This window comes from Periophthalmus magnuspinnatus, chromosome 8, assembly GCF_009829125.3.
Source record: "Periophthalmus magnuspinnatus isolate fPerMag1 chromosome 8, fPerMag1.2.pri, whole genome shotgun sequence".
In the NCBI taxonomy this organism is placed as follows: Eukaryota; Metazoa; Chordata; class Actinopteri; order Gobiiformes; family Gobiidae; genus Periophthalmus; species Periophthalmus magnuspinnatus.
In genome coordinates, this window is record NC_047133.1 from 26417076 (window position 1) to 26557991 (window position 140916).

Below are 140916 nucleotides of genomic sequence, written 5' to 3' on the forward strand. Positions count from 1 at the left end.
TCAAATATTCATATTTAACTATCCTTCTGTGTAATATGACAAAAAGCAAACAATGAGGTATGCAGTGATGGGAAGAATACTTTGAAAATGCATGTAGGTACAGTATACTGAATACCTTCATTAAAGTGTATTTTTTAAAGTATTCCATTGGTCCAATCAGAGTACTCTGAATAAAATTATACTTTGACACCAAACTGCATTTAAGTTATAGTGTAAAGATGCAACATAGGATTAAAAAACATGCTATGCATTTCCTATCTCTAAGTGGAGAAGGAAAAATTACACATTACCACAACAGCAGAGCCGTGTTTTCCATTTTTTGTCACTGATGTGCAGTTTGAAGCCTAAATTGTGTGACAATCAGGCACTGCAGTGTGTTCCTTTGACTTTAGAAAAGTAACTATATTCTGAATACTACCAAATGAAAAAGTAACTGTACCGGAATACAGTAGTTACAGTAGTGTTTTCATTGATAGTAAGTTGCTAGACCTATGACCCACTGTTTTGAGCCTTAACTTGGTAAGAATGGAGAAGTAAGTGTTGAGGAAGTTTGTTTTTTGTTTGTCAATTCAAACTGTCAGTTGCAATTTGGCTGCCGAGCTACAAACATGAAGCAAATGTTAGGCTTTGTTCTCCTTTTCACATATCTCTCCATTGCAAGTAAGTAATTTGTTCAACTAATACATTATTTTATAGTACTGAATTGTAAATGGTTTGTATTGCATGTTTTGTCTGTTATCAGAAAGCACGGTTGAAGAAGAGGCATGCTTATCACAACCCCAAATCATATACATGAAAATGGAGAGATCTGTTGTCATACCCTGTACAATCACTTCTGATTGTTTTAATTTGGAGTATAAGTGGTTTGTATTTAAAGAAAACTGGCATTTCGAATTAAAGACTGACCAGCCGAAGTACAGTCTGAATGGTGCGTCATTAAATATCAAGTTCCTAAACATGTCAGATAGTGGAGTCTACTACTGTGCTGGAATATCTTCACATGATCCAGCCACACAATACATTGCGGAAGGCACAACCCTTGTTGTACAAGGTAAGACAGCTTAAAAGACTATAATTTTGTTACTATTACTTATTTTAAAAATTGTTTGTTTTTCAGAGCCAGTTAAGATAATGGTGCGACATATACTTTTGTGGCTATCTTGTATATTGTTGGCCATTTACAGTGTGGCTATAGTTTCACTTATCATCATGAAAAAGGTATTTGTTCATTCTTAAAGTTAAATATGAATTAAAGAATTCCTAGTAGGCTATATGATTTTTTTACAGCATTGCTGCCAACAGATCCGCAGAAAGAACACTTCAACTCAGGTTTTTGATTTTTTAAATGCTTTCAATAAAAAAAAAAATATAGGTAACAATATATCAAAATAAGAAGAACATATGGAAATAAGATGATTGCAAGTACCATTTTTGTTTCTGATAACAAAAAGCTGTCATTGATTTTAACTGTATTTTTGTTTCTCTCAGAGGACACTGACTAAACGAGTTCAGTTTCATGATGTGCTGCAAGAGCTATACAGAAGAAGAGGTTTGAAAACTACACAGATTGCAACAACAAAGACGTTGCATAATGAGGTAAACACTGACTTGCATCAATTTGTGGTGAAATGTTCCTCGCAAAATTTGAAAACATAAATGTCAAAAAGCATATAGGAAACTTTTCTCCTAAATGTATTGTTTTTTTTTATTTCAGGTTGCAAATGCAGAGTCAAATAGTTCACATGATGATATTTATCAAAATGTCTAAGAAACATCTGTGGTTCACTCACAGAATGTTTCCAGAAGTGAGAGGCCCATTACAAACCATGGAAATGCCGAGCACAACCTGGCTTATTGTGAACTTTTACATACTGTTTGGAATGTACTGATATGTAGAGTATGTAGAAATATTTCATATATGGTGCTAGGATAGCACTACAAACAAATATATTCACATAAAAATCCTCCCCTCTTTTGTCTTATTCTTAATTAGCCATCAATGTACTTTGGATCAACTGTGTGGCTGTCACGTATAGAAAAAGGCTTAAAAAACAAAATTTGAAGACCTGAAACAGTCAGTGGTACAAGGCAGACCAGATAGAACATGATCTTGTGGAGGCTTTCCAGGTCACTGAAATTAAGTACAATTAATGAATTACCAATCTGTTCATTAATTTAAAATTCACATTTCAAGAATATTAACTAATAAACGTGTTGTTTTGTTGCTTTGTCAAAGTAACATTGACGTTAAAGTGAAATAAAGCTTTTATGTTATGTAAAAAGTATACCTTTGACTTGATTCCTTGACTGCTTCTTTGAGCTGCTCATATCCAAACTGGTTGAGGATAGTAAGCACAATCATTGGCGCCAAGGACTGTGCTGGTTTAGTGAACAATGCATTGGTCCCAAAAACCATTGAGGACAACGGGCAACTGAAAAATATCACAGTAAGAATTTCTTAAGACTGTACCGAGTAAAAGCTATATATTTTAAATTGTATTATACCTGCGCTTGTGCTTCTGGAGGTCAGAGTCAATTATGTCAGCCAGCGGTAAACCAAAGAGACTAAACGCTGCTTGAATTATTATCCTGCACACAAGTGTATTGTAAGTAAATACTATTAATATTTATACTTAAATTACCTGATTCTTACATGTTAATGGTCAGAAAAAGCGCAAGTATATAGTAATGCTGAGGTCCAAGAGCAAGCATGGCGACCCCCATCCCTGTTTCCACATAGAAGGTTATGAGAATGATTCTGTAGTAACCAACACTGTGGAGCAGACGTTGGCAGGACAATACCAATAACTGCAGTGGAAAAGAAACAGGGATTTTTTAGGATAATGGGTTAACATATCCTTCATATAAAATGACATTCAATGGACACCAAGGTGGATAATTTTACCTGTGGACAGATAAATCCTGCTCCATACATTATGCTCTTAGCCAATGTTGGCAAGACATCCGGAGGAATTAAGTGCTCAGTGAAGATCAAGGTAAAATTATTGAAAAAAGCCAAAATAAAAACTTGGCAAAAGTTCATAAGCACAAAAAGTTGAAAATCTCGGTTGGTAAGGATCTGCCATATTTGACTTTTCATTAGGCTGAGAGAATCACCTAAATTATCTGACACTCGGTCCTCTGACTCAGTGAGTTTGTTATCAAAGCGACTTTCACAGTGGAAGCCTGTGTAGAGCATGCACCCACAGCTCAGAGCAGCGATGACAACAGTAAAAGCCTGGAATGAAGCAAAGTCCTCCATATTTGTGGACACTACACCAGAAAAGAGGATGCTGGAGGAGCCAATGAGGGAAGCAACCTAAAAAAACAAAACATTGTAATACTTAAGCAGTGGGAATGCACAAAGCAGTGTTCAGATAACCAAGGTTGCTACCTGACTGTATTTCACGAGACGAAGGCGACTTTGATGATGATTTGATATCTCAGCAAACAATGCACATTGTGCCAACAGCACAAATGTCAGGAGGGCATCAAAAGCACACAGTGATACCATCAGCTGAGCCCCGCTCATCCAGTCACCAGGATAATATGACCGCCATGGGAACCAGGCCAGAAGAAAAGCTAATGAATACAGAGGAGCACCATACAAAATGGAGAGCCGCCGTTTAGAGCAACAAGAGACTTTGGAGTTATCCTGCAGGTATCCAAAAAGAGGATCATTCACTGCATTCCAGATCATGAAGACCACCTGAAAGAAAATGTGAAACAAGGCAAACAAGGCAAATATGTGAATTTAACATAAAATAGTTGTCATTTGTTTAGCCAAAATACCAAAAAAATATGCTTGAAAATGACTAGAGCATAAAAACATGTACTCAGTTGCAGCGACTGAAGTCTCTCAGATGATATACTAACTTACATCAAAACATGTGAATCATCATAAATGGACATAATAATATTCTGAATTCGGCGCTCTTTTCACAGTTTGATTATTACCAAACACCCCAACCCGGCTGTGTCCCAGTTTGTGATTTTGAAAGTCTGATCATCCTAACATTGTAAATCACTGAATCAATTTAATTGCTCTAAACAAATGCATGCAAGTGAACAGAACTGTACACGAAGCCTACTCACTTGTGACTGGTGAAACGCACTTTCGGATATCTTATATTTATTAAGGAATAGTTTCACATAGTAAAAGCTGAATATATTATTTATCATACACGATCCCAGTGTGGTCATGGCATACGCTAAAGCTACATGGTCCAATCCCAATTTCTTCACAAATCTTGTTAGTGCCATTATTCCTGGGCCACTTGTCTTTACTCTTCCGTCCCCATTGAAGATTGCCACAATCAAAAATGTTTCAGCGCAATCTGAAGATCGGATTAGTGCGTTAACCTTTTCCTTTTATACTGACAAACTAAGAGTGAGTTAAAGCGTTTAACACTGCACTTTGCCTGTCCTCATATGTGTTTTTTACTGACTTGTTTTCGTACCCATCTCAAATACGGAAACAAAATTGAAAACAAAAGACGTGATTGGTCAAAGAGTTTAACTTACTGGTTTGTGATTGGCCATTTAATATCGACCCAAAAATCTACAGCCAATGATTCAAAATGCAGCCATCTATTATTTTTTTTTATTTTTAATAGCATACCAAAATTGATATCCAGTACAGGTGTATCTCACGTAAATAATTGTTATAGCAAATTTATTTAAGTTAAAGTTTTGTTGGCCACGTGCGCCACCTACCGGATGTTCGCGTGTATTTGCCACGTTGCTCTAGAGAGAAATGTTGCAACGGGCTTATCTCACTGTTGTAGGACTGGGCTATAGGGAGCGGTCCAAGACTTTACAAACCATGACTTAAGTCTCTTGAAACAACTGTGTCTCGGGTTACTTTTGTGTCAGGTGGAATCTGAACGTAAAATGCTTACGGACAGGATTTTGGAAGAAGAGTTTGTCAAGGATGGAGAGCGCTGGTACAAATCCCATGACCTCGAACGCGGTAAAGTTTAGTCTATGGGGCTGTGGTTTAGTCCCCAACACTGTACGATCCTGGCTCCTATAATTGGCCTAATTGTCTTGTGTCTTACTAATCAACTCTTGCATGATTGACCAGATTAATTCATGTCTAAATAAGTTTATGGACCAAGTCAAGATGAGCAAGTTTCTAAGACGTTGTTACTGTAGTTCTAACAATTTAACCCTAACCTTTATTCTCAGATATTAACTTTTTCACAAGTTTGTAGCCTAGAGACAAAATACTTTATAAACATGTAATTATATAGATTAGTAGATCCTCTCTTTAAATTATGAAATTGACACACAAAGAATTTCATTGGGTGCAACTGTATGATTGTGAGTGCATGTGTTGGAAAGTGTTTACAGTGCAGGAAGCCATGGGTGTAGCATCCTGGAGAGTTGCTCCTTAACAGTGGAAGTAATGTGAGGAATGTCATCTGATTTGTACTGCTTTGTCACAAGTCTTCCTATGCTGTTTTTATCTAGAGTGGGTGAGGGGTGAATTGAAGTTGGGATCATGATTATATTGACTCAAAATACAAAAATATGTTTTCTTTTGTCCAAATTTGATTTTTATTGCACTATTAAAATGTATTTACTAGATTCCAAGTTCTGGCTGATGCAACTGTTTATAAAGGAAGTTGGGCAAAGGAGAGGATACGATTAGTCAAGCTGCAGATGCCTTAGTGCTTCAGTCAACAGACTTTTCTGTCAGTGTTTATGCCAGTTGTGTTACATCCATTATTTTCATAAGGAGTGTAACTGTTATTAAGGTTATTTTGAACATTGTTCTGCAGATCTTCATTTGGCGGCGGAGCTGGGGAAAACCCTCCTGGACCAGAATCATGAGTTGGAGGAGGCCCTGCAGCAGATGTACTCCACCAACCAGGAGCAGCTGCAAGAGATAGAGGTGAGCAAAGTCATCATGTTTTAATATGAAAAACAATATCATTTTTTGTTTTAGTTTTTGTGGTTGAACAGAAATTAGCTATTTAATTTTCCACTTGCTAACGTCCTTGCTTTCAGGCCAATGTTTTTTAAATTGGTAAATAACATCACCTTCCTCCCTTTATTCCTAATGGTTAACTAACTGGCCTTAAAAAAAAGAATTCAGAGCTTCAGCTACCTGTCCCTGTGTGAAACATAAGTTTAGGAGCTGAACACAGTAAAGCCTGTTACTTCAATCCAGGTCTCTCTTGCTTGCTGAGATTATCTCAGTGACCCACAGTGTTTTTAACACTTAATGACCACCTAAATAATTCACTTATTGCTGTCAGATGAAAACTGTTATTCTACAAAAGAATAGTGCAATATTAGCAGTGTTTAGATTTCTCTAATGATTTAAAGTCTAACAATAACACAACATTAAATAATTTGCCCTTTCTAAACCAGTACCTCACCAAACAAGTGGACTTGTTACGTCAGATGAACGATCATCATGCCAAATTATATGAGCAGTTGGATGTGACAGCACGAGATCTGGAGCAGGGGAATCAGAGATTAGTGCAGGACAACAAGCTGGCTCAGCAAAAGATCCAAAGGTTTCTCAAACTGTATTATATAAGATAAATAATATAAAATAAGGTTATACTGTTAATTTGTAATATTAAATCGAGTATTTTCTTAGTTTAACAGAGACCATTGACAGCCTTCAGAGCCACATGGAGGACCTGCAGACACAAGTTGAGGAGCTCAAAACATCTCAGACCGATCGAAACAGACGAGAGACCGAGCAGAGACGTGCACTGGGGGCACAGAGCGTATCCTGCCTGAAAGAGCTTTATGACCTACAGGACAATAGGTAACAACCATTGACTGTATATATAAATAATTCTTTATACAGTCTATGGTAACAACAGGCTAATGTGTGTTGAAAATGACACAGTAACATCGTAGTCAGGCTGGAGACCTTAACATGCTTGTCCTTGTTATGATGTCTGAGAAAAGATTAATGTAATCCCATTAAGCACCACCAGCACTGACACTGAGACAGGTCACATATGTGACTGTGTGTGTGTGTGTCTTACATCCAAATCTCATTACAATGAAAAATAAATGTTAACCTTAAATATTATGTAACCTTTTTCCATTTGAAGGTGCACTACGCAGCTCTTCCAGTAGAGGATCCATCACCTGCTTGTGTTCATGGAGATCATTTTGGCTAGAGTGTTCCATGGCATTGAACCTATCTATCTCTATGGAAACAAGCAGGGGATGCTGCTAGGCCAATTAGTTCAGATCTGTGGAGAAGCAATCCCATTCCCATACTGTGGACCATTAAACACAAAACAGTAACATCTATAAAAGTTTTTTAATTTTTGTGCAGTTAGACATCTGAATTACAGAAATGTTAGTATTTGTGTGTATTGCTTTTTTACCTATTGTAAAATCCTGTCTTTTTTCTGTTTTGTTCAGACATATTCACAATGACCCCACAGAGGGACTTTGGTCACATCAGGTCTTTCACTCAAAACAAAAGTGGTGTCCTGATCCCGAGGAGGAGCACAGAGACCTGCAGCGCTGCATACAGACCCTCCACACTCAGATGGCCATAGAGAGGAGCTACAGAGAGGCGGCTGAACGCGAAATTGAACTTACAACCCAAGAAAACAGGAGCTTAGAGGAGCGGCTCGCCCTTCTGGATGGATGCAGGGCTCGGAAACAAGAACTGGAGGCTGAGGTGGAGCAGCTGAGGTGTCTGTGGCAGAGAGACTGTGCCAACAAGTAAGATATTTTGTATGATAATAATCATGCATTTTATTTATAAGTGTCTTTCTTGTGATCATGTATGTTACTCATATTGTAAAATGTTTTAAACTAACAGCGTAAACTTTGTGTTAGATAGGGGCAGATAATAAGATTGTTCTTTTTCCTGCTCCTTTTGATTTTACTTTGACGAATGAAATCTGTCAACTGGACAAAAAGTTGTTTGAGTGAAGACGTTTGGCTGCTCATCCAAGTGGCTTCTTCAGTTCTGGTCAGATCACTGGTGGACACTGCCTTATATCTGTCTGAAGGGAGGAGCTAACTAACACACCTGCATCAAATATCCAGAACCAGTGTATAAAAAAACTTTCTCTGTTCATTCATAAATTAGAGTTAGTGTCACCTGTTTTTCTTTCTTTCTTTTTTGTATTCTAGGCCCCACAGCAGTCCTCTTTAGTTAGTTTTTTAGCAAGCTAACCCCTAACAACTGCTTTTTACTTGAACAACATTTCTTTAAAGTAGCTGCCACGTCCCAAATAGGATGTATTCGTGGACACGCTTCCGGCTCCATTGACTCTGGCTCTAATTCACTTTACATTGAAAAATTGTCACCCCTCTCTCTATAGCTGCTGCAGTGAGCCTCATCATTTTGGTGTTAACAGGTTTGATTGACAGCGTTGCCAAGTGCCTGCTCGCTTCTAAACCAGGCAGGAAGGGGTGTTACCTCTAACAGCCTGGCTCCAGATTGGCTCTTTGGTTGCTATGATACTCGCAGTTGGGATTCCAGACACAGAATTCGGCTCCAAATTGGTCCCTATAACTGCTAACCTTAATTAGCTTCATTTGACTGGAGCCAAAGCCTATGGGTGACGTCACACTCACTTAGTCCACTTCTTTATACTGTCTATGGATAGAAGCTTGTAATTCTGAAGGGACGATCTGTCTGCATGGAAATGTTATTGCTTTGTCTGGAATGTTCCACAGAATGGCATTAGATTTGTGAAATGATTCAATTGTACTTTTTTGTTTATTTCTCAACAATATCTTGAACAAACATTCCTACTGTGAACAGGATCACCTTGGTCTGCTTGGAGACAAGGTGGCATATGCGTCACCAGAAAAGTTACATAGTGCCACTTTAATATTATAATATAACTTTCTAATTTCCTTTTTTTTTTGCTCAGGAGGTCAGGACAGGTGCTGTTGCCAGACACAGTTTTCTTTTCTTCAGATGAAAAGCCCAGCTCTGAGCAGAGTGAGACTCCGGAGAGGCTGAGCGAGCACAAACAGCTGAGCAGACCGAGGTGTAACAGTGACAGTGTCCTGAGAGCCACTGATGAGCTCACCCACAGCCACGAGCAGACGTGTGTGCGACGGGCGGAGGTGATCACACAGAGGGGCATGTCCCTGCTGCATGAGGTCGACGCTCAGTACAGTGCTCTACAGGTATGGGCCCTGTTTATAGAGCCACTGTTTATGGTTAACTATTCATGGGTTCAGCTTCCTGTTTAGAACATTTATGCAACAGTCCTTCATCATTTCATCATTCTGAAATATGTGGATTAACAGTAATTACTATTACTATTGTATTATTAGTAAAGCAGTATTTGTGTTGCTTATATCAATAATGTTTAAAGTAAGGTAAGGGAGTAAGATGTTTCTGTTGCAGAAAAAATAACATTATTTTTGTCATACTGTCCTAAATTAAAACCTGCATATTGTAGCTATCACTAGGAACTCTGTCTCAGAATAAATACAAGAAGATTGATAGATATTATTAAAAACATTATCAGTACAATTAGGGGAAGGCAATTATTTGATTTTGTCATATAAAGATATATATACAAAGATGGCTTTCAATATCACTTTCTTGAACATAATACATAATGAAACAAAGTGTCAAATTCTTCCTTCAAGAAGTCTGAAGCTTGCTCCAAACCACATACTTTTACTGATAGAGAACTGAGATATACCAATTAAGAGAGTGAGACTGAGAATTAAAATAATCATTGTCTATAAGAAATTTAACTCAGTCTGGATTAAAATGTGAATTATTGCACAGCACAGGAAAAATAATAATCAATTTTATATAATTCAGGTCAAATATGAAGAGCTCCTACTGCGCTGCAAGCAGGCCTCAGACAGGCTTACTCATAAGGCCGTGCAAACGTCCTCCAGTCCTTCAGTGATGAGCCGCTCTTGGAGGCGACTATCTGACCTGAGTGTGGTCCCTGAGGAAGGCCAGCCTGAGTATAAGCTCCTGTTCAGAGAGCTGTTTACTTGCATCCAGAAGACCAAACAAGACCTGCACTGCAACAGGGACATCTCCAAATGAGGCTTGAGGCTTGTTTTTATGAATCATGCACATAACATAGTGAGTCAGCAGCACTGTCACTGTCAGAGGAAAAGGCCAGTTTTAATAGCTGTGGTAGTTCATGAGAATGTAGGCTATTTTGATGCTATTTAACTATTCCCAAGGGAAGATATACATTTATTGATCTTGATTATGTAAGTTATAATCGCTGTTATTAAGTTTAAAGTTTGTTAATGCATGATTTCAGTAGAATACTGTAGTTGGCATTTTGGGATGTGGTTTATGTAGATGGACTGGAGTTATGAATTTGGGATTGTTGTATGTAGAAGAATGTAAAACTGTTGCTAATTACTTCAGCGTCAGGCGTTGAGGATAATTGACTTAACAGTTGGTATTTGTTGAGTTGTGTAAGTTCACAATGGTCAGCTTATGAGCAAAGCAGGGGTATGTTATGAAAGTGTAAGTAGGTAAAACTTCAAAAGTCATAAGTAATAAGTGTTATGTATTCAGTGTAGTTATTACTATACTCTATGGAACTGTATTTATTTAATTTCTTTTAGAAAATTACTATTTATTGTAATTTATTATTTCAGTAGTTAAATGTGCAATTAACTGTTATCATTTCAAGTCTCAGGAAGAAAAAAGTTTAAGTAAATAGTATATTACTGTTGGTTTATAAATCAATCTACAACAGTATTTTGAATTATTATTGTGCATTATGTACTTGTACTATGTACTATGTATATTCATCATGTTAGAAAGAGTAGAAACTGCATATCAGTGTTACCTTGTTTCAGTATTGACTCAAAAACTTCAAAGCAACATTCAATAAAGTATTTTTTGGTGGAATACCCTACATTCCAGTTACATTGTCTGTGAAGCTGTGTAAAAGTAATTAATGTTAAATTAAAGCTGCAAATAGTGATGATGACCCTCGCCACCACGCGCACATCTCTCCCATGCTCCTGCCATGGACCTGTGCCCACTGTGGACTTGCCCCTGCCATGGACTCCCAACCGCCCCTGGTTCAACTAACATTTTTGCATGTTATGGTGATTCCAATGAATCCCCCAGGATTTGTGATAATTGTGTAATTTTGGACTTTGGACTTCTTAGGGGGCGCTATAGACACTATTAGCTATGCCCTCATTACTCATTAGCCTTTGATTTTGCACCTTTGGATAAAATTTTTGTTAAAATTTGCTGATGTGCTGCTGAGCAGGTCCCAAAGAAAAAGGAAATAAAGACAATTTGAGAATGAATTTTGTGAATTTTGTTCACAGCCTCGTGAGCGCACATGCCCCACAGGCACTCAGCACCAGAGACTGTACCAGGACAGAAAAACTCCGAATTTCATTCCTAACCAAGTGCTCTTGCGGTAATAAGACCCTAATGAGAATAAGAATAATGTGAAGAAGAAGGTTAATAAAAAAAACAAAAACAAATTCCAGTTCCAGACCACAGCACAACATTGCTACAATTTGTATCAAAGAGATTGATAAGGTCAATGTAAACTATAAAATTAGCACTAGTGCGCCCCCATGTGGTTTCAGACAGTAGTCATGATTAATTCAGTAATTACAGAGGAAAAGACGTGGCAAATTGTAGAATACGCAAATATCACAAACGAAAACAAAAGTTTAGTGTAACTCATGGCTTCATGTGAGTTAGTGAGTAAATACAAAAATGGGCATACATTCAGATTTAATTATTATTTCATAATCTTTATACGCAACAAAGACAAGTGTGATGTATAATGTTAGGCTATTAGTTAATGTTTATCTAGCTGTTTCAAAGGATCAAACTCAAGGCCTTACATGAGACGATTTGTGACATAAGCCCATAAACAAAACAGACAACCATAATCAAATGAAAAGTGACATAATCAATCAAGGTCATTTCTCCCTTAGTTACAAATGCTTGGGGCATTATGACACTACTGGGATAAAGGTGCCTGATTGAGACATGGTGCGTTTAAATTACAATATTCAGAATAAAATACAAATGTGTTAACTATAGTACTGGCCCTTGTAATTCACATAGCCCGGCTTTATTGGATGAAGTTTGACACCGCTGGACTGAGCAGAAGTTTCCGCACAGTATCATTTGAACTTGTCTAGTCAGCTCGTGTGCACTGACAGAGCGCCCAGCAGGAGAGGAGCAGCATGAGGCCAAGGCCCAGCAGCAGGCGCAAGACGTGTCGCTGAGTGAGCCCAGGTGAGGAGGAGGGCGGTCTGGACTTCAGGTACTCATCCACCGCGTCCGCCAGACTGTAGGGCTTTGGACTGTACCCCAGCTCACGACGAGCCTTGTCAATCTTAAATGTGTGTGTCACTGCGATGGTTCTCACCTGTTTAATACACAACAAAGGACTTATCATAAACATAAAAATAAATAAATAAATAAATAAATAAATAAATAAATAAATAAATAAATTAATAAATAAATAAATAAATAAATAAATAAATAAATAAATAAATAAATAAATAAATAAATAAATAAATAAAAATAAAAATAAAAATAAAAATAAAAATAAAAATAAAATAAATAAATAAATAAAAATCCAATCAAAAAGACCTTATTCATCCCCATGGGCCCAGAGGAGGTGCTGAAAATGTTTACACCATGAAGGCTACTTCACAAGAAAATATTTCACAGGAGAAAACCAAAATAAATAAAATATGAGTAAATGAGGAATAAGAGAGGTGTGACATGTAATAAAGAACTTATTGAAAGGATATAATATGACAGTTTGACACTACACTACTGAGGTAATTGCTGCTATTGATTTTCAGTGTAAAGGATAAAACATTTGTACCATTTGACAATAATATGATTTGGAAAAAAATGTAACTTGACATGTCCTTGACGACAGACCAGAACAAGGTGAAGATACTATTAATTTTTTAGCAATTTCTATTTCTTCCATTGACTTTATTTTATTGCTTGCCAAAACCACAAAACTCAAGATGATTCACCTTTGTCACCTTAGAAAAAAAAATTTAAAAAAATATGAGCCTGACTATTCCAATATTTATGAATTACCCTGACGCAAACATGACGTACCAAAAGACATTGACGTCACTGAATGGGTGACCTTAACTGTCGTGAGGTCACTTCCTGTCCACTTCACTACAAGCTTCCTGTTCTTTTCTGACCCACAGTAGTTTATGTTTTATTCAGCGCACCATCATCGATCCCCCGGCCAGCAGCTGTCTGACAGACTCTTTGGTTTCCCCTCATCACACATTCATGAGGCTTCACAGCACCACATATCTCCTTAAGATCAACAAGTAATTCTGCCCCATAAGACATTTTAACATTATTGGTTTTGTTAAGAGATTTAAAAAAACAAAAAAAACAACTTTCTTTATGAATGGATTTTTTCAACTGGAAAAATTGGATTTCAACTTTCGAGTTTTTCTGAGTTTGCCAAAGGCTTTAAGTGTTTTTTCATAATTAATGTGCAAGAGATAGCATCACATGTACAGGAGAGGGGTCCAATAGGAAAATACACATCTATGTGGAGAGACTTAAACAAGAATCTAATAGCTGTAACTTGATCACGGTTGGTCCACTGAACCGCATACATTACTTTAATTAAATGGTTCATATATATGTAGACCTATACATTCAGAAGTGTTCACCAAAGTAGAATTTATTACTTATATTAAAATAAAAAATTACCTCATTTCTTGTAAAAAGCAGAGGCACGTTCAGCACAGGTCTCAGGACAACATGCAAATATTCTACTAGGATTGCTGAAAAGAAAAAAGACAAAATATTAATAGTAATAATAATATTAGTAGTAGTTGTGATGATGATGATAATAATAATAATAATAATAATAATAATAATAATAATAATAATAATAATAATACAGCAATATATTTTGAAAATCTTTGCTTTGCTATTTGTGAGAGCTGAAGGATACCTGCTGCATACACAAGCGAGAAGGGGAGTTTTATCATAGGCTTTTCATAACCAAGTGTTTTAAACTATAAAGAAGAAAATAATTAGTGGTAGTATTAATTTGTAAAATGTTGACACGGGTGAAGAAACATCAAATTCTCAGCCTTACCAATGGTTCAAACCACTCAAAGGTGTTAAATGATATTCCATCATTAATAAAATATACATGTCCACTCTGCAACAGATGCAAATGCAAGACAGTTATTACAACAGTACAACACAATTAAGAAAATGTATTTCACTTATTAGTAGATATCTATAACCACAAAGGGTCACATGATGTTATAATATTCTACAGGCCCATAGTGTTTGATAGAGAAATACAGCATAACATCTGATCTTTCACAAATATAAATTATTGGGTTTAACATTTATGAAGTTTATTAGATTTTTTTTTTATCCAGATATTTCTCAATAAATCAATTTATTCTAAAAGTGTTGTGGCTATTGTACACTTGCACAGTAGAGATAAATTGAGGATTATTGTTATCTGTTAAATTAAAGAATAAACATACTGAAAAAGGGACTATGCATACTGACATGGGAAAAGAACAGGCCAAACTAACTTTATCTGTATTCCTAAATACGAGCTCATAGGACTTACAGCGACACAGCTCCTCTGTGGAGTCAGAGCCTCTGATGCCAGTATATGAGCTAGCACCAGGTTGTCCACATGGACCCAGTTCATCCTGGCTTGAGAGTTTCCAAATCGAAAACTAAACAAGCGCCGCTCCACATTTACCTAGGTACAAAAGGATTCCATTGTTTCAAACAGTATTGGTCATTATTAATCTCTACTGGTTTAAAAATGGAAAGTCACACAATCTATTGATAATGGAATTAAGTCTGTCACTATACAGTAGTTTGATAGTAACGCATAACAAATGTGTACAAATATTTCAAGTACACCTCTATGTATATTTTTAGAAATGATTCAACCTGTTTATACTTTAGCCATAAAATAGAACCTAACAAGGGTATACTATTAAAGGTACACTATGTCAATTTACTGGTGGGGGGATCTGCTGCCATGGAGATGTCCCCCTAACCTTAGCCCACAATACTGTTTTTATTTTTTTCTATTTTATTCAAATTTAGATGCATTGCTAAAAGACACCTTTAAAAACATTCATTCTTGTTGTGAGTGGGATTAGACCTACAAGTTGGCCTGTTGGCATCACCAACTTGTATCCATGGATTTATATAAGTTCAATGCCATACTGTGGAACATTTCAGGCAAAGCTCAGACATCTCCATGGGGACAAACGTTACAGAGTAACAAACTTCACAGAGTAACAAACGTTACAGAGTGCATCTTTAAAACATAAATTTAACCTAAGCAAGGGTAAGCTTGACCGACAGTAAACTCTGGGCCAAAATGTTGAGACCTTGACCAGACAGTGTGGCCTTGGAGAGGAAAACGTGCAGGGGAAGAAAGCAACTTGTAACAGGAGCCAAGAGAGCTCCATCAATTATGTAGATACTTCAGGCAAGAAAATATTCTGCCAGGACGGGGCATAAGACAAGGTAAGTACCACCGTACTCACCATTACTCTGTGAAGATGTCTCCTCTCCCCTGGGCCATAAATACCACAGGGACGTAACACACAGGTCCACAGCAGCTCACCACCTGCATTACAACATAACAAAGGTTATTCTAAATAGATTCAATGATTTTAAGCAAGAAAAAACATGCACATCAATGTAAAGATATATGTTTTATGTCATTTAAAATGCTCAGAGATACAATTTATTTTGGATCTAAATTTAAACTAGTGCTGCAGCCAATATTGGATTGCACAATGTGGATAGCTGTGTTTCCATGGCAACTTCTGTCTCTTAAACCCTGACAGTTTTGTAATGGGCCAAAAATAGCAGCTAATACCATCCAATAGTTCTTATAATTTTGCACCTTTTAGAGAACATCCATTGGCTGAGAGGACCATCTGCTCTGCGATAGATTTTGTCCTGGAGTAGTGGTCAATGTGCTGGGGAAAAACAAAATGAGTTTATGTCTGTGTCCCAAAATATATACTGCCCTTTTCTAGTCTATAGTCTGTTTAACTCAGTGTCTCACCATGTCTGGAGGCACATACGGCACAGAAGTTTCATCCCCATCCTCTATGGGTTTACCATCAAATACCACATTGACAGTACTGGTGTAGATTAGTCTGGGAATATTGCGCTCTTTACAAACTAAATAGAAATGTTAAGCAATAATTGTTAGGTAGATGCAATTTAAACCTTATTCTGAATATGATGTACTCACCTTTTATAACATTATTAGTCCCACCAATGTTAATCGATTCCACCAGCTGCTTTTTCAGCTGGAATAGTAACAGTTCACATAATGCTTTAATAGAAATACATATACATAAAATATACATGAATAGTCTTTATATGTGTATTACAATAGAATAAATACTAGAACCACTTAAAAAGAAAAACACATTATTCAATCACATCAGATCGTTTTGTGCTGTTTTAACTGTCATTGTCATAAAAGTCGCTGTGCTAAAGGATTACCGGTAGTACCTGCTCTGGTCCGGTCATGCCATATGAGGCAGTGTGGAAGATACAGCTCACACCTTCACACACTTTATACAAGGAGCAGTAGTCCCGGATGTCACTCTAAATAAAAGAACAAACAGGCAAACATTCATTAAACATTTATATGATCACTGTGACCATACCACCTTGAGAATGCCCAATCTTCTCTGATCTCAGAAGCTAAACAGGGATGGGCCTGGTTTGTACTTCGATAGAAGAACAGTAGAAATACCAGGTTCAGCAGTGGGGTAGGAGTGGCTATAGTGCATACCAGGGATTTTACTACACCTGCAGCTATAATAGGGTACCAACCCATTTCATTTGTACCTACATTTTTCTCAAAAATTTGATGTAGTGCACCTCTTTCACGCAGGGGGGTCTGGGGTCCCCCACCAGGAAATTCTGTAATCTGACAGATTTTAGATGAATAAATGCATGTAGCAGCCTAACTGAGAACTATCTCCCAAGATAGGCTCTGTTTTAATCAAAATCAATGCTTCTACAAAAGAAAAATATCAGAAGTGTTTTTATGCATCAAAGTCATTCAAACACGTGACAAATGAAGGTCAAGTGAATCATATGTTTTGAATCATCACTTTACTGCATAAAGAAAGTTTCTTTAAGTTGGCTCCAAAGCTTCAGGAGATGATTATTGAGCTGACTTGCACAATAAAGAGGAGCATCTTTCGACTCGACCCACCTACACTAGCAGTATCTGGCTGATTATGGTTAACACACATCCCAGAACTGTAACCTGCACTCTGTTTCTCTGTACAGTATAACTTATATTATATATAAGTATATATATTATATACTTATATTGTGATCTGCACACCATTGTGTGCTTTCTTTGTGTGCTTTCTTTCCATACTGGGGCACAGCTGATTTATACTGGGGCACATGTCCCAGTAAAATGGGTCTAGTACCATCCCTGGTGCATACTGTCATTGTGTCTTAGGCAAGACACTTCACCCACCTTGCCTCTAGTGTCAACTGGTGTATGAATAAGGGTGTGAGCGTTCACTGTCACAAACACTCTCATTCACAAATGGAAATGAACTTAAAGCTACAATACAGTGTGTTTACATGCTTATGTATCATGTTTATTCATTAACATGCACAGTCCTAACCAAATAAAGAACTACAAATAAATCATTCACACTGTTACTCAAATAAACCACATTTTCCTTCAACACAAGAACAGGATGAGTGACTTCAGTCTGACAGGCTCAGGGGCAGGTGCGTTTGTGCGTCTCTAATGAATGCACAGTAATAATTAAGATGAGAGTGAGGCTTTCAGGTGAAACTCGAGGCACGTCTCCACCCGGAGTGACCCAGTCAGCAGCTGTCACTCACAGCGATCACTCACCTGTCACCAGACAACCACGCACCAAACTCTGTGCTCCTCATTTTCACTTCAGTCAATATTAGATATTAAAATATGAAATACTTAATTAACTTCCACAGTATTTGCCTTCAACAGGGACACATTTTAAGGATTTGTAGTAACTCTAGTGACTTTTAGGTTGATATTCCGCTGCTGTGTTTTACCTGGATAAATTGTGATCCTTCAGGGAGATCTCCAGGAAGCCTGTTCATGTCCAGAAGTACAACAGACATGCCCTGATCAGCCAGAGCTTTGCTCAGTCTGAACCCAAAGTATCCTGCTCCTCCAGTCACCAGCACCTTTCCCAGTGAGCCGGGCCGGGCTACAGCTACAGCTGCCTCCTCGCCCAGCCTGGAGGCCACACAGTCTTGGCTGCTACAGCTTGCCCCCAGTGCCCCGCTGCCCCGATGGCGGAGCACTGCAGTGGGGCTGGAGGCCACAGCGGGCACAGAGTGCTTGACCCATGGTTGGAGGTGGTTGTGCACGTTCAGTGCGCTGGTCTGCAGACAGCAGGAGGCGCTGTGGCAGGGCCGCTGTGAGAGCTGGCCCCTGGATCCTCTGCTCTCATTCATGCTGTGGTCACAGAGCTTCATACAGCAGCCTGGGTTTGGGACAGACCGGTACTTCAAACATGAACTTAATATGCGCTTAAAATACACTTTTACCCGTGTCCCCATGCATTTATACTTCTAACTGTTGGTGTACTTAACGTATTAGATATTTTATCCAGGACAGTGGGAAGACTAAAAGCAGCTTCACAAAGGGCAGGAGAAACATGTGTTATCAGACCTGCTGTCGTCTCGTTCTTAAACTGCTGTATGCAACATCATTTTTTTGGTGGTACTTACTCAAGTCTTCTGCAATTCTAGTTTTATTTCTTTGGAATATTTGGAATTGCATTATTTATTCTCCTTGGAGATAGTGTTAGTTTCATTTCATTCATTCATTCATTCATTTATTTCTGTTGGAAATTATTTAAAAGCTGTGAATATTTGGTGAACAACTACGCCTATAGTTGTATTGCAAAGAAATACGAAATTATTAAGAGAGTGAAGCAGCCTATACAATAAGACATGAGAAGTTCAGAAACTCCTGACTTACCGTATTAGACCTCCAACTGCCTCAGGTTCATGGCGTGTCCTGTCAGGAGGACTTGTGCATCTCGCTTTTACAGGTCTGGATGACCATCCTCCCAGCGTCAGGGCCGGGTACCTGCACGTGCTTCTGCGTATCTGCGTAGCGTCAGGTGTCTAGGGGCGTCAGGTGAATGACCAATGTGACATCTGGTCAAATGTTTATATAAACTTAATAAATAAGAAATGGTTAATGTGGAACCAAAACGTACAAGGGTCACTTAAAAATAATAATTAAGCGGGTGCTATGAGAATAAAACATTTTGACGAAGTCCTAATTTTACGAGAATAAAATCACAATTTTATGAGAATACAGTCGTAATTTTACAAGAATAAAGTCGAAGTCAACTTAAAGACGTAATTTTATCCAGATTTTGAGGCAAGAGCCATTCGATACCACTACCAGAGTGGAAAAGAATGGCCATTATTTGAGTCAAACTATTAAATAAAAAACGTGCGAAAGATGTAGAACTTTATATTGCTGGCCTTTTAAACATTAACTGTTGAATCATTTTCCCAGGAATTACCCCAGTGCGCCTCTGCGCGCAACAGAGCGCTCCTGGGCAGGACACCGACAAGTTTAGGAGTCTTCGCGTGAATTTCACCAAATCTATTCCCTTGACCTGAGCTTTCTACAAGTTTAGTCTTGTTTGCGGAGCTGTGCGCTCAGGCAGGGGCAGCTCATGTTTAGTCAGTGTGCCTGGAACATCCACGGATACAAGGTGCATGCAGTGCTCCAGACCCTGAACTGGGGAACCGCGAGGACAGTGTGGGGTGTAGATTCGAGATCAGGGACTGAAACCAGGTTCAGCTCTGTGTATTAGACTAAACTGTAACCATTTGGAGACAGAAACAGGACGGCGCAGTAGTAATAGATATTAGGCTACATTATAATCGGTGCGTAAAACCAGGGCTGCCCAGGGCGCACAGCTCCACAAGCCCATAATGAGAGGCTGAAGTTATCTGCAATGAGCACGTCTTTGAACAGTGATTGTGTTCAAAGTACCCATGTTTAGAACAGTAGAGAAGCGAAGCTAAGCCAAGTTAAGCAGAGCGCAGTATGGGTATGCGCTGAGACGACTCCACCTGTTTGCAGCTTGGAGCACAGCCCGTGTCCTGCCCAGTGAGCCCCAGGGAGCGCCACGCAGCTTTTCCCAAGAAAGAGTTCAGTCACCCTATGGGGAGAAAATGTTGCCTATTTCATTCAGCAGTTTGTGATTGATGTGTCTGAGTGGAGAGGTGGAGCTAAACTGCGGCGCAGATCTAATACCTTACAAACTTATGGGACGTGTAAAATGTCAGTATTTGAAAGCCTTATATCCTTAATGGGCATTTATGTAAGCTTTAGCTCATCCAAGCGCCACTCTTTTGCAATCTGCTTCATTTTGATTCGGCGTCGAGCCCTAAATCATTAAATGTCGATTTTTTTGGGTACAATTTTATTCCCGTAAAATTACGACTCGTGGCGCCCGCATAATTATTTTTTTAAAGTGATCTATATACTTCGTCGTAAAATTCTAAAAGACCTTGAGGCCAAAACGATAAAGCATTGTGCGTGCAGGATAGGGCCAGTAACGACTCGAGACGGCAGGGGGCAGTGATGAGTTAGGGCAGCTATATGACAACAAAGAGTGCTTAGATCCACTTGATGTTACTATAGCTTTGCAGCTTTAGGGTCAAACTAAGGATATCTGTCAGAGAAGTGGGTCTAGGAGGGTATCATTTTAAGAACAACAAAAGGATGCACCACTTCAGCACAGTCCAAAGCAAAGAACCAACAGTCCAGGAGCAGATTCTGGGAGTGATCTTCGTGTGTGTGTGTGTGTGTGTGTGTGTGTGTGTGTGTGTGTGTGTGTGTGTGTGTGTGTGTATTAGTTTTTTGTTCACCTTATGTTACTGCTGTCAGTAGAGGTGGAGGAGGGCGGAGAGATTGAGCAGATATTGAACAGTGATCATGGCTGTTCCCCTGCCCTCCTGTGTGTGGTCTCTAACGCCCTAATATCTTCAATATTTCATCTCCATCAGAGTCACTCAGCTCCAAGTTCAACACAAGAGTTCTAATGTGTTCTATTAAACTAAAGCCATAAGATGTCTGCTTTGTACCTGGGTTTTGATTATCAAATTTTGTTTTATATTAAACTTTGCCATTTGATTGTAAGGAATTGAGGGGAAATCTAATGTTTTAATGCTCCACAACTGTTGAAACAAGTACAATTCGACCGATTTGACCTTTTTTCTATGGATCTGACCTGGAGCACTGAGACATTACACGTATGTAAAAAGGTCTCGAGCGCTGCTTACAACACACCTGCGTGTGTGTGAGCAACAGAAAAGTACAACACTCTCCAACCTAAAACTCAAAGAACAATATATTATTGAATGCCCTATGTAGATGTCCTACACTGCTCTGCTGAAAGGAGCACAGTTAAAGGATGTGAACTCTTTAGAGACTAAGAGCCAATTTATCAGCTCAGCAGCTCAAAAGAATGACTCTGCACACAGGTTTAACTTGTGTTCAACACTGCCATCTGGAGGAACGTGTCCAACTCATGTGCAGCGCTCACGATCATGGTTTTGATCACTGTGTAATAAGATTTACCATTATTCTGAAAGTATATGAACAGGATACATTAATCAAGTATCTCTTCTAAAAATGCACAGTAATGTCTTTTTATAGCTCAATAACACGGGTTTCAGTAGTCTTAATGAGTACAATAAGATAACAATAAATCTAAATAGCCTACTAGAGATTTAGTTTAGCACAATCCAAAAGTGTGAATGCAAGTGGAGCTGAAAGAATCCGAGGAACTCGGACTGTGAACTGTAGAAAAATTAAGTGTTTTTTTGTTTTTTGTTTTTTGAGACATGGCGCAGACTCAGCGTGTCGCGTTTGGACACACGTCCTCCCCGATGCTGCCTCTTTCCTCGGGGTCAATTAGGAGATGGACTTTGCTCTTTTGTAAATGGCTCTTCCGCGGTTCTCTAGTCCCTCGTGATGATGTGCTTGCTCGCTGTTTATTGTTTGTTATTTGTATTTACAGAGCCTCACAGTCAGTTTTAATATCGTCGTTATCAAAGTTTTTATCCTATATATCATGCATCATGTTTCTTTTTTTAATTGTCTTAGACATGTATGGGGTCCTTCGGGTCACGTCTCTGTAGTCACATGACCACACCTGCCGTTAAAAGGGAGTCACCCGGTGCTCTCATGTTTACTCCTAACGCCCGAAACACACCGCAAGAGCAGCGGAACGGCGAGCGGAACTCCCAGCGCAGAAGTCGCCCGGCTCGTTTCACTTGTGCGCCTGCGTCATTCGCAGGTGGAAGTGTGCAAATAGCGCCAATAGCGTTTAAACCTTGACGAAAACACTCGGGCGTCAAAACGTTTCCGTGTCTCAGTAAAGGACTTTGAATTTTTCTACACAAGAGTGCCTCAGATTCTTTCAGGTCCACCATGATAAGAGGCCTCATCCTTGAAGATCACCTGTGTCCTACATCCTTCTGACTCACTCGAGCCCCAGCACTCATCTTATCCTCTTGTTTCTATTGTAAAATCTAAATACCACAAACGGAGTCCTACTTAATTGAAATAGTAGATGTAACCATGTCATGTCTGAAATAAAAACAACCCACAGTTTCATAGTCACACACACCCATTTTCTCTTTTTATTGAGTGATAAATAATTTCCTATGATCGTAGGCTTTATGTGTAGACATCCGATCAAGGCAAGAGACAAAATTAGAGGGCACACAATCCCACCATTAGAAAATAATAGCAGAAACTAAAACAATGAGGTAAGAAGTTCTCCTTTATATATTTGTGGTGCTTCTAGTTCGCTTGCCTATACTGTTTTGAATGCACAGTGCTTCCTAATACAGATCCTGTCTTTTGTGTCTGTACATTATTAAACAAAAACAGGTAATGGCACAATAATCAGCCCACCAGGACGTTAGCAGTTTACACCGGACCCAGTGAGAACAACTGAAAAACAAAACAAAGGCAAAGACATTAAGCTTTGTAAATGTTTAACAAATTCAGGCACTACATGGTTCTACCAGCTCTGCCAAAACAGTACGTGGGGTCCCTTTGTTTACTGGATCATCAGTGAGTAAGATATGGGTTTTCAAACTTTGCATTATTTAAATGGCTCCCAAATAATTATATAATTTATTTGTATTATTGTTGTCGTTATGATTTATACCTCTGGCTTTAGTGCAGAAGATTAAATACAAGACAATACAGCTTAGAAATGTCCAGGGTTTACAGTGGTGACAGAGAAATGAACAGATACACATCCCATACTGATTCTACTGATATTTTGACAAAGCAGAGCTAGAGTGACTGTGTTAAACGTCTCCAAAGCTTCAGAGGCACAGCCCCATGGACCTGACCTGCAGTCCCAGTGCCTTCACTGATACAAAACACCACTCAAATACTCCCTTCAAATACTCACCATCACTCATACTGTTTATTCAAGGGTGAAAGAGGATACCACTAACACAGCCACAGTACTTCAGCACCTTTAAGAAAACACTGTGTAGGTTAGGATTTACTCTATGAAGTCAAATAACATTCAAAGGTTGCGCTGTATTTATTTTCACAGTTGAAGACATGAAGTGTGTTTTTTTTTTTTTTTTTTACATTTTAATACTTTATTGTAGTAAGGTAACAGCAGTCAACATTGGTCCTGTGTTTAGTGGTATCCTCCTTTGCGGTCCTTGGTCCCCTCTGCTGCCTGGGCTCAGAGAGAGGCAGTACTCCACCAGCTTCACACATGGAGCCCAAGACAGAACACCCCCCACCCTGAATCCCCTTTGGCCCTTCTCTTGAGGGCTCCTGCTCAGGGAACCTCAACTACTTCAGTGAAAATGCAAGGGATGAAAAGCATCAACACAAAATGTAAAAAACACAGAAAAAACACACAGTAATAGCTCAGAGAAACCAAAAATAGCAACAGGAGTGATCGTGACAGAGCCAAAATGTGCTCAGGCAACCAGGAGTCAGAGAGAGGCGAGGCTGGGGTCAGAGAGGGGTGGGGCTAGAGCGCTCTTTTACAAACACGCGTCAGCACTGTGGCCATGGTTGTCATGACAGCGGCACATTAGGCACCCTCTCCAAAAGAACAGCAGAGACGCCATATTTAAGATCAACAGTGGCAGGGTGGGCGAGCCTCAGCGACCCCCCATGTTAGTGCCCATGTCTCATTAGCGCTTGTTCATTTAGTTTTCTCTACGGAGACACTTCATGGTGTTTCTTTCACACATCATTTCCCTGTTTCCGGTTCAGGTCAGAGTTCTTGTTTTCCATTTGGATTGCGTTTCATAAATTCCATGAAGTATTCACAGCCCCTTGGTTCAGTTCGAGGCAGGTGCGGCAGTCCTCAGCCTGGGAGGCACACCTTGCCTGCAAACAGCAGTCCCACTATGGTGAAGAAGATGGACAGGACGAAAAGCACATACGAAGAGCCCACCACAGTGTTGTTAGGCAGTTTGTATGGCTGACCTCCAACTTCATTTATATAGAAACCTATAGGGAAGATGAGTGCTGCCATGCAGAACAGGATCACTAGGGAACAAGAAAAAAGAAAACAACATTAAGTCATGCCTTCCAGAAATGACTGATTATTACATTATGTTAAACAGTTTGCTACAAAGAAACACACACTACATCTCGAGCCGTTGCAGCGATATAAATTAAATCTTTTGTTGTCTTTATGGAGGGAAAAAACTGTTGTGCATCATATTTCCATGTGTTGTCACATGAACAAGAATGGACCTTTGCCTTGTTTTGTACAAAAATTAAAAGATTATCATTGTTTTTTTCTACTAGGCTTAGAGTGAATACAGTATTTCTCACTTCCTAAATGCCACTGTAATTTAATCAGAATGACAAACATCTAGATCCTACACACCACCTCAAGATCAGTTTTGTAAAAGCCAAAAATGCAAATCATATGGCAGAAAGACAAATAAATAAGCATGAAATGAGTCAAATACAAACACACTCAGATATGCAGTTTTTAAGTGAAATTGCATTGTACTTACAATTCCACATTTACTTACATAAACAGGCATAACATTATGACCACGTGACTGATACTGGAATACATACAAGTAGTGCCAAATACAAGTAGTACTGTCAAAAATACAACATGTACAATAGATGTGTACTTGTGTCAAAATGTCCAATATCGGTGTATGAAGTACTCAATTTTGTTATTTAAGTATAAAAGTACAGATACCTGAGCAAAAAAAAAAAAAAAACTCAAGTAAAAGTAAACGAATCACATGAAAAAAATCTATTCAAGTATTAAAGTACCCCTTTAAAAATACTTGAAGAGTGAAAGTAACAGTATTTCACTTTGAGGTCTTCAAATATACTAATTTTGATAAAGATTTGTGATGAATTTTGTTCAACAGAAACAATTGAATCAATCGTTTTCCACCTGTTTTTGAATCTTCTCTACTTGAGGAATAAAAACAAACAACAAACAGAAAAACAGAAGTATCTTCCTTCTAAGGAGGATCTTTTTTTAACATTTTTCACAAAACATTTGACTAAAAGTTTTAAGTTGTCATCTGTAGACAAGCTAAAATTATCCTGTATACAAACTCTTGTGGACAATTGTGGAGTACACAAAAATGGTGACAAAGGCTCTTGGTTGCCATAGCGACTTTTTTCATAGCTCCCATCCAGTTCAGCTGACACAGATCTGTGCTTCTCAGACAGACAGTTAGTTGTATGCGTTTGCACTCAAAAGATAGTGAATCATCTATATGCAAGTAATTAGCAAAGTTACAAAACCCTAGGATAAGCGTGCATCTCTGCCAAATGAGAAAGGAAGGTCTGGATGTTATAAACCACCCCATAAATTATTCTCCTAATTTACAGAACTGCCCATAATGTATTATGCATTCATCATCACAGTTCTGTATTATTTCAGTAATCTTAGGATGTAAAATTTTACTCTTCACATTCAGATAATAGCCAGCACACAACCTTGAAATGTAAAACTTTTTTTATTTGTTTGTTTTAGTTTATAGAGTAAATGTGTCTAAAGCAGACCATATAGTAATACATATAATGCCTTAAAAATATGACAATTACAAATAGTAAGTGTAATAGTAGAAGTAACAGTATTGGGTTGTAGTCTGCTCAAAAGCTCAATAGAAAGTAATTATAGAATTCCTATGTCCTTTTAATATTTCATACAGGCCTACATGAGCTCTTCTTGCCACATTTTAAAAGCTGTTTTATTTTGTTATTCTTCAGATAAGCCATATTCTATCTGTGGATTTCATGCTTTGTGCAACACAGAGAAAAAGGGTCTTGCCCACAGCACCGTGGCTGCTCATTTAACATGAGATGGATTCAGAATGACACAAGCTCAAAGCAGCCACTGTGTACTGTGAATAAAAAGTTAGCGGAGAGAGGCAGATACAGGCAGTCACGTACAAAGTCCGTCCGCATTGGGCTGTTTAGTGAAACGTGTCTGCGTGACACACGTATTTTCATGTCATAGCAGTGGCTCAAACAGGCAAACTCCTCTCACTGCAACACATGTCATCTCATTAGATTGAGAACTAAAATACAACTGGATCCTGGAATAGCCCATCAGCCCAACAGCATTTATGTCAAGATACAGCGTTAATGCACGGACTTTTGTGGACTTTTGACTGCCTCGTGTTTTCACTCGTGGTCGCAGTGAAAACTTTTAGATGACTTGTTAGATCTAATGTGAGAGGCCTGTATCCTCTCTCCCATGTCGTGAGGCTGGTACAAAGTGGTTTAGCTTTTTTAAATTATCGGAATTATTGGTATTACATCATAATTGCCATTATCTGACGATAATTATTGGTAACCAATATTATCATGTAATTTTTTTTTTTTTTTTTTTACCTTAAATCATAGTATGTTTTTTTATATTACTATGAGGCCTTATATCTGTGCAATCCCTCAGTCATGTGGGTAGGTTCCTTAGTGGTCCATGGACACGTACTAGGTGGATTTATACTCATTAATATACTGATACAGCTCAAGATCACCCTTAAGCTATTTAGGAAAGGTTCATTTATGTCCTCTCAATGTGACTTTTTTAGTACTGATACCTGCTCAAATGAGTATCGATTAATATCAAATTTTTGAAACCTTTGGCTACCCCACTTCATACTAACATGGCTTTGCAGAAACTGGAAATAAAAGCCCATATTCAAGAAGCAGAGAAAGAAAATAACATCACACTCCATCCGCCCACAAGGTGACAGAGGAGCAGCATTAGAGAATATTTCAGCTCCAGGGGTATAAAGGGCCAGCAGAAAAACATATCCATCTGACTGTGCACAACAACACTTTTCCCTAACAGATGAAACTCCCAATCTGTGAATTCAACCTGAATATTTGTATAAAATTTACTAATCCCGTAGTTCAGACCTTAACAATGTTCTGAAATGCATAGGATGTCTGTAACCTTTATTAGTTCTCTCCCAAATGCTATTTTCTCAAAATCAGTCGGTCGTATCCTAGATGACTTCTAAATCGAGGATGGCAGAAATGTATTTTTAAAAGGAAATCTTTTAGAGCTGCAAGTGTCTATGGAGTTATAGAGGACTGTTCTTTAAAACATAAGTAGCCTGCAGTAGCAACAATTGATCGGCTACACTTTGAGGTTATGCTGCAAAACATTGCCCCCTGGCTATGACTGCTCTGATAAGAATATAGAGGAGATCAAACCAATTTACAACTATCAGACAAACTTCCTCCAGACGCAGTACAGGCTGCCTAAACTGTACACTTACTTCCAGTGAAGGCGATCCAGCGAGCGTATTTGGTAGCCTCTCTGCGCCAGTGTGATGCCACCAGTAGCCCACATGTGACGGTGAGGGAGATGATGCCCATGATGATGAAGAAGAGCGTGGTGACCCACTCAGGAGGCAGCCGTGGGGGGATGCAGGTGCGGTCACGCCCGTGAATGGTCTGACACTGCCGGACCAAACCCACTGTCAGAGCACCTAAGGCACAGATGGAAGACACTTATGAATATGTCTGTCTACACTTTCCTCTCTAGGACTGAATGAACAAGCAGTGGTAAATATTGTTATGTCTGTTTTAAAGAACCAATCGAAAATGAAGAAATCAATCAACAAAATGTAAGCAAATCTGAATTTAAAAAACATTAAAATGAGAGTGATAAGTGTAGCTAGTGCCGGCAGACTTTTCTCTTGGGCAGCAACCTCTCTGGAGAGATGCCATCTAATTAAACAGTGGGCATAAAGAGGACTTCTACCTGAGTAAGCAGATCCCCATCACTTCACTGGCCTTCCCATAAAAGGCCCCAGCCATAACAAGGTACACATGAGAAAAGGATTTGCAGCTAAAGAGGAGAGAGTCTGAAGAATGTAGCTTGTTTTAAAACATGTAAATTGTAAAGACAAATAATAAAAATGTCTAAATGTGTCATAAATGTCTAAAATGGTTTGTTATATTATTATGGATTATTTAGAGGTATTGACAAATTGTGTAATTTATTTTTCTTTTATTTAGTGTAACTTTGTAGTGACAGTCCAAGCTCACTGTATAGCCTACAAGAGGAAACGGTCAGAGAATAAAAATAGCTCCCGACAGCTTCATTCGAGATGCAGTTCTCAAGTGTTGCTATGACAACATTTCTACATGCTAAAATTTAGGAATATACTGACTAAGTAATAGGCATTTTTTGTTTTTGAAATGCAGATTAAACGTTTTAAGGCATAATTAGCATAAAGCATAAAAAATTACTTGACGCATTGCTTAGTCTCGTTCAACCATGTTCTCATTAGCTTAGCTAATGGCTACAAGGCTACATTCGTGCATCAACAAAGCAAATGTAATTACTTTTTATCACTAATGTCATTTAGAGAAAAAATATAACTTCCACAATACACTTAGTATAGAAGTTTAAGCACATTAACAATGGAAAAGAAACTATAGGTTGTCAGTGGCTCACGACTCTCTGAATAGCTATTATGAAAAGAGGTCTTTTCTAAAGCTGAACCAAATAGTTCAGACTTTGTATTTACAAAAAAGTAGCTTTGAATAAAGTGGTGTTTGGGTCTGATGGCTTTGCTTAATAGCACTATTTTATGACTTATTTCCACAGGATCTTCTGGGCTCCTGCTGTTTTACTGGTTCAGAGTGATATTCCTTCCTGACAGCCGCCAGTCACGCTATGGTTCCACACTACACACAGGTAAACAAGCAGAGGGCAGCCACACGACTACAATGTGGATACAAGGCTGTGATCACACCATAAACTGTATAAAGAATTGGTCTAAAGGAGTGTGATGTCACTCATAGAGTTCAGCTCCAGGGGCAAATTTAGAGCCGAGTTCCATTTGGAAGTCTGACCACGAGCATCATAGCAACCAAAGAGCCAATCTGGAGTGTGGCTGTTTAAGGTAGCGCCTCCCCCGGCCCACGCTGCTGGTTTAGCTGGGAGTGGGTGCTTAGCAACGCTGTCAATTAAACCTGTCGCTAGCGCTAGTGGGAGCAACCTCGGGGAAAGAAGGTGCCTGATTTGTCTCTTATTAATGTTCATATCTTGATTTATGGACACAATAGCGAAAATAAGAATAGCAGGATCATGTAGAGCGGGCTAATACGAACATTTTAAAAGCAAAATGATGTGTCTGACAGCAGAAGTTACAAAGAGAGGGGACACAGTTTCTCAATACAAAGTGAATTGGAGTCAACAGAGCTGGAAATGCACTCAGCCTCACTTCCTATTTGGAATGTGGCGGCTAACAGGTTGGCTATTGGTATGTCCATTTATATACAGTCTATGGATCACACACAAATATAAAGGAGCTTTGATTTCAGCAGGTAATAGCTAGAACAAGGGTTGGGGTCTTGCCTCCATTTTCTATGCGATAAGTCCAGGTGGTGTCTTTACCTGTCCTAGCACAGACAATATATGTAATTTCACATCTTTCAAAACTCACACAAGAAAGTATAAAAAAGTTTCAGTGGAGTAGACGTCTCTGATCTTTCAGAATATTATTTTTGTTTAAAAAAAAGTAATTCTGGCCATATGCTCTTCCACAAATGAACTGAAGTGGACGGCAGATAGGAAACAATCAAGTGATGAAGAGCGTCTGCTGCAATGTCATTGCAGCACTTACACTATGAGAGGTTAGATGCCACATAACCTAATGAACACTTCTGACGGAGCCAAACTGAAACTGAATTTTGCATTATCTTAAATTACATATATATACGTCCTAATGATTATCCACATAAGAAAATAAAAATGTTAGCAAAGTATAGAACATCACTGCTACTATTCTTTTTTATAATTGCGGGCATAACCTAATTATGTACAGATTTTGAGACAAACAACATGTAATACAAGTAAGTGATACAACGCAAAAAGTGGCTAAACAATTACTCCCCACCTCCTTTGCTCCCATGTTATTTAGCTGGACACATAAAAACCCTGTACTTGAAACTGACACTGGACCCACATTAAAAGCTCACAACAATTAGGCAGCTGACGTAAGGGCTTTGCTTTTCACAAGTCTCACTCACAAGACAGAGGAGTCAAGCACTAATTACAGCACTGTTCTCTGCACTTCCAAGTAAATTATCACATTCGGTCTACAGCTCCAGTCCTGAGTTGCAGTGCAGCTTCCTTTTTTCAGATCACAATGAAGAGCTGGCATCGCACCTCTTCCATCTGGCTCATGCTTTCCCTGTCAGAACATCCTTCTGCTTTAGAAAGATGTATTTAAAATAACCCCTACATTTAACTCACACAAGGGTGGCTCTACTTTAACTTACAATTCATCCATTCATTTTATTCCGCTTATCCGGGGCAGGGTCGCGGGGGCAGCAGTCTAAGCAGGGACTCCCAGACTTCCCTCATCCCAGACACGTCCTCCAGCGCCTCCGGTGGGATCCCAAGGCGTTCCCAGGCCAGCCGAGAGACATAGTCCCTCCAGCGTGTACTGGGTCTTCTCCGGGGCCTCCTCCCAGTGGGACATGCCCAGAACACCTCCCTAGGGAGGCGTCCAGGAGGCATCCTGAGCAGATGCCCGAGCCACCTCAACTGGTTCCTCTCAATGTGTAGGAGCAGTGGCTCTACTCCGAGCTCCTCCTGTGTGACTGAGCTCCTCACGCTACCTCTAAGGGAGCGCCCAGCCACCCTGTGGAGGAAACCCATTTCAGCCGCTTGTATCCGCGATGCCCTTTCGGTCATTACCCAGAGCTCATGACCATAGGTGAGGGCAGGAACGTAGATTGACCAGTAAATCGAGAGCTTCACCTTCCAGCTCAGCTCCTTCTTCACCACAACGGACCGATACAGCGACCGCAACACTGCAGACGCTCGATGAAGCCATCAGGACAACATCATCCACAAACAGAAGAAATAATATCCTGTAGTTCCCGAGCCAGACCCCCTCCGGCCCCTGGCTGCGCCTAGAAATTCTGTCCATAAATATAATGAACAGAACCGGTGACAAAGGGCAGCCCTGGCGGAGTCCAACATGCACCGGGAACAGGTCTGACTTACTGCCGGTAATGCGAACACAGCTCGCAGTGTGTTCTGTGTTAACTTAAATGTGAACAGCAATTCAAAATTTGATATAGAACTTTCAGTTACTTATTTTTCTTGTGGAATAGTATTATGAAATCACAAAATCTTAGCCACAGTGAAAAATGCTGGGATAAACTACTACCAGCACAATTGTGTGTTATTCTGACCCAGCATTTTGAGTTACTGTTTTAACTATTTATTAACAACTATCTTATTTTTTCTGTCCAAATCTGGATTATATTTGACTACTCTGATGGGTTCATGTTTGTAATGACCACCACAGTGCTTTTTAAATAAACATGAATTTTCTTTGAAGCGTTTTAAAATACATAACTACAATCCAAACTTGTCACGGCATTAATAGTAGCACATTATTAATTCAGCAGTAAAATTAAATAAAAATTGTTCATGTTGTAGTTTGCACTTGTTACAGAAGCCTGAGAAGTGAGATGATTTATTTCAGATTCTGCAGCTTTAGTCTCAGGAGACTCCACTGTGAGAACAGAGAGAACCATTATGTTTATACGTAGAATAGTTTGAATGTGTAACTGTGTGAATTTATCTAAGAAACATTTCAAATCCAAAAGTAAGCTGTTACTTTTATGGTGTCGCACTAACAGTTACTGACTACAGTTCTGTTGGACCTTTGCAGTCAGGAGTCAAAGGGTGAAATGTTTCTTTACTGAGATTAAGTGGCAGAAAATTATTAAACTGTGGAAAGTTTCAGATAAAATCATAGTGATAAAGTAACCAAACTTGTATAAATACCAGTCATTTCTCTGGAGCATTAGGTGAAGTGGGTAAGGTTTGCCGTGGAAAGTTGAAGAGTGTGTATTTGACCTCTTTCGCTGGGTGGTTTGAGAGGATTTGACCCACACTGCCAGGCAAAAGACAGGAGTATGTCTATCATTATGTTCTAAGAGAAATGATCCAAACTTTTAAGCCAGCGTTTGGGTTAAGCAAAACAACTCAACTCAGTGTATAAAACCCAACAAGTGACCCAACAGCCCTAACCCAGCAATTGCATAGAAAAAATAACCCAGCATCTTGTTTAGGGTAAGTGGCACCGATAGAGAGAAGTCTGTATGCAAAGTGTGTAGAAAAGGTTATTCAAGGTCTGCCCAAGGATAACTGCAAATGTGAAATCTCTCTGAAGTAATTTGTGAAGGACTGATGAGAGTCACAGCTTTTATGTGTCACCTCCACAAACAATACAGAGACTGGGAGTGTGACAAACGCTGTGTGACAATAACTATGTCCTCACTCTTCTCTGTAGTCATACATTATTAATAAACATAGTCTTGGTTTGGCTTGAATCCATTGCAAAACCATACATTTTCTCAATAGCCTAGCCTAGACAATAGAGGCTTATACAATGTATTGCCACTATATTAGGACTGCAACTAACAATTGTTTTCATAGCAACTAGTCAGTGATTATTTTTAGACTAGTCATTTCTTTTTAAACACATTATCAACCAAATGAAGACTGAATTATGGTGATGGACAGCTTCTAAATTAGGGAATATTTATGTTGCTTTGTAATAAAAAGTTCTTTTTGTATACATTTTGAGTCCATATAATGATTATGATTATCAAAATACAATACTGAATATTCTTTATAGGTGAATAGTCATGATTTGTCAATTCACTGTTGCAGCGCTACATTGTATATTGGAATATTCAATTCAGATGTATTAATATTTTTCCAAATGAATCAGCCTTAGTCCTGTTTCTTTTCAGTTACTGGTAAATAAATGTAAACAATCACTACTACAGCATTATAAATTGGTCTGATCAACTCAAAAGCAACATTTCAAGATATCAACAACATTTAGTAGACCAAAGAGCCCAGACGTAGATGCCTATATTTCTCCACACTCCATGTGAACAAAGAAGAGGTCTGAGTGGAGCAGGTTGTTTAGACACCAGTGATTTGACTGTGGACAGCAAAAACAATCCTCAACAACACAAGAGACCTCAAATGGACTCTGATGCACTTTACTATACTATATAGTCACAGCATGAGGGTGAAATGCTCAATTTGAACATAGAATCAAGCTGAAGGAGTATGCAAAGAAAATTTCAGCTGGCTGCCAAGACTTTTGATGACCATCAATGTAGTCCAAGATAAACTGCAAATAAAGCTCTATATTGGAAATGCTCTACTTATCAAATAAATACAATAAAACAGTGTGATGATCTGAAAGTATAGTAAAATTATAATAGAATAAATCGCTGTTATGATCACAGTGCAGGGTAGATGTGAACCTTAAATGGCTGCCACAATCAAAACCAGTCCGCTGCGGTGAACCCACTCTCACTACCACAATACAAGACTTTAAATAGAACCAAGGAGCAACTCTGTTCACTTGGATATCACAGGCAGTTTACATCTTAAAACAATTTCACAATTTGGTTTAATTTAGTGAGAAATAACGTAAAACCAAAAATAATGGACCTTTTTAAAAGCTTTTCAAGACTAGTGTGACCATTTAGGCCCTTGTACCTCATTCTACTTTATATAGTCCTCTTTTTTCCTAGCGCCACATGAAAGGTAGAAAATATTCAGATGCAATATGATGTGATCTCTTATTGCCTAACTTTGTTTTTGCATACAGCTTTGTGGCAGTCTTTATCTAATATGCCTAAATATGTTTGCCCCACTATGTCCCTCCATATTGCCCAACTTGTCCCACTTTTACTACTATTTGAGGAAGTCCCCCTAATTAAGACTCCATAATAATAATAATAATAGTAATATGCAACTCCAAAGACAAAATGACTTTTAGAGGATTTTTTTCTTATGTTATGTTACATCTTTGTATAGTTTAAGTTTGCAAAGCCAGTGCAGTGATGACTCTTGCAGACATGTCTTGATTTCCATGTTAGAATAAAGGTTAGAATAAGGTTAGGATACAAAGTGGTCACGTGGTGCAGGATAGAGTTGGTGGTGCGAAAACACGGCTCAGGGACAAAAGATGATGCCGATTATAGCCCGCAGACAATAGGCCGTGTAGTGCTGTGCCGATTCTCCCAAGACAAATATCGCCTCAGTTTACGGTCACTTCTGAATATGGCACTGCCAGGTTATCACATGCCACAAATGGAACAGTGTATAACACGATCTGTGCATTTACCTGCTGATTCACCCGTGTTGATCCAGTCTGGGTTTGCGATGCTGGCAATTGCAAAGATATCTGCAGCCAGAAACAGGCACCCTGAAATGATCGTGAGTTTATCCATATCGCCGAATGATGGGGGGTAAATGAGGCAGATACGTGAGGTAATGGTAGTCCAAAGTTAACCTCGGAGCTTGGGGACGCAGGCCGGGTGCTATCAGTTCAACCTCGCCCCCTTTAACAAGCGCCTGCTGCTGGGTCTCTGCTGTGCATTTTGCAGCAACACTAGCTTCTTTGCGTCAAGTCCGGGTCGGGAGCCCCCAAATATAAAGGGCCCAAAAGAAACACCCAAAACATCACATCTCAGTTGCTCTTCGCAGTCCAGTGGGAAATAAAAGATTCTCAACGCACCAAGGCCCCAGAGCGTTTGTTTTGTCCTTTAGATGTGCTCTCCACGGGCAGCGGCTGCGCCAGCATCAGGCGTAGCTGCGGCGGCTAGCGGAGAGCTACATGGCCCAACTGCGGCCCAAAGACAGCGCCACATCTCTGACAAACGAGCCGTGGCGCAAACAAACCCAACAGCCCGCACCTTTCTGCGCCCAATCCTTACGGTCTAACAAGTGCGTTATCCGTCTGGAAAACAAGCTCCCATCACCATGTCTTTTGTGTGCGAGTCCACTTCCTTTCGCTGCTGGAAAAGCATCTGGTCCTTGAGTCTCTGCTAAACAGCGGCTCAGCTCCTCATCCCGACCTCAGGCCGCGACAACCATACCACTGTTTACAATCCAAAACTCTTTTATAATCCTTCTGCCGTTTATAAAGCAGTATTATTGTTTTGCTTGGTGTGCTCACTGCTACATCAGCCTCTCGACCAAATGACATCAGGCGAGTTCCCCCCACGCAGCGAGCGACGCACAGCCGCACACAAACACAGTGTACTCTCGCCCACCGGACGGTATCAGGCAGCTCTCGCGATAAAGGCAAAAGTGGGGGTCATGTCGACCCCTGTTTGCCTAATAATAAAGGGGACTACCAGTTACATACACACAGAATGTGGGATTTGTATGGTTAAAGCACCTACGTACAGTATCCAGCATAAAGTAAGCCCAATTTTGTTTATTACATAGAATAAATAGAGACTTTACTAGCTTACAATTTGTAAAATATGTTTAATAATTGCTAAATATGTAGGCCTAATAAGCTGAATGATATAAAGAATGTCTTTGGGTCCCTCTGTTGGTTTACAGAAGCAATTATATTTACAAGGACTAAAAGGTCAGTACAACTATTCAGGCATCTGGACAAAATACTAAACTCACAATGCGTTTTTGGTAGATGTTATAATTTTACTTTAATTTACATAGATACAGTGAAAATAGAAAGTGCCAAAGTTAAATTGCATAACTCCAGCATCACAAATGGGATTATTCCTGGACAAAATCCATTTTTGACAGTGAATGATTTGTTGCACATGACTGCTGCTTTCAGTTGAGGATGAGAATTTGAACAAGTAGACAGACTCGTGTTAAAAATTTCATAATTCATCCACAAATGGTGTATTGACAAGGAGTCCACTGGCGACCATAGTTTTCCTGCCATCCACAAAGGATTTTGCAGCCTAAAACAGATTTTAAAAAGTTGCCATTCTGAATTTTGCACATTTGCATTGTGAGATTTGCAACAAAGCATCATTGCTCACCTTGACCACATCTTCTGGTGTGACAGCTCCAACTGCCTGCAGGACAGTGTCAGGAGCCTGGTAAGTCCCAGTCATCAAGGCCTGAGCCCCGATCTCCTGCAGGAGACCATCAGAGTCCTCAAGGGACATCAAATATTCCACCTTTACCTGGTTCCTTAATGAAGACAATTATCAAAGGTCACTCATCTCTGTACAAACTTACAACTTAGACAAAACTGAACTTACTTTGCTCTGTCAATATCAGCATCTGCTACATTACCCTCAGCCACATCTCTTATTTGAGAAATGGCTGCTTTGATCACCTGTGAACATCACAAAATAACAAATGTAGAAAATATACAGCAAGTACAACATATACCAACATAAGTATCAAAAATGTAAGGAATGAAAGCTGGTCTAGATGTGTTGAAAATGTGAATCACGATGTAGTGTAGCAGAGATCATGTTTTTGGAAAAAGGGAATTTGTTGGTTACCTCTCCTGCAGCACCAGCTTGTGAGATAGTATATACTCCGAACAGGCCAGAATCAGAGTAGGAAGCAGTCATAGCAGTTGCCTGCAGAATAATGTAAGCATTAAAACACATTCCATCTCCAAAAGCTTTGTCACTTCCATTACCTCTCGCCATAAGAACAGTTTCTTCCCCTCTGCTGTTTGTCTCATGAACACTTTATAATATCTGCACTATACTGGACACTTTATAACACCGGTCACTTTAATAAGCCACTTTGCACTGTTGTTCTGATGCTGCTATTGTACATATTTTCTCCCTCTAAGTATTTCATTAGATTTTTTTAAGCATATCTTTTTAACTTTGTGCATGCCCTTATTTGTATTTGTATTTGTATTTATTCAGTGTGTTTATGTTGCACTTTTTCACCGAAGCAAGTTCCTAGTTTGTGAACTGTGTTCACAGACTATGGCAATAAAAGTCTTCTGATTCTGATTAAAAGAGGACATGTCTTAAAAATTAAACCAAAAAAAGTTTTTGTTAAAGGCTTTTTTTTTTTTTTTTTTTTTTTTAAATCTGTTTATGAATCTTCTTTAACAATAAATGAGTGTTCCAAGCTGAATGTGTTCAAATAGCTACATCATTAATCTATGATATTAGCAAAGTTGCAACAATGAAAAAACAGCAAGACCTTACATCAAACGGCTGTGATGTGGCTTTGGCGATGCCCTGGCTCAGTTTACTGGTGATATTTGAGCCCCTCTTCACATGTGGGCCAGCTCCAAGTACATGCTGCAGAACACTGAATGCATTAGCCTGTGCACTCCCAACAGCGGAACCTTCACTGGCCACCAGCAAGTGCACCAGGTCATCACGGCTGTGCATCCGAGCTTCACCTATATGAACAACAGCAACGACAAGAGATGAACAATGCAGTATAGAATATCATTTAAAATACTAAAGTTTTAGCCCTACCCCCACGGTACGCAGCAAGAGCCACTGGAGCCCCAGGCCCACTGCGGGAACTGAGGAGCCCCTCCCCCAATTGCCTAAGAACTGAGTGATTGACACCTGTGCCAAAAAGAAAAGATTTTCATTGTAAATTCAATGTAAATAGGATTATCCAAGAAGGCCATAGATCAAATAAGATTAGGGGAAAAACAACTTGCCTAGTCCAACGAGAGCCATTCTGCCAGTTGTGAAATTAGCTTGAACAAATGCATGCATCTGAGAAAAAGAAAGTTGTGTGTATAAAATATATTTAGAAAATAAATGTAACTTATCCAGAAAAGACCTATACCTCTTTAGGAGACACATGTCCAACCATAAAGTCAGGGCAGTACAGGGAATGGGACAAGGCATTTTTGTACGCAACTTCATGCAATTTCTCCATCACACCTAGATGTGGATAAAGATTATACAAACGTTAAAAAAGATGCAGACAATAAAGCCAAACAGTGCATGATTTCCACGTGAAATTTTTATAAAAGCAATAATCCAAACCAGCGTATGAAAACAATTTACCTATCTGAGGAGACTGTTGGCCCATAGCTTTATCAATCTTAACTCTTGTTGTTAGTTCTTCCAGCTCCCATTGTCTGAACTCTTGGGCTGTGGTCACGTCGCTTAAATACTCCAAAAGTGAAGGTCTGAACAGTCATAGGAGACACAAATGTTAATAAAACTGTGCAATGTAAATAAATGCAATTAAAATGTCCAGACAGAATGAAACATATCAGAGGTACCTACACGTCATCTCTCAAGCATTGTGCAGTGTAGACCGTGGTTTCTCGTGTTGATGTTACACTGTGGGTCAGATTAGAAGGAAACTTTAAAATTTGTGAAAGGTTTAGAATTCAGTTGCCCCTTTGGTAAAAATGTAAATAAGGAAAATATTTTAAAATACATATCTGCTCCCAAAAGTCTTGACACAAAATTCAGTAGATAATGACAAAAAAGCAAATCACATTAAGGATCTTAAGGCATTTAGCATAAAAAATAACCAAGGTGAAAGACCAGATAAAATAATTTTGATGTTTTGGGAATGGGAGAATGGGAAGTGGCAAAAAAAGAGTATCAGCTCATAAATTGAATTATCAGATTAAAAATATTTTTCAAAGACTGAATTAATATTAAGGTCATATCAGAGCCTTGCGCATAATCCTCAAAGTAACACTGATCATGCATTTACCAACCTTAGACTACCACCTAAAGCTTCTACACCGCGACAGATCTTGAAGGCAGATGAACCTTTTGTAGTCTGTAAAGGATGTTAATTATATTATAACCCATGTGACAATAAAGTACCTACTAAATTTCTACAACAAATAGTTATACAAAAACAGAAATCATAAAAAGCACATTACCAGATTTGCTGCTAGACGTAATACATGAGCTACTCCAGGGTTTTCCACAGTCTCATGGCGACTTCCAGCTTTAACGAACAAACCAACACTGGACATGGGTGAATGGTTCTCCAGGGACGCAATGACAAGTCCATTTGGAAGTTTGGAAACCTGAAGAACAAAGACAACAATTCTTTACAAATTGCTATCTTCAGTGCACATCTTTATTGAAGTTTGCAGCAGTTACCTGGACATTTTGTGGGGTGAGAGGGGCTGCTGATGTTTTTCTCAAAGCAAGAGGTTCAGTCAAGGAACCACTTCTTCTAGCAGCATAACACCGTTTCTGTGAAGAGAGGATATATTTACACTAGGGATGCATGATTCTGGTGGGAAAACAATGATTTTTTTTTTTTTTTTGTGATTAGATTTGCGGTTTATTCATTTTCGATAAGTACGGTTTTGTTCAGAGTGCACATTGTAAACACTGAAACATGAACTGATGAACTAATAGAAGAATCCCATGCATTTCAGAATGTTGTACCTGTAAACGGGTACAAAGGTACTAAGACAAAACAGGCTGCAATGATTATTTGATTGAAGATTTTTAAAGTTGCATACTTGAACAAAACAAGGTTAAATTTAGGCACCATGCTACACATGATGACCTCATACAACCCAGTAAATAAATATAGTACAGTCAACTATAGTGTCCAGTCAACTAAGGTCGTTTTCTCCATTTCTTACGGGGTGAAACCATAATGATATCTTAATTATGTAATCCAAAACTGCACTAAATTAAATGACCTTCAGATGCATTCCAACACAACACCGAAGTCTACAGCAAATACAATCAAAAAATGCAATACTAATGTGCAAGTTTAAATAACAAGTAATCTATATAATTCTAGTAAAAGTTAATTTTAAAAAGTTGGGTGTTAAAGCACAGCTAACTTGGATTAGCCTTTGTTTTATAAACCTTTTCACCAGAATTGGCACTGTCAAATAGATCTGGGAGGAATGACACACTAAAATGACAAAGATTGTGTCTCTGAGTGGATAAATATGTAAAAAACTGTAGCATGAAACTCACGGGGATGCTGTTAAAAGAACGGATTCCTCTCATGTTTGCGCCTCTCCTTCACCGGCTCCAAAGACAGCGATGGCGGACGGACGATTCTGTGCCCACAATGCACTGCGAGCCACAGTCAATCAAAGAGAAATAAACGAGTCAAGATGTTTAAATACAGAGACTGATTTTCGGTGGTGGTCGGAGATATAGGAATTTTGAATTCTTTATGGTGAAATTTATTACTGCCATACTGTGGAATATTTAAGGCCAACCAATGACACCACCATGGAGACAAGCAAAGAGTGTGCCAGTGCGCTCCACCAAGCAAAGGCACTAATTAGGTGTGTGGAGTGGGGTAGACATGCCCATATATTATTTTGCAAAATACCGAACAATTAAATATTTAGTTTCTGAAATTTGACATTGATTTTTTTTTAAAGTCCAAGGGACAGTAGGGCATTTCACAGGTGGCAAAGAGTCAGGTCTCTTCCAGTTGATTGGATTACCTATGATTATGTACAATACATCAATGTCATGTTCACAGCAGCTTCACTTTTAACTTAATGGCTCTACACTCCATCTGCAATACAAAATAAAATAACCAACTTGGACTTCTTTATTTTAACCCAACTTCACTGACTGACAAATCACATTACAAAAATAATCTCCACATATATTAACATTTAATCATGGGCTACAAATGTTTTATTTAACGTACAGGCAGCACACATTTTTTCACAATTATTCTTCAAAAACATACACATCCATTGGCCCATGAAGCATTTTTAAACAGATCAAAAGTGGCAACAACTACTCACTCCCCAATACAAACTGCACATACAATAACAATACAAAAATACACTATCCTGGCTTGGAGAACCAACTGGAGGCTTTCCATATATTCATAAACAATACTCTGAACATGTTCACATTAAACAGAGAAGAGGTTTGATCTGGCAACTTGGTTCTCTTTGGGTCCCAGACTTTTCCTTGAGTTAACTACCAATAGAAGGACCCAGGCTGGCTACTGTCACACAAGCTGCCTCTCAAATAGACAAGAACAACTCTCTCCCAACTAATTGTGCCAATGAAGGCAGCATAAGTTAGTAAACATGACCAGCAAAGAACCATGCTTGTTGCATGGCATACTTGGCAACCATTAGAAAATGAACTCATGGTGTTCTCTCTCTTGTTTTGTCTTTCAGTCATTTGGCGTCCCAGGACAGCTGCTCATGTGAATGTCTTTTCTGAGCTGCAGAGACACACAGCTCAGCCAACTGCGACTGGTGGGCATCTCTCCAACAATCTCCCAAGTGTCTGTGTCTTCACAGTACCTTTCAATGGTGTCATGATACCTAAAAAAACAAAACAAAAACAAAAGTATTTTTCTATTGGTGTTCAGATTCTATATCATACTGCCATATGAGGGCGCAAGAGACAGTCATTTTCCTATTGATTACATTGTACTCTGCCATAAAATATCCAAAAGGTATTTCACAATATTAGATGATTCATATTGTTGACTAGAGTGATAAACTTCCTGTATTACAACAAAAAAATGCATTTGAACAATATTAACTTAAGCTGTCCCACATCTGTATAAAATATTATTAGTCTACAGAATGTTGTGATGTCATCTGAAACCCAGCAATACTACAAAAGCGCATTATTTTGTATAATTTGAGCACACATTAAAAACTTTGTACCTATCCCAGCCCTCTTCTCCTCCCAGAACATAGATCTTTCCATCCACCATAGCAGCACCAGGCCGATAGCGCCGTTCCTTCATTGGTGCACACATGGTCCATTGGTTGGTTTTGGGGTTGTAACACTCCACTTTGTCTGTATTTTCTGTTGAAGCATGCCATCCTCCTGAAGTCACAGCAAATGGTTTAAGATAGAAAATAGTTCAATGAAGTTCCTCTGGTCTTCCATTAATTTATTTTAATAGATAACTTTTCCAGACAGGTCAAGTTTGTTTTCATACTTTCACACACAGTTCTGACTGCTCATTAGCGCCTCAGACTGGTCACGTGATGTTACTGTGGCGTTTCAGGTCAGCTGATTTAAATATCTTCCTACTGGTGAAGGTAGGACAACAGCACCATCTGCGGTTCTTCAGGACAGTATCCCAAGTGTGTAAGAGTAAAAAGCCCCCTTGTCCCGGTTTATAGTCCCATGGGAACATTTCCATATTTAAATTGCCTTTTTAATCCAGCGACAATGTTTCTTGTCCTCTGTGCAAATGATGTTTGCACTGTCCATTATGTGGTTCTCTCTTTTGAAGTGGTCAGAAATGCTAATACCGAATTGAGTTGCTCCTGTTCTGCTTTGTGTTCTATACTCATGTGCACGCCTTCGCAAATGACTGAGACAGAGCAAACATCATTTAATCAAAACCTCTTTAAATCAGCTGACACGTCACAGCAACGTCACATGACCTCTAAGAAAGACCACTAGTGAGCATTCGAAACTATCAGGTATAAAAACAAACTAAACTGTGGTCTGGAAAAAGAATATATTAAACATTTTTTGAAAACTATAATATTTCACATTTATTTATATACAGTTATGCAATTTTATGCAATATGACTGTTCACCTGCCTGTGTACAAATGTGTACAAAATTGTGATGATTGTGATGATTTTGTATAATATAATATGCACTACTATTAAAATAAAAAAAATGTAAGCAAGAATTAGTGAAAGAATTAAGAAAGTAGTTTGTTATGTAATGCCTTTACCTATAACATATATTTTTCCTTTGAGTGTACAAGCTGCTGAACCAGAGCGTGCAATCTGCATGGGAGCGACCTCAGTCCATGTGGCTGTCTTAGGGTTGTACACTTGAGCCAGATCAGTGCCATCACCATCTTCCAGAACAGCACCACCTTCAGGGACAAATATTAGGAATACATCCAAAACATCAAAGCTTTAACAGATTTATACCTGTAACATAAAGCAGCCCGTCCAGAGCGACTACTGCAGGACTGGTCACAGCCATCTTCACAGATTGAGTGAACTGCCAACAGTTCGTGTGAGGGTTGTAGCACTCCACAGAGTCCAAACGTGAGCGCCCCTCCCATCCTCCAACCGCATACACAAAGCCATCCAGCATGACCAGCCCTAGGTGAAAAAAAAGTCACCAACACGGTACAGTACTACAGTGAATGCAATGTTTGGCTGCAACGATTAATCGACTAATCGTGACTAGTCGACTAAAAAATAATCGTAGTAATATTTTGATAATAGTAATGGTTACCTGAACTATACACACTCATTATTAAATCAAAATGTCATTTTCGTTAATACTACCTACTTTATTTGCAAATATTCTAAAACTTTCTAAAAGCCTTCAGTCACCATATTTCAAACTTTATTTGGTTAAAAATATCTTATTGTACATTTAAATCAGAAATAATCATTTGACTAAACGACTAATCAAAACACTAATCTGTGACTAGTTGACTACTAAAAGTTGCAGCCCTAATACAATGAACCACTCTTAATGCTAATGCTCTGAGATGTTAATGCTTACTTGACAAGTGGCATTTCATTCATGGCATTATTTAAACCAACAAAAATATGCATACAATTTAAAAAATGTTAATTATTTTAAATTGCACATAACAATTTATGGGAAATAAAAAAATCCACCTGTTCACACAATCCTACACCATATAATCAGTCACTCTCACCTTCATCCAGTTTTGTATCTCTTTTATCTGTAAATATGTGTTTTTAACTTTGTCTTGTACAGTGTCCTTGAGTGTCCTGAAAGGCGCTTTCAAATATAATAATAATAATACATTTTTATTATTATTATTATTATAAATAGTGACCAGTTCCTACCCAGCTCAGAGCGTGCTACATTCATAGGAGCCATCTCGATCCAGGAGTCAAAGCACGGGTCATAACGCCACATTTCTCTGCTCGCCGAGCCATCAGGAAACTCCCCTCCCGCCAGGTACAGCGTGGAGTCTGCAACAAGAGTATAGCGTCTTGTAATTGTCGCTAATAGAGTTCAGGATTAAACATCATACATTTATAAGCAAAATCCAGCCTTTGTTGTAAACAGGCAAACCATCCATAGAAATGCATTTCTATTTCAACTAAAACAGTATAAAAATGCCATTGAAGAACCACATTAACTTCTGAGCTACTGATAAAAACATTTATCACTCTACAGTGTTAAAATATTGAACACATTTAATAGTTAATCCTAAATCAAGTAGTCAGCATCTTTATATATAAATATGTGGATTTACATATAAAGATGCTGACTACTTGATTTAGGATTAACTATTAAATATAAAATTATAAAATAATTATAAAATATAAATATGTGGATTTACCCCCTCCCTGAACCGCCACCTTAACGTGGTGGAGGGGTTTGAGTGCCCGAATGATCCTGGGAGCTATGTTGTTGGGGGCTTCATACCCCTGGTAGGGTCACCCATGGCAAACAGGTCCAGGGGGACGGGTCAGACGAAGAGCGGTTCAGAAGCCCCTTATGAAGAGAGTTAAATCAAGGCAAGCTACGTCGCCCAGACTGGCGTTACCGGGGCCCCACCCTGGAGCCAGGCCTGGGATGGCCGGGCTCAGCCCGAAGGAGTGACATGGGGCCGTCCTTCCGTGGACCCACCACCCTCAAGAGGATCCGTAAGGGGCCGGTGCATGAAGATCTGGTCTTCATGCACCGGGGCGGGGGCCTCGACGACCGGATCTCTGGACATGGAGACTGGCTCTGGGGACATGGAATGTCACCTCACTGGGGAAGAAGAAGCCGGAGCTTCTGCAGGAGGTTGAGCGTTATTGACTAGATATAGTCGGCCTCGCCTCCACGCACAGTTTGGGCTTTGGAACCCAACTTCTTGAGAGGGGCTGGACTCTCCATTTCTCTGGCGCTGCCCGCGGGGAGCGGCGGCGAGCTGGTGTGGGCTTGCTCATTGCTCCACAGCTCAGCCGCTTCATGTTGGGGTTCACTCCGGTGAACGAGAGGGTCGCGTCCCTGCGCCTTCGGGTCGGGGACAGGTCTCTCACTGTTGTGTCAGCCTACGGGCCAAACAGCAGTGCGGAGTACCCAGCCTTCTTGGAGTCCCTGGGAGGGGTACTAGACAGTGCACCAACCAGGGACTCCGTTGTTCTCCTGGGGGACTTCAACACCCATGTGGGTAACGACAGTGACACCTGGAGGGGCGTGATTGGGAAGAATGGCCTCTCTGATCTGAACCCGAGTGGTGTTTTGTTATTGGACTTCTGTGCTAGTCACAGTTTGTCCATAACAAACCCTTGTGCTTGTGTTCGAGCACAAGGGTGTCCATCGGTGCACGTGGCACCAGGACACTCTAGGTCGGAGGTCGATGATCGACTTTGTTGTCGTGTCATCTGATCTCCGACCGCGTGTCTTGGACACTCGGGTGAAGAGAGGGGCTGAGCTGTCAACCGATCACCACCTGGTGGTGAGTTGGATCCGCTGGCGGAGGAGGAAGCCGTACAGACCTGGCAGACCCAAGCGTATCGTAAGGATCTGTTGGGAACGCCTGGCAGAGCCTTCTGTCAGAGGGGTCTTCAACTCACACCACCGGGAGAACATCTCCCTGATCCCGGGGTAGGTTGGAGACATGGACTCCGAGTGGGCCATGTTCTCCACCTCTATTGTCGATGCAGCCGCTCGTAGCTGTGGTCGTAAGGTCAAAGCAGGTCAGCGGCAATCCCCGAACCCGGTGGCGGACACCGGAAGTAAGGGATGCCGTCAAGCTGAAGGAGTCCTATCGAGCCTTGTTGGCTCGTGGGACTCCTGAGGCAGACGATGAGTACAGGTGGGCCAAGCGTGTCGCGGCTCGTGCGGTTGCAGAGGCAAAATCTCGGGGTTGGGAGGAGTTCGGGGAGGCCATGGAGGAGGACTATCGGACGGCCTCAAAGAGATTCTGGCAAACCGTCAGACGCCTCAGGAGGGGGAAGCAGTGCTTCACCAACACTGTTTACAGTGCGGGTGGAGAGCTGCTGACCTCGACTGGGGATGTTGTCGGACAGTGGAAGGAATACTTTGAGGATCTCCTCAATCCCCCCGTCACGTCTTCCGAGGAGGAAGCAGAGACTGGGGACCCGGAGGCAAACTCGTCCATCACCCTGGCTGAAGTCACCGAGGTGGTTAGCAAACTCCTTGGTGGCAAGGCTCCGGGGGTGGACAAGATCCGTCCCGAGTACCTCAAGTCTCTGGATGTTGTGGGACTGTCTTGGCTGACACGTCTATTCAATTCAATTAATATTATTTTTGTAACGCCCAAAATCACAACAACAGTTGTCTCGAAGGGTGTTCATGTTTTGGTTGATGGGGGAAATCGGAGTACCCGGAGGAAACCCATCCAGACACGGGGAGAAACATGCAAAACTCCACACAGAAAGGCCTGGGTGACCCGGGGATCGAACCAAACCCTCTTGCTGTGAGGCATGAGTGTTGCCACTCAGCCACCGTGCTGCCTACACACAAAAACAAACAGGAAAATCAAACAACAGGAAAAATCAGACAAAACAAGAAAAATCGGCCAGGCGAGGAGGAGGGAGGGGGGCGGAGGAAGGCCAGGCGAGGAGGAGGAAGACCAGGTGAGGAGAAGGAGAGCCGGGCAAGGAGGATGAGAGCCAGGCGAGGAGGAGAGGGAGGTGGGTGGAGGAGGGCCAGGCGGGGAGGACGAGAAGGTCCAGCTGTCATCGGGGCATCTGAAAGAGTTACACTCCACAGGGGGAGTGGGACAGGGGACAACATGTGAATAGCATTGCTGATGAGAAAATAGGACAAAGCAGAGGATAGTGCTCAGGTTGCCATACTTCCCCCAGCTTGTTATCTCCTACTGCAGCCTATCTTATCCCGGGTTTTAATGTCACTCCCTAACTCCCTCACTAAGTAACCTAGTCATAAGCTATACCGAAGAGGAAGGTTTTAAGTCTGGTCTTAAATACAGAGACTGTGGGGGCCTGTTTAACATCAGCAGGGAGTTGATTCCATAGCACAGGAGCTTGGTAACTGAATGCTCTCCCTCCCACTGTACTTTTGGACACTCTAGGAACCACTAATAGTCCTGCATTCTGAGAGCGGAGTGCTCTGTTTGGCTGGTACAGGACAATAGCATCTTGCAGATAGGATGGGGCCATACTGTTTAGGGTTTTGTATGTCAGGAGGAGGACTTTGAATTTGATTCTAAGCTCGACAGGAAGCCAGTGCAGATATTTTAGTACAGGACTGATGTGGTCTCTTCTTTTAGTTCCTGTTAGGACTCTGGCTGCTGCATTTTAGACCAACTGAAGGCTCCTTATAGTACTTTTGGGGCAGGCGGTGAGAAGAATTAAAGTAATCAAGTCTGGAAGTAACAAATGCATGGATGAGTTTTTCAGCATCGTTTTTAGGTAAAATATTTCTAATTTTAGTTATATTTCGCAGGTGAAAGTATGCGGTTTTACAAGCTAGGTTTATATGGGCTGTGAATGAGAGATTTTGATCAAATAGGACTCCAAGATTTTTTACAGTACCGGTCAATCTACGTTCCTACCCTCACCTATGGTCATGAGCTCTGGGTAATGACCGAAAGGACAAGATCGCGGATACAAGCGGCCGAAATGGGTTTCCTCCGCAGAGTGGCTGGGCGCACCCTTAGGGATAGGGTGAGGAGCTCAGTCACACGGGAGGAGCTCGGAGTAGAGCCGCTGCTCCTACACGTTGAGAGGAACCAGCTGAGGTGGCTCGGGCATCTGCTCAGGATGCCTCCTGGACGCCTCCCTAGGGAGGTGTTCTGGGCATGTCCCACTGGGAGGAGGCCCCGGGGAAGACCCAGGACACGCTGGAGGGACTATGTCTCTCGGCTGGCCTGGGAACGCCTTGGGATCCCACCGGAGGAGCTGGAGGACGTGTCTGGGGTGAGGGAAGTTTGGGAGTCCCTGCTTAGACTGCTGCCCCCGCGACCCGGCCCCGGATAAGCGGAAGAAAATGGATGGATGTGGATTTACATTGTTCTTGGATACATTTGTAATTATTGGTGTGTAAAGTTGTACAATGTATACATTTGTATTTGTTTATTATAGATAATCACAACACAGCTGTTCACGACTATTCACAACCAGTCACAACAATTCAGCATTCACGTCAGTCAGCTCTGTACTCTGCTTTATTGTGCCACCAACACCTTTAAAAATGTACTCTGGATCCTGCTGCATTCTTTCTGACCGAAGACTTAGGCAAGACTCCTATACTCCAGCACACATCATACATACACTATTTCACACACTGGGGTAGAATTCAATGAGGTGTGACGACACAACGCCTGTTGCCACAATCTGTCAGTCAGTTCCTGTATTTGTTCCCATGTAAAAAGTATAATAAAACAAATGTTTTTACTATTTAATTTTTAAACAGTTTTTATATTAATGTAATTGAAAAATGAATTACCTTTGTATTTATTTATATTTGGCGTTTCTCCTAATCTGTATGCACTTTTTTTGTTGAACAGAGTTCACCCACCTGACACGACCAGTCCATGCTTGCTCACAGCAAAGGGCAGACAGGCCAGATTCTTCCACTGATTAGTGACAGGATCGAAGCTCTCCACACTTCGCAGCACCACCTTGTCATCCTCTCCACCAACTGTCACGATTACTTCTGCTGTCCCTGTTGCCACGGAAACAAAATGAGACAAGGCACAATTTCTTTTATTAGATTCTCTTCACTATTATGAAACTAAATATGATGGAGGATTACACATGGTAGAGTAGCCCCCAAAAAGCAGATTTATTTATATACTTCAATTCAAATATAACCAACTAACTGAAAGAATTCATATGTAATTGGAATTTAAAAAAATTATAAATTATCTTATTTATAAATGTGTAAATTATGATATTTTCAAACAAAATCTAAAATCGCAGTTAGTAGTCAAATGACCAAAAATTGCGTTCAGCAAAAAGTATTGTTACTTCAACATAAAAAAGGATAAATAAATAAATAAATAAGGGCCATGATGTGATAAAACTACTTTTAAGTAACGCAGTGAACGTAACTCATTATTAAACAGCATCGATATGATTCCACCAAAACCTTGCAGACTGCTGTATGTGAGTCTAGTTTAGTGACTTGGCTCAGACTTGGTTGGTTTACCTGTGGACCTGCGCGGTCTAGCTCTGGGGCAGTAGAGCTCTCCACGGCGGTCTTTCAGCAGCAGGTAGTCCTTGGCTTCAGAGATGAGTCTTTGACAGGCCTGATTATCTTTAACTACATCGAGAGACTCAATCACATCATGGAGGTAGTATGGGCTGATGAGAGGCAGGCGGACATTCTCCAGGACCTTCAAAAGACAAATTAAAAAATCTAAATGTTGTTTAATATATAATCTTGCATATGGTCATCATGTTTTATCACTACTGTTCCAAAAAATTCATTCAATCATTTTTAAAGATAAACAGCTGCCAAGTGATAATCCATAAAAATGTGTGTCTATTTGTGCTTATATTACAATAGCACGCTTGGGAACAGTTGTATAGAATTAAGAAGGTTCTCACACCTTTTCAAAGTTCTGTTTACGTGAAGGACATTTGTTGAGCCATAGGACAGCAGCCTCAAAAACAACTTCTTCTTTTGGCACATTAAGATGGTCACTAGCAATAATTTCAGTCAGTTTGTCCACACAGAGAGAGAGGAATTCCTCCTAATAAGACAAAATAATATGGGATAATAATATGGGATGTAAATGAGACATATAGAAAAGACTATATCTGCGAGAAACTATACTAAACCAAAACATATGTTACCCACCTGCTGATAAACACTGCTGAAGTGCTCCAGGATGTAGTCCATGCTGCGCTTTTCAAGCACTTTACATGAGTGGGCTTCAGCAAAGCAGTGGATCCCCACACAGTTCATCTCATCCATCTGACGCTCCATAAAGCGACAGCAGGCCTCTCTAACAGCCATAACATCCAGCAGGTTGGCTGCGGCTAAAAGTGCCTGGTTCAAAATATTTGAATCATTTCTCTGGTGGATATAGAGTTCAAACCAGGAAACATTCTTTTACCTGCACGTTTGCCTTAGAAATGTAAACTTCGGACGTGTATGCATAGCTCACGAGCATCCCAATCATTTGGGGCTCAACTCCATTAATGGCAACACGCTCTTGTTTGGACTCTATGAGGTCAGTAGAAAACATTGCCTGTAGAAGTATAACAGTACTGTCGTTCATTTTGTCATTATTAGTAAGGCTAAAACGCATTCTAGCTGAGCTTACCTGGAAATAAGAGCTAAAGGAGGCCAGTACAATGCGGTGACAGGGGAACTCCTGGCCCCCACAGCACAGGGTCACATCACAGAATGCATTGTTGAGGCGCAGGCTGTTGAGCCCCTGCAGGACAGTGCTGGGGTGTCTGCTCTCCACAAACAGGTAGTCCTCACTACTCAGGGGGACAGGAGGAGCTGCAGGGGGGCTGGCACCGTCCTGAACCGCATAAGTCACGTTCAAAGTGGACGGCGATGACGGTAAACCCGCGATTACTGCCAGAAGTTCTGCCATGTCTCACTTTGCTAAGAGAACCTGCAGGGGAGCAGGAGGCACGTTGGGGTCTCGTTTAGACGTCAACTCTCCTGTTCACGTGTGCAGAGAAAGTGCATGCAATGCGTAATAACAAACTAGTAATGCATAGATTACAAATGTGTTTAAAAATGACAACGCTGTTAGTTTGCCTGACGGACTGTGGGAGATTGTATGTCTATGAGCTGACTAATAAGGCTTAGCACTGATGCACACACACAACTGGCCGCAGTTTACGGAGCTTCAGCTTTCAACACGTCTCCTGTCTTTACAAACTCGACACAAAGAGTAAACATGTCATCTGTTGGTTTAATAAATCGGAACTACAATACCTGAAATACATAATCGTGACTGGAACAGAGCAAACCCGCTCTCCTCGTACAGTTTGATCAGGCAGCTGACGCTAGAAGAAGTTTACGCCTCTTTGGCTCAGCTCCTCCCACAACAAAGAGTCAAGAGCACTCAAGCCCTGTGCTTCCTGTTTTGTGTCGGTGTCCATAGAACAACCATGGATCTATTAAAGAGAACAACCCAGAACGACCACAGTCAAGACATTTGAGGATCATTTGAACATCATCAGTCATTTATTTTCTTATAATGAGTCCACATCCAACACAACAATAAAATCATCTGAAAATATTGAAACAAGCAAATGACTTATTGGTTATATACCAGTTTCTTGGCTTTATAAGTTTTTTTTTTTTGTGTTTTTTTTAATAGATCTGTCAATGTAATTCTAACATAATGTTATTCTAAAGCATAGCATTAAAACATTAAATAGTACTTTACATTTTGTTGATATGCCTGAACATTTACATTTTATTCATGGTTTTCTGATTTTATTTTCTCACTTTTATATGATAAATTAAACTTTCAATAATATACTGATTTAATGTGTCCCATTACAAAGAACTGTCTTTCATAATACCAGGACTCTCCAAGGCATATTTTCGACGGGCAATAGCCTCCAGGATCTTCTTCCTTGGGCCCAGCTGGATGCGAATGCCTTTTAAATCATCATCAGAGCAAAGCATCAGTGCCTCTAGGTCTAGGTGCTCTTTGCTGAATGCTGGAGTAAACTCTGGCAATGCAATGGATGACAGGAAAGTGTCGAGAGGAGAGGTGTTTTCATCTTCATCATCATCCAGGCCCAGATCCTCCTGTTCCCACGGTAACTGACCATCAGCGTCCAACCCCAGGTCATCCTCACCCTCAATCGCTTCATTTTGAAACAGGTACCCAAGATTTTCATTGCCACCTATCGGATATTCATCTGTCTCAAGGCCCATGTTCTGCTGAAATATGAGACCTCCAAGTCCAGGGCGGTTAAAAATGGATTGTTTCACCTGGGCTTCTTCTGCGTCCTCATTGTTTTCAGTTTCCTCCAAAACCCCCTCGTCTTGTTCACTGAAGACTTCCAAAAACTCAGGTTTGCCATCATCTGGTTTGAGGAAAATCACATTGCCGTTTGCTCCTGACTCCTGCATTGGACCCTGACCCTTCATCCCAAGCTTCTTTTGTAGCGTCCCTTTAACCCTCGCTGACAGGGACCCACCTTTGTTTGTCATGTTTTTATCACCTAAACTCGCAATGGTGTTGATGGTAGTTGCCTCCATGCTGGCCTCTGTAACTGAACCAAACCCTGGGCTGGGCCGGTACATTTTATCCATCTTGCTCTGGTGTCTCTTCTTAACCTTCTCACACTGTTTCACCCGCCTCTCCGCCTCTTTGACAGCCTCTTTCTTTTTATTTGCAACTTTTTTAGGATTTTGGTTGGTTTCCTGAGAGGCAGAAGCATCCAGAAAGCGCACACAGTCCATGCGATCACGGGACGCTGCAACGTCCATAGCTGTGTGGAAATCATTGTCTAGGGCGAAGAGGTTGGCTCCAAAGTTGACAAGGAAACTGAGGATTTGCATGTGGTTGTTAGCTGCAGCAAGGTGCAAGGGCGTGTTACCCCAAATGTCACTTTTGTTGGGGTCCCCACTATAAAAAGAAAGAAAATGGTTAAACAGTGATTTTGCTAATTGATTCATCTAGCAGTTATTCTTTTGATTAATTAATTAGTTGCAAATGATCTGTTAATAAGACATTTTTACTAAATCTCACAGCTGAAGTGGACTCCTTGATGGCAGTATATTGTCTAATGACAAAAACACACATTTTATACTTTTCCTTTGTCATTTTGATGTAATTTTTGTACTGCTTGCGTAATAAAACTTTTTTTGTAGTCTGCATATTGTCCAGATAACAATTAGGTCTATTTCATTACTAATTATCTCTCTAGTTGTAATTAATCAATTAACTTGTTTCAGGCATAAAAATCATGTTTGCCAGTGTTTTTAAAATTGTGTTCAGGTTTGATTGATGGTTTCTGTATTGCTGTACCACCTGATTTCCTTAAGTTACAAGCCTATACTTACTAACCCTAAACAGAGGGATGATTTACTTCTTTTCTGGATGAAAAAACTTGAATAGAACATGGTGTGTTTAGTTATTTTTATGATCTGGATCTGTATGTAACTTTGTGCAGGCATATGAATTAGTAAGCTATTAAGAAATAAAGTCCTTTGGTGATGTGTCATTTGTCTGCAATAAACACCATGATTGCTTGTGTCACTCTAGAAGTCATAAACAAATCTGGAAATTAAAGAACTAACGAACTAACAAAAGTTTTAAAATGTGTGTTCATTGTCATACATCTTTTGAGTTGAAGTTGAAATAAGGTTGATAACAGTGAAGGTATACAAATGACTGTTTTGGCTGTATATATTAGATCAGCGAGGGCAATTGTGTTAATCATTTGAAATAAATAGAGCTAGAGGCAAATAATAAGGTTTTAGATAGAAAGCCATTTGAAATCACTCTCTGGGCTAAACCTTTAATATGCTTATTATTGGACTGTGCCTCACCCTCTGCTGCAGATGAGCTGAAGTGCGTCAACACGTCCATTAAAAGCTGCGAGTAAAGTAGGTGTCATGCCATCCTCGTCTGCAGTGTTCAAATCCTTGGTTGTTGCCTCTTTTAAGATGTCCAAATTCCCATCAGTGGCAGCTTTGTGATATCTTGACATATTTCTATATTTCTATGGTGAACAGCAGCTAGACTTCAACCAGTGAATCCACAGCGTCCGGATCCAGGGCTGGGCAGGCAGCATATCACCAGGCCATAAAACAAAAGCAAAGTCCAGCCAGCGACAATCTGAAGTTTATATTTTCCATCAGGAAGTGAGTGGCCTAAACAAATATAGAAATAGGATCCCCACATTACCTATCACCTCTAGTTGTGCAATATCTGTCACTACTGTCACTATCATCCTCTTCCAAAAATAAATAAATAAAGTATTTTCCTGATCTGTGTTCTATCATGACTAAAATGCATAATTGTACAAAAAAATATAAATTGCTTGTTATGTTAAAATGTTTGTATAATCCTTGCAAACAGTCTACTGTATCTTGATGTTGGATCGCATGCATGCACCTGCCTTAACAAGTGAATTCATCCAGTTTGATATGATAAAGTTCTGTCTTAACTTATCTTTGATGGATAATGACACTTGATTGGTGAAAATGCTAAATAAATCAATGACCTGCTATAGACAAATTGCCAATAGGCCATTGGGTTTACTGTGCTTCTTAATTAGGTGAAATGGGGTACTTAGGATATAAACATTTCAAATATATAGATGTATAGGCCCTATATGTATTTATTCAAACCATTACCTGGACTCCTCAGTGTATTTCCTTCGTCCTCCAGACCGCTAGGGGCTGTTTGACGCACGTTTTCACCAGTTCAAGTCGCGTGTGGCCTTCAGTGACGAAGAAGACGCCTCAGCCAATCAGGACACAGATCTATTACTATGGGCGGAAACCTGTCAAACAACACCATCAGAAAGCGATTTTACCACTTTCTCTCTTTTTAAGACTTCGTGGACTTTATACAGCTCTCTTTACAGTTAGCCACGATTGTGTTTACGTGCCCACCCAGGAACATTTCTTGCTAAACCGCTTCATTTCCGTAGCTCCGCGGGTATTTGATCCTTCCTCTGCCGGTGTGTGTCAAAGGCCCTGACCGGTAAAAGCTGCAGGGATGTCCCACAACGACGGCTCGGCTATTGGCCTCTTGTCTTACGAGACATTGGTGCATGCCGTGGCCGGGGCAATGGTGAGTCGCATATACAAATAACAACTTAAATGTAAAATGAATGAGTGAAGTTGTGTGATCAGTTGAGTTTGTGTGTTTCAGGGCAGTGTGACAGCAATGACAGTGTTCTTCCCGTTGGACACAGCCAAGAGCAGACTGCAGGGTGAGTACAGTTTATCATTCTGGCCCGAGGTGAACTGGTTGTTGAAACTGATCGACTTGGAGTAAACATGTTTTTAGTGCATCGTGTGCACACCCTGCTACTAGTAATCTGTTATTACTTTTAGGTTTATTACAATCATTTACATTCCATACTTTTACCATCATTTTAACACATTACTTGAATTCATGCGCGGGTGGCTTCCAGTTTCGGGTAGAATTGTAATTTTGTTCAGAAATACATTGTTTCTATACCTGTTACAACATAAAATGCATGTGATGATTTCTGTAACGTTGCCTGGTTGGATGTAAATTTGATGAAGTGTATTTAATTAGTATTAAATTAGCATTTAATTGGAGTGGCAGTAGCAGTCAGATCCATTGACCCACAGTTTGGCAGTGCGATTCCATCTCCCACAGATGAATACTTAATCCACATCACCTGCAGTGTCTGTGTACACTAGTGTGTGAATGTGTGTGAACAAGAGAATGGTTCTTTATGTAAAGCACTTTGAATGCCTTGAAGGTAGAAAAGTGTTGTATAAATGTGACAATTTAACATGAAATGTTTTTATTTCTTAACAGTGGATGAGAAACGAAAAGCCAAATCTACCCCAATCATCTTGGCTGAAATAGCAAAGGAAGAAGGCCTGTAAGTAAAGTACTGCTCCTGTCCTCCACTTATTTAGTCAGATATGACTGATATATTGTTACATTTCTTCTTCAAATAGACAGTCACTGTACAGAGGATGGTTCCCTGTTATCTCAAGCCTCTGCTGCTCAAACTTTGTTTATTTCTACACCTTTAACACCCTCAAAAGGGTTATGGTTGCAGGCCCACAAAGGTCTAGACCTGGTAAAGATCTGCTCATGGGCATCATATCAGGTAGCACTCACAGCACAACGCCCAATTATTAAATGACATATTTTGATGACTGATTTTGAGAATATATACCTCTATGTTTGGATGCAGGTGCAGTGAATGTAATCCTGACCACACCCATGTGGGTGGTCAACACGAGACTCAAGCTACAGGGAGTGAAGTTTAGAGACGAAGACCTCCACCAGACTCATTACAAGGGCATATTCGGTTTGTTTTTGTCTGTGAATGTACTTGTATCAAACAGCTGTTTCTGTTTTAGAAACCATACAAAAAATACCTTGTTTTTTTTAGATGCATTTTCACAGATCATCGCTAACGAAGGAGTAGTAACCCTGTGGAATGGCCTTCTGCCCTCTCTTATCCTTGTCATGAACCCTGCTGTACAGTTTATGATTTATGAGGCCATGAAGAGAAGAGCAGGCAAAGGCGGAAGAAAGGTATTATAAGTAACAATCTAGTAATAAGTAACATTTAGTTTAATTTAAATTCTGATATATTTAATGGTCCCAGATTTCTTCAGCTGAAATCTTTCTCATTGGAGCTATTGCTAAGGCCATTGCTGCCACAGTGACATACCCACTTCAGACAGTTCAGGCTATTCTGAGGGTAACTATGAACTATTAATACTGTATAATAATACCTTTTAATTAGTATCTCTACTCGGTGAATGATCTGTGTTTTTCCAGTTTGGTCAGTACAAGGGTGATGGTAAAGGCGGTCTCCTGGGAAGCCTCTCAAACATTATATCTTTGTTTCTGGACAGAATAAAGTAAGCACCTTTGTAAATTTTAACAAGATCTTTCACTGTAGATGATTAAATTTTGTGTTTCAGGAGCCATGGTGTTTTGGGGCTGTACAAAGGGCTTGAGGCCAAACTGCTTCAAACGGTACTCACTGCGGCTCTGATGTTTGTAGTGTATGAAAAGATCACTGCTGCAACATTCAGAGTCATGGGCATAAAGCGGAAACTCAAGTGATGTCCACATGGCCAAGTGAATAAAGTGAAAAGTTTTTAATTTTTTTAACCATTTTAACAATGCTTTGGTATAAAACTACAGACCTCTTAATCACAGTGTGTCTTATGTTTAATGTGAGGGCATGAACCATTTACTATGAACTTGAATTTTAACAGGTTTGTTACTGTGTGAATCCTAATGAACTAAACTATGTTGCAAAGTGAAAAGCAGTAAGATACAGCTCTGATTTATGCTCATGAAAAATGTAAGCTACCATTTTTTCTGGAATGTTACATTGTAATAGATTTTGAAAATGTGTAGTATGAGATTTGTAAAAGAAAAATATATAATGAATGGATAAAAAGTGCATTACTAATGCATATACATAGAGTATATTTATATACGTTATACATATGTATAAGTCGATATTGGAAATTAATGTGTGCGCTAAGTGTACTTATGCCTAGTGTCCACTAATGATTAGTATGAACTTTTAACAGAACTGTATAATGAGTAACAAACTACTGTCTAGGCAGCTTGCAGCAGACTTTATGTTTTGTATGCTTTTGTTGGACAGTTTTTTATGGTGATAGTTTCAAAATTGTTTTTATCATAACTTTATATAGTGAAAAAGTATCAGTTGGGTACAAGTTTTACTCACAAGAAGTGATTGGACCAAATAGAATAAACTTGCGTGCAATTATCACATTTTACAAGAATTATTTTAACACTGTAAAGTATGTGTCATTGAAAAATGTAATACTTAATGGCATAATATCAACCTCACTAGAAGCACTTGTCATGTCACAAAACATTCATTTAAGTACTGTAAATTACATTGAGTTTTTAGAACCCTGAGATTAACAAGTTGTTTTTTTACAACATAAATTGTGAATTAACAAAACATGTTTTGTGTTTTATTTAAAACAATGGTCTTTTCCATAAAAAAGCTGTAAAATGTTGCAAATATAATCACATTGGGAAAACAGTCTGTTTTCACAGAACACAAATATCAGTAGTAGCGGACTATGTTTGTGTTCGTTTTATCTCCTCTACATACCACTCTGGCAGGAAGCAATACTGAGAGTCTCTGTGAATAGTGTAGGCAACATCTCTGTGTGGTTCCCAGGAGAACAAGTACACAACACTGGAAGTGACACAATATAAAAGTAATTAATTTATATGTTTGTATTTTATAAGTTAAAACGGTATACTATACCTTGGATTGTCCTCAGAGACCACTTGTTTGACAAAAGTCAGAAAGTCATTGCAGAAGTTCATGCAGACTGTAGGCTTCCAGCAGTTATATTCACCCTACAAAAACGCAAGTAAGGAGCTTTCATAGTTTTTAATATACATAAGCATACTGTATTAGTTATAAATTAAATATGTACCTTAATCAGTTGTGAAATTTTTGAAATCTGGAAAGTCTCTACTTTAATGACAACCCCATCATGATCTCGAAAGCCTGCTACAACTTGAGGCACTCCAGGCAGAAAAGACTGCGCCCACCACTTTAATAACTTGAACCTGAAAAGGCAAACAGCTGAAATACTGACAAAAAAAAACAAAAATCCAGCTCGCTAAACAAATATCTACCTGTGGAAGTTGCTGCGCTGTTTGGGAGTGCAGATTTCAACTGAAGTTTTGAGTTCAACGTAGCAGGCAGGCGGACCTGGAGCTTCAAGGTCTCGAACTCTGCAGTCCACCTCACCAGAGAACAGCAGTCTGTGATCCGCAAGCCGAGTCTGCACCACTGTACAAAATGCTTCATTAGTGTTAACCACTCCACTGGGGTCAGGGGAACAGTCGATGTCATCTGAAAAAAGCACAAGAGCATTGTTTTTATTGTACTGTCCAAAAAATGTCATGTGTAAAACTAATGGAGCTGAAGAGTCCCACTCTGAAGCCTTGTACTGCTCGTGAAGTAAATTTACCATTCCTTTTTTCCATAGATTTTCAAATTTAAATATTAAGTGTTTATAAGCGCAGTGCTAACCAGCTGTGTATTTAACCAATGCCCCTAATGCTGTTGTTTTCAGTTCAGATAAACACACTTAAAACTTGTTTTATTAAGCTAACGATATGCAATGTTTCAGAAAATAATTTTTTTATTAAAAGGTCTTGTGATGTATAGTTATCACATGGTTGAATAGCCCTGAGCAGCGTTCATACTTTAGTATACATTTTGGAAAGACTATGGGAAAAATTAATGAGAAATTTACCTCCAAAACCAAGTGGTGGGTGGTCACCACTTGATTTTCGAAGTAAATCAAATGGTGAGCTCCATTATGTGGTGTACAATGATGGTACCTGCACACATGTACTGCTCAAATTTGTATCCCCAGTACATCATTTCACTATGCCTCTCAGTGCGATTCTCACGGTCCCTGCGAGCCGCCTCGGTCTCTACTTCACTGATGTAAACTGTACCCCTGAACTTGCTCACAGCAAACATCCAGCCTTCCCGGCTCTCATATGGTGTAGTGAGTAGTTTGGTTAGATGACCACGCCAAGTCACAACATCTGCATCCAGAGCACTGTTGAGAAGAGAGATTAATATAGGCTTTGTGTTAAATAGTCACTTTGTAAATATAAAACATATGATACTTGGGTATATGATACTTTCCTTATTAATTAAACCATTTCTGATTTGGTGGTCTTAATAGTAGTCTCATTAAAAACAATAAAATTAATTTCATGAACACAAACCACACATACTTGTATTCATTTCGATTTAACACAAAAATGTTAAGTCTGAACTCTGCTTCGGACCACATTTTACTAGCAGAGTGTGGGCAGTGGACCTCTTGATCATAAAACATATCGATGACTATTAAAAATGACATCTATGAACTATGTGACACACTTACTGATTTGATATGTCCTTAGATGTGACTTTGGCTTTATTAGAAATTATCCACCTCAATATATGGTCTAACTTCTCTTTCACATTTTCATCTCTCTTTACGTAGCGGTCTTTGAATCCATCTCGGAGATCAAAGGAGGGATTTAAGCCTGGGTCTGTGTAAAACCTCAGCTGCCTTTTGTCATTAAAAAACCTTCGTTCTGAGTCCAAGGAAAAGCACCCAACCTCTATGGGCTGCTTATAAAGGGGAAAGACTTTCTCATATAACTCCTTTTTTGTGCTCAGTGTCTGAAGACTGGTTGCATAGCTTTTGTAACTTTGGCCAGATTCAGAAAGATGCTCATGGTGGCTTGGTTGAAAGTGTTTATTCTGGTGATGGCTTCTTTCAGGAAATCCGCTGTGTTCTCTTTTCCTTCTGTGGTGTTGACAGCTGGGGCCTGAATCCCGGGATGCGTGGGGATGGGGATAGCGGTCCATTATGATCTAAATATGAAAAAAGAGACCTATTTCAGAGCCATAACACACTTTACAATAATTTCATCTTCATTTTTTGCTAGATTGTTCCGTAGATAGCAGTAAACAATCCATCTTGCATTTAAGTAAGATAATGATTTTAAATTCCATAACAGGTCTAACTGTGTTATCAGATATGAGGTTCAAATCAAATATCACTTTTGCTAAGAGCAATTGTAATGTTGATTTACTGATTTATATCAATTACAAAAATATTGAACATGATGTCATAATTTGGTGTCTTGGTCCTTGACAGAAAAATTGTAATATGATTATTCCTTTGTGCTATCACTGTTAATATGTTCCAGTACGTGCAGTGCATACAGGAACCTCTTCATATGTATACTGACTCCTTTCATCAAAGGTTAATTCTATAAGAGCATTTTTGTGGAACATCAAGCGACCTATAATGGAACTTCAAAAACTCCAGCTGCCCATCCAAAAAGAAGGCCTTGGGATTCCAGATTTCCAATTCTATCACTGGGCATCACAATTAAAATTTGTTACAGAGTGGGTTAAAAAAGGCCTATTCTGCTTTCCTGACTTAGAAGGAATTGGTTTAGATATTGAACAGCTATAATATCTCCCATTTTTATGTTTTGAAAAAGTATATGCTAATATTAAAAACAATTATATTCTTAAAAATATCTGCAAATCTCTTAGTGCTATCCGTAAACACTTCAGTATTGACAAATATTCATTTTCAGCACCCATTGCTAACAATCCAGATTTCCAACTCACCTGTACTGATTCTGGCTTTAGAGAATGGAGTGAAGCAGGCATCACAAAAATATCAGATCTCTATGTAGATGATTCTATAAAGTCATTTCAACAATTAAAAAATGAATTTAATCTCCCACAAGCCCACTTCTTTCGATATTTGCAAATTAGAAGTTATGTCAATTCTATTACATACTACAAGAATGAAAATAGTATCTTAGATAATATTCTCATAAAATACATATGACCATATTAATATGTATACAGGTGTTGTTATTAATATTAAACAAAGTTGGGAATATGACTTTGGTGTCAAACTGGATGACCGACAGTGGATCAAAGTACTAAACCATGCAAAACGAATCACTAAATCAAATAAATCTCATGAAGTACAGTATAAAATGATTCATAAAATGCATGTGACCCCTGTAACTCGAAGTAAATATGGCACATGTACTAAACTCTGTCTAAAATGCAAAAAGGAAGCAGGAACCTACTTTCATTTAATATGGTCATGTCCAATTATTCTTTAATTCTGGTCTTCAGTTCTTCAGGAAACTGAAAAATATCCTGGACTAAAACTACCTATGGACCCTGAGGCTTGTATATTAGATATAAACAACTATATTCGAGAAACAAAAATGCTTAACATGTACGTTGCACGTCTTTCTATACTCCAGGTATGGATCCAAGAACAACCTCCCTCACTCTCTCGCGTGAAAAACTCTTATCAGTTTTGCCCTATGAAAGGCTCTACAATGCCTTTGAAGGAAAGCTAGACTCTTTTGTTAAGGACTGGTCGCCTCTGAGTGACTTTTTAGGCCCAGAATGGCAGACAATAACACATATAGGTATGAACTAAAAAGTAAATGGGCAATAGATTTCCTGTGGTTTTGTGAAGTGAATGTGAAGTGGACCAGATTACTGATATATTATGTTATAAAGGCTCCTACTGGTATGATATTGTCCCCCTTGTGTGTGTTTGCTTCGGTGTTTTGTTTTTTTCCCCTAACATATGTGTATGTGCATTTACGCGTGTATGTGTGTGTGTATAATATATATATATATATATATATATATATATATATATATATATATATATATATATATATATATATATATATATATATATATATATATATATATATATATATATACACACACACACACACACACTGAGAATGCCAAAAACGTGCATGTGTTCTGTATATGCAGGATAAGACACTGTAACAACCCAGGTTCAGTTGTATTTGTTCTAAAAAAAACAATAAAAAAAAAAAGAAAAAGTAAGAGCACAGGTCACAGTTCCTTTAACTATGTGTCTTTACTGGTCAAAAATAACCAAAAACATGCATCTGACATGTAACTTGTCCTGTTAGTGTTTAGGTTTAATGCCATACTGTGGGAGATTCCAGGCGAAACAATAACATCTCAATGGACACCAGCTAAACTCGGGGCAGACCCTCTGCCAGAAAGGCAACATAGTCATTGTGCACCTTTAATAAATCTGTGTGCATTGCAATTGATTCAACAATGTTTAGAGATAAAGCGTATAGCAAATCAACGCAAATAAAGGCATGGATATAAGTACTTACATAAAAATGCGCAGCTTTCTTCACACAATCTTCATAACAGCGCAAGCTTGGCGTCAATAAATGCTAAAAACAGTGTCACTTCCGGGTTGTTTTGCCTCCAGTCCACAGGGGCAGCATAACGCAAAGCAAAAAGCCCTGAAAGAAGACCTATCAAACTTGTCTTTATTTTTAGCTTTTGTGTGCGTTTTAAGGTCGGGTTTTCAGAATTTCTGAAAGGCAATGTCATATTTTTCGTTTAGATAATTTAAGCCTTAGGTAAGTCCTTAGTTTACACAGTTTGTTAAATATGTGTTTGTATATTGAATCATGAGTGTTAGCCATTAGCATTTTTGCTTGAGTGAAAATGTCAAATATAACATTGAAGGCTAAAAATGACTATCCACAGGTTTAATTTATCTTGGATCTTTTAACAGAAATGAACAGGAAACGTGGTTTGATTTCTGATGCTTTTATTTCGAAAAGGAAGAAAGCAGTCACTGAGAGATTTGGGCTCAGTGATGTGGAAGGTACGTATATGAAACAAATTTACCAGCTTGTGTTGCGTTTTGTTAGATTGATTTAGTATTTAAATTTACAATATGTTTGACAGGACCCACTGATATCAAAGCCACGTTGGAGTATCTTATGACACTCTTTCCCAGAAAAGTCTTCAATGATGTCTTACCTCAAATAGTGCTGAAACATCAACTCTACAGTTTAGTTAGTGATAAAACTATGGTGGACAAAGGAGTGGTAAGTTCTATAAAGACAGGATATACAAACATGCTGTATAAATATATAAGGGGTATAATTCAATCCAAAAGCTATTGTTTCTTTGCTATTTTACAGAATAAATTGAGGGAACAAGGAGACCTGCTGATGTTTCAACTAGGTTTTGATTCAGAAGCTTTTGGTCTGGTCTTTGCATCAGATTACAAAGCTAAAGTCCTAGCGGCACAAGATGGCTGTGACACTCAGGAGACAGTGCAGAAGTTTCTTGACAAAGTTTTGACATCCTGCACAGATCTGAGCTTTAGCAAGGACCAGATGCTGCATAACTTTCTATTCTCAGATGCTGAAATCACGTATGACTATAACAGACTAATTTACAATTTTTTACAAGTGTTTGGATGATACAACTTACAGCTTCACCTCTCCTGACCACTTAGGCAACTGGTTAAGTCAGGAGTGCTCACTGTGAGGGACGCTGGCAGCTGGTGGTTGTCTATTCCCAACTCGGGAAAATTTACTAAGTACTTTATACAAGGTGGGTGAAAAATATATCTGCAGCTTTCTGTGTGTACTTTCATTGTAACGATCTCAACGTATAAATGTTTGAATCCTTTGCTCATAGCAGTCTTTCTTTTTTAAGGTCGTAAAGCGGTACTCAATATGATAAAGAAATCAAAATATAATGAAGTCTTAAAGGTTGATCTAGAGGACCGAAAAACACCCTCCCAAGTTAAATTCCACATGAAATACCACATTCATGACATAGTTGGTGCAGAGCTTGTCGAAAGGTAAATTAAACTTCAAACACATTAACAGCCAGCCAGTTTAAAAATTACATTTTCTTCCCTTTTACAGTATACCAACAACTTCAGGCACATTATTACGGTATGTTGACGATTAAAACATCAGAGACTGATGAACTACAATTAACTTTTTTGTTTAAGTTGTGCCAAACATATTGAACCTTGTGGGTTTATGTTTAAATGTATCATGGCTATGTCAATTTGTGTTGTAATAAAAATGAAAAACTTTGCTTGTTTGTCTGTATTGTTACTGTAATACATATACAAGTTGGAGTCTGGGCCATGTGAAACATTTCATTGACTGAAAAAATAATTAGAATTGCAAGCAAAAACAACTGTCAATATTCATTAATGTAAATATATAAATATGCTGTAATTAACCTTTGGGCTTGTAACTATCAGCAGTAATTTATTATTTTATTATTTGAATGAATATGATTTGTGCCTAATCTATAATGTAATTAAAAACATTACAAACACAGGTGGCTTACCCAACAACACTTAATTGTCTATAATACACTAATATAAAAGCACTTTTACGAATGAATTAAGCAGAAATCGTTTATTGAATATGTGACACAAAAAGCGGATGTGACGTCATGACAGCCTTCTTTATTTCTCCCAGAACTTTGTCTGTCAGGGTTTAAATTGAGCGAAATGATCTGTATGTCGTATGAAAATGCATAATATATTTTTTTTAAATTAGTTTAATTGTTTTACACGGGTTTCATACGAGCTTCAGATCGTTATTTTTGAGGGAACATCCTCACTGACCGTCGCGGCGTTAACGGCCCTCCTCCTATGACCATAACAGGAGTCGGTAGAGAAGCGGGTGGAGCTCATCTGCCACAACAATTAATCATCTGAAGAAAAAATGGAGTACCGTGACATACAAAGATAGAAATATGAACTGTCACACCTCTGCGGACTTTATGGTCGCCTGTCTGCCGCTTCACTGACCCAGAATCCACGCCACGGAGACACACGGGGCAGACCGGGCCTGTATGGCTGGTCTGTCCCATCTAGTGGTCCGATTTTCGGGCTCAGCTGGACGGACTTACGGGGTGTTTTCCAAAGGCTTAACGAGGACTTTGTTGATATTCTTTGATCTTGCGTGGAGACTGCGAATAAGATTTCCATATATCTACCTTGTTGCTTCGATGATGTTTAACGTCCGATTGCAAGTAAGCTGGTTTAGTTAACAACACTAATGGGGATTAACTTGATAATAGAAATGCAGGGTAGGGCTCGGGTTGACATCTGAAACGTATTTTCATGTATTTTCATTTTGCCTTTTTATGAGGGCTTATTTGTTTGGGGCATTGACAGCATTACCATCTGTACAGTACAAAGTGGCATATTTAGTATTATCATATTCATAAACAGTTTTGTGTTGTTTACTGATGTTAGATTCTTAAGGCATTCATTTCTTAATTGTGTCTTCAATGTTTTCACAGGTGCACATTGAAATCCACTGAGCCCATCTCCCCTGCAGCCCACATGGTGAGCACTGCCACATTTGCACCCAGGAAACATGCACGACAACGCACATTGTATTAAAAGATAATATTGAAACTGGTATGACAATGCAACAAAGTGGCATAGCTGGTTTACGCGGTCAGCTTTTGTCACACAAGCACAGTGCCTTTAGGAGAGGAGAAGTAGACGTGTCCACAAAGATGAGCTAGCACAAGCAACCCCAAGCTCACCACTTGGAATGATGGAGAGGAGGGATGTGAAAGCATGGATCCTTTTGACACTGCCTATTTGCTTTGGGAAACAAGGACTAAAACACTGACTAAAGGACAAAAACAAACACAAAAATGAACGGGATTTTTGCTAAAACTCTGGAATTTAAAAGGAATTTTGTGTCTCATCTCACAAACATACATGGTACACGTTTTGTTGTGTTTTTGTTTAGCATGATGCCACAAATCAGCATGTTCTGTTACAGCTGCAGGGTGCCGATGGTTTGTTGGTGACAAAACACTGCAGGTACCAAAACTGTGATGCTACTAAATGCAAACCTTGTGTCTTTATGTTTACACACAAATAGTGCATCTCATTACTATAACATGAATAATTTATTGTGAAATTAGCAGCCAGCAATATTTGTGTCAGAAAGTTTTGTTTAAGATTGTTTGTGATGGTTGTTTGGCTAGAAATAAATTATTGCAGCCATTCTTTTCAATTGTTTTCTCGACTTTTATTCCAGATTTTATCCATGGTGTTGCAGCTCATTTCAGATATTTTAAAGGTGTCATTGTTGCCAGAATTTGTGAAGATAATTTCACGATAATGCTTGGTTCCACAGTCAAAACAAGTGTTTGAAATCCTGGACAAACATAGGAACACACATCTAATTGTTATTGTGCAACCTAAAAGTATACAGGGGGCAATGCTCATATTAAAAATGGTCATTTGGGCACAATGTTTATGGTTCTAAGTCATTGCTCCAGCTTTCATGACTTAACATAAATATCCAACTGATGTATGTTTATACTTCCCAACAAACTGTTTAAAATGAGTCAGAAATATCCTACTTAAACTCTTGTGAAAAACGTACAAAAGCACTACTGCAATTCCACATGTATCCATGCGGGGGCAACAATGGCCACAAAGTGAATTCTATGTGAAATGGACAAAACCAAAAAAAGCATTTATAACTTTAAAACAGCCTGTTTATCTGTTATAGATTTCCAAATTTCACTAAAGGCAGGCTTTCTATTTCAAACTATGGTTTTACTTTCATCACACACAAATCTTGCTCTTATATCCATGAACTGCAGCCAACAAACCAATTTAGACTTTTTCTTCAATGTGCACTTTGTACAAAGAGATTTTAAACTGCTTACAGCCTTAAGGAACAAAGAAATCTCACAAGCAAAGTTATCCCAACAAGTCACAAGTGATGCAAGGCTGCAGCAGACAGCAATCATCAATGGTTGCCAAGGAAACGGTATTTCTGACTGACACACAACATCTCACCCCCTTTTAGGAAATGAAGGTGTTTTTCTTCTAATATATTAAGAATTGCAATAAAAAATCAAATATATCAAAGTGTGAGAATGAGCTCTATAATACACAAGCTGGTTTTCTTCAGTTTTTACCCTGGGAAAATGGGCTGTGGAATTGAGATGATACAGCTGTAGCCTCTGGCTTGGCTCCTCCTCATGTGTTCAAGTGAACGTGTCAGAGAGCGATAACATGGAGGGAACATGGCTGGGGTTCAATCAAAGCTCGAGTGTACTTTTTAATGCCTCTCAAATGCATTGTGCAGTTTCAAATCTTTTATTTTTTATTTGTATATGTTTATTTTTTTATGTTTAGGCCACAGTAATTCAGGAAATGTTTTATTATTATAATCACAACAGCTCTAGAATGGAGGTTTGATGACACATTCAAGATGTTTATTTGGTTCTTGCTACATCCACTGGGGCCTGCCCAGTAGCCCTAATGAAACAAATCATTAATATCGACCATATATTATATTAATATAAGAGCCTATAAGAGCCTGGCCCTGGTCTTGCTTGCAGGAATGCCTCAGGCTTGATCATTATGTTTCATACTCTGTTCATTTCTAAATTACACATACAGTATAAACCCTTTACATATTTGCTGATGGACGATGTATTAGTGAGCATAAATGTAATCAAACATTAATCCATTTGATCATGGCTTTGATGCACTAGTCACCAAAATGTCATACGCTGATCCTCTTTAACCCCAAATAAAGCCTGAAAGTCCGTTTGGCCCGCCTCTTCTCCCCTCAGCTATAACTTAACCTCTGATGCACCTTTAGTTTAGACACTGCTGAGCACATGCAGTGTGTTGAAAGGGAATGAGACGATGAGCCCAATGCTGCTGACCTCAAAAACAGAATCAAAGCAGAAGGGAAGAAAAAGGGGGGAGGGATGAATGAGAAATGAGGGGAATTTAAGCAAGCAGCAAGTTACCCTGGCTCTATTACAGCAGTATTGTTAAACTGAGCATTTCTCAAATTAATCCAAAGAGCAATTATTGTCCAGTCTTTGCCACATAGTATTTGAATTGACAGGCACCTATCAATGTTTGATTATCCTGATTTTGTAATGAAAGAATAGCCTTTTTACTTTTTGCACCCACTAAAGCCACAGTATGTAATGTTTTAGCTAAAGAATAAAATAAAAGCATGTTTGTTTGTTTGTTTTTTATTGTACTGAAAAACATGCATCCTTACACTGAGTGGGCTTGCATCTCCATAAACCTGACGCTTATTTGGCATTTGGTATCTTATTTATTTGAGGAGGGTCTCGTCCTATTTGTCTCTATGGAAATGTTGCTCCTTTGGCAATTATCTTCCACAACATGCCACAAAAGTCATCTAATGTTTCAGAGTATTGTCACCTGCATCATGTCCATGGAAAAATACATGTGCAAGTTACTATTGTACCTTTAATTGAGTTATTGTTTTGAAGTAATAACATGCCATCTTTTGTGTCAAAATGCTGCTTACAACAACTTCCAGTTATAAAAAGGATAGTTGTAAATACCATATTTTATACAGTAGAATCTAACAGCAGACCCTCTCAGGATCTCACTGGTTGGCCGTTTACAGTGGTGTCTTTGTGCATGTATAAAGACTGTGAGTGTTGGATCCAGCACAGAGGAAAGTGGGCTCACATTGGGAGCACAGGAGTGTAAGTCGAGAGGAAATCCTGTCGAAAACTCTGCTTCCTTTGACCTTTTGGACATAGACATCATACACACATACAACATCGCGCCATCCTCTGCAACAGGAAGTATCATGGGAATCTACTGTTTTATTTATTCATCTTTTTAGAGATTACTGAGATTAATATTTTTATTTTATCAATGAGATCAATTTTCCACTGTCTCATGGCGCATCTATAGAAAAGCTCTGCATGTATCTCTTTTTAGATGCTCTGGTGTTTTGTTGTGTTTTACAATAGAAAGATTTTATTAGACAAATTTCAACATATGGATCAAGAAATCTTCCACTTTATAATGACCTATCAGAATTTTCCAAAAAACTTAAGTCCAGTTGACAGGATTCAATTTTCTTTTGCATCATCTATAGAAGAGCACATGGAACTTGTGTTTGTGTTTGTTTTATACCTGAGGGTACTGTGGGGGTGACTGATATGAAGCGCTTTGACTGCTCAATCAGGTCACGTGAAGTCGGTCAGGAGTGCTACAGACATATCCCATCATGCTTTGCCAGACACGACTTCCCTGTGGCCAGTCACTCTCATCACATTGCTCCTATATGTTCACCTCATGCCACTGACTGTTGGTGTCTGTCTGTCACATGGCTAATAAGACTTTTCCAGTAGGCTGAGTTTTGTTAATTAGAGCAAAGCTGCAATTGACATTAATATACAAACACTATAACATTATGACCACCTGTTATTTTAATTAATGTGATGTGCTGTTTATATGATGTACTTTAATCAGCCATGTGTACTGCTTTGCATCATGTCATGACTATATAAAACTCACAAAATATGTACTATTTCCCGTATTTTTTAACAACCCCAATTTTACCTGAGAGCAGCAGTGAATTATACAGAAAAGTGGTATATAAAATAAGCACATTATTAATGAGTAAAGCTAAAATAAAATACACTGCAGAGCGTTATAGCTAAAGTTGTTTGCCTGTTATCATATGTTAAGTATTTCAGGTCCGTGTCCAGTGTAAGGCTACATACATGATAAAACTGAATATTGACTAGTGATGTAGGTTATCAAATACAGGAAGTGAGTCCCCCCCTCTCAGAAGAGGCAGGAATGCTATAATTGAACCCACGTGTGCAGAAGAAACCAGCCCCACAACCCACTCTCATTCACACAGTGTGAGCCATTATAGCTCTAACCCAACTCTGCTTATGTAACACTTAAAGCTTAAACTAAAACTTAAATTAGACCCTTCTTGAATTTACAATAATATGTCTGACCTGCATTATTATTGGACATATATATATATATATATATATATATATATATATATATATATATATATATATATATATATATATATATATATATATATATATATATATATATATATATATATATATATATATATATATATATATATATATATATATATATATATATATTATACACATGTTTATACACCTCAATTCCAGTATAATTCCAGTATTAGGCTTATTTTAAATAGTAAACATATAACAAATAATAACAAATAACAATAAATAGGTCATATTAAATAATAATTAATAATACCAAGTTAACCTGGTTTTTAAAAATTATGGAACGTGAATCAATCAGTTAATTAGTTTAGGCTAATGGATTTTGCCTAATATAAGGCTGTATTTTGTATCAATTATAGTCCACATCGCGGATAGGGTGATGGTTGGATGCTGAAGCTGGGATTGAACTAAACCCAAAACTGTCAAGTCAAACAAACTGAATGTGATGTAATTCCTTTCCAAAATAAAATCAGGTAAAGCCACGGAATAGTGTTTTCTCTACTGACACCTCTGTTTTATTGTGAAGGGGAGAGACTCATTTCCGGGAGAGTCTGTTACGCGTGACGCTGACTTGACGTAGCAGCGGCAATACTCTAAGCACTAGTGGAGAAGGCGTATTTAGAGGATGACGATAACACAGAGCTAAAGGACCACTGTGAGAGAGTGAGGGAGCGAAAGACAGAGAAGAGAGAGAGAGAGAGAGAGAGAGAGAGAGAGAGAGAGAGAGAGAGAGAGAGAGAGACTGACCGGTGGAGCTGCTTTTAGAGGAAAGACGTGGTGACACAGGACCGATGCGTAAATGGCCGCAGCGCTCAGAAGAGGACCCTGCGCATGAGACAACCTGTCCACCAGATGCGTCCTAGAGATTGGGACCGAAATTCGTCATAAATCATTGACGTTTCAAACCACGGGAGTTTTCGTCAGCTTTGGGAAGGTCTCCTCATCAAAGGGTTATCAGCATGGACGAGGACAACCAAGGTAAGAGACATTTTAGTGTTCTTTCTAACCGCTGACATGTGCCTTTTGGAAACTGCACTAAATCTACTCCCATATAACTGGCACAGCAGCATACAGCCTAATAGAACTGCAGAACATTGAATATAATCAATTAAAGCACCTTTTTGACCAGCTACGCTACAATTGTGTGATTATTTTTCTCACTTACAGTGTCCTACTAGTCTTTTTATGCCGATCGATATTTCATAAGCAACCGAATGAAACTGGATGAAATATTGTGCCAATGAATTCTTGTCCCAGCAAGTATTATAGTACACTAAGCAAGTTACTTTGAACCAACAGGTGCTTAAAGGGGTTTATGAAGATTTACGCATGCACTTACAACAAAACACAGCATGTAAAGGCAAAGATGCAATGCCCAAAAAGCAACTTGTGGTTTACGTCCACCCTTTTGTCAAATTCCTTTATTAATCCTGTGATTCATAACTGTACAAAATCCCAAAGTTTGTCAGTTTGTGTGGGTTGCGTGCAGTTACCCTGTTCAGTTACTTTTGTGCTATTACATTTACTTGAGTAGCCTAACGTTTAGTAGTTTTCAGACACCATACTTTTGTTCCTACTTGAGTAATATGTAAAGTCAAAGTTTTGGTTACTCTTCCCACTATAAGTCTACAAGTGACAAAAGCTTTATGTTGATTATATTAAACGTTTTAGTTTGTCAAATTTTTGTCTTCTGTGGCAGTTATTCCTAAGTCATTGTTTCTCCAAGTACGTTTTTACTCTTAGACAAGTATTTGGGCAACTATTTTTACTTCTAGTCGCATAATATTATCTGAAGTAATGGTACTCTTCCTTGAGTAGAATTTTAGACCACTCTCCCCACCTCTAGTTATGTGTCTCGTCCTTTACACTCCTTTCTTGGCTCCACATATGTGCAGTGCTGAGGGCTGGTTGTGCCGGATGTGCCTGGTTGCCGTAGTATTGGCTGTCTAGAGTGTGGGCATAAAGCTGTCATTGTTGGTGCTCCTGGCCTCCAGCGGTGGCACACGTCAGCAGCAGCATCGCCTCACAGACCTACATATGGTGTTGTGATGCCAACCGCAAGTAGCCACAACAGCCACGGGCCAACGCAAGACACTAAAACGATTCAGATGGGGAATTTTTTGACTAAAACTCAACTTTTGCAATGTTTGAAAACGTATTATAAACGTCACTGGAGTGGTTGTGTTCTCCCTTCTGCTCTGAGATTCACATGGTGCCTAAAAGTCTTCAATGATACTACAAAAGGAATCAAGTTTAAAATGTCTAAAAATAATTGTTAACTCAAACATTTAGTCCTTCATTGATTGGACTGGTTACATTTTTTTCAACAACTGGTTTTATTTTGGATGCGGTCACACTTGTCTGGCCCTGGCTTGATGTGGACTTGGTTTGGTCCTGTTCTAGTACTGGTTTACTCCTGGTCTTGAACAGGTTTAGTTCCAGGATTATTCTCACTTAAGTCCCAATTTTTCTGTGGTATTTGTGTAAGTGCATCCTTTAATTAATTTACAACTAAACTCAGAACTAAACCAGGACTATAATGGGACTAAACAAGGACTATAACAGGAATAAAACAGGTCTTCATCAGGACTGAACTGGGCTCATACCTGGACCAATCAGGAAAAGTGTGTCAATGCACCATTCGTTGTTGTTTGTTCTACTTTGTGATATTTTGGACCCACCATTTCTGGAATAAAACAGTTTCCTATATCTCCAAATCATATCACAAAAATAAGGTTATAATATGAGCAAAGAGGAACAACCAACGACTTAGAAAGTGCACGGATTTGTAATTTAAAGGAAGCATTTTTGTTTTGGGTCGTTTTTTAAGACCACCACCAAAAAATATGAAATTGTTAATGCTTTCTTTCATGTAGCAATGTTCCACCTCCACATACTCCCACAAAAGCCCACTGCAGAGTGCGAGAGCTCTGGGGGCGACCAACACTCATAGTAGAAAGCTTGATACTCAGCGTGATACACTTGGCTCAATATGTGACATTCGTTTCTTTGTAGGAACACATACAAAACATGCCAGACTGCAAGCAAACTGAGCACTAGCACAGGCTATAAGAGGGCTGGACAGAAGGGAGAGCAGACAGACAGGAGGTATATAGAAGGGGAGAGAGAAGTAGGAAAATGGCCAAATGACAGATCGTTGCAAATACATCCATATATTTTGATACTTGAGACTTATTTGTTTTCTTCAATGAATGTGCTCAGACTGTCAAATGTTACTGTAATCGCTGGCCACTGGTTACTAGTGTATCATCAGTTATCAAACCAATTTTTGCACACAGATATCCATCAGTTTTCGGTTAGATGTCTTTCCCGACACAATCCTCGCCATGGATCCAGTTTATGAAAAATGGCTATATATAATTACAATGAAATATTCTCATCTCTCAAGCGTCACCTGTTTGGACAACTTACAGGTCAGATCGATCTGGAGAAAAAGAATGTTTGACTTGCTTTTCAGTAATCTTTTTAGCAATAAAAACACCTCTAAGCGAGTAAATGCAAGATGGATAAGCTTGATTTTATGGAGCATTTCAGGCAAAGCAATAACATCATTACCAAATATACACTACTACACTACAGAAAGGTTAAGGTAGTGCTGCTATTGTGTTTTTACTACACACTAGACACTCAAATACTGCATATAATTTACCACTTACTTATTTCATTGACAATTTGCAGACACAGGCACATGTTTACAGTGTCGTAGTAATCCATTTGTACACATGACAGCGCACGGCACAATGCAACCAGCCACCACGACCCTCAGTGAATGGACAATAGGTCTTTAGTGGATGCAGTTAAGCTGGTGTTACACAGTATCATTCAGTGCGGAGTGAACTCATTGTAAGTTTGTGTTGGGAGCAGCTGTATACACACTGTTAGGCGACATGTTCTTGAGTGATGTCCATATGGTTTGAATCGGGGCGCTGGTTTCCACAATGCGTTTTTGACAACTACACACCGCTGTATTTGTACACCGTGAAATGAGATGGATAAAGTTTGGCAGTCTGGCAAATGTGCTGTGTTTTTCTGCAGTTGCGGAGATTTATTTTTTTGATTAAAAGTGGTATTTTTTTACTGAATAGTTTGTGAATACATTTCAACTTCAACAGCGTTGAAGCCTAATGTTAGTAAGCCATGATCGATTTTGTGGCTTTTTCACTAATTGCTTCTGGGCTACTGCTACTGACTTGTGTGTTTGTGAAATAGTAACTGTGGACCTGGCCTGACTTTTTTCATTGTTAGAGGCTTTGTGCAATGATTCCCATTTTTTACATTACATTACATTTTGTTAAGAAAACCACAAAAAAAGATGAGAAAAGAGTAAAAAAAAAATATAATTGACTGTTGGAGGTGATAAATTTTCTTCATAGCATTTGTCAAGGAAGGGTTTATTTCCACATTTCATCTTTCATCTTTTTCACTATAATATTTGTCATGTAAAATGCAGGATATACAGTAAATCACTGTTCTCTTTACAGATGCACATTTTTGCTTCAGTCCACATTTGATGGAAAAATGATTTGCGTTGTAGGTGATGTGTACATCCTGTGTGCGGATGTCCCTTCTGTCCCTCTGAGAGCTCCCTGCTTCCCCAGCCTGAGGGAGGATCAGGGCAAAAACACAGGCCTTTCTGATCATTACCAAAACTATAGTATTTGTAGGGTTGTCTCTGCTTCATTGCATACTATTTGCTGCATTCGCTCTCTCTTGTGTATTGCATCAGTGGTTAATTATAACAGCTATACCCATGTGATCTGTTGCACCCTATAGGCCTACCCAAACAACACATAATTCAAAATGATATGTTGAAAAATTACTGCTTTCTCGATACTGAATTGGTTGAAACCATATAGATATATTCTTATTTGAGAGTATTTAAAATATAAGTATTAATGTAAGTATGGCAAATTGTGCAGTCTTACTTTGAATACATTAGGATATTTTTATTACCAACCTACAAATTCATGTTTGTCTCACCACCACATAAAAACAGCAAAGACAACATAACAAGACAATAGCAGTTGTAAAATACAGCAAGTACATTATAAAACATCAAATTTTGTCTTGCCCCAGTACAAATATGTTGCCTAAGTATCGCAATTGAAGTCAAGCTAAATCCGCTGTGTATCTCTTAAATTTATGAAGCATTTTATTGTCTCTAAATCAGAAAGTGCACGGTTAGCATGTTAGTTGTTGTTGGTTTTACCGTGACAGCGAAACTCCACTCTGGTTTCTGAAAGTTGTGAAAACGTTTTATAAACACGCTTATAACTTCATCCTGGTTAATAATTAGGATGCTCTGAATTCATAAGGCAACCGAGGAACAGCTTTGGATCACTTCAAACCCTAGTGCAGTTTTTCACATTTTTACAATGTTAAAAATCAGATACAGCTCCTTTAACCGTGTGTTTTATCTTTGACAAAAAGGTCAGTGAACACAGAGGAGCCTTGTTGAATCTGCCCCTCGCGATATTTGATAGCACCTTACACTTAGTTAAAGCATTCCTCTGTCGGGTTAAGGTTAGACACACATGGAAGTGGGCCTTTTCGATCAAGGACACCTCAAATCCTCTCGGACCTTTCCTTACATTCAAAGCATTTCAAAAGCCAGTGTAAGTACTTCAATGAGAGGCCATGATACTGAAGAGAAAGTAATTTATTGTGCATTTAAACATTTTTCCCAAGGTTTTTTTTTTTTTTTTCAACATTAAGTATTAAGACCATCAAAGGCTTGTGAAGTGGAGATAGGCAATGAATTATGAAGCCAATGTTTTTTTTCTGCTTTGGGAGAGAAATCAGAGCTTGCAAATGTTCCCAGCGGTCTGTAGCTATGTGCTAAAATGGATTTCATTCGAATTTCCTAGCTGCTCCACTTGGGCTGTTTTTGGGACAGGGGTTCATGGCCTCCTCAGTACATTTCAGGCGTTTGTATAAATTGGCTCAGGTCTGTTCGGGAAAGGAAGACAAGGCCGAACAAAGTGAACAGGAAGAACAAGAGCTGGAACAATTATATAAGGGCCAGAGAAGTAACCTGGTCAATAAAAAGGAAAAGGTGGATTCGCATCTGATAGACAGTGATAGGAAAAAAGATTAACTCTGGGTTGTGGTGATCACTGCCACTGATTGCTTTCTTGGTTTGGTGAATTAGTTTGTTAAAAAAAATTCTAAAATAAAATATTCTTATACAGAAAAGATGAGTCAATGATGGAAATTTGATTTATTTTTGTTGGATCAAGAGCATTATCTGGATCAAGGGATTATCTCGAAACATAGGGTCAAAGATATTATACCAGATACAAGGTAAAAGAATTAATCACATAAAGGAGAAAAACTAAGACATAGAAGAACAAGCAGTGCAAGAAACACACCTTTTCATTTGTACTAGACCTGTTCACAAAGCCTTTACTCAAATAAGTTCTGGTAGAGTTTTGGTAGTTAAAAATGTATAAGTACAAGTATTTCTGATTGCTCTATGATGTAGCAGTTCTGTCATTAGCTGCTCACTCTCTAATAGCGATCTTTTCTCCAGTTTAATATGGTTGTTTGATCCCATTTTGTGTGTTGTATCTTGTGCTTGTCTGGTCAGTTTCTAATCTCTCTGTGCTGTGGACCTGTCCTTGGGGATCCATGGGGCAAACAGCAGGAGCCTGTCCAGCTTTTAGGAAAGGATTTGTAATACTTCGGGCTTACTCTATAGGTCATTGTGTCAGTAAGATACAGCACTTTGCCAGTTTTTGATTACAGTTTCTTATGTTGCAGAGTGATCCTATTATTCCATGTTGGTTGTAAAATCTGCGCAGCATGGGCAAACGTTCAATACAGACTCTTTGATTGTACGCTGTTATAATTTGTATTAGAAGATAAATGTACTAACCGATGGGAAAAAAACATTTCTGCAGATAAAGTAGGTTAGTAGTACGAGTCTAGCCCAGCTGTACATACGTCATGTTTCTTTCTGGTGTCTACTTCTTCACTGGTGGAGCCTGTGTACATAACTGTGCTTTTAGAGTGTGTATGGCTTTATATGGTGATCATGTGCGGGGATTAGTCTGGGCTGTGAGTCCTCTTCATGCACATATATACAAGTGGAGGGATGAACCAAGGAGGGATATAGATGAGAGTGGATTATAGGTCAGAGAATCACATTTTGCAGAAATATCACTTTTTACTGTTATTTGAAAGACTAAACTACATATTTGTATTAATTGATTTATTTCTAATAGATTTTCTGAGAATTGTCTTCCCATAAAACAAAGTGGTCAGTGGGTTTTTATTATTTCAATACCGTTTCCTACCACACTTGACTCATAGGAACTTGTGGTTTTGGTATACATTTGACACTGATGAATTTAGTCAGACCTCATACTAAGGTTTAGGTTAAGGTATACTTTGTTAATCCATCATGAGGGAAGTTCACTCTCTGCATTTGACCCATCTTTCACTCACTGCATTTGACCCATCCTTCAATGCCTTTACAACACAATATTATAGATATTAGACATTAGATTATAGTATAGTGTCCCAAATACACGACAAATAGCCTAAAAAGGGATTTTTTTTCCAAATATACCAGATACAAGGTAACTGTATTAACTGAAATGTCTTTAAAGAGCTGATATTTTACTTCTATGGGGTATTACCTGCTAACACATAACATGTTTAGATCACCATGTTTAGAAAATGCCATATTCACTGAAAACAATGTATTAACATGTTTTATCTTTAATTTTGATGCTATGAAAAATGCTCCAAAAATGATTTTTGTGTAATACCTCTTTTTAAATTAAATTGTACCACTTTTCTTTCAGACAGGAATCAGCAGTAGACATATTTGCTCAATTTGACATTTCCTCCTGAGATTGAATGACCAGCCCAGCGCTCTTTCATATGTGCTGCTTATAATACACTTCAAGGTTATAAATTCAATACAAATAATTTTCTTTTTGTTTGGGTTCAAAACTCTGGTTTACTCTTGAGGTTGTCATACTTTTCTTTGCCTCTCTCTTCTTTCACACATTATTCTGTACATCAAATCACTTTTCTCACCTTCACAGTTAGATATGATAGATATTCAGTGACTCTGAGCAGGTCATGACATAGAGCACTCACACATAAGCAGCCTCCAAGGCCTGGCTGTATTAAAAGTGATTTACGGCTCTTCACACATGTATTTAATCCCCCCACTGACATCTGTCATGTAGAGTTTTTAATATCATGAATGAATACTTCTATCTAGCAAAATTGATTTTGTTTTTTTTTTTACTTTTGCACTAATCAAGACATGGTCATTGACAGAGAAAGAATATCAATATTATCTTTATTACTAATTGAAAAGTGACCATAAGATGTCATAGTCTGTTTAATATAAGATCAAGCCATCAGAGATGGTACAGAAGGGGAGTAAATGAAATGAACCAGTGTTTAAAGCAACACCACATACGGATCTGGCCAAGAATAGGTGAAAATAAAGGCATTTTTGAATATTTTCTATTGTAGTAACAAACATGCATGTTTAGTGCAAGCATTTCCAGAATGTTACAAAGTATAGTTTTAAGTTTCTTAACTTTCTGTGTTGCTTTAAATCTTGTTTTTTTCCCCGTGCACTTGTCAGGCAGTGCTTTAAAAACAATATCCGAAGGTCGCGTGAGTTTTACTGGTGCGGTGGTAAATGAGCAGTCATAAGTCCTTCATGTGTGTCTTTTGATTGCAACAGTGTCTAAAAAGGAAGTGAAAACTAATATGTTAGCTTTCAAATGAGCACAAGCTAATATTCAAAAGTTCAATGTGGAAACGTGCCACTGTGTGACTTCATGTAAAGGGGAAGCATGAGCTGTTTTCTGGTAAATACCCACCCCATTCAAATCAGTGATTTCAACAGTCCACTGTCCGGAAGTAGTTACTGCAACCAAACTTTGGCAATCAGGTTTAGGGATATTGAAATGTAAAGTTAATGTAATGATGAAATACTTCTCTGACTCATAAATGTTGAAAATGTTGAATAAAATGATGTTTTACAAGCCCACATAAGGGACATAAGGGTTATTATACTGTTTGAATTATACATTGTACATTATATATTAGGCCTCAAATTGATGTATGTCAGACATAAATAATTTCTTGGGTAATTGAGTATTGATTAAAACTTGATGATTTCTTATGGCCCACCCAACCTGACCAGGTTTCAAATCTGTAACTAACACGCTATAGGCTTTTCCATTAGGTCATAAGTCTTTACAAGCCTGTGTGAAACCTTTGTGCTTTTACATTTGATCCCAGGTATAAAAAAATTAATTGCATTTTTCTGTTGATCCGTTTAAGCATAATCTACAGCAAGATTATACTAAAGGAGCTGAATAACAGAATCTCCTCACCTGGTAAACCTCTTAACTGAACCAGTGAAAACACATTACCGGGCCTCTGCCCCCACACAGAGCGCAAAAGAAAAGCCGGCTTCATGCTGTTACTATACTTATCTTTATAGCCTTTGCAGACCAAATATCTTCTCTAAGAACATTTCTTTCCCATTCCCTCCACTGATAATTGTTTTATCATTTCTCCAATCCAAACACTTGAGACTTCTCTCCCATTGGCAGCTCGACTTGTCTGCCACTGTCAGACCGTGGGCTGTGACATACTACAGTTACTTCCTGAATGAGTCAGAACGTCTCTCAGTAGTACTTGCAAAAACTTATCCAAGTGCTGACTTTGCTTGGCTCACCTAAACTTCAAGATACCATTTAAACAGGAAGCATCATCTTTCGAATAATACTGGCCCCTATTTTTTCATTATCTAATGTCTTTGTGTGTATTGGTTGGCTTTTGGTCTGTTGACTAAGCAAGAAACAAAAGTATTGATTTTGGTGTACATTCAGATTAATACATGGAGCAGTATGGTCATGACTCCAACATTTCAAACTTGATTTTGATACTATGAACAACTTCTGATACTCAATACAGATTTTGAAGTCACATTGACAAAGCACACACTAAATGAGTAGTTTCTTTACCAAAGAATATATATATATATATATATATATATATATATATATATATATATATATATATGTGCACTGAAACTATAAACTAAACCTATAATCACAAACTCTACCCATTGTAAAGTATGCTGCTAACCGGCGAACAAATTGTCCTGTGAGCATCCGTGCGTGCTGCTGGGGTAAGGTGACATTGTGGAAAAGATAATAAAAGGAGAGATGCAGTCTGGATTCACACAGGTGAAGATAAAAACATTAGCTTGGTTCTGACTACACACATTCATTTATGGAGTTGTGTAAATAAACTGTTCTTACACTCAGAACATTATATAATTTCATATATTAATTTCTGATGAAGGGCTTTTTTTAAAGAACTATCCAAAAATATGTTTTTGTCAGTGATTGGATTCACAAATTCGACGCCCTTTTATCTCCCTACATGTCTTTGCAGTGTTCCATTATGTCTTTGCAGTGTTCCATTATGTGGCATTAAACTTATCTCTTGCATGTATTCAATTACTATTCTTTAAAAATTACGTTGAAAAACAAACTTTCTTTGTGTAAGACCATTGCCTTTCTTCAGCTCTGACCTGTAACGTGGGTTGATGGTGTCACCAGCTTGTCTCCCTGAAGATAAATATGTAAAATGCCATATTGTGTAACATCCAAGTCATAGCAATAATATCTCCATTGAGACATGAAGATGGTGGACCCACCAAAAGGAAGTGACGTAGGAAGTCTGAGGTTTAAAGGGAGTTGCATAGTGATGATGACATCATTCAGAAATGTTCAAATTTCCTCTGAAATGTGCAGAGGAACATTTCAGAGGAAATTCAGAGGAAGGCATCACTTTTACACAGCAGTTTTTCAAAGATGTTCCCTGTTCATGAATAAGTGACTGTGACTAGTGGGCTCTGAGGAGACGGTCCCGCTCTGAGGGATGCTCTTATGAAGTCTTTGAGCCTTTGAAGAATCAAACGCTCATGTTAGGTTTGATGTAACCTCTGATTTTTTGTTGTAATCTACTTTTCATGAAGGCAGTGTCACAGGTGAACAACAAGTGAATGCAGCGGACTATGAATGTATCAGCTCTTTGCTATGTTGACCACACCTGAAGCAAACTAAGGATATGTCAGTTCAAGGACAAATCTTGAAAAGAATACCCTTGTTTTATTTACAATGTACACATTTACATTAAATAAAATAAATCAATGAATCTATTTGTCTATTTACAAATTCATGCACCATATGGAAGTTCTTTCTAGGGCAGTGAATGCCAAAGTCTGGGTTCCCAAAGCTTTACACGAGGTCGACATTTCAAACTAGTCAGCTTGAATTATAATGAAGGGATGGTATTTTAACTGCTATATTGGCAAGTCCAGTCCTGAATTCATTCAGATGATTCTAATGAAGGTGTGTGTAACCCTAACCCTAACCCTAACACAGTGGAGCACTTCCTGTATTACCACATGACATCACAAGGTGGAACAGAGTGCTTTCAGTTTTAGAAAAGAACTCACCCTAAATATGCAAGGTTTGAATGTTGAATGTGTGAATGAAAGAAAACACAACTCCAGGTCTGTTTGTGATGAAGAAACAACATTATAACATAGATCAGAAAATAATGTAATATAGGCTCTTTAAGGTTGTAGATGATCAAAAAATAGCTTCATTTGAGCTTGTGGGTGGACCATTGGGGCTCACAGCACTGAGTGGATGCAGCAGCAGGAATGTGGGATATTTCCATACGACCACAGTCATCTGTCAAGAGGCTTTCTCTGTGTGAGTGCTCCAATGTGTACTGTGTAGGAGTCAAAATGTTACAATATACTATGTCCACCAAGTGCTATCACAGCTTCCTTGACAAGCTGCTAAAAGCTGTGTATGTGTGAAGATCCTTTTGCACAAGCCAAATGTGGGTTGACCCTGGACATTGTTGTTTAAGAGTGTGTCAAGTTCTTCAACTGTGTGCACGGATTCCTCTTCAGTTCAAATATTTGCTTAATTTAGTCATTTTACTCCAAATTTTTGCTCTCTTTTGGGGTAGTTGTTGTTTTGAATGAAATACCAATTGTGTAGTCTTGGTTTAGTTTGGTTTAGCCCTAATTTATATCTAGACTAGTCCTGTTTTAGATCTGGTGGTACTCTAAATGTTTTAGTAGTAGTATTTGGTGTGGGAAGTACTATATGATATACAAAAAAGAGCAGTGGCATGCATTTTGAATAGTGGGGTAAGGTTATCGAAATCACAATTATCAAATTTGATTATTACATAACATAGTAACATTATTTTCATACAATGTAAAAAATGTTACATAAAAATACACTCATTTTCAACAGTACTTAACCGTTCAGTGGATTTACATTGAGAAAAAGAAGAAAGTGAACGTCTCAGGCATCAAATATGGCTCTGGCTTTGTCTCTCCATTTGTAAAAAGGTAAGTGTAATCCTTTACATTATGTGCTTATGTTTTTTATGTTAATATGCACCCAGCTTGGGTTTGAAAAAATATTAGTAATAAATGGGTAAAACTTCATTGCTAATAAACTTCGCTAACACTTTGTTGGCAGCAATGTAATTTATCAGAGAAACCTCCTGCACACTGTATTAGTACTAGTTTGTTGCAAATCTGTCATCTGTTTGTTGAGAAGGTACAAATTATTGATTGTGTGGTTGATTGATGTTGATTGATCTGTTGGATTGTGCTAGTGGTCAGCTGAACTTTACTCTCACATCTCACAACTGAACCCTGAGACTGGTAAGTAACATGTTAAAACATGACTGCATTACAGGATTTTACAGGATATTTGTTATTATTTGCAGCTTCAAACAAAAGATAAACTACACAGACAGCTCATATCCGCTTTTATAATGTTCTTTTAACTCATGATTCAATTTCATACCTCTGGTCACATGGTGGTCAGACAGATAGAAACAATATGGAGGCACCACAAGTGACTATAACTGCTGTGTTTGCAGGTTGCGTCTTCATGTTAAACCACATATGGGAGAGGCAGCAGGAGCCTGGATTTGATGTAAAAGGTAAATATCTGAAATAAACCACATTTAACTGTTTTTTTGACAGTGAAAAAGGAATAACTGGATTAATGTTTGTGCTTTTTGTTTTCAGGGATTAGGTGTTCTGAGGCCAGATATTGTACATTTCTTTTTTACACTGTGTTGAAAGTTTTTAAAATATATTTCAGTGTTCAAATATTTGTACATTCCTGCAATCAAATTGATTAATTGTGGTGAAATGTATTGTATAATTGTGGATTTGCAGTTTTAATAAAAACTCATTGTATTAAGCTACTGTGTATGAAAGAGTTTTATTTTAAAAAAACGCAATAACAGATAGAAGCCGTAAAATCTTTCTTTGCCAAAGTTCTTTCATCCACTACGTGCTTACCATTAATATACGGCGTTGTACAAATTTTGCTGCCTGCTCTTTATTGTACATTAACGCTAATATTGCTTACAGCGTAGCAAACATGTTTTTTGGGGTACAACCTGCTGACCCTGTAATTTAGATATCTACAAAGATGTTTGGAAATGCATGAAATTATATTAGATTAGTGGTTCATATATCAACCGTTAATTGTAACAATTATTCTGAACACTTTCAGCCCATTTAAAAAAAAAAACTGGATTTGTCTTGTTGAGTTACATGTTAGTTCCTGTTGAGGTTTCATGTAGTAGCCCATTTTGCGTGTTTTTGCTGCACACCATTGTTCTAGACAGTAGCAGATTTCTCTAATTAGAGTTTTGTGAGAAAGCCCTCTGCCCTGCTGCTGTTTATGCAGTGGCTATTGTTTCAAACAGGCCATTTCTAATCATAGCTCACATCCCTTCTATTGTCCCACTGCACGTTTAGAGAAAATCAGGAAATGCTTCACTTGCACTGGCTGATTCTTTCTGTCACCAAGTTCATTCTGTCAGTGTTTTTACGGTTTCCACTGTGCAGTATTATCGTATCATATACTTGTGATGAAACTCAACATACAACGGTTTACTTATAACTGTCTGGGATAGTGTCATGCAGTTGTTTCCTTATAGTTCTCAAATCTTGGCATGCTATTTGCTTTTTTGCCACTCTTGGACTCTCTTCTCATGACAGAGAAGTCTCTGGGATAGTGTCAGGCAGTTGATTTCCCATAATCCTTTGCAAGAATATGGCTGGTTGGATGGAAATGGGTGACCCTGTCAGTAGTTATTACCTGAGAACATGCTATGTAAAATGAATCTAATATATTTTACAGGCCCTGTGTTTGTTTTTTTGGTTGTTTCACATTGTCCGTAGACATGGATTACACTTTATATTGACTTTATACAGCATTTTGGGCAGCTGTGGTTGTTTTTAAATGTGCTTTATAAATAAATTTGACTTGACTTAATGGATGTGTAGTTGAATTGTTTCTTACAAACAGCTGTCTTCATGTCCTAGGGCCTTGTTCAGCATAATCATGTATAGATTTCATTTACCCGACAAAAACAAAAACATGCTTTTCAGTATTCAGGTCTCTTGCGGTGGTGATTATATTGAAAAAACGTGATGTCACAGTGGTGGGCCTTGTGATCTCCCGTTAGGAGACTGTCGGTCATGTGGAGCCGATCCCAATCTCTATCTGCTCAATCAGTCTGGACCGTCTCAGGCAAAAGGTCTACTGTCTACTGCGTCAAGCCATCATGCATTATTTAAAATGTTTCTTGTCATTTAATTAGGGAAAGGAGAATAATTAGTCAAATATAAAGTTGCTAAAATTTTACAGAATATATTTGAGTTATGATGTCAGTGTATATAATCACTATTTTACTTCATTTTATTCAGTGTAATGTACAACTCACTTTTTTGAATAATGATTAATGTACAAAGATGTAAAGATGTGTTTAGGGACCAATGAACAAATGAACTTCCTTTGCCCCTTATGCTCTCGGACTTCTGAACTTTCGACACACTGCTGCCCCAGAGCCCTGAGTGTCGGGAGTTGTTGAGTTTTAACCTGATGACCTTCTTTTCCTGGAGGTCTGTCCCAGTGTTGTATGAAACGACTAATGAGGGTTGAGCAAATAGAATGAAAATATAACTACAAGTGAAAAAATCAGTTAATACGTTTTGGGTTTTTTTGCCTATACGTTGTACAAAAATATAGCTGATAAAAGTGTGAAATGGGGGTGAAGAGTGGGGAAAGACATTCAGGAAACTGTTGCAACCTCGATTCAGCCCCTAGCATCTTTTCTGCTGCTTATACAAATATGGGATCGTTTAGTATATACTGATTAATCATTAAACATGTTAGATATTGTAGAAACATCAAATAATATCACTGCAGTTAATGTAAAAAGTAATTAAAAGGGCTGTAGTTGACTAAAGAAATTCTTCGTTGACTAAAGACATGTCCTGCCGATCGATTACTTGACTAAAAAGGAAGCGTGGCAAAAACTCTTAAAACTATTATAGATCTCTATGCATTTATATAAAGACAGATTAAACTTGTGAATCATGAATCTCACTAACTTCCTCTTTCTGCTGTCGTCTTATGCAAACTCTTTGACTAGTAACCGATTAACCAACTAAAGGACTAAAGGCCTATAGCCCCTGGTAATTACAGTGGCTTGTATTGCTTATGTTCATATTTCTAAAGTAGTTGTATTGGGAAACAGCGCTGCGTGCCTCTGGGCCTCATAGGTTTCATGTATAATGCAATAGATACGAACCGTGCTGTAGTAAATGCTTTTGCAGTCATTTTGCGTCACTCAAACACAGAACACAATTGTTGTCCCAAAATGACCATTTGTCCAGTCTGGGTTTTGAGCTCTTGGTCAGCTGGAGTGGGAGGGGCAGAGGAGAGGTTAGCGCAGTACAGACGTAGGTTGGCCTGCTGGATAACTGTTCTCTGCACAATTACTGCCTTCATTGAAGCTGTTTAACGCAAAGCCAAGAAGAAAGCCACAGTAACAGAGTGTAAAGATGTCTCCAAGGGGGGCCCTCTTCATCATGCTCAACTCAATCCTTTCACTATTGTTTGGCACCAATTCTAGGTCATCGTTTTACACACGGCAAGAAGTTAATTTAGATTTTCTGTACTAATGCGCTTGAAACAAAATGCAAAAGTGTATGTTTACTGGAATGAATTTTGCATCTTAGAAATAATCTTATCTAAAATGGTTATGTAAAGGTGCACTCTGTAACTGTTTGTGGAGTGTCTATCTTCTTGCTTCTTGTTTCCATGGAGATTTTATTGCTTTGCCTGGAATGTTCCACAATATGTCATTAAGGTAATCTATCTCCATGGAGTCAAGCAAGGCGAGGCTAGGACACAGGTCTAATATGTGAAGAGTCCACACTTACAGCAAGAATTAATTACAATTTGTGAATAAAACTTGGATTAATGCCATACTGTGGACTATTCCAGGCAATGCAGTAACATCATGGAGACAAGCACAGGGCAAACCTTCCATCAGAAAAGTTTCATAGTACACCTTTAAGGGATAGTATAATAGATGCCCAAAATTATTTCAGTGTTGATCCAAGCCGACATCTGGAATCTAGATGTTCAGTTTTTCAAATAGTTTTAAACAGGAAAAATAAACTATTGCGAGTGTCTAGAGCAGCGGCGTCAAACTCATTTTCACCGAGGGCCACATCAGCAAAATGGCCTTCATCAAGGGCCAGGTGTAACTGTGCGGCAGTGTAAATGTCACTAAATGTATGTCGACGTAGACTGCACTGACCCCGCCTCATAACACAAAAAACATACAGGTTTTTCTCCTCAAAGCACAAACTTGTGTTCACCTTCACCTTTCTTCCTTCCAACTTCCTTCCATGCCAACAATTTTCCTTTTCATTAACATTTTGTGATGATTATTTGCAAATATTTCTCAGTTCCACTTGCTGGGAAAATCTCATTAGTTTATTGTCAGTGCACACATTAAAGCAGTATAGACTTATTTTAAAATGACAGCCATGCCTTTTAATTTATCTTCTCGCGGGCCACATAAAATGACGTGGCTGGCCGTACTTGAGTTTGACACATGTGGTAATTTGTTCCTCTAGACTCTGGAGGAACAAATTACTTACTAGTAGAATTACCATTGTGCCACAGTATTACTACAAATTGAACTATGACTAGAGCATTTACCCGTCTGATTTTCTTCCTGGTCTGGGCATGCTACAAAGTGCTTACTGGAGCTGTTAGTGTTGTCAAGATACAAAAAATTTGATACCGGAATGATAATTTGAATGATAATTATAATACTTATTTGTTGCCATGTGGTCTTGTACTAGTTTAGATGATTTTTGGAAAGGTAAAATTTTGTCCAGTTTAGTATTGATTACTTTCTGAATTTCTGTACTTTCTACAACCCTCCTAGCTGACACATATTTCAAACTGCACACCATACTTTGATGCACAGGTTTTTGCATGCTTTAGCTGATCCTGTGTGGAGTGAGGAGTGGATCAAAGCTGTAGAAAAGCCATCTCCTCCAGTCTTGCCCTCTTGACTGCCTCCTCATGTGTGAAAACCCAAACTCCATTTACCACCAACATAAGCAATGACCGCAATCTCCCCTCTGCTTTTGTCCCACCAAGAATGGACATGAATAATATGGATTTTCATGAAACCTTGAAATCTTATAACATTAAAAAGAAAAGAGAATAACTTTTAACTTCCCCCCTCTGCAGTATTATTTACCGCCAATGGGGGTGAACAGTGGGTCTGAATCGTAAAAGCGGCTTATCCGTATGATTCAGCGGGGGGGATTGTGAAAGCGCACCCCCACTTTAAAGCATGGGGGCGGAGGCGGACAAAGGCAGATAGATGGAGGAGAGCCGCAATCTGGTACACTGCGAAAATGACCTACTTCCTGTCTCTCAAATGGATCAGTGGATGTGTGGATAGAGGAGAAGGAGAGGAAGGGGGGGGGGGTCTTGTGCGGGGTAGACGTGCTACGGTTAAATGAGCAATAAGTAGGTGGCTCTAGAGATCGCACACAGTAAAAAACGAGTGTGCATGGTGTGTGTGTGTGTGCCCACCTGTGTTTGACATGCCATATAATGCTGCTGTCGCTTCCCCTTTGCTGTTGTTGATTAAACTGAATGTAGGTTTTGAATGTGCGTTACTATCAAAAAGCCAATATTTGAAAGACTCACCAGATGTTAACCTTATGGACACTGGCTTGCTATTCACCTTATTCCGGTAGTTGCCTTGACAGCAAATAAGTTCTATACAGACTACAGAGATGTTATAAAGCCTCCTTGTTGATGCGCATGAACATAGAACTTTTTACGCAAATCAACCTACTTTATATCATATTTTAGTGGCAAAATCGTCCTGCTCAACTGGAGGTTGAAGAAAGAAAGCACGGTTTAGTAGCATTTAGAGGCAAAAGTGAGTGGTTCAGAACAATTTCAATAAACCTACCTTATATGGAGATGCTTGAAAAAAACACAGGTCAAAGATGGTGCAAAAAGGTGCGCTACATAACTTTTGTGGTGGAACATTTACTGCATGTTTTTCCAGGTATAAATACAAGAATAAAGTACATCTCCATGAATACAACCAGGTCATCCCCCACCTGACAAAGTTGCATAGTGCACCCTTAATCTGCAGAGAAAAACTTACACACCTACAGCGGAATTCATGTTTTAAAAGCCAAATTAGTGCATAGCTTTACTCAGTGGTTTTGAGAGACAGAACAAACATCCATGTGATTCAGTACAGGGCTGAATTTATTGTTTCATCGAACCATTTTTGCAACTGATTGGAGTTGTGACTGTAATCAGCATTATTATCAGCATTATTACCTGATTAATTGCACATACAACCCTATTTTAACGTGATGTGGCGACAAAGACTGTGGCTAATTCCCTCTATTTAGGTCATTGCTTAAGTCCATAGAGTGAATCACCACTTTCAAGTTTATGGCGAGGCGTTTGATTGGCTGCCGCGAGTGTGAATGTAATCCCTACACTTAACCCAGCCCCTCTCACTCACACGATTTTGTCTTTTTTCTCATCTACAGTACCTGAAGACCTGTCTGGGGAGGAGCGAGATGAGCTGTCCAATATAAGGCGCAGGAAAAAAGAACTGCTCGATGACATTGAAGTAAGTTACACTGTGATTTATAATTTTTACATTTTAGATGCAGTTTCTTTATTGCATTATACTGGTTTAAGGGCTGCAAGACAGAAGAAATGCATTATACTGTAACTATGCTGAATGCTGCTTAAAGTGTTCATAGTTAAAGATTTCAGGCAAAAAAAGCACTTAGTTAGAAGTAAGATTTTCAGATATTCAGATATTTTTCAACAGTGCATTAGGAAAATGTTAAAATTTGGCAATAAATGTTTTGGTTGAGGTTGAAGTGTCGGACAAAATGTGGATCTTAAAAACAAGAACACCAACACTTATATTTAATACAGCTCCCACCTGCAGCTAACTGTGTTGACAAAACCTGTTATAATTTGTGGACCCATTTGACCTGAAATGGAAGCACTGATGAGTTGTTTGTTGCAGCGGTTGAAGTTCGAGATTGCAGAGGTGATGACGGAGATTGAGCAGCTAACTTGCGTAGGAGAGAGGTGAGATGCATCCCCTGTATTTGCTTTGTTTCTATGGAGCTGTCTGTGGAAAAGGTCACTTGTATATGGATGTTTATGCGTGACATTTTCTTCTGTTGCTTTGACACTGGTAATTTGCTAAGCGGCTTATTCTGTACCTCAATCATTATATAAAAAAAGAATCCTCTTGGTACCTGCATGCCATTGTTTTTTTTACTATTTGTATTGAAGTGAACATTTTGTCCCTAGAGTTAAAGTTTTTCGGGGTTTTTTATGCCGGAAAAAATGTAGTTTGACAAATGACCTAAATTGCTTGGTGACTGTCTCCATAACAACAGCTCTAAACAGCATCGTGTAGTGGCATATCAAAGGCTCTGTTTGTGATATAACTAGTTATTTTTACAGTGGTCCAATTTCCTTTATTCCTTACTTACACTTCCCAATTAGTCAACTTTCAAAGGCTGTAACAACAACTAGTATGCTAAGTCTGCCCTTCCTGATTATCAGAGAAAGCACTTTTTTAGCTGCTGACAGTATACGGTTGACTTATTTCAACTTGAAGAGCCGCTTATACAAAATATCTGTAATGGGGCAAGACAAATTTTCCTCAAATACATGGAAAAAATCAGGTATTGGCCCTATAAAAAAACTCTCCTGTCACCCCTAAAACTCCAGCTAACTCACTCCATGCATTCTCCTGTTTGCTGAAGTCCATAGTCTTTATAAGCCAAATAAAAAAAACAATTTGGCTCACAAAGACACCATCAACCGATCAACTATTCTGATGTGTATAAGTCTTCATTTTGGCTTGGTGGTTACCTTGTTATGCCTGATGTCTACTTCACTACTCTCTACTACTGTTTAACACTCCATCCATCTCTCCCAGTTATCATTTCTCTTTCGTTCTTCTGACCCACTGAGCCAGACGACTCCCTCCAGCCTCACACCTGTCATTTTGCTGTTTGCACATGTAATCAGCCTTTGTTTGAACAGTGAAGGGGCTTCGAACACAACTAAATTACTCAAACACGTGCTGCTGTTTGATTGGCTGATGGGGTGAAGTGAGACCGCGCGACAGGCGCTGGCTCAGGTGCACAAGATAACAAGGCAGGGGCTATTTTAAGCACACGACAGTGACAGGGCAAAATGTCTCTTCAGGGAAAGTAACCTTAGAATAGGAAAAAGAAAACGCAGCCATCACTTTGATAGGGTCACTGAGGCTAGCTTGTTTCAGGCCTGGGCAATATACCAAAAAATCAATCCCTTATTGAATTATCTAGATTTTTGATTTTGTATTATTTAACATGAAAATTATTTTAAATATAATTGTCTTACTACATAACATTTTCTGATCATAAACAATATAGACTTTCTATCCTTGCCTAGCTTGTTTGTTAGCTAATTAATGGTTTGAAGGATTAAGATAAAACACTGTGACCTTTTCCTTATATTCTGCCTAAAATCAATGACCAAAAAGTAGCAAAACAATTGTGTAAAATAGGACCAAAGTTTGCTGAGTTTGTTGCTACTGTGCAATAACAAGTCATTGTAGTTAAAAGAATGGAGCATTCAGCCTTGAACTAAATAATACTTCAGAATTCATGTGTTTGCTTTTGGATCCTATGTAAACTCAAACCATGCTGTTAAGAAAACAATGTCATTTCACGCCCCTAAATAAACTTTTTACAAACCGCCATATCAATTCCTAAAGCAAATATTTACCACCTGTAGCAAGCACCACACCTCCAACGGCCACAAGAAATAACACCATGTTTACATTGCAGCAAAACCTCCCAGAGAAACAAACAGATCGCCATGGGGAGAAAGAAATTCAACATGGATCCCAAAAAGGTCAGATATTTTGTCAATCACTAAGAGCTTTGGTGTATTAATGTCATCAAATACAGATGAAGTTATATGTTTTTGTTAAAGGTGTCCCATGTAACTTTTCTGGTAGAGGGTCTGCCGTCTACTTGTCTCCATAGAGATTACTTTGTCAGGAATGTTCCACAGCATGGCATTAAAATGATTTATCTTTCCATGGGCATAAACAGGGTGGCTTCAACAGGCCAAGTTACAGGTCAGATCAGTGTAGAGGTGACCCCACTCACTGTAATTGCATACATAAAAGATATATCATTGTTTTATTCCTGGTAAAACTATAACATCTCCATAGAGACACACAAGCAGCAGGCTTCTCTTCAAAAAGTTACATAATGCACCTTAAAGCAATGAAATAAGTCCTGATGATTGATTTCAATTTCAGGGCATTCAGTTCCTCTTGGAGAACGACCTTCTCCAGAACACTCCAGAAGACATTGCCCAGTTCCTGTACAAAGGCGAGGGTCTCAACAAAACGGTGATTGGGGACTATTTAGGAGAACGGTGAGTGCACGCTCTTCTGAATCTCCTGTGCGTGATCTCAGACAAGCACATTAAGCTGCAGGAAATTGGGAGTCTGGATTTATGAGGCAGAGCAGCAGTCACTGGTCACTAGTAAAATAACATGTGTTTCTTATTGAAAGAATAGAGCTGTCAAAACAACAGCCTGCACAGCACTCTACTCTGTGTCCTCATGGTTAAACCTCACTGTATCTCCTCTGACTTCTGAATTGGAAATGTAATGTAGCAGTCTCTGAGTTCTGAGCAGGCCCCTGTCCACCTACCACATTGTACACTGAGTGTAGTTACAGTGTACAGTGAGTTTAACAGCTGTGTGTTGTCTCTCCAGGGAAGACTTCAACATCAAAGTGCTGCAGGCGTTTGTGGAGCTGCATGAGTTTTCAGACCTTAACCTTGTCCAAGCATTAAGGTGAGTGTGCTCCAAAAATAGAGCCAAGAAAAATCCTATTGTTGTTATAGGTTCTGCTTCCAAAAACAATGTCAGTTTTTTGTGCCTCTTTCAAAGGTAATAATATTAATATCAAAATTTTGTATGATTTTATATATGTGTGTGTGTGTGTATATATATATATATATATATATATATATATATATATATATATATATATATATATATATATATATATATATATATATATATATATATATATATATATATGTGTGTGTGTGTGTGTGTGTGTGTGTGTGTGTGTGTGGGGGTGTGTGGGGGTGTGTGTGTGTGTGTGTGTGCGCACGTTTGTGTGCAAGAATGTTGTATTAAACCCATCCTGGACCACCCTTTGCCCTGGCCTCGTCCCATTAAACATATTAGCTTAATGCATCTCCAGTAATAATTCACAGTGAATGTTCCACAGCTCTGATCTGATTCATTTTTCATGGTTGTCCTCGTGTGTTTGTGCAGGCAGTTCCTCTGGAGTTTCAGGCTGCCCGGTGAAGCTCAGAAGATTGATCGAATGATGGAGGCTTTTGCCTCCAGGTACTGTCAGTGCAATCCCGGCGTTTTCCAGTCCACAGGTATCCCCCTTCACTCACACTGGAAGACATATGAGACGGGCCCACCACAGCCTCTGATCTGGGATAGATGGACAGCCTAACCCTAATGTGTGAGGGAGAGAGGAATATTTTGTTGGACTGGACAAACTATTGGCATAGTTGTTTACTTTCAGCATTAGTGCACAGCTTTTTACTAAAAGCTTTGTAATCAGTCTTAGAGTCTCCAGCCTGTGATAATGGGATTGATCAGTGGTCAATACCACTTGTTAGTGCAGTGTTGGTTGGTTGCTCTTAGACCCCTGGTCTGTTCTGTATATATATGTGTGTGTGTGCACGTGCTCTGTGTGTGTGTGTGTGTGTGTGTGTGTGTGTGTGTGTGTGTGGGTGTGTGTGTGGGGGTGTGCAGGGGTGTGCGTGCACATGCTCTATGTGTGGGTGTGTGTGTATGTGTGTGTGTTTGTGCGCGTGTGTGCACGTGCTCTATGTGTGTGTGTGTTTGTGTGTGCGTGCATACGTGTGTGTGGGGGTGGGGGGGGTGTGCACGTGTGTGTGTGTGCGCATGTGTGTGTGTGGTGGAGGCACAGGTGACAGCTTGGGTTGTGAATATTGATGCAGTGACACACACTGAGTCGTTATTGGTCGTCTTGGAGCCCTTGAGGGAGGTGTATAAATCACAGAGGTGATGTGGACTGTGGTCTTTGTGGGGATGGTTAACAGGAGTTATGACCTGAGCCACAGGATGAAGGCTTCATGTGTGTGGGTCCATGCTCTAAATCTATTGGTCTGTTGGATTGTTCTTCCGGGATGTCTGGCTCTTTGTTGATTAAAGGTTCTTTTTATTTGAATTTTGTCATTTGTGACAATATCTTCAGATGGATTTTGTACATCACAATTCATTTTTGCTGACTCTGAACATGACACATCACATTCTGTTTGATCAATGAGACACAAACCATGTACTGTTACACAGCCAGTGTATTCACTGTGTGCAATTGTCTCCACAGACACCTGCTATGTGCTCTCATTTGCCATCATTATGCTGAACACCAGTCTGCACAACCCCAACGTCAGAGACAAGCCCCCCGTGGAGCGCTTCATCTCCATGAACAGAGGGATCAATGAAGGGGGGGACCTCCCAGAGGAGCTGCTCAGGGTGAGGCCAGGCCCTGTTCATTTTGTTAAAATCTGCACTTTCAAACAAGAAGCATAGAAGACTACTACTGCAACTTTTCAGTCTTTGATAATATATGTTTCCTCTTTGTTCTTGTGTAGAATCTGTATGACAGTATCAAGAGTGAACCTTTTAAGATCCCAGAGGATGATGGGAATGACCTGACACACACATTCTTTAACCCTGACAGAGAAGGATGGCTGCTCAAACTGGGTTAGTGTGGCCTCATAGTTTACACTCAAATGTTGCATATTGAATGTTCTCAAAATATATTACAGCTGTTTCTCTTTATGTTGTGTTGTTCTGAATACATTATATGCTAGTAACGAGTCACAAGTTTAGTTATGTATTAAGGATTTTGTAAGTGATTTTCCCTTAGCTTTATGAGCCATACAATATTGGCAATCTTATTAAGTATAATGTAAAGTGCAAACTCACACCTGGCTCTTCATGCACATTCCTGCTCCTTTATGTAATGTCTCTGTGGCCTCATCAAAATAATAAGTGCCAGTTAAAATGCCTCAGTGCGACTCTCAGTGCTATGATTACATTCATGTGCTGGTCCTCCTTGGAGCCATTTACACACATGACTTTACACAGTACTCCTCTACAAACAATTGTCACACTAATAATAAACTCTGGAGGATGTGGAATTAAAATCTATCAGTTAAAGTCCATGTGGCAGGTTTTATTGCTTTTATTAAGTGGAATAGTTTTAATTAGTGGAATAGTACCTTTGTTAAATATTTATCATAGTTTTACATCAGTCAAGTAGTAGTTTGTGAAGAATATTTTTGGAGAAAAGGTTAAAATTAACAGGAAGTAGAGCTGACTTCCAAAAAGGTATCCCCGTATGCCATCAACTCAAAATGAAAGCAAAAGCAAAAGCTTCCTTCCTTCCTTCATTTTCTGTCAGTTTAAGCCTACATATATCTCTTATTTGTCAAACAAGAACTATTGTGCAAATTGGGCATGTTTTAGTCCTTGTTTAGTGTGTAGTTGCTAGGTAACATGGAATCACTGAATTACCTACTGCACATATGTCACGTTTACTGTCCATGTCTAACCAGAAAAACAGCAGTTTATGATTATGTTTACTACTTACTACATTCTCTAATCTGTCATAAGCAATTTAAATAGAAATTTAGCCACACTAATTCAAAAGTCAAAATACAAAGATTATTTGGAAGTGAATGCCCCTTGTAAACAGGAAAACAGGAATATGTTGACAAACGTGACTAAAGGCCTTTTCATGCTTCCGGGAACTAATCAGGAATTTTGGGTCGCAGCGAGCACGCACTGACAATCACATGCTGCTTATTACAGTCATTTAGAGTGATGTTTTGATTCATATTCACCCACTTATCCCATCAGGACACACTCTGTAGAGTGTGCACTTTTCTATTGTGCTTTTTGTGCATAAATGTAACATGTGCAGCGGTGAACCTGCTGTACAGTTATGTGTGCTCGTTTTGTTCTGTAGAGTTCCTTCAGGGCAGATGGAGGTGCCATGTTCTGTTTCAGTCATCGGCAGTTTTTAGTTCTCCTAAGACACGGCTAAGATTTTGGTGTTTAAAAATGAATAAATCCAGTAGGCAATAATTTATAATGGAGTGACTCATGATTTAAATCAGCCTGAGAAAACCTAAAAAATCAGCAAGTTTCAGGGAATAGTTGAAAGGAAATGGATTGTAATAAAAAGTATATGAAACTACATGAAATAGTTTTTAGGCTAAAATTTTCATTAATAGTCTTGATTTTGTTTAGTTTTTTTTGTAATTGAAATCTCAATTATTTGAAAGTTGAAATTTTAGTTGTTATGTGTTCCTGTAAAGGGGATATAGTTGTATTATTTTATTATATGTTGAGTTGAGTTATGTTTTAGAACTCACTGTGACTGGTTTGAATGAGGATCAAAATTTCTTCCTTTCATAATTTTTTTTGCCCCAAGTTTTGAGGGAGCCGAATGAGCAACCATATCATTGAAATATATTGGAGTAATAATTTACAGTTACATTTTAATCATTTGCACATCCCTACAGGACACCTTTAAATATAACATATACATAACATGACATATACTTTATAAAGCTTTGCCATAAATTTGCCAATAGCCAGTAGTGGTGGTAAAAGTGAATAGCTGTTGACTTCCTGGTTGGAGCCTGTCGGTCTGAGTTGTCTCTTCTTCCTCTTCCTGTCAGGGGGCCGGGTGAAAACCTGGAAGAGGCGCTGGTTCATCCTGACAGACAACTGCCTCTATTACTTTGAATACACAACGGTAAGTCTTTTTTTATGAAATTGAAAGTCATCATTTTTGCAAACTGTGCATAAACGTTTTTCCTCTGTGACTGTAAGAACACTCCAGTATCAGTGTGTCTCTGCTACATCAGCACTGTCCTCTACATAGCCCCATATTATCCTTCATTATGTCCTGACCTCTGCATGCACCGCTCCACACCACATTAAAACCACGTCAAACTCCAACCTTGAATTATATTTCCTCTGCCAGTTCTATTCAATAATGAGCCATACTTTAGATTTGTTAAAATTACTTCAGAATTTCAATTCAATTCAATTTCAATTTATTTCAGCTCATACCATGTGCGAATGGAGTAATGAAACTTTATATACCACTATTATAAATTTGATTTTTTTCGAGTTAAACGTGCACTGTCAAACTTCTTTCACAGTGTCTGCCACATTGTTTCCATGTTATTGCTTTGCCTGGAATGTTCCACACTATGGCATCTCAAATCCAGATTAATATTATGAAGTTTTGTAATATTAACACATTTTAACATTATTTAAAACTTATTTCCTTCTTGTTATTCAGGACAAGGAGCCTCGTGGGATCATTCCTCTAGAAAACTTAAGCATCAGAGAGGTGGAGGAGCCCAGAAAACCAGTGAGTCTACATAGTATTACTCCAGATCTCTAGTATTTCCCAAATCAAAAAGTCGCTGACAGTGAAGGCTGATAATGCTGGTGCTTTTTGTCTCTGCGCAGAATTGTTTTGAGCTGTACAATCCTAATCACAAAGGCCAGGTGATCAAAGCCTGTAAGACAGAGGCAGACGGACGTGTAGTGGAGGGGAACCATGTGGTGTACAGGATATCTGCTCCGACGCCAGAGGAGAAAGAAGAGTGGATTAAATCTATTAAGTAAGTCTCCCTTTGAGTACAGTGAGTTGTTCTGTTCTGCCGTGGAAACAGGTTGCTTTTCAGTGTTTTAAATATTAGTGTATGTGTTGGAACAGGAGTAATAGCCGGGGCAGAGCATCTTAGAGCTGCTTTGTTCCTGCTATGTTCAGTATGCAGTGGTGGAAGGTTACGAAGTAAAAGTAGTGAAGTACTGTGCTCGAGTAATGTAGGTATCTGTACTTTACTTCAGAAAATTTTAAACGGGATGCTTTTTACTTTTACTCCACTACATTTGAGAGCAGGTGTCTGTACTTTCTGCTCCACTACATTTTTAAATTTTTTTGCTCTGGTATCTGTACTTTCACTTAAGTAACAAAATTGAGTACTTCTTCCACCACTGACATTTGATTGAAACTGCCTCAGATTGAAAAAGTTATAAAGGCTGGTTATGATGAGGGTTAAGGTTAAGGTATATTTTATTGTAGGGAAATGTGTCCTCTGCATCCTTCAATGTCAGGTACGCCTGTCACAATAAATACTATATCAACTTATTGTTCAATATATGTTAGATAGAACAATAAGTTTTGGTGACCAATATCTATCGTGGGTACATTTTCTTAGTACTAGTTGGGAACCTTTTGTTGTTATTGTGTCAGTGGCATAAATAAGTTTCAATATTATCGTTTATTTTTTCTTCAGCAACATTTACTTCCAAAATCTGCTATCTTGACAGGCCTAATGAGAGGAACAGTGCGTGCCACAGTGTAGTGTCCAGGAATCTATCTACAAATGTTGAACTATGCTTGGTCAGGACTACCTTGGGGGATTTTACCTATTGTGCATGTTTTGGGTTCATGGGAGAAACCAGAGTCCCTGAAAGAAACCCACCCACAGGAGAAACATGCAAACTCCGCCATGCTCTGTATGAGACCATGCATAAGTGTCCATAATGTTATATTACACTCGTGTACATACTTTATTTAGTGTGTACCTCTCTTGAATACCTAACCTACAGTTAACCTTGTTTCCATTGACCCATGTTGAATGCTCTATTGTCATCCACACAGAATATGGTGCAATGTCAAAGACAGTTGGTTCAGCAGATCAGAGCATTGTACAGTATGTTGTAATGTAGAACAGTCCCCCTCCTCCTCTTTCCTCTCCATATTCACAGAGAGAGAGAGTTCCCTGAGGAAGAGATGAGAGATTAGTCAAATCTCTATAAAAAATCCAGAGGCTGAGCCTGCAACCCCCATAAAACACAACTGAAGAGGGCGCTCTATTCTATTCTAGAGGTCTGAGAGGACATGTGGTCACACTAAAAACAGCTTTTATTTTACTGAATAGTTATTCTTTCAATACTATTGTTTTTGTTTTGATTCTGCAATCATTTGTTGTGATTGATGGGAAATAATAATTAAGTGTGTTATGTGATGGTTGTTTTTGTTGTGTGACACTGTAAAATGAATGAAAGATATCCACAGCGGGGGCTTTATTCTCTTCCTCTTCTGAGCTAATGGGATTTTATAACCGTTAAACTGGGCTCTTCAGTGGAACCCTAATGTCCTGACTCACTCGATATTGTAACACACTGTTCTTTTGCTTCAGTGCAGGTTGTGAAGAGTCCATAATCTGGGGTGGCATTATTTGTCCTCTTTTAGACCACTCACCTGCAGCAGTACTTCCTCCACACAGTCCTGGGGCAGGGATCATTTAGATGTTACAGCAAAACCAGAGAAAAAGGGAAAATTTGGAGGGGGGATGGCGGGAACCATGGAAACCAAACTAGGTCACTGTATAAAGTTTTTTTTTTCTTTTTTGATCTATTTGAGGCAGGGGTTTGTGTAGATGTGGCTACATTTCTACATCAAAGATGCTTGAGTGTCCTCTCACGTGGCCTTGTTATTAATTTCATTACTGTGTTTTGATTGACTTCTCCAGGGCCAGCATCAGCAGAGACCCCTTCTACGACATGTTGGCCACCAGGAAGAGACGTGTTGCCAACAAGAAGTGACAATCTTTCTCAAACCAGGTCTCTTCACTGATGTCACCCTCATCTCCACGGAAACCTGTCATCAAACTGTCCTCTACAGAGTCTTATTGAGGAACATCACTGTGTGGGCTTCTGTCATGACCAGGACAGTGGCCATGTTTGCATGTGGTGACCATAGACTATGTTTGTTTGTGAATGACGTGTGCATGCTGTCAGTGCACATGGCACTTAGTGTGATGCACCTCCACTGTGCTTTATCAGATATAAAGGTGCAGTGGAGATGACTGGTGGACAGATGTGTGACAGCACCCTTTGACCATGTCACTCTGAGGGTCTCTGCAGGTGTCATGGCGCCAGAGTAACCTCAAAAACAACAGCACTGGCTCAGGTTCAGGTTTAGTGTAGACGTCAGCTGGGCTGATTTATGTGTTTGTGAAAAGTGCACACGTTTTATATTAGTTCTATAGATATGGGACTTTTGCAGAGGCTGAGGAACTCCCTTGGTGGACTAAGGGGTTTTTCTGTGGCTTTGCTTTAGCCTAATGGGTACCAGTCTAATTAAGCTCATTTCTCCCTCGTCTTTGGCCTGTGTCAGTGAAGGTCAGCGTATTGTTGTAACCTAGTTTGTATTTGGTTTGTAATCCTTCAGTCGATTGCTTGCTTTTGTGTTCATCTTAATATAATATAACCAGTTGTTGATTTGTATTTATTTGCTTTGTGAAATGGTTTATTCCCTGTAAATGTTATTCTACACTTAAGTTATGTGTGTATATATCATGTATAGGTTTCTGGTCTCTGTTGTAGAATGCACATGTGGGACATGTTGGAGCCAATTGGCAGAAGTTGCATCAGCTGATGTTTGGGATATTCTTACTAAGCCTTAAACCTAATCATACAAATACATAATATGGAAGAGATTGTTCTTGTCATTAATAAGCCATGACTGATGTAAAGTGGTTATATTTATGAAGACTATAGAAAAATAACTGATGCAATGTTTATAATATTAGCAAAGTGATATCTAATATTGAAGATGATGTCAAACTATAAAGTAAACTGTTAGTTTTCTATGTGTGATTTGTAAAATAAATGAACGCCTTGTGTCTAAGGCACAATATTGTACTGCCCATGTGGGCAATTGTTATTTTATATTCTGTAAAATCTATTGGTAACATTGCACATGACATGTATCTACATAAAGAATATATAATGCCAACTGCAGCTGTATGGCACATTTATTATTGATGCTGATCTTGACCTACATATTTACAGTGAAGACATCATTAATGAATTACAGAGTCTTCTCACGGGAGACCAGTGACAGACCCTGAATACTACAGTGCTCTGTCATTAACATGCACTTATTAATTACCTGAAAGCAGGCTCAAGTCTCCCAGCGGGAGAGCCAAATGAAAGTCAAGTAACACTGAGACAAGAGCGCCCTCAAGAGTTAAGAGTGAGAACTCAAACGACAATGGACAGAAATATGACCTTATGAGTTACAGCAGTATTTATTATAATTATTTACTCATTTATTACTAAGCTTAAAAAAGTATCTAGAGTTGTTGCTAATATTATTATATTGTAGAGCGCTGACATTTATTCATAGGTTTTAGCATCCTGTGAAAAGGCAACATTTTAAGAACATTTCATCATTCAAAAGACCTGCTATTTTTGTTTTAAGTTGTTAAATGCTATGGCAACGGTCCTAATGTTACATCTTTCTGAAAAGACATTCACATTATGGTGTCACTGAGGAATGACAATAATATGCAATTACCATGGTCAGTGATAGTGTAGAAACAGCGCCTCCTAGAGGGGAAACATTAACTGTTGTTATTTTACACAGGGTGTCTCATACTGTATTTACAGTGATCTGTAAAATGCACTGTTTCAACAAGTAATGTACAATATGTTTACATATACATTGAATTTCCAACTGGAACATCACATTTCCAATGTTACATTTTCACAATACAAATATTGTCCTAATTTAGTTTTTCTTCTCAACTTATTGTGCAAGAGATTTCTAGCAAATATATTAAAAAAATATATAAAAGAAAAGAAGACATTGTTCAGTGTATAATAAGTATACAGTGTGTCTATAGACAGTCCCTGAGGCCCTTGAGGTCTCAGCATGGAGAGGAGGACACCTGGTCATATTCGGGACATTTGAGCAGTGCAGGGTAACTGGTGCTCATCTGGAGGGATGCGTCACTGGAGATGTCCGAGGGGCTGCGTCCTCGAGACCAGGCTTCAGGGTGCAGAAACTGTCCCGAGTGGTCCGAGCAGTTACTGAGGCGCGGCCGGTAGAAAGCAGCGTGGCGCGGCTGGTACATCTCCTCCGCAGAGTATCTCTTCATGAACAAATACACTGACATCACACCAGCACTCTGCGAGAGCAACAACAACTAATCAACACTGTAATAATAGCATTTTACACACTCTTATTACACACTAACACGCTCATCTGTGCATGTAGTTTCAGTATGTGACCACTGGATGGCATAAGAGACTTCTGAAAACACGACACAGACACACACACACACACACACACACACACACCCCCCCCCCCCACACACACACAACACTGGTACACACAACACAGGCACACACACACAACACAGGCACACACACGCACACACACACCCACACACCCACCCCGACACAGACAGACACACACACATACAGACAGACAGACACACACACACATATATACACATAAACACACGCACAGACACGGACACATAGACACACATACACACACATACAGACACACACACATACAGACACATATACAGATACATACACACTCACATACACACACACACGCACCCCGACACACACACATAGACACACATACACACACATACAGACACATATACAGATACACCCCCACTCACATACACACACACACACACACCCACACACCCCTACACACATGCACACACATACAGACATACATACAGACACATATACAGATACATACACACTCACATACACACACACATACACACATACATACATACAGACGTGCACACACACAGACACACACCCACACACCCCGACACACACACCCACATATACACACACACACACACACAGACACACACACACTGTACGTTTCATTTGTATTGAGACATTAGTGAATATTATCATATTCTCATACCTCCGTAAGCAGGAAAGAAATGGCGGCGAAAGCAAAAGACCATCCGTACTTATAGGAGAAGTAGGCCTCACTGCTTTTGGTCCGATTCAAAACTTCATCATTGATACTGGAAATGTACAGCACCAGACCAACCACCAGAGCCAAGCCTGGGCCGACCACAAGAAACAAAACATCAAATCAGAGAAAACATTTAGAATGAAGCGACCTTCGAGAGCAAGGTGAACCTGAGAGGATGAAGAAGATGCCGGAGACGAAGGCCAGGATGGTGCGGTGTGGGCGCACGTGTCCAATGTTGTTCAGGACGAAGCCAATGAACATGAAGAACAGACTGACCAGAGGAAAGGGCGTGGCTGAGCGGATCATCTCTACACACAACAGAGAAATCAAATATTAAGTGGAAATCAACAAAGTGGATATTTATATAGTTGGACAATTCAGTTTATTTGTGTGTGCTTTAGTCCTCTTTGCTCAATAATGTTTTTACAGTTTATATAACTACTAATCTGGATAATTTTGAAGTTCAAATCGGCTTCTTTATGCAGCAAACTTAAATGCTATCACCTATTGTTTTTAGCCCAATCTATGCTTTAATCTTTAATGCAAGTAGGTGTAGTCTCGGCTCTCTTTCTTTCTTTCTTTCTCTTTACTTATACAGGGGAACCTAATGAGAGCACTTGTACTCTCTTTTTCATGGGCACCCTGTTTAAAATACAATACAAACTGACAACTTTTATAATTGATTCCTATTACTATATATTTAGAAATGAAATGTGTTTTCTCTGTATCAAAGTCACTGTAGATTTGTACTCACTTAGCACATTTACAGTGGACTCTGATGTCATCTGCACATTCATGGGCATAATGTACTCAATGGTAAAGCAGCGACCTTTTTCTTCACCTGAGATAAGAAAAAACAATCAGAAGTTGAGCCTCAATAAACAAAGGATTGGTTAAGACACTGTGACAGAAGATTGAGTGAGTGTGGAGTAATGAGAAGCTGAAGAGAGAGACAGGAGCGGGTGACCAGGTGGAGCAGGTGGGAGGTGGTGTGCTATCACAGTGGGAGAGGAAACAGAGGAACGAGTGAAACCATATGACAATAATGACCATCTGACCATTTCAATAATGTTTACATTTGTACATACTGACAAACTGAGTTATCACATTAATAACTTATAAGAATGTGTACGTCTCCAATAACATAATTGAAAAAACAATGGGAGCGAGCAGACCTCTGCCAAGACACAACATCTCCAGTCTGTATCTAGAGCAGTCATTCTAAATCTGCATTAATCTGTGTCTTTTGCAGTTGTGGTCTTGTTTATATTTAGAGATTATTTCATGTATGTTTTTGTTCAGCTTTAAAATGGACCTCTGATTTTAACTTTAATACTTCAGTCACAGTTCTTTCCATTAAAATGCATTACAATATTGAATGGAAGATGTAACAACTTGAAACAGCAGTACTTTTATCCGATCTTCATCATTTATTATTGTTCATTATTATTTACAAATGATATAGAAACTTAAGTATATTTTTCATTTGTAATCAGTTGGTCTTTGTGACAGCGATGTCATTTGCACTGATGCCCTGTCGCTGTGACACAGGGATCCCCCCCAGAGTCCTCTCTGTACAACTGTCACATTTAGATTTAGGCATTAAATGACTTTTAATCAGAGTGTAACCTGTGGGCAAACGCCATGTGACTGGTATAACTACTATGGAAAGAAGAGTAGCATTGCTTTTGTTGTATAGCCTCATACCATTGGACGGATTTAAACTTTTTATTATGTATATGTGTGTTTGTTTGTTTTTGTTTTGTTTTTTTCATATTAAAGACTTGAACTACAGAGATAGCCTTTTTTTTTCTTTTTACAAAAAATACCCCCATTTTTTATTGTTTGCAGAAAATTTTATGTTACCAAAATAGCTGAGATGTTTGCAGTTTTTAAACCGTGACTGTTCTGTTGTTGAGTTTGATTACTAGCCAACTAACAAACCTTGAAAAATAAAAATGCAAAAGTAAATGAAATTAGCTCCATCTGACCCTATTAAAAGTCGCTCTGTCCCCGTCCCCAGAGACAGACACACTCACCGACCAGGAAGCAGACCCTCCACAGGCCTGAGTGCAGGGAGCTCTTGATGTCGGTGGTCTGGTTGAGGGGTATGATGACACCCTCCTCCAGGTAGAGCCAGAAGTCTGTGCTGACTGCCACTCCCAGCAGCCCCAGAGCGCTCAGAGCAAACACACTGCTGAGGAGGGTCAGCGCCTTCCTGCTGCACACACTCATGGTCAGAGAGACAGAGAGGAGCTCAGCTGGAGACAAGATCTGCAACAACAGAGGGGTTTTGATAGAGAATGAACCTTTTTTTTTTTTTTTTTTTTTTTTTTTTTTTACAGTTGTTTAAATAAATTATTCCTTTTTAGAAGATACATCTACAGATACATCTACAGTACTTTAAGGAGGATTCACCTGCAAGATTTGTGTCTGTTGCTTGCCCAAATTGTATGTTAATTTTATTTCTATACATTTATTTAGCCCTCTACAAACATAAACTGCTTTACAGGTTTGAACACCTATAACAACAACAACTAAAATAAATCTATTGAGAAAGTCATTTCCAAAAACGCTGATATAGAGTCTGAATTCATCCATACTCACCAGGTTAAAAGTCCTCAAAATGGCCCCTACAGCTCTTACAAAACCCATGTCTAATGCATCAAAGTCAGTGAACACAGTTTGAACACACAATATGATTTCTAAAAGTCTGAGACACTTTCCATTAAGAATTCATCCATTTTTGTTGATGAGAAATTCCCAAGTGACTTTTCTGTAACTGGAAATATTTAGGAAGTCAGATCAGTCAACATGCTTCATGCTAATCAATAACATCAGTGTTGAGTTGATGTGAATGTAATACTAGACCATTGTTGTACTATATTTAGACCAGGCAGTTCAAAATAGCAGTTTATGTTTCCAGCAAATGTAAAGATACTGAGCCTGACCCTTTGTTAGCGTGACTTTTATGGATGTCCAGCCAGTGTGCTGAAGAATACAGAATTATATAATGAACTGTGAGGGCATGCAGCTTACTGTGAGTGAATACAAATGATCACATTACACAAAAACTGAGCACTTTTAATGCAGAAGTCCCAAAGAGGAAATCTCGTATCAAGATGGTAATGTGGCTATAACTTCGTTTGTGAAAAGGTGAACAGTTTCAGTCAGAGCTTCAGTATTGGCAGAGCTGGAGGAGAGGGTGCATTTCTGGAACAAGCAAGAAAATAAGTAGGTGCCCTTTCCAAAAATGAACAAATTGAAGTAATGCACTGGACTGCATCTAGACCAGATCAATTATATTCACAACAATGCACTTTAACACTCAAATTGTAGAAGTAGGTTATTGCAAGTCAACTACATTATTAATATTTAAAGTTATTATTTTTAGTTTAGTCATGTATTGAGAATCAGTACTGGGAATTTAACGATCATGCCAATACCATCAGTCATTCAACCATCTGTCATTCATATCATTAAGGACTTTTTACAGGTCCATAGTCAATATATCCGTTTCTATTTTTAATACTGGGACCCTGTCACATCGATACGAGGCTCAGTTTACAGTGTAAATAATATGTACCCTGTTGCCTTGTCCTTGCAGATGAATAATGCTGTGTTATAATAGTGTCCCTATAGTTTCAAATACAGATTCAAATATAGCATAAGCATCCAGATAAACAGCAGCGTTCTCAGTATTGACAGATTCAGATTGATTGATCAGATATCAGAAAGTAGGCTACACAAGTGATTCAAATGTCAGGTAAAATTGAAGTTCTATGAGGTTAGTGTGCTTACCTGTTTAAAAACTCGACTGCTGGTTGCCTTGTTAATCCTTCAAATTCAAGCAGATGCACAGGAATTCAACTTTGTTTTATTCGATTATTACAAAAAAGGCAAAGAAATGTGTTACTACACCAGCACATCAGCCACAATGTGCGTTGATGCGTCTGGTCCTGGAGCCACAGCGTGCTCTGCCTCGTCTCTCTCCGCGGGGGCAGGAGGAGGAGGAGAGTCAGCACTGGACAGCTCCTCCGGCGGGTAGAGAGGAGCAGGGGACACTGGGAGATGTAGTTAATTCTGTTAGAGGGATAGACCTCCATAAGAAAGGCATAAATGATAACTATTTATGGAAACAAAAAAAAATTATATATAAAACATAACCGAACAAAACAACAATAACAGTGAGACAGTCAGCACAGAATTAAAAACACTTACACATTTGCAGACATGACATTTCTGAACAGAGAGGTGTAAATGCCTAGGCTACAAAAAGCATTTGTTTACATTATTCTGAGGGTCCTGCATGATTTAATGTGGAGGATTTGATTTGGTTGGCTATTATTAATTTTGCAGTAATAACAGAATTCCTTAATGCTTATGAGAAAAAAAGTATTCATCAACTGTCAAAGTTTGAGTTTATATGCACCTCTTCAATGTGCATATAATTTCATCAGATTAGTTATTACATATAAATTACAATATATGCAATGAAAGTAAATCTATCCTATGAGTTCAAAGAGTTTTAGTGTAGCCTAACTCTGCATGTCTCTATCTCTTTGGTGCTAAGAGCACAAATTGCCTTAAAACTGTTGGTTCCTGCACTGTTACGGAATAGCCTACAGGAAGCATGGTATTGAGTGACATTGATTAAACAGGTGACGTGAATAATAATTATCTCATTACCATGGATACCTGTCAGGGGAGTAAATTAAGTGCCTTTTCCAATTTATTACTAAGCCATATTGATCGCTGAAGGGACATTCTATACCCATTAGCTTGACATATGTTTTTTAGACTGTTTAAATATCGCACAGCTGTGACAGACATTCAGACATATTTTATAGTTTATTTTGTATACACAGTATCCAGAGCACATATAACAGAGGAACAAGAAGATTGAGGATAAAGAAAGCAGGGGCGGTCAGAGGAAACACAAGCGTCCCTGTAATTACACCTTTAGTGGTACTGTACCCCGACATGAGGATCTGATAATAATGGGCCTATCCTCTTTGTGCCAATACAACTTCTCAATGTGAGACATGTAAACAGTCATCATCAATTTCATTTTGGTCCAGATAATGTGACATCAAGTTACAAAACTACATGAGGGAATTCAAAGACATTCAATTTGGCAGTTTTAAGAAGCTGTATTGTATTGTAGCTTGCCTCAAAATAGCAAAAAACAACAATACTTGTGAAACAAAGGACCCGGTATGGCACGAACGTAAGCATTAATACATTGTTTATCACTGTTTATAATTCAGCTCTTGAGCCAAAATGGCGGGCTACATGAAGCACTGGGAGAGGATGAAGAGCAGGAAAGCATACAATACTTGCTGGTTTACTCGCTCCATGCTTCAACACCAGGGGAGATTTCAGTACCATGCAAAGGTTGTTCACATGCCTAGATCGCATGCACACAAAATACACAGAAAAAAGACAAAAATCCTTATAACTACATGATTTCAGTCCCTAAACAGGAGGAGGCGGCCTGTAGGCGACCAAGGCAAAAAGGGCATCCAATCACGTACAAGATACGTGCTGCATATTCTCTATGACACAGTAGTAGAAAACAAATGGATAGAGGAAATACATATAACAAGATCTGCAGATACAAAGCTACCAAAGATTCTGCCAAACTTTTTCTTGTAAGGGGTCATCTAAACACATAGAAATCTTCAAATCAAGTCTAAGGTAGTAAAAGCACATTCATTTTGTTGTATAAAATCTCTTTTGAAATATATATTTACAAAAATGGTTGACAAGGGTAAACATCTCCGGACTGATTAAGCGAAACATAAACAGGAACGTAAGCATTTTTATAGACATTTTAAGACTTTTTCTCTTTACAACAATAATACATAACATAGCTTTTATCATAATACTAACCTTTACATAGATAGTCTACTGCCCATAGAGTCAGAAAAATAGCATGCGACAGAGTACTGCTTTGTGCATATACTAGGATTTTTGAAATTCTACCAAAATACTGTCTTTTAACCACATTTTTCTGACCCTATTTGGTGGACTTTACTCCATCCACAACATAAATAGTTGGTTACTGTAAGACTTAGTGTATGTGCATTTGACAGTAGTTTGAACACCCAATGGATTGAGCCAGGATTGAATTGTGTTAACGGGGAAAACGAGGAAAATAGAAGAAACATTTGAAGGTGTTTGGAAATGCTTAATGATCAGTTTTGGCACTCTTTATGCTTTATGTAACAGTATTGTACTATAGTTGGTGTGGACACTAAAATAAAAATTATAGTAAGGTTAAAAATAACAAAAATATATAGTAATCTGCAGGTATTAAGTTGTCTACTGTATGCGGTGGTTGACTGCTGTTTTTTTATGAAATGGTAAAACAATAAATATATAAATAAACATATAACATTTTACACAGTGGTCCATAATTTTTGGAAATAGAGCTGTAAATAATTGCTCAGCTCGTTTGTGAAGAAAAAAAGAACACAGCTAGACACAATTATACACAGGAATAGCTCACCTGTACAAATAAGGATTACAGAAATAAAATTGATTGAGATATGAACTTTGCAATGTGGTTTCAACCAGTATGTAACAAGCTATTGCGAGTGATATTGATGACAGATGTCTGGGATTTGTAGTTTTTTTTTAAAAGTCCTTGTAGTTCCTGCTCATACCACACTGTGCAACGAGGGGTGCAGGAACTGAGGGTTGATGTAGGAGAAACCGGCGAACTCGCTCTGATCGATATTGGCAATCACCAGCTGGTCCGGAGGGGTCAGAACGGGCTGGGTGCGGGTGAAGAACTTATCAAAGTTTTCAGCGCCTTTGCCACACTGAAAAAGATCAGCAACATATTAGATACACGGTCATAGAGAGAGTAAAGTTACAGTTATTGTGAAAGGAATTATTGTAAATTATTAAAAGCATAACCAAGCCACAGAGAGATCTTAATTCACTTTCATTTGTTTACATTGTCAGAGAGATCACGATTCTCACCATTCCAGTATGTGACCAGCTTTATTAAATCAAACTTTCTGAATAATTAAGTAACAAGTAAGTAAGTGACATAAACAACCAGATAAAAAGGATCTTATATTTAGCTTTGCTTTTTGAAGAGTATATTGAATTGGAATCTGAGTTCTTAGGATTATATTGTGACTTGACCAAATAATCGTTACATCCCTACATAGAAGTATATCGCCATTTAATGTAGACACAGACCACACCACTTTGTAAACAACTTTCCTGTGCCTTTATTTGTCACACGTAAAGACATCAGACACTGATGTGAGGGACTATAATGATTAGTTTGATCTGCTGCTTTTCTGTTGCTTTTATTTGAAAGCGTGCCGTGGTCCCAGAGGGAAGGTGCGTGTGTAACCAGCCAGAAGTTTTAATTAGATTAGAGTCGTCCACAGTGGAGGTCAGAGAATCAGTGTGGGGGGTGGTTCTGGACTGTCACGGCTCTCCAGTTTATCAAGACTGGTTCTCTTTATTTCGGATACATGCATAAATAAGTCAATGTTATCATAGTGTAATTGTTCTTAGAGCATAAGAATTATCCTCCGATACACTTAATATACTTAAACTAAAAAAGTACTAGTTATTCAAACATATTAAACATATTACCATAAGTTGTACTACCTCTTCAGAACGAAAACTCAAAAAATGAATGCACATGTCATACATGAGAATAAAAAATACAAAGTAATTGTGTGCTCCCTGTAGACATATTTCTGGGGACCTATCAGCCCCGCCTGGTTTAGAATAGTATAACATTAATATAACACACTTAGCCTCAGATGGACTCCCCTCCAGACTACAATGACGCATTCATGAGCTCACAGAGCACAAAGCCATGGGACCAATCTACATTCAGCTCTCTGTATGAATGGAGCCTAATTCATCCGCTACGTAAGTTGACCATTTACTGCGGCTGTAAAGCAGACATTGAGGAAACGCTACTGTTAACAGGTCTATTTATAATCACCAAGGCACCACCCGAGGCAGAGGAAGGAGGGAGGGGGATGGGGTAGGGCTAGTGTCAGGCTAAAGGACTGGTGCCTGTAGCTGGGGCATTATTGTCTTAACACTATCCATCTTACATTATCAGGCATTTATTCAATTTCAGGTGTTTTGCTAAAAATACCTTGAAAAACCTTTGAAAAACCTTGTAGGTCTCCATAGATGAGACCTAGATAGATACGTTTAATGCCATACTGCAGAACATTCCAAGCAAAATAATAACAAAAAGTGTGTTTTGCAGTGGTTAGCTGAGTCGCTAGCAAGTTAAAATTATGATTATTATACATAAACATATTCAGAAAGTCAAAGTCCAGAATTTATTAAGAGGTATATTTCAACCAGTTTAGGATATCCAGAAAACATTAGTTTGACATTTCAAAAGATAAAGTACTTAGGATAAGCCTTAGCAGCATACAGTTACCACTCTATGCCACCTCTTGGTAAATCATAAGTATAACATTACAAAGTAAATTAACTCAAAATAAAACTGCAGCCTCTATAAGACAAGTATAAGACAAATGCTACACACCACTTTAGGTTTGAAGGGGGGTTGGATCTCTCTGTTGGCGAGGCGCTCCCAGTCGATGCGTCTGAAGAAGGCCTGCTCCCGGACGTCCCGCTCTCCCTCCGGTCCACACCCTAAACGCTTGGATGGGTGCTTGGTCATCAACTAAGATGACACGAATATTATTATTAAACATGCTTGTAAATTATAGTGATTATACAGGTGGTGTTACAATTTCTCTCTATTGCTCCAACAGCACCATCTGCTTTATTAGCCAATCTTCTGTTTCTGGAAATTTGAAACGAACCAAGAAAGTGTCTCTTTTTATTTGCTATAATATGTTTTTGCAGAATGTAATTTCACAGCACGCACAGGTCCCCTTGTTTTTGAATGACTCCCCTGCACCTTAATTGAATCTATTCTGGTGTGAAAAGTGAGAATGAAAACTCATTTCCTTGTGGGTAAATAATAATGGACAGGCATGACACCACTTCTATGTGATAATACAGAAAAGGCCCAGGTGGGATACAGGAGTTAGACGCTTCCCAAAATAGACACTTTCCTCTAAAATAAGCAGCAAGACTATACCCAAAAAAAACTAAATTTAAGTGACATTTTCTCATTTTTATTTGAATAAACTGTACATTTAATCCCAGTGTCATTAAGCAACAAATGCTTGATGTCAGTGGGCAATATTGACAACATTAATTTCAATATTTATTTGAAGTATCTCGATAACAATATTGATGTTATTGTGTTAATCCAACAGCATTTTTTTTCATTTCCATGAGACTCAAATATGAGTTAATTTGAGTAATGAGTCATTTTGATGGTCTATTCTTTGGAAATAGTGAAATTTGTTTATTATTTAGTTTCTCAGGGTTTCAGTACTTAGTTTAGAATCCGCACATTAGCACATTGTTCAGTGACACTTACTCCTTTGCAGATGGACACCGCCTCTTTTGACATGGATTTGGGATAAGACACATTGTGCTCCATGATGGATTGGAAGAGCTCGTCCTCGTCTTCACCGTCAAACGGAGGCTGAAGACGGACAAAGGAAGCAATGTTATTTTTTCTTCTACTGTATTAGTCACATTGTACACTCTAAACCATTTGAGTTTTCATTGTATTCAATCAAAAACTAAACTAATTAGTTACCTGCCCTGCCAGCATCTCGTACAGAAGAACTCCATAGGCCCACCAGTCCACTGACTTCCCATAGGGCTGGTATGCTATAATCTAAAACAACAGGATTATTCATTTATTTTTGAATAGAACTGAGATGTAGCACTGCACAATTAGATTTGCAATATATGTTTAAAATGTAGGACTTAGTCAGGGCACACACTGTAAGCAACTCCAGGAGCCCAGACTGCATTTGACTACATTTGAGACAAGACTGAAACATGATACTGATGGACCCCATGAATTTCAGAACCTTTCTAGAGGTCAAAACTACAGAAACAAGATTTTTCCATAAAATGACAGATATTTTGTTATTTGCAGAGGACAGTATTATCTAAATAATTGCAGCAACAATTGCGATTTGATATTTGCGTCAACTCAATTTGTGATTTAGATTTGATTGCAATACATCGAGCAACCCAAGTTAGACGTAAAAAGTAGTCTTGAATATTAAAATAAATCTATGCCAGTGCATTTAATTTACAGTGAAGATAATGAAAAGAGCAGTAGCGATATCTTTTGGAAACTCAAACGCACTGTCATTAGATAAAGCTGACTATTTCAAGCAACAATAACAATGGGATCTTTCTCCTACCAGCCAATTTGCCTTCCCACTTGTTACGCCCCCACACGGAGACACACATCCACTCTAACACTAATCATGAAGACAATCCTGCGCCGAGAGCAACTGCAGCTGCACTTTTCAAATGTTCACAGTTCACTAAAGAGCAATTAGACGCTCTGCTGCCGACACAAATCAGCACAAGAGACAGATATATAGCTCATGATGTGACCTGGGAAATAGTAGAGGATTTTGTTCATAATCTAAAGGGAAGATACACAGTTAGATACAATTTTCTTAAGAAGCAATGCAACCAGAAACTGCGGATGTATTCTACTGGAGTAAAAGATATTAACAATGATCCAAAATAAATATGGCAAAAAAGACTTACATTGACTTGAATCTATATTGATGACATACATTTTGGTTGAATATTCACAAATACAGCTTAAAGATGCACTATGTAACTTTTCTGGTGCTTGTTTCCATAGAGATGTTATTTTTTGCATGGAATGTTCAACAGTATGGCATTAGACTTATCGTATATTTCTTCAGTTACAGGTGATTTGATTTGGTGGCCTGGTGGTGGGACCTGTTGTCTTTATGGAGATACATTTGATGACATACTGTGGAACTTCCCTGACAAAACGATAACATCTCCATGGAGACAAATAGGTGGCTGATGTTGCACTAGAAAAGTTACATAGCGCACCTTTAAATACATGTTTTTCCCGTTTCTGACTTTCTCAGAACCATTACCAACCTCAGAAGGTAAAACCCATCGTACAATTTTCTATTAATATAAGTATCAACATGTTGTTTGTAGGGCTATTGTATGAATGTTCTAAAATATGCCGTGACAAATTACTAAATATAAAGAGATTATCTGTCTCACCTCTGGAGCGATGTAGTCGGGTGTACCACAGAAAGTGCGAGTGGTCATGCCTTCATACATGTTTTCTTTGCACATGCCAAAGTCTGCGATTTTAATGTGACCTTCAGAGTCCAACATCACATTGTCCAGCTTTAGATCCCTGCAGCAGAGCAAATAAGTCACATCTATTAAATTATTTCCCATAGTTACTGTCACATAGAGATTTAAACACTTCATTTATTACAGCAGCGCAATTAATTGTTGTCATGTCACTTTACACTACAGGTGGCAGTTAGCTACAACCTGGTGTGATGCATTTCTCTTGTTAAGGTCCGAAATAAATAAATAGATCCATCTCAAAATAAATAAAAAATGTCAAGTTTATTAAAAAAACTGAAGTGACAAAACATGAAGTCACCATAAAATCGCATTGCTTATGATCTGGGGAGCTGCAAGGACAATTAAGTAGAAAGGCGACGTCACAGTACAACTATAAGATTACATTAAATTTCATAACTCAAATAACGTCTTCTTTTCCATTAGCCCACATGAGTTTGTCTCTGGAAACTGCTATAATTTGTCACAATACACGGAGCAGGCCAGTCGTATAACATTCAGTTGCTTAGCATTCTAACAGATACGTGATGAAATAAAAATGGTGAGTCCAAAATCACCTTTCGTCATCGTCAAACCTACTTCTACATAATGTTTGTGGAGAAAATCTTGACTTGTTACCTCAGGCTCAGAGATTGCTTACTTGACCTGTCAGTGGGCATTGTGTGATCTGAGTTTATCACAAGAAAGTATCATAGTAACAACTGTATATTTTCTACATGCATTTAACAAGAGGCAGAAATCACTCCAGTCATAGGTCATTCAAACATTTGTATATACCTGTAAATGATTCCTCTTCGATGCAGGAAAAATAACCCAACTGCGATCTCTGCTGCATAAAAACTGCAGAATAAAGTAATATAGAATCAAACATCAATCATTTTTGGTCTATCAATTAAAAACATTTACCGAATATAGTAACTTGTGCATTTGCTTTTCCACAAACCATTTGAACCAAACTGCAAAGGACTATTGAAGTTTTTTAATGAGGCTCTACACCACAACAAACAGAAAAGAAAATCTATTTTTAAAATTAGTTATTCATGTTTTAGCCTTGCCTTCAAAAGCAAACAATTGTTATTGATTTCAGTTAAAAACAGGATGTAGAAAATATTAGCTATAACCGAGAGTTGTGTTTGTGCTTGTGTTTCCTCAGGATTGAGTCATTCTGAACTTAAAAATCAAGTTCAACAAGATCAATACTATGGCAAAAACCCAAACAAACAAATAAAAAAAAAAAACAACATAATTAAACAAGGGGATCAAACAGAAACTCAAAAATTCAATCTGTATTTTATCCAGCTGAATGTAAAATACTCTACTAATCAAACAAAAGCTCATAGTCCTTACACAGCCTGTGGCTCTTTGAACTTGCCCATGCGTTGGATGTGGTACATGAGGTCGCCCCCGTTGATGTACTCCATGACGAAGTAAAGTCGGTCCTGCAAACAACAGAATATCCTGTTTCATAACAATTTTCAATGTTTACATTTTTCAGGAGCAGAAAAAATAAAGTGATTCACCCCGAAGTTATTTAATACAATAAGTTACACATTTTATGAAAAAAGGTCTAATATAGATTTTTTGCCACAGCCATTGTCCGAGGTGCTGTGGCTGATAACCAATACCTGTCAAGATTTTAAAATCTAAAGCTAGTTTACAAATTGATATGAAATTGTAATAAAGTTTACAAATGTACTTTTCACTTTGGAAAAATAATAACTAAATGTATTTGTATGGAATATACCATGATGTACATAATTGTGTAAACATACTCATATTTTTAGCCAACTGCTCTCATTAGTCTGTTTAAGAAGACACATCTGAAGCACTGAGGACTCCAAGAGAATGACACATGGGCACATAGAGACTGGGGAAGCATAGAAAAAATATTGTGTATATGAAAAAAAAACAAGCTCAGACATCATCACCCCATACTTTAATAAATATCAGGTTTCAGTAAGTATTCCTCTCAGCGTCCACTGCTCACGTCACCACTGCTTTGTGTGGCTTTGTATTCACAGGTGGTCTGTCCTTTTTAAGGCAGAGGCCTGTAATAATAACTGCAGGTGGAGAGAGTGAATGATCGATGATGGTGATAACAGCACATATACAGTAGAAGGAAAAGCTGAAACGATGATGAATGGACTGCTGTATGTAATAATAGAGATAGGTGTGGATCTAGGTACACACCACCGTCTGAAAGCAGGAGTGTAACTGTGTAAGGAACGGGGGCTTGTCTCTTTGGGCCAGCACCCGCTTCTCCACCATTGTGCATTCAACGTCATCATCCTGGATCACCACGTCTTTTTTTAAGATCTTGATTGCGTACAGTTCCTCAGTAGACTTCATCTCAGCTAGCATCACCTAAAAATGAGCCACAAAAAGGACCAGGTAACACTTCATAATTACACTTTTAATAGGCTTAATAAAGCATGAACAATTACTTAAAGTGCATAGGATAGATTTTCATGTTTTTTCAAATTATTATGTGGTTTGGTAGGATAGTATTTGTGCTAAATATTTATCATAGTTTTACATCAGCTATGTTGCAGTTTGTGGAAAAATGTTAAAAAGAAAAGTACACAAAAAATAAAACGAAGGTCTGAAGTCTAAAGTGAAATACCTCTACCTATGTTCAACAAAGGAAAGCAATCAACAGAGAAAATTCCATCCAAAATGCAGCAGTGTGGTTCATAATGATGAACAAATAGTTTATTAATAATGACTCAGGCTTGACTACTCAATAACTCTATCTCATTATGACTTTGTTAAGTCTTTGTTCATGCGTTATTAAGGCTAATTAGGTTCTTATAAAGACTGGACTATATGATACAAGGCACATTAAACGTGTTTTTCCCGACCTTCCCAAAGCTGCCTTTTCCAAGGAGAGCCAGAAAGTTGAAGTCGCTGAGTCTGACCCGGTCCATGTTTCCAGAGGGCAGACTGAAGCGCCGATGGTCGGTTGGTGTGATCATTTTTTTACCATGGCCTAACTTGGCTTTCTGCAATAAAAAAGTAAAATAAATATTTTTGTCAGTCTTTTCATACGATTTGGAATTATTTAATTGTAATAAAAGACACCACCTGATTGTGTTCAAATTGCATTTGTGCTAATTCCAGCTATGCTAATAGGAGGAATTTTTATTCAGGAGACAAGATTTTAAAAGAATAATAAACCCATGTAAAAGAGATCAGAAAGCAAAGAAAGCAAAAAGGCACTGGTAAAACAACAGATCAAAAGTTGTAAGAGATTTTTATATCTGAATGTATTTTTCCCATAATTTGAGGTCCAGGACAGAGTGCTAAAGCTTATTGGAGCCATGTGCTTTTTGACGTGTGACTATTCATACAGGGTAATCTTCTTTTCACTATTATTTTTTGGGAAACTGTGAGGAGGACTGTCAGTGGGGGGCACTAGCCAGCCATGAATCCCTGTCGTTATAATGACAGGCCTGCCAGGAGACACGAACTAAAGGGCAATTATGGCCCTGCCCCCACCACTCGCACCGCTGTCTCTGTCTGTTGGTGGAGTAAAAGCCGTTGCCAGGGTGACCATTTTTGGATAACAATGTGACCATAATGGACTAAACGTAAAAAGAAACCTCTGCTTCATATTTACATAATTAAAAGTAATTGTGTTTAAACTGCACTTTAAAGGTGACTTTAAAGGTAACTTTTTCTGGTGGAACTATATGATTATTTCTTTGCTTAGAATGTTCCATAGTATGGCATTACGTCAACTTCTATCTTCATGAAGACAGCTGATGATGCTTGCGACTAGGACACTCACAATAAGAGTGTGGAACATTCTAGGCAAAGCAATTACATCTCCATGACACAAGCAGACACCACCAGAACAGTTACATAGCACCTTAAGGAGAGAACTACAGACAATTATTTGGCTCCTAAATACATGAATTATTAATATTTATAAATATTATGAATATATGAATATTTAATATTGTGTTGTTGATGTGAAATAATACATAAATACTGAATATTTATGTTTCAGTGCGAGGTAGAGAGTGTAGCGTCCACAATGTACTGTCAGTCTTGTTATAAAATGCAAAGTAAGACTGCCCCCAGGTGTTGAGATGTGGCATGCACAGTAGAAGCCTGCTCATTCAGAGTTAGATTCAGAATTGAGTCATGCAAAAGGCCTTCTATAGTCCAGACTATAGAGGAGAGACCACAGCTCGGTCAGCAGGTGCAGTGTGAGTGGTGAGAGAAAAGGCCATTATTTACTAACAATGTCGCCATCTTGTGTTAGGAAAAGGTAATGTACACTTTATTGTCACCGTAAGGATATTTGTCCTCTGCATTTGACACTAAAACCTCTATTGATATAGTGTTTATCTATTACTATCTATTTCTATCAGGGGTAACCACAACATTTGCAAGATAAATATTTGCTTTAAGCAATAACCTAGCCAAGGGTGCTGGCTTCAACCTGCCCTTTTGGGTTGAAATTACAAAATTTAACTCTGAACTTCCAACACTGAAGGGAGATTAACTAGTTAGTTTAACCATGAGGATTTGGGTCAAGGAAAACTTTATGTAATGTGAAAGGATATTTTTATGTGTTATGTTTACAAATCTTTACACTACAATAGATTCTAAGAAGAGGAAATAATAATTGCCTAGTACTTTACACTGATGACTTACTGTATAGCAAGAGCATGGCCATGATTTTGTTTCTAAAACCTGTGGTAATGTTAACGTAAGAGGAACTACATTTCTGACAGATATTGCTGTCTGAGACATTAATGTGGTATGCATCATCAGGACAGTTTGAATTGTATGCAACTGAAAGCTTTTGTTAGTAAATAGATTCATTTGTGGAAGTCTGCCAGAAATCCACAAACAATCTGAAGTCTAAAATGAGAAGCAGGCTGGTAGCATTAGAACAACACAGCAGGCAGGGGCTACCTTTAGATAGTGGATATTTAACTGGCACGCCTAAAAGACAAACAAAATTTGAGTTCAAGTTATTTAGTCAGTGTGTGTTTCAGTCTTACTGTAAAAAGTGACATGTTACAACACATAATAAAAGCACAGAGAAGGACGAACAATGCATCTTCTGAGCCCGAAGGGGCCTGTGCAGCATTTTGTCTAGTTTCCACGGCAACTACAAGCGTGTATGAAGTCTGTAAGGATATAATCAAGGTCAGCGGTTTATGAAGAGAAAATTCAAATCAGTAACAGCACTATTTAATACTAAAATTATGACCAAGCCTCAATGCAACTTAAGCCAAAGTTGGTTATGACAAGCAGAGTGTTGTAGAAGTGTAAAAAACACTGATAATAAAAAGGTGTAATAGGCTACATTTCACAGTGGTCCCTTGACACTAACTGGACACTAGATGGCGCATGTACACTGAATATTTTCAACAATACACAATGGTCTCCAACAATGCCAAGTTCCCTTTGAGGAATGTTAAAATGTTCCCTATCAGTTACAGTGTAAAACATACAAGTATGATACATTTTTAGGATTTTATTAAAATATGGAGTGTGGAGATCTTTAAGGTTAGGAAGTGGAGAAAGTATCTTGAGTGCTACAAACGTCTAACCCATCTTAATAGTGATGATATATGACTTAACTATCAGCTTTCCTAACCTATATATATATTTACAAACTTCTATTAAATTCGCAAATTCAGCAGCAGGAGGAGAAGCTCATCTTTCTCCTACTCTGCTGAAAAGTGACAAGCCAGTTACCGTGGTGACGGGAGAAAAATGCATTTAAATTGTCAACATATGAAATGTGACAGGACAAAGACATTTATTAATGTGTGGTACGCCGTTACCTCAAATTTCTGACGGAGTTCAAAGTTAACGTCATCAACTTCTGGGATGGGAACATTATAGTACTCTCCTTCTTCTTGGTTCAGCAACTTGTACCTGAAATACAAAAATAGCCTAACAGTTTGGCTACCAGTCTAAAGCACTGGCTTTAAATGTTTCATAATGATATCATATTATGTTGGTATTACTATGACAACATGACTCCTGTTTTCCGTGCCTGTATAGCCTCAAGTCTTGCCCTTGGGTGAACCTTAAGCAGTGGTCAATCAGCCTGTGTTTAGGCAAAGTGGCAGCGGAAACTTTGCTTTGGAAAACTGATCTGAAAGTGTTTATGAATGAGAGGAACTGTTCTACTGTCATGCATTACATAAAACTGTCTGCAACAAAAGATGAATCAAAGCCAAGGACATGTTATCAGATTGTTTAGTCCTTTTGAATTGGTTTGATGAGGTTTATAAAATACATCAATAATACAATATCTATGTGCTGACGCTGATGAAGGCCAAGTAGAACTAAAATGTCGTAAAATTAATAGCCATCTCTCCTGTTATAAACCTGCCTGATCCTCAACCAGAAGAGTGCATGAGTAAAACCTGCTTTTGCAAAAAAAAAACATTATCAATTAAACTGAACAACAACTGAACACAACTGATTTTTGTGGCTGTCAGATACTAGAATGTGATTATGTCATACTCCCCAAGAGGAGCGAGAGCCATTTACTCACAAATAATTCATCAGATTAGACTATTTATAATTGTGAGGACTAGTAGTAACATTACAACAGTCACTTTACCTGCCCCCATAGAAGGTTGTGATGTCATATGAACCCCCCCAAACACAGTAGATAAATACAGCACATGGCCAGGTGCTTGGCTAATGAAATGGACATAGAAAGTAAGATGAAACCCAGACATTTCACTTTTTGAGACAGGGTTCCGTTACCATGAAGATGTTGCTGCTTTTGCTGGAACGTTTCCCTGGATGGCATTAAACTTATCTAACATGCGTTTTTTTATTACTTCAACAGAACTACAACAGAAATGCAAATATTATTGTGAGCATGGTCTCCTCACCACAGACATGACCAGTAATTTGATCTCCTGCTTGTCTCTATGGTGATACCCAAGTTTAATAGTTTGATACTGAGGAATATTCCAGGCAAAGTAATGCAGTCTTTAAGGTTATGGGAGCACAAATATGATGTTTAGCAGTTTGGTATATTTTTGGTATGAAAAGTCATAAATACTATACTTAAATCCAAAGTATCACTGTATAGTAGAGGAGCACTGACCATCCACAGTTGGGGGCTTTGAGGAGCTCTGACACTCCAAACGACATGGAGCCCATGAAGTCGTTCCTGGTGGTCCGGTCCCAGTCCCACACCTCAATGGACAGGCGCCGGTCTTTGTCTGATGCTTTCAGCTTACTGAGGGACAAACAAAAGCAGAGCCAGGAGTCAGAATCAAAATTAGACTGAGATAAAGTGGTATTACATGACATGACAAGAGATGTTCATTAAAGGTGCTTTAATAACATAATTATGTTTTGTTATTTTTGTTTTAATAGGAATGTTAGTAATTATCTTTTGTTTAGGGCCACATTGATGCTTAATTACTTTGGGATTAGTCAATTGTCCTTCTTTCCTGCTTTTTGTACAAACACCAAATCTAAAGTCAGGTTTGCATGTCTTATATAGATAAATGGTTTAAAGTTGTGTTTTTGTGGCTCAGCATTTTTATTAAACAGGCCAGTCACAACAATCGCAATATTCACCTTTCATTCATATATAAACAATGATATTGTTTAACATTTAATATTTAATGTGCTTAACATTTAATGGTGCAGTACATAACTTTTCTAGTGGGGAGACTAGGGACACCTGCATATCTGAACTTTTATTACGGTCAATGACTATTGCTAAAAACTGCCTTTAAAAACTCTCTGTGAGTGGGGTTGCTTGGCTGAAAATCTTGTCACTCCCTGGAACATTTCAGGCAAATCTATAACATCTCCATGGAGACATGCAGGTGGTCTTGGAGTTACTGTATCAGTGTCAAAATGGTCTTCAATAAGATTTATTGTATTTTTTCACATGAGTACAGGCCTATAATGAATCACACTGAGCATGTGTATCAGTGCTGTGCTCACAAAGTAAAGGACTCGTTCCAGCAGGGGTTGAGCGAGGAGCGGATGGTTCTTGTCTTCTGCTTGGTCTCATTCTTCGGGTCTGGGATGAGTTTAAGTTTGACGTAGGGGTCTGACAAACCATTGGGGTCCATGGGAATCAGGTTTCTGGCCTCTCCCACTAAAACACAGAAGAGAAAGAGAGTGTGTGTGAATCAGGGCCAGACACAGATGGTTAAATATCTGCTTGTTTTGAGATTGGTGAGTCATTATGAGATTTTTCAGAAATAAAAAGAAAAACAGAATTGGTCAACAATAGTGACATATTTACATGAATGTTGGTTCAGTTTCACACCATATGAAAATTTTCAGTAAACAGAAAAAGTAAACAGAGCAGTTATTATTCCAATCTTAGCCCACTTGAACTTGAACCATCCTTCACCTGGGTAACTATGGGAGTGGAGATTTGTGTTGCTCGACAGCAGCATCTAGCTGGAGGACATGTCTGTGTTCAGAGTTGCCAAGTCCACTTCTCTTTAGCTTTAGGCTTCTATTTTTGAAAAGTCGTATTCCAGTCATTCAATAATGACTGAAATACAAGCTGTAAAAGCAGTTACTGGTTAAAGCTATACTATGGAAAAAAATCACCATTTCATTAGTACTTGTTCAGCAGTGACTTCTTTTTTGAGTATTTTTGTGGGGCTGGTGTGCTTGTTTTGTTTTTATGGGGGAAGCCGTAGCACCCACCCAGACATGGAAAGGACCTAAATATCACTGCCTGTGTGCTGGTGGAATTTTAGCACTTAAAGTTGAACATTGTATTCTATGAACTTGGTTAAAGAAACACAGGTGCTTGACTTTCAACCCATGTTTTTCTTTTGGGTGGAACTCTTTCCTGTTCCTCTGTCCAGTTTTACTTCTTATGAAATAGAAGCTATATTTTTTCATTTTAAAATGTTGCACAGTGCACAAAAAGATGCTGTGAGGTCAAAATGTACTTGGAAATGAGACTTCCTGGTGACACATTTGAGCCCCATTTGATGTAATAATAATTCATTTGGCGCAGGTGTTGTGGGAAGTTGCACGAGTTGTTGAGCGGCTTTCAGGCAGTGGGTGAGCAAATAATGTGCAGGAGGGAGCCATGTTTTGTCCCGTGTGATAACTGACACATGGAACGTAAGAGTGCTGTTTCATAGCAACAGGAACCGAGCAACGGGTGGAGCGAGAATGCCACCTTCACCATGGCGACGGCATACAGTGAAATGGTCAGTGGAGCCGCTTTGACGCACACACAAACAAACTGTCAATCACAATTACAACACAAACTAAATAATGAGCAGGGCATGTTTGTAATTGCCGGGTTTCAGATGACTCTTAATTTGAGGTGTGGGATGGAAAGTATTTTTGTTAATAGGCCAATGCATATTTTGGTGAGGTATAGAGCTTGGTATTGAACGCCAAAAACTTTGCTAGTTCCTGGGCAGATGTGACAAATGTCTATAGTGATGCATTAGCAAAAGCAATATTAAAAAGTAAACAAAAGAGCAACCTGATGAACTGTTGGGTCACTACTGGTAAATACATTTATGACACTATTTATGGATTTCAGCGTGTTTTAAATTGTTAATTGCTATAACGACTGTCCTAATCTTTCATTATTCTAAAACCCATGAATGAATGAATGCTGTTTAGTGTTAAGTATCTTACAATCTCCACATATTGAGATAATGTAATAAATATAACATACTGATAAATTGCTGACCCCCCATTTGAAAATTTGAAATACAATACTTACACAATAATCTATAGAGAAAAAGTTACTACCATACCATGTGAGAGTACGATATCACCATTTAAAAAGCATGAAAAAATCAAATTAAATTAATGTGTTTCAGTTGCGTAACTTTGTTCTCATTTTGTATCTCATTTTGATTGTTACTCTATGGCTATTTTCACCACATAAGGGAGGATGAAATAAGACATGAGATAAACAATTTAGTTTCTATGACCTTATTTTCAATATACATAAAAGTTGATTATTCATTTGATAAAGTTAATAAAGTATAAAAATTTGTTACACCAAAACAAATAGTAATCCTAAACTTAAAGCATCAATATGTGACTCACCAGAGAAAAATATGGCTCTGTAATAGAATAGAATTTAATATCTATTGTTTGTTGTCTGCTGAGGTATGGATTTATTTTGTTTGATTACTTTCTTTACACAGTAACATCGGCTGTAGAGTTTTGTACATGCTCAGATTGTAGAAAGTGACAATGCAAAAAGACCAAATTTATGCATTTCAAGTTTGCACATGACCTATTGAGACAGGCGGAAAGGGTCAGACTGGAAACTGTATTTTGGAGCTCCAACTCCTAGTGCTGCATATTTACAAGAAAACTGCCTCAGTTCTGAATAGTGATGCCCCAACGTCTGAACACTTTAGTCAGTATCTACCTCCACCACCCTTGTGGCCATAAAAAAACAAGAGGAAATGTGCTTTTATAGCTGTATATAAATATTTCATGGCTTGAGGTAAAAGTCACAGTTCAGCTACAATGAGATGTAATCAGTTTGGGGATGGCTCATTGTGAAACCCCCTGCGTCTAGAGACACTGTAATGATGTTTAAAGCCCAGAGGCCTGGCTACTTCATCATGTTTATTGTATGCAATTTTCCCCAGCTACAGTAAGTGGCCTGAATGTCTCTCATAAAACAAAAACATCTAATCTCCCAGCAACTGAAAATGAGAAGATAATATGTAATACCGGCAAAGGAGGATTATTCAAAGTAAACATATTTTCACTAATTTTTGCACTTTTTTTTTTTTTTTTTTACACACTATTGTTTACGATCTATGTTTAAAAATATGTTTTCTTAAAGTTGCACTGTGTAACTTTTCTTTTGGAGTTCTTGTTTTCATACAGATGTCATTACTTTCTTGGAATTTAAGTAGTAAGGCATTAATTTTATTTATCTTCCTGGTTAACAATGTTTTTCTATATTTTTTGCAGTAATTCTATATTTTTTTGCAGTAATTTAATAAATGCAAAATAGATAAGTTTAATGCTATACCATGTAATATTCCAGGAAAAGCAATAACCTTTCTATAGATACAAGCAGGTGGCAGGCACCCCACCAGAAAAATTACATAGTGCACCTTTAAACGTGTGCATATAATTTTTTACACATAATCTTGCTGCACTTTTTTGTTATATGCAACTAAAATAGAATGACAGTGTAACTTCTCCTATGGATGAATACAGCTAATCTAAGTCTAGAAATGTGAGTTGTAAAAAGTCAAACTATAGAAAATTTGAGACTTCCAACCTCTCCCACTAGAGGGCAGAGCCGTCTAGTCTTGAATAGTCATGCACTTTTCTTCCAATCTGATAAATATGGGAAAACTACAAGGATCCCAGTGTAAGCAATAATATTTATAGAATCTGATCATGTTAGTCTGTGCAAAGTGATTCCATCTAATAACACAAAAACACCTTTAGCCCAACCCATAAACATGCTAATATGACTCCCTCGCATACCATATAACATCATCATCAGTGATCAAGGACCATCTCTGCCGTTGCTTGGATACAAAAGAGCAGCTCGCCTCCCTCTCCTCACGCCTTATGAGGTAGTTACCAATAAAACTGAAGCTACAATAGTGTCAACTTGTCTCTACTTTTTTGTTTTGTTTTGGTCTGGTGCTAAGGGGAAAGCACTGTCAGTAAAAATAAGATTAATGAAAAAAAAATCTACAATATACAACACAGTGCATTAAATATCAAAAGATTTCAACTCTCAGAACATCAAAATAGGTATAAATGCTATTTTTTAAAATATTGTGAATTTCAGTTCAAATGTACTAGCATTTATCACCACTTTGGGCTGGGACTTTTGGGTCACAACAAGACACAGTTGATGTAATAATAAAATGGAGCTGGCCTGGTGAATAATAGCAACACAAATATTGAAACAGGCTAAGGTGACAAATGGTATGTGGACAAAATAGCTGAGGTAGCATTTTGAACTTCAGATAAATAAATAATAGCAATAGTATAATTAACAAAAGTATTTTGTAAGGCTAGGCAATATGGCAAAACTTATATCGACATAAAAAAAATAAAAAAAAAATCTATTTCATTTATGTATTTCTTTTCTCAGAAAGAAACTAAATTTCATAAGCATAAACCAGACAGAATCTTAATCAGCATCATCTAACCTAAAAATAATAGATTTCCCCCCTTCAAACTCCTGAGAGAGGATGGCTATAGACCTCTCCTTTAAAAAAACTCAAGCTATTCAACTAAAAATCAGTGAATTGTCCAGCCCTACTATTTTGTTTTGTGCTGTTCTTCTCTGTCATGTATAAAAAAATGTCATGACTTGGCCTGGGATGGGCAAAGGGGCCATCAGTGTAATCCTCAAAAAGGCTTTGAATTCCAAATGTGTTGTTGCATAACACAATGAGCATCCAATGGAGCCTGATAATCTCTGGGGAGAGTAGTGCAGCCAATGGGAGTGGAGGATCCCTGCTTTTCTGCCAGGGACAGAGCACAAGAGGGTAAACTTAGAACAGAGCAACATCTAAGGTCTTCATCTGAAAGTATACATATTTTAGTACACTATTGAAGAAGGCTTATTAATGTTATAACATCAATTCAAGTTCTATCAATGCACTGACAAGATATCACTGTATATCAGGCTGGTTGATGCATTATACTGATAACAATCTGATTATATTATTGCAGTCAGAAATGTACTAAAAAAAACTATGTCTTGTTTGAAGTAAATTATCACACAAATGGGGAGTGGATTTTAATATAACTACACTGTTTGTCTTATTTAAATTTGAATGTGGTCTATTTTCCATTTTCCTATTATAGACAATGTATTCCCTGTTCAAATTTTGCATAACTGATATCATTGAGCAACACACAATGTAGTCTTTCTATTGATACCAAAATGCGTGCTTCAACTGTCACGCTTCCTGCTCTGTCTGATGAGATCACTGGTTTTGTTGAATGTATTTTTCTCTGACTGGCTGGTTATAAAACTTTCTATCATAATAAAAACACATCTAGTCATGGCCTTTCCAGGCATGGCCAATCTTTTGCCAGTAGCAAGGTGAGCGAGCTGCGCACAACGGCGCTTTTCAGTGCTTAAAATGCCCACAGAACTATGTAGTCATGCTTCTGTCCTTTTTACATTGAAATAACTCTGGGCATTGCTTAAACACCATTATAAACAATACCCTTACTTGCAGTTATTATTTCAGATACCAAAAACCCCAGTACTCAAGCTATACCTACAAAACTGAACAAAACTGTGAAATTTATACAACAAGGCAGATTTGGCTTTGGGTAGTGTCAAAAGAGGCAAGAAAAATACATTCTTGTTCATGTTTTGAACCTGGGGGGGCATAGCAGCTTTGGGACATCTCACTCTGGGTAAATCACTGTGTGCTCACTTATCCTGAGGTGGCCTCAGCATCTCTGTGTAAACTTCACAAATATGCACATGCTTCATTATGTCTATTACTTAAGGTAAATTACCATGGAAGCAGAAAGCCAGAAGGAATTTAAGGGAAGAACAGTACATGCCGGAAAGAGGCCATGTCAATACAGACGGGGTTGTGTCACGAAGGGAACCGAAGAGCAGGGTACAAGTCCGGTGATGTATCTTTAACATAAGGAATCACAACACACTTTATGCTACAGACACCCAAGACTCTTAGTTTAACTGATTTCATGCTTTTCAGAAAATCCCATCTCCAACAATTATAACAACAACCATACACTAAAAAGAAAATGTTAGGCTAAATGTGTCAGCGAGTATATCAGTTAGACACGTGAATACTGATGAACACACACGCACACTCAAATGTTTAAGTTTAAAGGTGCACTATGCACCTTTCCTATTGTAGAGCCTGCTACCTGCTCAGTACTATTATGAAACGTATTGCTTTGCTTGAAATGTTCCATAGCATGGCAGTAAACATATCTCCGTGGAAACAAGCAAGTGACACACCAGGCCAAATTTGCATATCAGATTTGTGATGAGGCAAAGGTAGCTCAAGTTATAAAAACACAACAGCAGTAAAAACACCTGATGCAACATAGATACATTTAATGGCCTACTGTGGACTGAACATTCCAGGTAAAGTAGTAATGCCTCCATGAGCACAGGGAAGAGTCAAACCCTCCACCAGAAAAATTACATATTGAACATTTAAGTCTGCATTGTTGTATAGTTGTCATTTTGCTCTTTCTCTGCCATATTAGAATCTGAATAAAAGAACACATTCAAACTAATCCACTTTTTCTGCAACTTGGCTTTTGCATAAAAAATGCAAACCACTGGACAATGTCTAATCAAAGCCACTAATATTTACTATTATTTACTACTGTATAAGAAAATGATGTACTATTCATCTGTTGCTCTCACATGGCGGTGGTGTGAAACTGCCACTATGGTTGTAGCAGGTACGGCTCGCATACTGCTGCTGTTCCTTGTGGGTGGTTTTCTGTATGCATAAAATCAAGGACAGAATCACAAGGAGGAAAGAGAGAGGACACACAACCCTTTAACACGCTAACATGTCTATGAATGTGTGGCCGCTAGCAATGCACTACCCTTTACCTCGAGAAAACTGTGGTAACCATGTCAACAAGAGTAAATCAAAGAAGACAGGATAAAACTGCAAAGACAGCTTTACTCCCTCAGTGGTAAACAAGAATATTTATGAACGCAATATATTTCTGAGCCAATCTCTGCTCTTGTAATAGTGAGGTGATTGTGTCAGATCCCTGTTGAGTTGAAAACACATTATTGGCCTTGGTGCGTTTATTCCCTTACCACTGCTGTCTTATGTGCGAGGCTGAGCAGTCAATTCTCTACCTGACAAAGGGTTTAGCACTGTGCGTTCGGATCTACACAGGTACGACGCCTGACTGACAGCTTCATTTTGAGGTGTTGGAAATACGGAAGACTCTCTGCCCTAATGCATACTGTGTAGTTATAAAGCTGAACATGTTATTTGTCTTTTTGAGTTATGGGAGTAGACAATTGTGGAGTTTGAGTAACTGTAAGGGCCAGCAACCTCAATTTTGAGAGAGTAGACTTTGTGACCCCTCCCCGAACCGCCACCTTAACGTGGTGGAGGGGTTTGAGCACCCGAATGATCCTGGGAGCTATGTTGTCGGGGGCTTCATGCCCCTGGTAGGGTCACCCATGGCAAACAGGTCCTCGGAGACGGGTCTGACTAAGAGCGGTTCAGAAGCCCTTCATGAAGAAAAATACAACAAGGCAGTTTACGTCGCCCGGACTGGCGTTACCGGGGCCCCACCCTGGAGCCAGGCCTGGGGTGGGTGCTCGGCAGCGAGCGCCTGGTGGCCGGGCCTTTCCCCACGGGGCCCGGTCGGGCCCAGCCCGAAGAAACGACGTGGGGCCGTCCTCCCGTGGACCCACCACCTGCGGGAGGAGCCATGAGGGGCGGGTGCGGAGAGATCCGGGTAGCAGTCGAAGGCGGGGACCTCGACGACCGGATCTCCGGACATGGAGACTAGCTCTGGGGACATGGAATGTCACCTCGCTGGGGGGGAAGGAGCCTGAGCTTGTGCGGGAGGTTGAGCGTTACCGGCTAGATATAGTCGGCCTCACCTCCACGCACAGCTTGGGCTCTGGAACCCATCTTCTTGAGAGGGGTTGGACTCTCCATTTCTCTGGCGTTGCCCGCGGGGAGCGGCGGCGAGCTGGTGTGGGCTTGCTCATTGCCCCACAGCTCAGCCACTGCGTGTTGGGGTTCACTCCGGTGAACGAGAGGGTCGCGTCCCTGCGCCTTCGGGTCGGGGACAGGTCTCTCACTGTTGTGTCGGCCTACGGGCCAAACAGCAGTGCAGAGTACCCGGCCTTCTTGGAGTCCCTGGGAGGGGTACTAGACAGTGCACCAACCGGGGACTCCGTTGTTCTCCTGGGGGACTTCAACGCCCATGTGGGTAATGACAGTGACACTTGGAGGGGCGTGATTGGGAGGAACGGCCTCCCCGATCTGAACCCGAGCGGTGTTTTTTTATTGGACTTCTGTGCTAGTCACAGCTTGTCCATAACAAACACCATGTTCGAGCACAAGGGTGTCCATCGGTGCACATGGCACCAGGACACTCTAGGTCGGAGGTCGATGATCGACTTTGTTGTCGTGTCATCTGACCTCCGACCGCGTGTCTTGGACACTCGGGTGAAGAGAGGGGCTGAGCTGTCAACTGATCACCACCTGGTGGTGAGTTGGATCCGCTGGCGGAGGAGGAAGCCGGACAGACCTGGCAGGCCCAAGCGTATTGTGAGGGTCTGCTGGGAACGTCTGGCGGAGCCCTCTGTCAGGGGGGTCTTCAACTCCCGCCTCCGGGAGAGCTTCTCCCTGATCCCGGGGGAGGTTGGAGACATGGACTCCGAGTGGGCCATGTTCTCCACCTCTATTGTTGATGCGGCTGCTCGTAGCTGTGGTCGTAAGGTCTGTGGTGCTTGTCGCGGCGGCAATCCCCGAACCCGGTGGTGGACACCGGAAGTAAGGGATGCCGTCAAGCTGAAGAAGGAGTCCTATCGAGCCTTGTTGGCTCGTGGGACTCCTGAGGCAGCTGATGAGTACCGGCAGGCCAAGCGTGCCGCGGCTCGGGCAGTCACAGAGGCAAAAACTCGGGGTTGGGAGGAGTTCGGGGAGGCCATGGAGGAGGACTATCGGACGGCCTCAAAGAGATTCTGGCAAACCGTCCGACGCCTCAGGAGGGGAAAGCAGTGCTTCACCAACACTGTTTACAGTGCGGGTGGAGAGCTGCTGACCTCGACTGGGGATGTTGTCGGGCGGTGGAAGGAATACTTTGAGGATCTCCTCAATCCCACTGTCACGTCTTCCGAGGAGGAAGCAGAAACTGGGGACCCAGAGGCGGACTCGTCCATCACCCTGGCTGAAGTCACTGAGGTGGTTGGCAAGCTCCTCGGTGGCAAGGCTCCGGGGGTGGATGAGATCCGTCCTGAGTACCTCAAGTCTCTGGATGTTGTGGGACTGTCTTGGCTGACACGTCTCTGCAACATCGCGTGGCGGTCGGGGACAGTACCTGTGGAATGGCAGACCGGGGTGGTGGTCCCTCTGTATAAAAAGGGGGACCGGAGGGTGTGTTCCAATTACAGGGGAATCACACTCCTCAGCCTTCCCGGTAAGGTCTATTCCAGGGTGCTGGAGAGGAGAATCCGACCGATAGTCGAACCTCGGATTCAGGAAGAGCAGTGTGGTTTTCGTCCTGGTCGTGGAACACTGGACCAGCTCTATACTCTCCATCGGGTCCTCGAGGGCTCATGGGAGTATGCCCAACCAGTCCACATGTGTTTTGTGGATCTGGAGAAGGCATTCGACCGTGTCCCTCGTGGTGTCCTTTGGGGGGTGCTCTGGGAGTATGGGGTCCGGGGCTCTTTGCTAAGGGCTGTCCGGTCCCTGTATGACCGGAGCAGGAGCTGTGTTCGCATTGCCGGCAGTAAGTCAGACCTGTTCCCAGTGCATGTTGGACTCCGCCAGGGCTGCCCTTTGTCACCGGTTCTGTTCATTATATTTATGGACAGAATTTCTAGGCGCAGCCAGGGGCTGGAGGGGGCCTGGTTTGGGAACCACAGGATTTCATCTCTGCTGTTTGCAGATGATGTTGTCCTGATGGCTTCTTCGAGCCAGGACCTGCAGCAGGCACTGGGGCGGTTTGCAGCCGAGTGTGAAGCGGCTGGGATGAGAATCAGCTCCTCCAAATCCGAGGCCATGGTTCTCGACCGGAAAAAGGTGGTTTGCTCCCTCCGGGTGGGTGGTGAGTCTCTGCCCCAAGTGGAGGAGTTCAAGTATCTCGGGGTCTTGTTCACGAGTGAGGGAAGGATGGAGCGTGAGATTGACAGGCGGATCGGTGCAGCGTCTGCAGTGATGCGGTCGCTGTATCGGTCCGTTGTGGTAAAGAAGGAGCTGAGCCGGAAGGCGAAGCTCTCGATTTACCGGTCAATCTACGTTCCTACCCTCACCTATGGTCATGAGCTTTGGGTAATGACCGAAAGGACAAGATCGCGGATACAAGCGGCTGAAATGGGCTTCCTCCGCAGAGTGGCCGGGCGCACCCTTAGGGATAGGGTGAGGAGCTCGGTCACACGGGAGGAGCTCGGAGTAGAGCCGCTGCTCCTACACGTTGAGAGGAACCAGCTGAGGTGGCTCGGGCATCTGCTCAGGATGCCTCCTGGACGCCTCCCTAGGGAGGTGTTCTGGGCATGTCCCACCGGGAGGAGGCCCCGGGGAAGACCCAGGACACGCTGGAGGGACTATGTCTCTCGGCTGGCCTGGGAACGCCTTGGGGTCCCACCGGAGGAGCTGGAGGACGTGTCCGGGGTGAGGGAAGTCTGGGAGTCCCTGCTTAGACTGCTGCCCCCGCGACCCGGCCCCGGATAAGCGGAAGAAAATGGATGGATGGATGGATAGACTTTGTGAGTTTTAGGGCTGGGCAATATGGCAAATAAGAATAATTAGTTTTTAATATTTATATTAACCAAACAGAATACCTTTCAAACAAAATAGCCTACCTCTCCAAATCTTGATAATTGACAATCTGAAACAACTGGATCTTGATTAGATTAAAATTTCATTCAGGAAGACTTATTTTAAGTTATATTTAAAGGACTAGTTGGGCTGTTTTGTTCAATGGAGAATGGGTTGGTTATTTGATCAATCAAGAACTATCTTTAACTGGTAATGGTCCATACATGTTTGAGTAATTTAGCATCTCCTGGGCCCTCTTCATACTCTCCTCATGGTTATTTTGTCCAGTCCAGTGCTGAACCCACAAGTCTATATGTCACTCATTCTCCCACATGTCAATTCTCCATAAATATGAAAAAGCAAGATACAAAACACACAACTTGAGAAACCTGATGCATGTACAGTAGTTACATTTGTGGGATGCACACTGACTGTGTTGTGAAAGTACTCTGAAAGGGGGTAATTTAACAAGAAGAGCAAAGGGAAGGACTCAGACCGTCACAAACAAGTTAAACTAAAAAAAAAAAAATGTTAACAGGCTGTTTTCCGCAAATATAGCATTTTAAAAACAATAAAAGATAATATGAGGACGTAAATATGTTGTGTGTTAGCAGTTAAAACCCCATAGAAGTAACAAACTGTACAGGAGTTAGACTTACCTGTGACATGTAGCCTGTCCATGCTGACCTCTATCTTGAGAAACAGGCGTCCTCTGCGCTCTGTGTGGTCTGTCCCGCACAGGCTCGGCACATTCACCACACACTGCTTGTGCACATTCATGTCACAGGCTGGGACAGAAATATTGCACCAGTTAGATCTTTTAAATACAGTAAAATGCACAAACAGTGATACAAACTAGGGCTGGGGCTTTAGTTATTTAATGAATTCATCAGTCAACAGAGTCTTAGTCGACTAATTATGTTATTAAGATTATTAAGATTCCATTTAGATCATAGCAGAAAGGAGAAAGTGTGTTAATCAGTTAATAGATAGTAGTTGTTTTGTGCAGTCTTAATAGTTTTGTTTATGACAGTAGCACGCTAGTCAATTGATTTATGTACAGGTCCTGCTTTAATTTCATTTGACATGATTTCTTCTTGATTTAGTGCGTTTCTGATGAATTTTGGAAAGCCAGTGTTATATGAAGCGGTATGGACACAGAGACACGCTCATGTGGCTAATCCTTTCCCCGTGTACTGTTGCAATTCCCACACAAGCAGTAGACAGACCCAAGGCTAAAGCAACAATTGTCGTCTTGTTCACCCTCATTTCCTCCTGTCTTGTTCACTGCCCCTAAAATCACTCCTCTAGCCCTGTTCCTGTTTCATTCCAGTCCTGTTTCTTCTCTCAAGCTGCACACTGCGAGGGATATAGGAGCAGAAGCACAAAGGACAGTGCTACGGCCACCCCTCCAAGTCCTCCATCTGTCGCCACTGAGCTGCAGATGGACGGGCGCAGCGAGAGTACGGGGAACACTCAATAGGTCGTGTTCTGATATTTGATGGTGTTATAATATCAGGTGGAGGGCAGGTGCGTTGACTAATATATTCACACTAGCCTTCTATCCTTAGTGTCATTACTCCTGGGACACATTAATATGAAGGTTGTCATTAGAGAAATCCGTTATCAAAGGTCCCCTATTGAACTTTTTCGGCGGGGCGTCTGTTATCTGCCTGTCCATGTTTCGCAGTATCACATTAAACTTACATTTATTTAATTACAGGTCTCATCGTTTTTCAAATATACCTTGAACAACAAGTATTCTTACCATGAGCAGGGAAATCTCTCCACAGATCTGATGTGTATAAATAAGTTTAATGCCATACTGTGAATGGATATCCACAATGTAAAATATGCGTATCCATGTACTTTAATTTAATTTAAAAATGTATTATAAGATAGCTCTTCGCAGGATGAGAAATCTGTAGCATTTTATGAGATACTGTGACATCCCTAGACATTAAAAAGTGAGAAAATCGTGTACAGTCTAAAGATAATACTGGGGTGGATACAGAGAGTGAGACTGAGATAGTGGGTGGAGAGAATGGGAGCAGGGAAAGGAATGGTGGATTTGTGCCTGGGAAGCACAGCTGATTTTAGAAGTATAGTGACAGTCTACTCCCATCTGTTCTCATTATGGCCCGTTTTAGGACGCAGACAGCAGTAGTGCGCACACATACTGACATCTAGACCCCCACTCACAGACCCCCGCTCGGGCTACTCACTGTCACACTTCATGCCCTGATGGATGAGGCCGTAAAGCAGCGAGCCGCAGTGGTCGCAGAACGTGGGGCTGCCATAAGTGTGAATCTTGAATTTGTGTTTGCTTCTGGGGTCCTGAGACAGAAACAGATAAAACAACATCAGACATAATTAGACTCTAAATGGTACTTTGTGGACGGTTAGATACTGCCATTAGGAAAATTTATCCTCCATCTGTCCCATCCTTTAATGCATCCAGTCAGGAGCAGTGGGTAAGCACAGTTGGGGATGTCAAGATTATTTATTTGACATATTTATTTATTTAATAGTTGTTATTGTTTAGGGCAAAAGTTAATTAAAAAAAAAAAAAAAAAAAAAAGTAAAAATGTTAAAAGCAAAAGTTAGTCCAACAAAGTAAAGCTTGTTTTGTGCTGGTTCATCTGTTTATTTATATTACATTAACCTTAACACAAAGTTTGTTAAGTGGTAAAGCTGGTCACACACTACAGGACTGGTGATTTATTAGACAAAGTGAATAAAAGTTAATTAAGGATTTCACTGGTGTTGGGCGATGGTGTGTGCAACTTCTTTACACATTGAGCTAGCTTTGATCCGGTCTAGCTGGTCCTTTTGTACTTCTATATATTTTTTAGGTTAACGGGGGACAAAGAGAACATGCACACACACACATAGCCACTCCAAAATATACTTAGATCTTAATGCTTCTGCCTCTCTGACTTTATATATCAAAGACGTCTCACTGACAAATCGTGAAATCACCCAAATCCAAAACTTTAGCATTTTGGACAAATGAAAAACAAGCAAATGAAGAAAAATCCTGCAGATGGAAAGAAAAGGTCATTTTGTTAACAGTGCGTGGGAATGTGTAAGGTTCAAACAGTTTCAAGCTTGGTGTCAGCTCTCTCCATCTTGTCATCCTGGAAGTGGTCCCGGTGTGTCAGTAGCAGCACTTCCCTGTAACTGTCATTATACAGTTCTTCTAGTCTTCCTACTCTCCACAACACCTGCTTGTAAATCAACACAAGGTAGTGAGCGACTGGAGGCTGATGAAGAAGAATATGTTTACAGCAGTGTGTGCAGATTCATACTTGGATGTGCTAATCAGCAAAGATGAATGTGCATGTGTTTGCAATCAGCTGAGATGGGTGTGTATTGTGGTAACCTAGTAGGTAAGCTAATGTCGAAAATCATAACAAAACAAACATGGTGGTAATTAAAGCCTCTGCAAATGAGGCCTTGTGAGCCCCCTGCCAACCTTGTCAGTGTTGTACTAAAGTGTCAAGAGGAATGGCAGCAAACAAATGACACATTTTCTCCTCTAAATGAAACAAGTAAACAAGAGAATACTGGTAAGAGGAGCGCTGTAGAGACTTCTGTAAGAGGAGGGTTGTAGAGACTCTGGACATGTTATGTACTCCTAAGGACATGGTATTTCACTCATCATTCAGTTCTCCTATAGGGAAAAAAACATGCGCAAAAGACCCCAATCAGACAAACAAGGGCTGGGCGATATGGCAAAAATAGATGAATAAATATATAGATTAAAATGACTTTGATTAAAATTGATTAGAATCATAATTGCCCAGTCTGCGTAAAAACTGGGCAATCACAATTTTAATCAATTTGAATCGAAGCCAGAGAAGGGACTGCTATACTTTCAAAAGGGAAGTTCTTTACATTTTCATCCTTATCATATCTATATCCTATTATTTAAGAAACTGAGAACTGCCTTCAATTACATTTAAAATGTAAATCGTTTAACTGCACAATAACACTCGTTTGCAAGTAAGAAAGTCAAGAGTTTTTTCATAATGATCCTTTCACGATTTAGCAATTTGTCAAAATCTTGATTATTAAAAGCTCTAATTAATTGGATTAATTTGAAATGTGGCTGGTTCATAGAGGTATTGCTCTCTCTGATATGTGTATATATAAATATATTATACATATGCACACACACATATATATATATATATATATATATATATATATATATATATATATATATATATATATATATATATATACACACACACACACACACCCACCCACACCCACATCCATATATATAACATTATGACTCCTGATGGGCATTTCTTAACCTACTCAGAAAAAGAAACCACCAAAAATTCTATGTTTTAAACAACAACTTTTAACTATTATGACTCCAAGCAGTCTTCTGAGACTGTTGAAGGCTGTGGTGTTACAACCACAGAGACGGGCCTGGTTTTTCAGGTAGCGGCACCAAAACCTGAGGCGTTGGAGGTCCGTCTAACGGAAGCAAAACCAATAAAACCATAGCGTTCAGCTACCAGGGGTAATGACTGCATTTGATCTGAGATGCCCGATGACAAGTCAGACAAGGAGTTCATCTTCAGACCTGTGAACAAATCCTCTGTCCCAACTGTGAACCAACAGTTTGTGGACAATGGACTCAGAGAGGAGCTCCAAAAAGAGGAGAGGTTTTTGTTGGACTGAAGGACAAACCAGGAGTGAAAATCTTCATTGAAGAAACGGACTGGTTGGTCTTTAAGCCTTCAATAAATCTCCAATAAACAGTCAGTAGAGAGGGTACAATCAAACAAAGAAAACCTAAATGTAGATTGACAAAGGCAGGAGATCAAGTTTGCGTGGAGTAGCCATATGACCTGCCTAAAGTAGACATCTGCTTTGGAGGAGTTCAGAACTCACTTGTCAACAAATCCTCTATGGGATGGGATCTAATAATGGTGAGATCCCAACTGATATCAACAAAGATGGCACAATCTCTGAATATCAGCAGCCAGTGACACACAAATCTACACTAAACCCTCAGCAGAAAGAACTAAGTGGAGCTTCAACTAGAGGATTGACTTGGATGGAGTTGCCATTTGAAATACCAGAAGTTGAAATCTACTTTGGGGTTGTCGACAGGTCGTTCATCAAGCCTTTATGGAACACATCTACAATGGGAACAAGGCTTAGAGCAGCAAAACCAAGAGAATTCTTTGAGTTTTAGTTGCTGTACAATGCACCAGAAGTGAAATTCCACTTTGGGGATGTTGACTGGTCAGGCATTAACAAATTAACGTGCAAAACAAATGATGATGAGATTTGAAAGGACGCAAGAAGAGAGGGGACAATTCCTGAAGATTGCCAAGTTTACAAAGAAAACAAGATGTCACCAATGAAACCTGACAAGAGGATCTTCAACAGTGCAAAGAGAAAACCAAAGTGTGGAGAGTCCAAAGCAAGAGACAGCTTCTGGTTTGAAATGCTGAATGATAAGATGGACAAGGAAATCTACTTAGGACAGGTCAATAAGTCCTTTAACAAATCCTCAACAAGTTACACAAGACCCCAACAGAGATCAGAAGAGAGGGTTTGATTGCTAAAAATGTCTCATTTCAAGAGTCCAAATATGCCCTGGTACTTAATAGCCCAGAAAACAACAAACACAGGTGGAACTTCAGTCAGCGCCAATGGCTTTAAAAGACAAAAAAACAAAAAAAACAAACCACACACACACAAAAAAAACACACAGTGTAACTAAAGTAGGAGACCAGTTTTGGTTTGAAATTCACAATTAGTCAAAACTTAGATCGAGGATTCAAGGTAATCTGTGGGTGATTACCACTGATAACACCTGATTTTTTATAAATAATTTAGCAAGCAAAGTGAACTATTGTTTTTTATAATGTATAGTATAATAAAATTATTATATTTGCTACTTAAGAGTTGGTAGGCCCATTTGTTGCCTATTAGCAAGGACTGAAGTGTAAACCCATTCCTGCTTCGGTAGATTCAAGATTCAGCATTGCTTATTGTGCACAGTGAACACTTGTTCAGTCACAATGCAACACATGAAATCACCAAATCTCATTTTACCTTTAATTTAAGATGTGTAGATTAGGATGATATATAGAAATTTGAAGTATACTTTATTTGTAAAGCAGAATAATTTATACTGCAGGAAGTGTGGATTAGAAAAGGAGAGTGAGAGAAAGAGGAGAGAGGGGACAGTCAGACTTCTCTCTTGAGGCCTAGCACTGGTGTTGATATGAACCCTGCTCTGTTCTGTGTAATGTCAACAAGCCTCTGCACATCTCTGTTCTGTCTCTGCGTTAAAATAATACTAATAATAATAATAATAAGTGTAACTATCGACCAATCGTGTTAAGAGGTAAACACTCTAGTAGAAAATGAAGTAAAAGGGGACATAGCTTCAACAATTGTGCATCAACTTTTTTAAAGGAGTGATACTAATACAAAAGACTCATTACAAACAGTAGAGAAATCCCTTACATACAATGTTAAGTATGAGTATTATTACTCAAACACTCACTGCACCTGCCCTGTACACACAATTGTTTGAACCTTTATTTTTAAATGTGGACCTTGTGTAGTTATATTTCCACAGAAAGTGTGAGGCCCGCTCTTAACACTTCCACTTGATTATAGATTTGCCATATTTAAAGTTAGCAGTTTTCCTTGCTCTATAATCGTAACACCTATTATTGTACTAATATAATTTCACTGCCTCTGCCTATGTTTTCTGAATACAATTATGCTATTTCCTTCTGGAAAGCGTTTTGTGTTTTGTGTTCTAATGAGCAAACAACTGCACACCCACAGCACACTGACCATCCATCTACCTACTACACTAGGTGGGCTAAAATTTGCATAAAATCTCCATGCATGAACTGATGAAGAGGAGGAAAGTTGGCTGTGACTTTTACCACACTATTTTCACATCAAAGTGAGGGAGATACAGCTGCTCGACCGCCACAGTAACAAAAAGAAGCTTCACATACAGTAGTTACTGGATATGACAGGAAACAGCCGTATAGAGACAAGAGCTGTGCTGTGAATAAATGCATAGAAAGTGTAGATTTCTGGAAAGCAACAACAGAGTAGAGTCTGCAATGACAATGGCAAAGCGTAGGAGAGAGATATTGGTAAGCCTGTGTCATATTGTTAGAGTTATACAATTGATTATTTAATTGATCCCAATATTCAAAACTCAACAAGCTCAAGTCTTGACAATAATTTCAGTCAGCTTGAAGACGATGTCACAGAGCAAAATTATATTTTCTCAAATTGAATACTGCAGAGAGAAAGTGCTGGAGTCAGAACAGGAACAACGTACCAGATCCAGTGGCATCTCTACAGGCTTAACACCATCTTGGAAGTTGAATAATAATGTGGAGTTATGTTTTGCTTTACAGTGCATGAGAGATTCACCACTCGGTGGTGACACTTCTGTTGCTACAGCTGCCCTGGGGTGAAGTGATGAGGTTTGTGTGTGGCTACTAAACTGAGCCAATGGCCCTTCAGAACACCCCTCCACAATCACAAACACAACATTATGGCATGCAGACAGCTTCACTTGTTTCAAGTAGGGATGTGTCAAACTGATACTGGTATCAGAAATCACACCAGTTCTCAAAAAATTGTTGGCTCGGATATTGGCTTCCAAATATCAGTTCAACAGATACCCTGGGTGATATAAATCATGTAAATGACTGGTCGTAGTTGGTCCAGAAAGTCTCATAATGCTTGAACTTTTATTTATATAAAGTTGTTCTGTAGTTACTTGAGAGATGCATAATAACTACATATCACATTTGGATCAGTTTTGTTAAAAGTAAATAAATACAATTTTCAGTCTCTACACTGTATCGGTTGATATCGGATATCGGCAGATACTTGAAGCTGTAATATCCATCCATCCATCCATCCATCCATTTTCTTCCGCTTATCCGGAGCCGGGTCGCGGGAGCAGCAGTCTAAGCAGAGACTCCCAAACTTCCCTCACCCCAGACACGTCCTCCAGCTCCTCCGGTGGGATCCCAAGGTGTTCCCAGGCCAGAGAGACATAGTCCCTCCAGCGTGTCCTGGGTCTTCCCCGGGGCCTCCTCCCGGTGGGACATGCCCAGAACACCTCTCTAGGGAGACGTCCAGGAGGCATCCTGAGCAGATGCCCGAGCCACCTCAACTGGCTCCTCTCAACGTGTAGGAGCAGCGGCTCTACTCCGAGCTCCTCCCGTGTGACTAAGCTCCTCACCCTATCCCTAAGGGTGCAGCCAGCCACTCTGCGGAGGAAACCCATTTCGGCCGCTTGTATCCGCGACCTTGTCCTTTCGGTCATTACCCAGAGCTCATGACCATAGGTGAGGGTAGGAACGTAGATTGACCGGTAAATCAAGAGCTTCGCCTTCTGGCTCAGCTCCTTC

At 39.2% G+C, this 140916-nt stretch overlaps 15 protein-coding genes across 18 annotated transcripts in view; 6 read left to right on the forward strand and 9 right to left on the reverse strand.

Annotated features, from left to right (window-relative positions):
• Positions 1–593: 593 nt before the first annotated feature.
• Positions 594–1795, forward strand: si:ch211-139g16.8 (immunoglobulin superfamily member 6). 2 transcript variants are annotated; one of them, XM_033971478.2, is made up of 6 exons: positions 594–660; positions 743–1051; positions 1118–1218; positions 1288–1329; positions 1489–1596; positions 1715–1795. In XM_033971478.2, exons 1-6 carry the CDS (start codon positions 609–611, stop codon positions 1766–1768), a joined length of 666 nt encoding a protein of 221 aa, XP_033827369.1. In that variant the 5' UTR covers positions 594–608; the 3' UTR covers positions 1769–1795. The 2 variants fall into 2 exon arrangements, with proteins under 2 accessions (XP_033827369.1, XP_055079579.1); XM_055223604.1 differs by lacking the exon at positions 1715–1795 and having other exon boundaries at positions 1489–1691.
• Positions 1708–4473, reverse strand: mfsd13al (major facilitator superfamily domain containing 13a-like). The gene is made up of 7 exons (XM_033971477.2): positions 4096–4473; positions 3395–3709; positions 2906–3319; positions 2654–2808; positions 2506–2589; positions 2289–2432; positions 1708–2131 (listed from the first exon to the last, which is right to left on the reverse strand). Exons 1-7 carry the CDS (start codon positions 4261–4263, stop codon positions 1990–1992), a joined length of 1422 nt encoding a protein of 473 aa, XP_033827368.1. The 5' UTR covers positions 4264–4473; the 3' UTR covers positions 1708–1989.
• Positions 4474–4756: 283 nt separating this feature from the next.
• On the forward strand, positions 4757–11059 carry cdr2a (cerebellar degeneration-related protein 2a). The gene is made up of 7 exons (XM_033971607.2): positions 4757–4972; positions 5787–5899; positions 6382–6530; positions 6617–6790; positions 7405–7713; positions 8880–9141; positions 9794–11059. The coding sequence occupies exons 1-7, from the start codon at positions 4894–4896 to the stop codon at positions 10028–10030; spliced, it is 1323 nt and encodes a 440-aa protein (XP_033827498.1). The 5' UTR covers positions 4757–4893; the 3' UTR covers positions 10031–11059.
• Positions 11060–12039: 980 nt separating this feature from the next.
• sdr42e2 (short chain dehydrogenase/reductase family 42E, member 2) lies at positions 12040–18511 on the reverse strand. The gene is made up of 11 exons (XM_033971683.2): positions 18083–18511; positions 16517–16612; positions 16251–16308; positions 16059–16177; positions 15894–15969; positions 15529–15611; positions 14586–14723; positions 14091–14156; positions 13944–14007; positions 13697–13770; positions 12040–12359 (listed from the first exon to the last, which is right to left on the reverse strand). The coding sequence occupies exons 1-11, from the start codon at positions 18509–18511 to the stop codon at positions 12126–12128; spliced, it is 1437 nt and encodes a 478-aa protein (XP_033827574.2). The 3' UTR covers positions 12040–12125.
• Positions 18512–23368: 4857 nt separating this feature from the next.
• On the reverse strand, positions 23369–35691 carry mosmoa (modulator of smoothened a). The gene is made up of 3 exons (XM_033971727.2): positions 34763–35691; positions 27848–28060; positions 23369–24617 (listed from the first exon to the last, which is right to left on the reverse strand). The coding sequence occupies exons 1-3, from the start codon at positions 34866–34868 to the stop codon at positions 24433–24435; spliced, it is 504 nt and encodes a 167-aa protein (XP_033827618.1). The 5' UTR covers positions 34869–35691; the 3' UTR covers positions 23369–24432.
• A 378-nt stretch (positions 35692–36069) lies between these two features.
• On the reverse strand, positions 36070–40439 carry LOC117375429 (cytochrome b-c1 complex subunit 2, mitochondrial). The gene is made up of 14 exons (XM_033971723.2): positions 40329–40439; positions 39486–39581; positions 39260–39409; positions 39089–39153; positions 38643–38699; positions 38418–38542; positions 38194–38291; positions 38063–38120; positions 37869–37964; positions 37590–37789; positions 36918–36998; positions 36669–36745; positions 36444–36597; positions 36070–36362 (listed from the first exon to the last, which is right to left on the reverse strand). The coding sequence occupies exons 1-14, from the start codon at positions 40359–40361 to the stop codon at positions 36279–36281; spliced, it is 1374 nt and encodes a 457-aa protein (XP_033827614.1). The 5' UTR covers positions 40362–40439; the 3' UTR covers positions 36070–36278.
• Positions 40440–40901: 462 nt separating this feature from the next.
• On the reverse strand, positions 40902–51323 carry si:ch211-256e16.3 (kelch-like protein 20). Its single transcript, XM_033971722.2, has 12 exons — positions 51207–51323; positions 50575–50877; positions 50365–50499; positions 50106–50297; positions 49855–49998; positions 49452–49638; positions 48819–48965; positions 44159–44287; positions 43256–43432; positions 43051–43197; positions 42014–42179; positions 40902–41662 (listed from the first exon to the last, which is right to left on the reverse strand). The coding sequence occupies exons 2-12, from the start codon at positions 50854–50856 to the stop codon at positions 41509–41511; spliced, it is 1860 nt and encodes a 619-aa protein (XP_033827613.1). The 5' UTR covers positions 50857–50877; positions 51207–51323; the 3' UTR covers positions 40902–41508.
• A 320-nt stretch (positions 51324–51643) lies between these two features.
• On the reverse strand, positions 51644–54076 carry anks4b (ankyrin repeat and sterile alpha motif domain containing 4B). The gene is made up of 2 exons (XM_033971725.2): positions 53787–54076; positions 51644–52860 (listed from the first exon to the last, which is right to left on the reverse strand). The coding sequence occupies exons 1-2, from the start codon at positions 53945–53947 to the stop codon at positions 51777–51779; spliced, it is 1245 nt and encodes a 414-aa protein (XP_033827616.1). The 5' UTR covers positions 53948–54076; the 3' UTR covers positions 51644–51776.
• A 643-nt stretch (positions 54077–54719) lies between these two features.
• slc25a17l (solute carrier family 25 member 17-like) lies at positions 54720–57071 on the forward strand. The gene is made up of 9 exons (XM_033971726.2): positions 54720–55038; positions 55120–55180; positions 55762–55828; positions 55908–56062; positions 56150–56266; positions 56351–56496; positions 56570–56665; positions 56746–56828; positions 56892–57071. Exons 1-9 carry the CDS (start codon positions 54964–54966, stop codon positions 57034–57036), a joined length of 945 nt encoding a protein of 314 aa, XP_033827617.1. The 5' UTR covers positions 54720–54963; the 3' UTR covers positions 57037–57071.
• A 643-nt stretch (positions 57072–57714) lies between these two features.
• Positions 57715–62829, reverse strand: dxo (decapping exoribonuclease). The gene is made up of 7 exons (XM_033971724.2): positions 62713–62829; positions 59889–60367; positions 59329–59555; positions 58615–58834; positions 58410–58545; positions 58235–58329; positions 57715–58162 (listed from the first exon to the last, which is right to left on the reverse strand). The coding sequence occupies exons 2-7, from the start codon at positions 60359–60361 to the stop codon at positions 58042–58044; spliced, it is 1272 nt and encodes a 423-aa protein (XP_033827615.1). The 5' UTR covers positions 60362–60367; positions 62713–62829; the 3' UTR covers positions 57715–58041.
• LOC117374902 (serine/threonine-protein kinase 19-like) lies at positions 62828–64455 on the forward strand. Its single transcript, XM_033971114.2, has 7 exons — positions 62828–62967; positions 63126–63218; positions 63302–63444; positions 63541–63776; positions 63861–63958; positions 64064–64211; positions 64279–64455. The coding sequence occupies exons 2-7, from the start codon at positions 63128–63130 to the stop codon at positions 64322–64324; spliced, it is 762 nt and encodes a 253-aa protein (XP_033827005.1). The 5' UTR covers positions 62828–62967; positions 63126–63127; the 3' UTR covers positions 64325–64455.
• Positions 64456–65038: 583 nt separating this feature from the next.
• On the forward strand, positions 65039–66417 carry LOC117374821 (small integral membrane protein 10-like protein 2A). Its single transcript, XM_033971010.2, has 2 exons — positions 65039–65410; positions 65684–66417. Exons 1-2 carry the CDS (start codon positions 65231–65233, stop codon positions 65702–65704), a joined length of 201 nt encoding a protein of 66 aa, XP_033826901.1. The 5' UTR covers positions 65039–65230; the 3' UTR covers positions 65705–66417.
• Positions 66418–70836: 4419 nt separating this feature from the next.
• Positions 70837–100715, forward strand: cyth3b (cytohesin 3b). Its single transcript, XM_033971105.2, has 13 exons — positions 70837–71200; positions 89262–89344; positions 89756–89820; positions 91584–91650; positions 92066–92184; positions 92531–92611; positions 93104–93216; positions 94200–94348; positions 94468–94579; positions 96568–96644; positions 97200–97271; positions 97373–97527; positions 99448–100715. Exons 1-13 carry the CDS (start codon positions 71182–71184, stop codon positions 99518–99520), a joined length of 1185 nt encoding a protein of 394 aa, XP_033826996.1. The 5' UTR covers positions 70837–71181; the 3' UTR covers positions 99521–100715.
• Positions 100716–101621: 906 nt separating this feature from the next.
• cacng5b (calcium channel, voltage-dependent, gamma subunit 5b) lies at positions 101622–104975 on the reverse strand. Of its 2 annotated transcripts, XM_055223521.1 has the most exons (6): positions 104769–104960; positions 104492–104527; positions 103480–103570; positions 102893–103033; positions 102669–102814; positions 101622–101892 (listed from the first exon to the last, which is right to left on the reverse strand). In XM_055223521.1, the coding sequence occupies exons 1-6, from the start codon at positions 104958–104960 to the stop codon at positions 101632–101634; spliced, it is 867 nt and encodes a 288-aa protein (XP_055079496.1). In that variant the 3' UTR covers positions 101622–101631. The 2 variants fall into 2 exon arrangements, with proteins under 2 accessions (XP_055079496.1, XP_033827232.1); XM_033971341.2 differs by lacking the exon at positions 104492–104527 and having other exon boundaries at positions 103480–103566; positions 104765–104975.
• A 2586-nt stretch (positions 104976–107561) lies between these two features.
• The window catches only part of prkcab (protein kinase C, alpha, b), an 87035-nt gene continuing 53680 nt past the window's right edge, over positions 107562–140916 (reverse strand). Inside the window, exons 4-18 of one of the 2 annotated variants that reach the window (XM_033970946.2) lie at positions 134704–134815; positions 133138–133266; positions 121950–122106; positions 121093–121227; positions 119804–119897; positions 118923–118952; positions 116855–116995; positions 116184–116357; positions 115341–115432; positions 114771–114833; positions 113898–114036; positions 112414–112494; positions 112189–112296; positions 111277–111417; positions 107562–109555 (exon numbers count right to left, since the gene is read on the reverse strand). In XM_033970946.2, the coding sequence (XP_033826837.1) occupies positions 109391–109555; positions 111277–111417; positions 112189–112296; positions 112414–112494; positions 113898–114036; positions 114771–114833; positions 115341–115432; positions 116184–116357; positions 116855–116995; positions 118923–118952; positions 119804–119897; positions 121093–121227; positions 121950–122106; positions 133138–133266; positions 134704–134815 (1761 nt within the window). In that variant the 3' untranslated portion in view covers positions 107562–109390. The remainder of the gene's footprint in view (positions 109556–111276; positions 111418–112188; positions 112297–112413; positions 112495–113897; positions 114037–114770; positions 114834–115340; positions 115433–116183; positions 116358–116854; positions 116996–118922; positions 118953–119803; positions 119898–121092; positions 121228–121949; positions 122107–133137; positions 133267–134703; positions 134816–140916) is intronic. The other variant, XM_033970947.2, reaches the window with a different exon arrangement.

Bases quoted from the DNA above. Each gene is read 5' to 3' on its own strand.
- mfsd13al (XM_033971477.2), bottom strand. From the start codon at position 4,263: ATGGCACTAACAAGATTTGTGAAGAAATTGGGATTGGACCATGTAGCT. The intron at 2,809-2,905 runs GTAAAATTATCC...TTTCCACTGCAG, and splicing joins CAGGATTTATCTGTCCACAG to TTATTGGTATTGTCCTGCCA. The intron at 2,132-2,288 runs GTATACTTTTTA...ACTTAATTTCAG, and splicing joins GTCAAGGAATCAAGTCAAAG to TGACCTGGAAAGCCTCCACA.
- LOC117375429 (XM_033971723.2), bottom strand. From the start codon at position 40,361: ATGAGAGGAATCCGTTCTTTTAACAGCATCCCC. The intron at 37,965-38,062 runs GCAAGTTGTTTT...TTTTTGGCACAG, and splicing joins AATGGCTCTCGTTGGACTAG to GTGTCAATCACTCAGTTCTT. The intron at 36,746-36,917 runs GTAACCAACAAA...TGATGTTCACAG, and splicing joins AAGCTGGTGCTGCAGGAGAG to GTGATCAAAGCAGCCATTTC.
- cdr2a (XM_033971607.2), top strand. From the start codon at position 4,894: ATGCTTACGGACAGGATTTTGGAAGAAGAGTTTGTCAAGGATGGAGAG. The intron at 7,714-8,879 runs GTAAGATATTTT...TTTTTTGCTCAG, and splicing joins CAGAGAGACTGTGCCAACAA to GAGGTCAGGACAGGTGCTGT. The intron at 9,142-9,793 runs GTATGGGCCCTG...TATATAATTCAG, and splicing joins CTCAGTACAGTGCTCTACAG to GTCAAATATGAAGAGCTCCT.
- cacng5b (XM_055223521.1), bottom strand. From the start codon at position 104,960: ATGAGTGTGTGCAGCAGGAAGGCGCTGACCCTCCTCAGCAGTGTGTTT. The intron at 104,528-104,768 runs GTCGGTGAGTGT...AGAAAAAAAAAG, and splicing joins TGTGGAGGGTCTGCTTCCTG to GCTATCTCTGTAGTTCAAGT. The intron at 102,815-102,892 runs GTTCACCTTGCT...TGGTCGGCCCAG, and splicing joins CATCTTCTTCATCCTCTCAG to GCTTGGCTCTGGTGGTTGGT.
- sdr42e2 (XM_033971683.2), bottom strand. From the start codon at position 18,511: ATGAAGCTCTGTGACCACAGCATGAATGAGAGCAGAGGATCCAGGGGC. The intron at 15,970-16,058 runs GTGAGACACTGA...GTTTTTCCCCAG, and splicing joins CGTATGTGCCTCCAGACATG to CACATTGACCACTACTCCAG. The intron at 12,360-13,696 runs GTAATTTTTTAT...TGTATTAAACAG, and splicing joins TGCTTTTTACAAGAAATGAG to GTGAGAACCATCGCAGTGAC.
- cyth3b (XM_033971105.2), top strand. The intron at 92,185-92,530 runs GTGAGTGCACGC...TTGTCTCTCCAG, and splicing joins GGGGACTATTTAGGAGAACG to GGAAGACTTCAACATCAAAG. The intron at 94,349-94,467 runs GTGAGGCCAGGC...GTTCTTGTGTAG, and splicing joins TCCCAGAGGAGCTGCTCAGG to AATCTGTATGACAGTATCAA.
- slc25a17l (XM_033971726.2), top strand. From the start codon at position 54,964: ATGTCCCACAACGACGGCTCGGCTATTGGCCTCTTGTCTTACGAGACA. The intron at 56,666-56,745 runs GTAACTATGAAC...GTGTTTTTCCAG, and splicing joins CAGTTCAGGCTATTCTGAGG to TTTGGTCAGTACAAGGGTGA. The intron at 56,829-56,891 runs GTAAGCACCTTT...TTTGTGTTTCAG, and splicing joins TTGTTTCTGGACAGAATAAA to GAGCCATGGTGTTTTGGGGC.
- mosmoa (XM_033971727.2), bottom strand. From the start codon at position 34,868: ATGGATAAACTCACGATCATTTCAGGGTGCCTGTTTCTGGCTGCAGAT. The intron at 28,061-34,762 runs GTAAATGCACAG...TCTGTGCCTTAG, and splicing joins CAACACGGGTGAATCAGCAG to GTGCTCTGACAGTGGGTTTG. The intron at 24,618-27,847 runs GTAAGTGTACAG...CTTGTTCCCTAG, and splicing joins CTGGATCGCCTTCACTGGAA to TGATCCTGTTCTGCATGGCA.
- dxo (XM_033971724.2), bottom strand. From the start codon at position 60,361: ATGGACCGCTATCCCCATCCCCACGCATCCCGGGATTCAGGCCCCAGC. The intron at 59,556-59,888 runs GTAAGTGTGTCA...TCTTCTCAACAG, and splicing joins TCTAAGGACATATCAAATCA to TGCTCTGGATGCAGATGTTG. The intron at 58,835-59,328 runs GTACCATCATTG...TGCTTTTTTCAG, and splicing joins TGAGCAGTACATGTGTGCAG to ATGACATCGACTGTTCCCCT.
- LOC117374821 (XM_033971010.2), top strand. From the start codon at position 65,231: ATGGCTGGTCTGTCCCATCTAGTGGTCCGATTTTCGGGCTCAGCTGGA. The intron at 65,411-65,683 runs GTAAGCTGGTTT...ATGTTTTCACAG, and splicing joins TGTTTAACGTCCGATTGCAA to GTGCACATTGAAATCCACTG.
- si:ch211-256e16.3 (XM_033971722.2), bottom strand. From the start codon at position 50,856: ATGGCAGAACTTCTGGCAGTAATCGCGGGTTTACCGTCATCGCCGTCC. The intron at 50,500-50,574 runs GTAAGCTCAGCT...ATACTTCTACAG, and splicing joins CCTTTAGCTCTTATTTCCAG to GCAATGTTTTCTACTGACCT. The intron at 43,433-44,158 runs GTAGGAACTGGT...TTTTTCACCTAG, and splicing joins TGTAGCACGCTCTGAGCTGG to GGCTGGTCATGCTGGATGGC.
- si:ch211-139g16.8 (XM_055223604.1), top strand. From the start codon at position 609: ATGAAGCAAATGTTAGGCTTTGTTCTCCTTTTCACATATCTCTCCATT. The intron at 1,052-1,117 runs GTAAGACAGCTT...TTTGTTTTTCAG, and splicing joins CACAACCCTTGTTGTACAAG to AGCCAGTTAAGATAATGGTG. The intron at 1,219-1,287 runs GTATTTGTTCAT...ATTTTTTTACAG, and splicing joins CACTTATCATCATGAAAAAG to CATTGCTGCCAACAGATCCG.
- anks4b (XM_033971725.2), bottom strand. From the start codon at position 53,947: ATGTCAAGATATCACAAAGCTGCCACTGATGGGAATTTGGACATCTTA. The intron at 52,861-53,786 runs GTGAGGCACAGT...TTCTTTTTATAG, and splicing joins CAGCTCATCTGCAGCAGAGG to TGGGGACCCCAACAAAAGTG.
- LOC117374902 (XM_033971114.2), top strand. From the start codon at position 63,128: ATGAACAGGAAACGTGGTTTGATTTCTGATGCTTTTATTTCGAAAAGG. The intron at 63,219-63,301 runs GTACGTATATGA...TATGTTTGACAG, and splicing joins TGGGCTCAGTGATGTGGAAG to GACCCACTGATATCAAAGCC. The intron at 63,445-63,540 runs GTAAGTTCTATA...GCTATTTTACAG, and splicing joins CTATGGTGGACAAAGGAGTG to AATAAATTGAGGGAACAAGG.